The sequence below is a fragment of the Paramisgurnus dabryanus genome, chromosome 5 (genome assembly GCF_030506205.2).
Source record: "Paramisgurnus dabryanus chromosome 5, PD_genome_1.1, whole genome shotgun sequence".
Lineage (NCBI taxonomy): Eukaryota > Metazoa > Chordata > Actinopteri > Cypriniformes > Cobitidae > Paramisgurnus > Paramisgurnus dabryanus.
The window spans coordinates 16,204,633-16,348,811 of record NC_133341.1 but is presented as its reverse complement, the minus strand read 5'-3'; the positions used below and the strand labels follow the sequence as shown (position 1 = coordinate 16,348,811).

The 144,179-nt window shown below is 36.9% G+C and overlaps 5 protein-coding genes and 1 non-coding gene across 16 annotated transcripts; 1 reads left to right on the top strand and 5 right to left on the bottom strand.

Annotated features, from left to right (window-relative positions):
* Positions 1–17,419: 17,419 nt before the first annotated feature.
* On the bottom strand, positions 17,420–19,803 carry tmem174 (transmembrane protein 174). The gene is made up of 2 exons (XM_073814801.1): positions 19,106–19,803; positions 17,420–17,540 (listed from the first exon to the last, which is right to left on the bottom strand). The coding sequence occupies exons 1-2, from the start codon at positions 19,801–19,803 to the stop codon at positions 17,420–17,422; spliced, it is 819 nt and encodes a 272-aa protein (XP_073670902.1).
* A 10,372-nt stretch (positions 19,804–30,175) lies between these two features.
* fcho2 (FCH and mu domain containing endocytic adaptor 2) lies at positions 30,176–74,574 on the bottom strand. 8 transcript variants are annotated; one of them, XM_073814658.1, is made up of 30 exons: positions 74,365–74,574; positions 64,967–65,058; positions 61,764–61,838; positions 61,031–61,172; positions 59,146–59,298; positions 58,812–58,916; positions 58,006–58,104; positions 55,451–55,547; positions 52,275–52,319; positions 51,999–52,068; positions 51,818–51,842; positions 49,911–49,967; positions 49,631–49,688; positions 49,120–49,295; positions 46,228–46,252; positions 44,584–44,628; positions 43,356–43,401; positions 42,658–42,743; positions 39,824–39,901; positions 38,767–39,288; positions 36,794–36,909; positions 36,568–36,694; positions 36,329–36,388; positions 35,883–35,994; positions 35,139–35,294; positions 34,281–34,413; positions 33,657–33,856; positions 33,449–33,513; positions 33,079–33,243; positions 30,176–32,573 (listed from the first exon to the last, which is right to left on the bottom strand). In XM_073814658.1, the coding sequence occupies exons 1-30, from the start codon at positions 74,395–74,397 to the stop codon at positions 32,551–32,553; spliced, it is 3,186 nt and encodes a 1,061-aa protein (XP_073670759.1). In that variant the 5' UTR covers positions 74,398–74,574; the 3' UTR covers positions 30,176–32,550. The 8 variants fall into 8 exon arrangements, with proteins under 8 accessions (XP_073670759.1, XP_073670762.1, XP_073670761.1 ...); XM_073814661.1 differs by lacking the exon at positions 39,824–39,901; XM_073814660.1 differs by lacking the exon at positions 36,329–36,388 and having other exon boundaries at positions 74,365–74,573.
* Positions 74,575–74,977: 403 nt separating this feature from the next.
* tnpo1 (transportin 1) lies at positions 74,978–108,695 on the bottom strand. Of its 4 annotated transcripts, XM_065267112.2 has the most exons (24): positions 108,322–108,694; positions 106,904–106,979; positions 106,089–106,238; positions 103,228–103,334; positions 95,199–95,332; positions 94,520–94,601; positions 94,276–94,398; positions 93,878–93,996; positions 93,577–93,637; positions 93,225–93,396; positions 92,937–93,089; positions 92,618–92,843; positions 92,366–92,537; positions 92,070–92,156; positions 88,666–88,773; positions 88,351–88,509; positions 86,038–86,125; positions 85,835–85,933; positions 85,603–85,698; positions 82,260–82,335; positions 80,842–80,941; positions 80,692–80,766; positions 80,457–80,583; positions 74,978–77,875 (listed from the first exon to the last, which is right to left on the bottom strand). In XM_065267112.2, exons 1-23 carry the CDS (start codon positions 108,424–108,426, stop codon positions 80,476–80,478), a joined length of 2,676 nt encoding a protein of 891 aa, XP_065123184.1. In that variant the 5' UTR covers positions 108,427–108,694; the 3' UTR covers positions 74,978–77,875; positions 80,457–80,475. The 4 variants fall into 4 exon arrangements, 2 of the variants coding, with proteins under 2 accessions (XP_065123184.1, XP_073670758.1); XR_010532206.2 differs by lacking the exons at positions 74,978–77,875; positions 80,457–80,583; positions 82,260–82,335 and having other exon boundaries at positions 108,322–108,695; XR_012336705.1 differs by lacking the exons at positions 74,978–77,875; positions 80,457–80,583; positions 80,692–80,766 and having other exon boundaries at positions 80,887–80,941; positions 82,760–85,698; positions 108,322–108,695.
* Positions 108,696–108,801: 106 nt separating this feature from the next.
* Positions 108,802–108,874, top strand: trnak-cuu (transfer RNA lysine (anticodon CUU)). The gene has a single exon. It is a non-coding gene; the product is annotated as a tRNA-Lys (tRNA).
* A 1,057-nt stretch (positions 108,875–109,931) lies between these two features.
* ptcd2 (pentatricopeptide repeat domain 2) lies at positions 109,932–114,005 on the bottom strand. Its single transcript, XM_065266828.1, has 10 exons — positions 113,871–114,005; positions 113,462–113,554; positions 113,237–113,366; positions 112,977–113,094; positions 112,569–112,647; positions 112,379–112,470; positions 111,872–111,985; positions 111,452–111,526; positions 111,261–111,374; positions 109,932–110,492 (listed from the first exon to the last, which is right to left on the bottom strand). Exons 1-10 carry the CDS (start codon positions 113,980–113,982, stop codon positions 110,268–110,270), a joined length of 1,152 nt encoding a protein of 383 aa, XP_065122900.1. The 5' UTR covers positions 113,983–114,005; the 3' UTR covers positions 109,932–110,267.
* A 3,975-nt stretch (positions 114,006–117,980) lies between these two features.
* Positions 117,981–137,579, bottom strand: map1b (microtubule-associated protein 1B). The gene is made up of 7 exons (XM_065293487.2): positions 137,283–137,579; positions 134,676–134,777; positions 127,618–127,700; positions 126,801–126,941; positions 120,952–126,667; positions 120,377–120,609; positions 117,981–120,274 (listed from the first exon to the last, which is right to left on the bottom strand). The coding sequence occupies exons 1-7, from the start codon at positions 137,467–137,469 to the stop codon at positions 120,119–120,121; spliced, it is 6,618 nt and encodes a 2,205-aa protein (XP_065149559.2). The 5' UTR covers positions 137,470–137,579; the 3' UTR covers positions 117,981–120,118.
* Between the last annotated feature and the right edge of the window lie 6,600 nt (positions 137,580–144,179).

Below are 144,179 nucleotides of genomic sequence, written 5' to 3'. Positions count from 1 at the left end.
GTGTTGACACAAAGTGCTATTGGAGGATTAGGCCTCAAGGAATACAGCTCATTTCAGTACAATATAAGGATTACATGTAGACTAACATATAAAACATAGACAAACAGAGAAACACTGCTTTTTGCCAAACAATGAATATAGGCTCCCATACAAAGGCTGGTAAAAACTTTAACCAGTGATGTTTAAATGTACTATTTAAATAACCATGTTTAAGTTTACATTAATGTTATGTTGTAGTTTAGGTTGCTGTTTGTAATAAAACTGTAGTTAGCATAGGAATAGCCTAGCAATCTAATTTGTATATGGACTGTAACCATAGCAACGTTAGCTTACCTTGTGCTGGTGTGGTGAAATGGATTTAACTGGCAAGATTTCTAAAAGTCTCTTTACTTCTGAGGTTCAAGCAGCATGGGAGACCGATAGAAACTTTCTGTTGCTTTTACTTAGTGCTCTCATTCGCAGAATTTTGCGTATGCGGCGCTACCGGACCTGATTGCGACCACTTTAGTCAATGCTAATACAGCCGCGGATTTCCCAGATTCGGCTCTTTAAGAAACGCGTCAAATACAAAATTAAAGTAAAAATGAACATGCTGCATACAGCACCTGGAAACAGACATACACTGCGTCCCAAACCGCCTACTTCCATACTATAGTAGGCAAAGAGTACGAGAAGTAGTGCTTTTCGCCTACTATATATTATGGAAGTATGCTGTTTGGGACGCAGCCATTACTATTTTACCCGCAGATTTTTCCTGTGTGGATGCTGGTCGCGCGCATTGGTCAAAAATAAAAAAATTAAAATAACACGTCTATTTTTGAAATGCATTGTTGTAACGCGCTCGTTACTAAGACTGTAACGAGTAAAATATTACCAACATTTTATTAGTAATGCGTTATATTACTGCGTTACAGCAAAAACTAATATATTACTGTAATATATTATATTTTGTAATGCGTTACTCCCAACACTGCTTATAATTAGTAAAATGTCTATGTAGACTATCAAAATAAAGTTTTACATTTAAGCATCTATTTAATTGAGGATAGGTTGATTATATTATATTTGTATATTATATTATATTTTATACCACAAGGCGGTTAAATTATTTCTATAAACGCACAGCTGAGCTGTCAAATGTCTTAAAATAAAAACCAGAGCAATGTCTAGCAACGTGGTATAGACCGTTTCAGCAGTAACAACATAAACAAGCCGCTGTCGCGGTCCGCACCTAACTTCCGGTAAACTCCGCTAATAATAAATAACAACAAATTCTTTAAACATAGTTTATTTATATAACAAGCAAACAAAACAACACATAGATTACCTAGGAAACCAAAACATTTGTTATTTTCGACGAGGCATTTGTTCAAGAGATCAGTTTAGCAACTAGTCAGACCATTAAAAACGAAACCGGAAGTAAGGTTCGAATCCAGACGTGTATCACGTGCGTCCGATGAAACCATCTATATAAGCGGAATGAATTATTTGAAAATAATGCACTTTGAAATTATTTTCAAATAATTCAGCAGCTCGCCGTCCTTTATTCTTTACATATTACATTACATTATATTATATTATATTATATTATATTATATTATATTATATTACATTACATTATAACCCATTGTTGTGTCAATATACATTTTCGGGGTAAATTTAACCCAATTAGCTATATTCGCCCCTTTTTGCCCCAGAGTTGGGTTAAAAACAACCCAGCATTCTTTTGAGTGTATTATATTATATTATATTATATATTAAAACCCATTGTTGGATCAAATAAATACATGTTCGGGGTTAATTTACCCCAACGCCTAGGTTCGTCCCTTTTTGACCCATGAACATTGGGTTGAAAACAATCCAGCATTCCATTCTATTCTATTCTATTCTATTCTATTCTATTCTTTTGACGTGCCATTAAATCATAGGCATTAGCGTTCGTTTACCTTAACTGCATAAATATAAGACGTATAGTCTATTGGTGTGACTTGGCCGCGTGTCCAGAAGCAAATAAATGTGCGCTCTCTCGCAGTAACATTTGTAGTGAAATGAATTGACGTGCAAACAGGCAGCCCGGGTTCGTCGGAAATATATGGATCTGCCAAGAGACTTCTGAGGGCAGACCAAGAGAAATGTTTTCACTCTAGTTGAGCTCATAGGATTTGGTTTGTGTTCGCGCGGAGGCGACGGAGTTCACAGAGCGCTTATTAGTGAAGGAGAGTCAGGAGAGCCACACCGTCATTTATCATGCGACCAGTCAGCGGCCAACACTAACGAGCTCTGCCAATGAAAGAGAAATACCGTCAGATTAATTATTCATTTTGAGCCATGAGAATAACCCCCCACCATTCTTTTTCTGCCTGCCTTTCCTCATCTGTTTGTTTTGCAGAGGTACCTTTTCTGGTCGTACGTACCTCTCATATACATCCTTGCTTAACCCACATCGTTTATTGTGCAAATACAATTTCAAAGTTATTATGTAATTAAAATCATGTTTCACTGCTTGAAACTTCAAAGGAGAGGCCTTGTTTCCGTGGACATAGTTTGCCGCTGATGTAATAATTTCCCTTGGAAATTTAAAATAAACACATTAGGCCCCAGGAATTCAAAACTTGTCTCATGGTATAAGTCACGAGCTCCTTGATTGGCGCGAGTGACGGACGCCACGAAGCGGCTGCTTGGCGAAACAAACCGTCCGGATCGTAAAAGAGAGGGCCGTGTACTTCTATTCAGTGTAAATGATACAGCTTAGAGTCTGGGCAATGGTTACCTATGTTTATTAACACCATTTCTTCACACTAGTCCTTACTAGCTTCTCCTTTTCTTTATCATCTTCCTGTCTCTCCATGCTTGGTGGTCTTACGATCTGCCTGACCTCAGCCATGTGTTTTCACTTTCTCCTCTGATCTCGCCTCCGTGACCAGCGGGAAACGAAATACAAATTGAATGGTAACCATTCACAGACCCGTTCCATCACGTCGACGTTCAGGTCACTTTATCTTTCCCTTTGAGGGGAGACTACAATAAGAGATAGCCCTTGATGTTGTGTAATTCCTCCTGAAGAACCTCATCCCATTTTAATTTTGTCTAGTGAAAAGTTTATTTTTCCTTATCTTTAAACGAGATCGAAATGAAACGTTTAGGTTGAGGTGGATAATAAAAATAACTGTTTATATTAATAATGTGGATAATAAATATCTGTTCACTGCTTGGGCTGTTTTACTATTCTCTCAGTAGGCTTATACTGCGGATGGCCATGTAGCTTGTTAAATTACCATTTATGAAAATGGATCATGCTGGTCCAGTGAGGTGAACTTTTATTTTTGCTTTTCTGGGTGGTTATTTTTTTAAGTGTCTAAATCCCCATCCCCGTTCGATCTCGATGGTGCCCCGCGCTGGACAACGTGGACGCTTGCCGGTGGCAGGTTGTGTTTGTTCAGCTTTTATTGAGATGTGGTTTGAAGAAGTTAAAAAGAGTCCTTTTGTTGTTTTTAGGCTTGATGTTTTCTCTGGAGTGTGTCCACGAGCTTTCTTCGTTCTTCATGTTGAAAGTCTTTACTCGGAGGGAAAATCCACGGCTTTTGGACTTCATAAAAAGAGGAAAAATCTCATCTCTCGGGATAACTTATAATACTAGACAAAATCGTACTACACAAACTAGTTTGTTAAAAAAATATATATAAAAAAAATACAACTTCGAGACATACGCACGACGTTTTATAGCCTACCAAACCATATTTTTGTAATCATAAAGTTCTTTGTAATTTAGAAGCTCAATTATTTTCTATCTGCTACCTATTACGCATTATTATTATTTAAAAAGGGCACCTGCTGTGCATTAATGCTCTAGGTATTTTTCTTCGTGCACGTTTTCGCCTCTAAATCATTCTTGTAAACTCTGATTCGTTTACTTAGCCTGGATTTCATTGCGGCGTTTTGCACGGTTTACATCTTTTTGGTTTATTAGCCCTTGGGGTTACTTTGCCTAAACAAGACCTGAATACTTTGGCTTTAGGTTTCATGGATTTTCACTCAGCTCCTTGAATGCTGTTCAAAAGGGTGTCAGGGTTTATGGTATGCATTTGCAAAGCGTTACGGTTGTTAGATGGAAAATATTCACTGAAACAAGTATATAATCAATCAATGTTAGCAACAGAACATGTAACATTATTATTATGATTATTATTACTATTACTATTATTATATTTACTATTTACTTTTTACATGTAGGCTATAGAAATTGACTTCATGTTTATGTTTTCACATAAAAACATTATTTAAACACGTACTTGAAATATGTATGTATTTTTTTATATATTCCCAAGTACATTCTATCAGCCAATTTAATGCAATATTGTTATAGTAAATTAAATTGGAATTTTTAAACCATTAAATATTTAATGAATTTGATAACTTAAGTTTGAAACCGATATAGATCTATATTATTCTTTCTCAGCATAGAAAATAAATTAAGTAGCCTATTAATTCTACACGTATTATTTTCTTGCGGTTTGCACAAATAAATAAGTAGACCAGTGTAGAAGGCACGTGTTAACCGTTTAACACAAAAAAACTCTCTCCCTTATAACTCTTTATTAACATTATTCATCTTATGACAAAAACACTCTTTTCATGCTAAACATATTAAAAATGTGTAAAAGTTTGGACCACATTGTTTTATCATAATCATTGTTAAAATTATCACTAATTAGAGTGTGGACCATTGCTTTATCATAATGATAATACAATAAATAAGAGTGTGGACCATTGTTTTATCACAATCATTGATCAAATTATGACTAATAAGAGTGTGGAGTATTGCTTTATCATAATGATTGATGGAAGTTCAAATTGATGACAAGGCATTTTATTATTTCAAAAAGATAGGAGGGAAACCTATGTTTCTATTGGGTGTGGTCAAACAGCTGTGAGGTTTTGACTGAGAAGGTGGGGGGCTTTCTCTCAATTCCAACACACATTAATAATGAGCTGCAGCAGAAATTACCTCCATTTGCTTTGGACCCTGAAGCATAAAAACTGTGGTCATCACAGGTGTCAAAGCAAATTTAGCTCTCAGTCACTCAAAAAATGGCCCATTCTTATTTTATAGGTTTCCCTATATGGCAGAAAACGAAAGGACATTTTTTATAGTTTCACAAATGATGATTAATAATTACATTAAGTTGAAACTATTAAAGATAAACAGGAAGTGGCAGCATTATACAAAATAAAATGTTAATATTTATACTGACCAAACTGCCAGACATCTTCTTTCCAAAAACAGCTGGACATAACAACATGCTTATCTAAAGTGAAGAACTCTGGTTCAGGGGAAACAGAATTTGATTAAAAGCAAAGACTACAGTTTAAGACAGACATCTGCTTAGGGTGGGAAAATGTGTGAGACACATGCTGATTTGCCTCTGTGTGTCAATGAAGATAAGTGTTTCATCAATTTATGAGGTGCTGAGCTTTTTTATCAGATTTTACCGATCTGATTTACAGTGCAAAACTGAATCAAAGATTTTCATAGTCACAAATGCCTACAATGTTTTTATAAAAGTCTGCTGTATGTCTCTTTTTTACCTTTTGTAGCTACACTATATTGCTCGTAATCATAGAAGAACCGTTTTTAGTGCCATATAGCACCGGTGAAGCACCAGTGAAGCACCTGTGTAGAACCAAATAGGAGCCATATAGCACCACATATGGTTCTATAGCAATATATGGTTCTACACAGGTGCTTCACCGGTGCTGTATGGCACTAAAAACGGTTCTTATATGATTACGAGCAAGGAACCACTTTTGGTGCTATATAGCACCGTTTTTTTTTTTTTAGAGTGTAATATAATAGTAATTTAATCATCATGTTTCAGCTTTTTATGGTTTTATATAAGGAATTTAGCAGTGAAGCTGATAAGAAACAATGCTGACAAAAGGTTTTCTGCAAACCTCATCATTCTCCACATCAAGTTTATGTGCACCCTAATCATTTTGCCAATACTATTTTTCTAATTATCTAGAAAATATATCCATGCCATCCAGCAAATACAATTCCAGTTACTGTATTAAATATGAACATCTGCTTGGCCAACTCAACACACTGCTCTTCATTTCAATACACTCTTTCTCTCTCTTGCTGGCCTGTCCTAAACCGAATGGAGCCAAACAGCTTGTGTGTAATTGGTTTGTAAATCTTTTTCTTTATCTATTTAAACATTTGATAGATTTGTGGAAAGAAATTTATCTTGGTTAACCATCACCCAGTAAATATTTTCTTTATTAACGTCTAAGATTGCCTGTGCTTGCAGCAGTCTTTTTCTTGCAACTGTTCTTTTGTTTTAATGTGTGTTTGTGAACCAATTATGGTTTATAGTCTAACAGTTTATAGTTCAGACTGGTAATTTAAAAACAATTTTTACGATTGGCACTGAACTATATTTTACCTGAGGAAATACTCTGAGCAACCACAGTTTCAGTGTTTAGATTGAAGCCAAGACCATCAAAGACCAGCTTCTCCCATTACGGAAGCCAGCAGCATTCCTTATGAACAATTGGAAACCCCTAGAGAAAAAAAAGAGGAACTTTTTGGGGAGGATTGCCATCATTTATGGTATCTGCAAAATGATAATAGTTTGCTTGGTAACATGCTGTCACCTCTTACCTGTTTCACCTGTCAAATATTGTGTTGTGTTTGAATGCCCAACATATACACCTGCCCAAAACATATGATATATCGCCATGTTACCCTACTACGTTATTAATGTGTTTGAAATTCTGTAACAGATTGAGTTGAGTTTTTTAATATTGTGCCTTGCTGATCATAATATTGTTTTATGTACAACACACATGTTTGGCCCAGTGTTTTCTGTGCACTAGTACCATGTAGGTACCATCAAAAATCCTGGAGAAAGTTGTTAATTCTCTACCTATATCTTTTAAACACGAATACAAATAGTTGTAAACAATCACTCAGAAATGTGCAGTAAACATGAGATGGATATAACTTACTTGTAGCTTGTTGTAGTCGCAACACGTACCACATGGCTTTTTTTAAACATACGGGTGCATGTTTCACCGTGGTTGAATACAGACCCAGCGTAACACCACTGATACAGATGGGCTGCCACCCATTTCCTGATGAATGGTGATTTTAATTACGCTTCTCTCACCACATCCTTAGTTTCTTAATGTCCTAAAAGAGACAAGACAACTTTTTATATGCTGATGTTGCGCCGGCTATATCCGAAATTAATTAACATCGTCGTAGCTCAATCGTTCCAAGAGGTTGCTTATTCATGAAAAACAAATTCGGGTAATAGCGCTCAACACACTGCAGAGGGCGCGCGCCCAATCGTTCTTCTTTTTTGCTAACGGAGCTTAAACGAATCGTGCACGGGGTCTTGTGACGCAATCGATATGTTTTCTAATGACTTTTAACGCGATTTTTAGGGTGATTCCGGTCGAAGCAGATTTTAGATTTAGGTTTTCAAGTTTGAAAATAAACAAACCAGCCAGTAGTGGGCGTGATAATAAAATAATTATGGTGTATCTGAAGATGGTGTACAGATGGTATTTGAACGCTTAATATTATTATAAAATTAATTCTTTACAAATTCTTAAAGAAAACATACTATGCAGGGCCTGGTAAGCCATCTAAAAATACAGAATGCAAGCTATTTATATAAAGAACATACAATTAAAATTGTTATTTAATAAACCGCTTTGGTTTTTCTTTCTTTCTTTCTTTCTTTCTTTCTTTCTTTCTTTCTTTCTTTCTTTCTTTCTTTCTTTCTTTCTTTCTTTCTTTCTTTCTTTCTTCACATACAGATACAGTAATACTGTAAGCGGTCCAGTCCACCGCTGAACTAGCCCACCTGGCAGTTCATGACCACCTATCAAGTCCTCAACAACCTCACCAGTATTATATCTTATCTGAAGTCATGTAAAAGCTTACTGTAGTTCCTCCCTTGCAATTACTTTGGGTTTTTATAACAGTCTATCAGTGGATATAATCTACATTCCCAATTACAAATCCACACACAAAGGAAGAGGAACAACAATGCAATAAATCTGATATCCTTGGACATGTTCCATGCATAAATAAAGGAGGAAATCTACTAAACAGATTTGATTTATTGATCTGCTTTTTTGCTGCCTTTTGCTTTTTTAAATGGCTTCTTTGAAGTTTAGTCCTGTACATATAACACCATATAAGGATTATGCCTATTCTCTCTTTTTTTTTTTTTTTTTTTTTGGAGTGTATAAAGCATGAAAGCAATTCTATGTGTTTTTGGGAAAGTCTATGTGTGCAATTTTTATGTCATCATTCTCCCCATCACATTTCAGATGCACACCAACTGACACTTGACCACATATCACGAAGTGGTTAATGTTTGAAAAATGTTATATGTGAGAAGATTAAGAAAGAAGTGAATAAGAAAGAGAGTGTGAGAGAGACAAACAGAGAAAGAGAGAGAGAACAGACCTTCTCATTCAAAGCAATGCAAATGTAACCCAAGATGAAGGCTGACTAAACACTGAGCCCAGGTGGCTAATGGGAGACCAGGATGACCAAATGACCACCATCATAGTGGGTCCATTCTGATGACTTTCTCTCTCTCTCACTCCCAGTGACTCGCTCTCACTCCATCTCTCCATCTGCTAGGTATTACACCCGTCAGCTCTTCTGTTTGTCCAAGCAAGACTCGGATGGGTGGTCTTCAGATAACAGAACGCCAGGGGCCTCCCGTGTCACCAAATTACCCAGCCCCCTGTGTTTTTCCTTCGCTTCTTTTAAAACCCTGCAAGACTTTGCTGCAAGACTGGAGTGGACAGTGGACCCAACATCTCTCAATCCACTATCACACAAAGCCCCCAAATGCACAAATGTTGTACGGTACACCGTATCATTGTACAGATTGTTGCTGATTCTACCTTTTGCATCCTTTGAATTTAAGCCATGTAAAGAATTTGACAGTTTGCTCACGGTCAGCAGGTGGCAAGCACAGACATCCTTCCTCCAAACCAGGAGGGGGCGTTAGAGCTCATTCTGTATGGGTCCTCATCATCCATAAACAGTTTATATACATATAATATAAATAGTATAAATACAATACAGCGCAATAGGAAATTCATCTTGCCTGAAACATCGAGTGACAGCATGACAAGAGAAGCTTCATTTTATTTGTATATGCACATAGACTTGTAAAGAGCACAAGGTCTGAGCTGCTGTAATCTCTGAACTGTGTGCTTAATGAAGAGAAAGGGTCAGTGTTGAGAGGTCAGACTTATGCCTGGGAGTGTGTGAGGGTGGCATCATTGAGGTGGAGCTTGGAGGTGACACATGCTGTCCTCACCCCTCCATATAGGTCACAGGCCAGCTTCTTTATTGGAGCTTTACTGACACACTTTTGTCTTCCATAACCGTAACATCAGGCTCTTCCTCTTCTGAGGTACAATTTTTTTTTATAACATATCACAACGCATGTCTTTTTTAATATAAGATGAAGCTATATCTGTTAAAAATTTTTTTTTTACAATTTTTCAGAATGCAGAAGTTGTGTACACACACATCAACATATTTATGACAGGAGGGTAGGGCAGATGGAGAGAGAGAGACATTTACTCTAAGTGTGGAGGGCGTGCTGGAGCACAGGCAATTCAAATGTCACACAAGTGGGTGGTGCGAGCTTGAGGCGAGACTAAAAAAAGATGGGGTCAGTCTGTTTAAACAACTTTCAGTGGGTCATTAGTTGCAGGTGGAAGGAATAAATGACAGCATACTCTTCGCTGTTATTTTTTTCTTCTTCTTCTCATCATATTCCTCTTCCTTTCCACAGTTCTTTTCTTCAGAAATGCATGGAGAAAAGAACATTGTTGGTAACTATTTGGGACCACCAAGGAGAGGGTCTCTCTCTCTCTTTCTGTTGGCTATGCATGAGGATCCACAATTGACTTTAGCATGTAAATCAGTTATTCCTGTGTTTTCTACATCTATGGTGCGTATGGTGCATCTATTCATGGTGCATATGTACAGATGACTTCTGTGTCGCTTTTTCAATCCAAAGTTTTAGGTAGATGTGTTGACTGGATCAAATGAATTTAACACATTAAACATGTTTTAATCATTTCAAAAGTTACACATATATAATTGAAAACAATATATTGATCTTTAATGACTTATTTATATGTGTGATTTGTTTTTCTTACAGCTAATATAAAATATGGAGAAAAATTCTATATGCAAACACTTTAATTAAATCTGCTAGCTCAAAATCCAGTTAACAAACCACACTTTATTTTAGTTTATTGCTCATTGACATCAATAAAATCTACAGATCTGACAGTTGACATGTTTAAATTATGGATTACTCGCATGTATCTTATAGTTTAATGTATGTCTCTTAGGGGCAGACTAAAATGCATGTTTGAGCTGCCTTAATACAAAAAACCTGACATTTCTTCACTTATATTAGTGACATTATTTTGTAGCACAGCAGTATTGTTTATTTTTTAAGGTATGTTTGTAAAACTACTTAAATATCCTAAGGCCTAGTCCTAGATTCATCTAAACCTTGTCTGGGAAACAGCCACTTATAGTTTATAGTCTTAATTTTTGCAGGATTATATGCAGGATTATACACAATGTAAAATTGCCTGGTTTGTGTGTATTTCAAGTGCTTGCTGTAGCCAATCCAGTAGACAATCCGGTATGTATTTTAACAATATTCATAACCACAAATGGTGGCTTGTCATACCACAAAAGGTCTGTCATATTATGTTGACTGATTTTTGGCACAGCTTTTATCCCAAGGCTAATAGCTGCTTATTTAAATGTAAAACGTAGCATTTCCCTATCAAAATGTACATCTGATGTCATCATTTGCAGGATAATGGGGTGGGACAACGGAAGGGATAGAGCGATGAGCAGAAGGGCTGAAGGTGACTAACCCGCTACAACTCCAGTAGTGCAGTTTATAGCTGAAGTTTCTTTTAAAGCCTTGTAAATATAAAGACCCGCCATCAACACATAATCTCTTATGTAAAAGGCCTGCCATCAACACATATAATCTCTTAGCTGAGCCCATTGAAAGCCAGGGCTTTGGGGTTAATTCACCCATCGCTCTGTGTTTGAATCAACTCCAGACTCGCATTGAGATGAAAGCCCGAGAGTCCCACGGACGAGCTGCACCATGGGGCCCAGTGGGCCTCTTCAACGAGGCCGGATTACTGCTTGTTGGTCTGGCTGGGACCTCCATCAGGACAGGGAAACTGAAAAGAAAAACAATAATTAGAGATAATTGCTTGTGTCCAAACATGAACATTAAAGCCCCCTGCCTCCCACCTTTCTATCTCTCTCCCTCTCTTTTCCTCTTTGACCCCAATACCCCCGCCCCCCGTATCTCCCAGTCTCTCTTTTTTTTGGTAGTATATCGGGTGCAAAGAGAAAAACACACCCCTGTTTTGACAGCTGGGCAGGCGAACATAATTTGTGACAGCTGAACTGAAACGTCTTTAAACAAGAAGGAAAAAGAGAAAAGGGGGGTTCGGGTGAGAGACACTGAGTGGCAGTGGAGGGAAAATGAAGAAGGAATTGAGATTAAAACGAGTTATTGATACATCAGCGAGGAGACAAAAACATGAATCGAATATACATTTATATTAAGAAGAAAAGAAGAAAACTGGTAAATGGAAAACAGTGAAAAGAGAAAACAAAAATCTGAACTGATCCAGGCAGGAAATATTTAACATCACAAGCCAAAGCATCCGAAAGAGTGAGATATTTTCACTCAAACGGCTCGCTCAAACATGGTGTCATGCAAAGTTTGACACATTGGGTTAATTTGCTGCTCAGCAACTGTGACCCCTGAACTTCAAGGTCCGAGGAGGTCAAACTGAACCCAGAATGAGGCAGCCAAAATCATGTCAGTCTGAGGGAGCAGTGTCAAAGGTCACTGCAGAGATCTCAGGGTATATGGGCCAAAACAAGGACCATATGTGAATAGATACACATTTGAAACCAAAATAACCCCTTATTTTCCATCCCCTCTAACCCTTCTGTAGGCACATACAGACGGACCCACCGCAGACACGCTGCATCCAAATTGAATTAAGTCATAAATATAAGTGCTACATTGACGTTAGAAAGGCATTGACGGAACATTGGCCGACTGCCCTGTTAAACTGACAGTGACAGAAGTTTTCCCTGAAGAAAAATACTAATGCAAACAATGGAATACGTTTTCAAAATATCCGCACTCCCAGCACTGCTTCTGTTTACATTTACTCACCAAATCTATTCCAGTCTAAGAACGTGGATGAATTAAGAGAGAGAGAGAAAGAGAGAAGAGGAGGGGATTAAACCACCAAATGCACCTCTGGCCGTTCTGTAAGAAATGCCAGGCTTGTTAGATTTTCACAGGGAAATATTTCATGAAAGTTTTATGGAAGTTAGATCAGTTGACATATTGCAGCCTGCCAGATGTATGATCCCCCTCTGATAGAACAACTTTTCATTTTCTCCACATGCTTTTTCTCTCACCGTCTCACACAAATACACATACATGAGTGTTGAGATCAGATGCACGCCATTCATTACAAACACCAGGCTCATAAATCTAGTTAAGTAATTCGGGGTAACATCATTGCTGGCACGTTGCGTTCCTCAAACTACTGTACCTGCAGTGAAATCATCTGGACCAGCAATGTGAGGACTACCAGTTTTACATCAATGTTTTCCAAAGCTTATCTCTTTAATTTTGAAGAGTGGGAATCTTACTGATGGTGTGTGGACTGAAGGGTCTTTTTCCAGACAGCAGTCAAACATCTGCAAAGACCATCTGGGCCAGTGAGCTTCATTATGTCTATATCTGTTTTATTGAAGACGAGGACATGATTTCTCGATCAGATACATTAGTACTACTGCACCACAGCTTTGAATGGCAGAACATATGTGCGATTATGTACGGTTCGTGAGGTTTATTGCATTGTCTGTTACTTTATGACATTTATTAAGGTGTAATGAATCGGACTCTGGAGGGCCATTTTTCTGACCAATACAACGTTGCTTTGCATGGGTGAACTTTCGATGAAGAATCTGAGGACAGCTTTGACTTCTTTCCAGGACCAGAAGTGAAATGGATCTTGAAAGTTTGGCACCACTTTTAAACCTACGAGATTTATGCCTCCTAACCACAAATGGCTTTTTCTTACTAATTGTTTTCTGAGAACACATTGAATTGAGAAAGAAATTTTTATTACTTTTAAACAGCGACATTTTTCCATTCCAAGCCGCTTTTTTCCGACCCAGCGGTTAATAATCCAATTTGTGATTCATATTTCTAAATCTGACGGACCATATCAGTTTCTCAATCGGAATCGGTGAAACACCTGCTTAGATTCTAAAGCCAGAACATAAAAAACCAGACGTGGGAGGTATTAAAGTTGTGGAGAGGAGGGCATATCTGCTCCAGAAAACACAGATATGAGTCAATGTCTTTCTCAGGCTATGGAGAGCAACTGGCGGCCAGAGTGAATAAGACTTGAATGGGGGCCCGGGGACCGTTGATAGATTTGCCATCAGATCTTGTTAAGGCCCTCACACACACATCAAACCGGCTGCACACAGTAAACATACATTTATCTCAGCACTCCCAGCTTCCATTCTCTTCTTCCCCAGTGATCATTGTGTTAGGAAAATGGGGGAAAAATATCCAATGATGTGTGTGTTGGGGGACACTTGTCTCAATAGCAGCCATCCTGTTTCAGAAGCGTAATGTAAATGATCTGTTGTGCGCACGGATGTGTTTATAAACGTATAGTGTTTACATGTGTGTGTGTTTAAGACTGTATGTAAATGAGCTTTAAAAGTCTGCAGTGTCTGTGAATCATTTCCCGTTTGCCATATTGATCTCATCATCCTGGAGTTTTACTGTCAGATGCGCCCCAAACACAATGTGTGTGTCTGGGTTCACTCGTATGGTAATGTATAGGACTGCTCATGTGTATGCCAGCCATTCGTACAATGAATCTATAACAGCGAGCGTGCACATCATTAGTGCATAAGCTTAAACCCGCAACAGCACAGGGTTTGAGTGCTTTAACCTGTATATAGTAATAATAAGGATTGTGTGAGTGATGCTCGCTCTATCTGGGTGGCAGTACCTCTAGAGGGGTGGCTGGCTCTGCAAGCAACATGAACAGCGGGTGGATAATTTGGATTTGATTGGTTTCACATGTTTTTCATAAACAACAAAGCTCTCTCCCTCCAGTTCGCTCGCTGTGTTGCACTGAAAACATGGAATCCATTTGTCCCCTTTTACCCTCCTTGCTATTTAGCATTACTGAGCAGCATGTCACGTGTTGAACAGACCACCAGTGCGATGGGCATCCAGGTTATAGTGACGGACTGTGATGCCAGTGAAGTGGCATTTAAGTCACTTCCCACGGAGTTGTAACACTGGGATTTACCCATTCGTTCTGCATGCTTCAGGATGACATCACTCATCCCATGGAAAAATAAACCAACTTTGAAAGTTCAGATGAAATCTATTTAGATTTGGTGTTGTTATAAATTAGAATATTTTTTTTTTTGAGCAGTGCTTTAGGATTTAGGATACTAACTTTAGAGATATTTCTGAATAATACATATGTTGTGTATACAGTGTCACTTTAAAATATGAAGTGAGCTTTAAAGATAATCTAGCAAATATTTAATCATTGCACTGCCTATTTTTCAATTCAAATGTCTTATAAAATATAGTTGGAATACTTCAACACAGGCTTGTGGGACATCTCAAAGATATGTTACCTTCAAATATCAACCCATGAAAGCAGATTAGTTTTAGACTTTAACCTTATACCTCCAGATCTTTTCATACAAATTATGTATTCTTCTGGATTGTAAAAACTGTTTTCTAGACGAGAGGTAATTGGAGATATATAAAATAGATATAAATAATACAGCAGGTTGGTGGGGTTATTATCTGGTTGCCATTTCTACATCATTATGCAGGCAAACATCATGTTTCTCGATTGATGGCCATTCAAAAATATTCCTTTTTTTTTCTAACAAAATTAAGGTTTTGCAAACAACCTATAAATCACAAAAATTATTTTTGAACAGTAGTTTAAATTTTTTCCAATTCTGCTTAATATCTGCTGGACTTAAAATCAGTTTTCCCCCCATCTGACGGCGCTATAATATTTTCAAGCACATTGATGCGATTTGACAAAGTGCATTATCATTTTGATGCAGGCCCAATTCTGAGTTCACATATGTTATATTTCAGCTATTAGAGACAGTTCAAGTTCACATGAAAACTGAAATCCACTTCAAGCAGCGAGTTTGGAGATCCTTTTATCAGTTTAGTATTTGTTTAGATGTTTGTTTAATAGCAAGCAGTTATACTCCAAGTAAGGTGAGCTACTGTACAGTCCCTGTGAAGGTGTGAGTTGGTTACATACTGTACTTAACTGAGAAGGCAACCTACAGTATGGAGAAACACTTTTAATGTATCCACTTCCCTTCCCTCTCGGTTCATCTGGACACGTTCAGATGTTAGGCGTGTTCGGCAATAAATAAAGCGGAGCTCTCCAATATTGAGCTTTGTCGGCCACCCGCGTTTTTTATTGCGCAGTGAAATTAATGACATTCACATTGCACTGGGTAGGCCTATAAAAAGGCGCAATTCAAATGCTGGCACTTGTTTAAAACAGGGCTATGGAGAAACTTGCACTTGACGATTCTTTTTGGAGGTCATATTAATTGTTAAAACCCAGAAATAATACCATGAATAACCTATTGGAGACTGAATAAAAATGTTTATTCGTTAAAATTAAGCAGAAAATTCAGCAGAAGAACAGGGTTTTTTATTTTAATGTTAATACAATTAATAAAATGTTTGACAATAATACAAGCGATTAATCACAAAAGGAGCTACATTTTAGTGTGAAAGGGGAAACATGTCATTACTTTAAAAACTTGAATTAAGCAGTTTATGTCACATCTAAAGTAAAACACATGAACTTAAACGGAAACTTGTTTTCTTAATCTTTTAAAATAATGATGGGTGTCATTTGCAATTTATAAGCAAAATGTAATCTCGTAATTTATGAAAGCGCTAATTTACAGCAAATTAAAATTGCATTTCTGCTAGATAATTAGAAAATTTAAATAAGTTTATAGTCCGAGAAATCAAAATTGCCATGCAATATGCAAATAAACTAATGTTTTAACTGAACATAGAAAAGCAAAAAAAGTACAATTAGATTTTAGTGTTAAAATAATTTTAGAGTACCGTTTAGACTAAGGGAAAAGTAGATTTATGTTTGCTTTGAATTATTATTATTTTTCTAATTTACGTAAGGGAAACAATTTATAATGCTAACGAATTCGTGGTGATTTCATTAATTCATGAAGATAAATTAATGAATTCATTAAGAATATTAGAATTAATAGTTAAATGAGAAAAAATATATTGTGACATATTAAGGACTAAATAAAAAGGCTCAATTTTTACAAAGTCAATTACAAAAAAAATAAAAACAAATAATTAAAATGTTTAGAGTTTTGGAACAAATTGCATCAGCATTAACAGCTTAAATTTAAGAAGATTTAACCAAATTCGAATTTTCGATTTGACACATAAAAAGAAATGATAAGTTATGCAGATTTTTTTATGACATAATAGCATATCAACTGTATTGTAAAAGATTTTACATAATAGCATAATAGCATATTAACATATTTCTATTTGTGACAGATTTATATTATGACGTCAGTTTCCATTTGTTGCACACAAGAAACGTAAGCTATAGAACAGCTCATTCATGGTCTCACCTATTCAGAAAGTTAACAGACTAGTTACTAGTGAACTTATGTTTTTTTGAAACAAGGCATAAGGAATTCAAAAACGAAAATATATTTAAATTATTAAAAAAAATAGTAGAACGTTCACAGACGTCCTCATTCTGCCCTCATGTGGCCCTCACGCGACGCTCGCCTGTGTCATAAACAGCAGGGGTTTTCAAACTTTTAATGGCAGTGAACCAGGGAACCCTTTTTAAAAAAATATATATCCATTTATCTATTTTGTATATAGAAACATTTAAACTGTGTTAGATAAATAGTAACTGTGATATTATAAAGACAGCAAATTGTTTGCAAACTTAAATAGTTTTCTGGAGACCCCTTAGATTGTGGGGGACCCCAGTTTAAAAACCCCTGATATCCAGTACACTTGTAAATAAGAAGAAATTATCACACACTTTCACATTATTTGCTGAACTGGAAAAAACAACTGGAAACATTATTTGAGCTATATTTTAGGACTTAAACGGTAACATGCTGTTCCCTTTTACAAATCAAATACTTAAAACTGAAAAGATTTTCAGATATATGTTTTTAAATGATTTATTAGTTAGGAGCAAGAATCACTTGAGGAGGTGGCAAAAGTTGCTCATATGCAGGTGGAGAGGAGGAGTTGTCTGCTGTGATCACTTTCTTATCTTCCTCTTCCATTGAGCAGCTGCAATTCCTGTAAAAAAACAATGAATTGCAAACAATGACAAAAATGTACATTGCTTAACTGTTGTTAGCATTTTCTGTGAATTTTAATATGAGTTTTTGTATTTAAATAAACTTTGGTTTGAAAATAATGAGGGTCATGAAATTCTCCTCACTGTTTCCTCATCACATTCCCATTAATACAAATTATCTGATTACATATTAGCACATACATTTACATTTAAGAAATAAACAAATGCTTCTCTCCAAAGCGACTCAAACCAAAAGAGGTTTGCAAAACAAACCCAAACAACAGTGCAGTAAGATTTAAATAAACAATTACTAAAAGATGTAATATGATTATGCATGGCAGTTTTTGTTACTATAGCTCACTTGGTAGAGCATTGTGTTAGCAACGCAAAGGTTGTGGGTTTGATCCCCATTGGAACACAAATACTGATTTAATGCACTGTAAGCCATTTATTGCCAAATGCATAAATGTCAATGTAAATGTAATGCAATTTACTGTATGACTCCATTAGAAACACATTAAAGGGGACATTTCACAAGACTTTTTAAAGATGTCAAATAAATCTTTGGTGTCACCAGAGTATGTAAATGGTGTTTTAGCTTAATATATCATATAGATAATTTATTATAGCATGTTAAAACTGCTGTGTAGGTGTGAGCAAAATGTCCCGTTTTGGGGTGTGTCCTTTAAAATGCAGCTAATCTGTGCACTAAATGCTGTGCCGTGATTTGATTAAGGCAGATTAAGGGGTGGTATTATCCCCTTTCTGACATCACAAGGGGAGCCAGATTTCAATGACCTATTTTTTTTTCACATGCTTGAAAAGAATGGTTTACCAAAACTAAGTTACTGGGTTGTCATTTTTTTTTAAATGTAGGTGATAGAAGCACAAAATCTGACTATAATTTGGTCCCCAGGCTTCTATCAATCTAGAAAATGTGAAAAAGATCACCGAGTAACTTGGTTTTGAACCATTCCCTGCAATCACATGAAAAAATAGGTAGTTGAAATTTGGCTCTCCTTATGATGTCATAAGGAGCTCTTATTACAATAATACCGCCCCTTAATCTGCACTATCCAATCACGGCACAGCCATTAAGTGATCAACAAACCACCATCATTGTGATCAATGTTTGCACTTCATCCGCTCATTTGCATTTTAAAGGACACACCCAAAAATCCAAATTTTTGCTTAGGCTTACAAAGGGGCAATTTTAACATGCTATAATAAATTATTTATATGGTATATTGAGCTAAAACTTCACATATGTCATATGTACTCTTGGGATGTCAAAGATTTATTTAACATCTTAAAAAAGTCTTGTGACATGACCCCTTTAAAAAGTGAGATTTTCATGACGTCCCCTTTAAAAGAAAAAAATGGGTCAAAAATTGGCCAAGCTGTCCCTGTGGTCAGTACTTTAAAAAAAGATGCTAATATTACTAATATGCACTCTTTGGTACCAATATGTAGACTGAAACCACTGTAATTGTCACATTATACTCTAACTCTATACATCCAAATCGGTCTGTAACCAGTTTTTATCATTACACTTCCTTCATACCTGCTTTCCCTTTGTTCCACTGTGGAGCTGTCAAATTCACCAGAAGCAGCAAGGTTCTCCTTGGGAAACACACTGTAATACTGTGGCGGGGGGCTCACTGAAAATGCCAGCGGCCGGTGACCAGAATGCAAACCATCAGCAGGGACCTGACTTAAAGAGGCATACGGTGGTGGGATGTACTGGACTACCGTGGCCCTGTGGAAGGTAATGGGTTGATGAAGTCCAGTGAAGACAAACGACGTTCCCGACAGGGGCGGCAGAGGGTCTATTTCACATGTCCTTTCCCCATCATTCTGTTTACAGGACTGGCAGATGAGCATTCGGAATTTGCAGATGCTTATGAGCACAAACATACCTCCAACTGACAGCAGTATGGGTCCCAGCAACTGTGTCCATTCATAGCTTTGGTTGACATTGTACTTTGTCCAACCCATGGCTGTGAATGTCATGCCAACTAGGGTCAAGAAAGCTCCAGAGAATAGCAACGTGGCACCAGCTTTGTCTCCATCTGACACCTGACTGTCTGTGCCGCACGGTTCCCGGCTGCGCATCACAGGCACATGGCTGGAATTGGGGTTGATGTTCGAGATGGCATTGCAGACAGAAGCTATGGCATCACTTTGAACTGGAGAGTTTACCCCATGATTCCAACTTTCTGCGATGCTCATCCAAAGATCTTGAAAGCCGTAACGTGTCATCTTGCCAGCAACACAATATTTTCATATGGTGGGTGAAGGATGTGCTAATGCAGGTCTTTTTCCATTCAGGTTTAGAAAACTCTAAAAATAAACCTTTAAAATCACTGATTAGCGAAGATTAGTTAACAGGTAACAGATCAATTCTGATATGACTGAAACAAGAACAACTATGATAGCAATCATCGTATGTCTGTGAGCACTGAAATGTGACAATGAATATAATGTTGTGTGTGGTAAATTGGCAGCTCTAAAGACTGAAACGATGAATGATAAACACTAACATTAACTAAATGCATTATATGGAGTGGCATTAACAGGATTGGCATAAAAGCAGACAACAATATCTGCCTTTAGACTGTGGACTTAGTATCTATTGTGAAGCCCTCGTTAATGTGTTACCAAAATCAAATGCAAATGTTTTATAGTGTTTTTGATTATTAACTGGATTATCTTTGCTATTTACAACTTTACATGATCAACAAATACAGATATGTGCAGTATTTACAGAATATGCCTCAAAATACAAAAATAAAGAGATCCTCCTCATACAATCTGTTCACCCTGGCAATTCGATTTCAAACTACGATACGCTTTTCTTTCTAAAGTTATGTCATTGTTATTATATACATAAACAGAACGAAATTACAGTAAGCTTTGCATGTAAGATCATGAAGTAATTTTACACATATGCTAGCAATGTCACTCAGTGAGCCTCACGGAAAACACAATTTTTCATCAGTTTTACTCTTCCATATTTCTCTCTGAAGTCTTAATAGAGTAAAATATTAACCTTTCATTGAGACCTCTGCATGACTGATCAAATTTGAACTAAGATTCACCAAAAACACAAACTGTTACTTTTAGAAAAATGATCAAAAAATGGCCCCTAATACTGTATACCAATTTGGTACCAATATTATCCAACTATGGAATTAATGCTTTTTTTGTTGTTTAAAGCACATTTCCACATACAGACCAGATTGCTGGTCAAATTGTAAGGATATTCAGTGTTATATTTATGTTGTGGCATAACACCTTCGTATCTTATACTGTATGCTAAAGAAAACACATACAAAATGTATAGGTTTGCTTGTCTCCATTAGTTATAATTAACAAAAGTATTCCTAACATTAAGTTATTTTCAACTCAGCATTGGAAAGGGACGACCCTTTGTTTCAATTCAAAATGCTGGGTTGTCTTAACCCATTGTTAGTCAACTATAATCACTTTCTGAGTTAATTTAACCCTACAGCTGGGCTCGTCCCTTTTTGACCCAACGCTGGGTTGAAAATAAGCCAGCAATTTTTTAGAGTGTATAATTTATTAGGCAAACTTTATTCTAAAACAGAAAAGTACGCCTACAGAAAAACATATTTGTACATCAGTCAGCTACTCGCTGCTGTGGGATAAAAATGTCTAACGCCCCTGGAACCAAAAAGAAAACAAAAACGAGACTACCACAACAAAACTGAAGTACATTAATTGCCAATGCAATGCAACAGACACACGAGTTAGACACAAGACACCACCCTTTACAAAACTCAACCTCACTAAATATTGAAACATCTTAAAATAATTTATGAACATTCAGTTTACAAACTTAAGAGGTTACATTTGTACACAATTTGCTCTTGTTTATTTCTTTTTTATCTACATTATTCTTTTTAAGTTAACACATAAATCATATGAATTATAATACAGTTACACAAATAATCTATTTAAATATAATTAACTTCTAATTTAATTAACTTATAGGGATAGTTCACCCCAAAGTGAAAATTTTGTCATCATTTACTCACTCTCATGTTGTTACAAACCTGTATAAATTTCTTTGTTCTGATGAACACGAAGGAAGATATTATGAGGAATGTTCGTAATCAAATTGTTTATGAGCCCAATTTACTTCCATATTATTCTTTATTCTTATATAGAAGTTAAAGGAATATTCCATTTTCTTAAAAGAAAAATCTAGATAATTTACTGACCACCATGTCATCCAAAATGTTGATGTCTTTCTTTGTTCAGTCGAGAAGAAATTATGTTTTTTGAGGAAAACATTGCAGGATTTACTCATTTTAATGGACTTTAATAGAGTCCAACATTTAATACTTAACTCAACACTTAACAGTTTTTTTCAACGGAGTTTCAAAGGACTATAAACGATCCCAAACGAGGCATAAGGGTCTTATCTAGCGAAACGATTGTCATTTTTGACAAGAAAAATAAAAAATATCCACTTTAAACCACAACTTCTCATCTAGATCTGGTCCTGATGCGCCAGCGTGACCCCACGCAATACGTCATGACGTCAAGAGGTCACAGAGGACGAACGCAAAACTCCGCCCCAGTGTTTACAAGTGTGTTGAAAGAGGACCGTTCCTACGTTGTTGTATGTCAACTGATACTAATTAATGTCTTTGTGTCAGTTTATTGTTTACAATGGTCCACAAATGTGCATTTCATGTATGTAACACGTGACCTTCCTATGTCACTACGCATTTACGTTAGGTCGCGCTGGACCGGACCTAGACAAAAAGTTGTGGTTTAAAAAAGCATATTTTTTATTTTTCTTTAAAAAGAAACTCAGTTGAAAAAAACTGTTAAGTGTTGAGTTAAGTATTAAATGTTGGGCTCTATTAAAGTCCATTAAAATGAGAAAAATCCTGCAATGTTTTCCTCAAAAAACATAATTTCTTCTTGACTGAACAAAGAAAGACATTAACATTTTTTATGACATGGTGGTGAGTAAATTATCTGGATTTTTCTTTTAAGAAAATTTTATATTCCTTTAATGGGGCTCACGAATGGTTTTGTTACAAACTTTTCTCAAAATATCTTCATTCGTGGTCATCAGAACAAAAAAATTTATACAGGTTTGTAACAACATGAGAGTGACTAAATGACAGAATTTAAATTTTTGGGTGAACTATCCCCAGCTAAAAATCAGCTTCATTTTCAAATTAGATTGGAAGAAGTTGGGTGTTCAAAATACTTGTCTTTATGCAGCTGAGACCTGAGGTTTCTGGGACAATTCTGCTTCAATTCCAGTTGACACAGGATGAGTCGTGGAGTTTTACCTCTAATGAGTTTTGAGCCAGCACTGGGACTGTATTTCTTGCAGCATCTGGGCCATATTTGCAGGTGAAATGAAGTGTTTTGCAGAATTAATTTCATATTTGATTTTGTCCGCACACACGGTGCGAATCACACAAAGGTGCCAATCATTTTTGGGTTTTTTATAAAACAAGACACTTTGAAATTAAATCATTTACAACTGACTCATACTGATTTACAGTTTAATAATGATTGAAGGATTGTGGGTTGTGATGAATTCCTCTAACTCTTTGTGAGACTGAAGGTCAAGCCGTGTGCCAGAACCATCCTGTGCTGGAGTTTTTGTTTGAATTCTCTTCACAAAGTTAAAGAGAGGACACCTGAGAGACATTACGGAAGAGAATAGATTCCAGCAGAAGAATGTTTAAAATCGGCTCAGATTTTGGGCTTGACACACTCTTTCAATTAAGCCGAGTCCAAATATTTATGAGGAGAACATTTCCTCTCTCTCTTTGTGATCATAATGTGTGCAGTATGCATGTGAATAACAAATGTGTGTACTGGTATGTGTGCGTGTAGGGTAGAGAGGAGATTATTTGATATCCAAGCTTAAATATCGTCAGTGTCAATGCTTTAGATGATCCATCTTTCTTTGTTATTTTTCTATGAATTGAATTGACAAAACAAAAGCGCAGTAATGTCTTCATAAGACTCTGCACTCTGGATTAATTATTGTCTCAAGACATCTAAGAGTTCTGATAGAGGATCAAATTCCACACAACAATCTCTCAGTGGTGGACAGACCTTATGGTCACTGACAGCTCGTTGCTTTATTCACAGACAGCTTCAAATGATCATTTACCCTATTAAATAATTAAATATGTGCAACTATATCACAAAAATTTCTCACTCTTGACATTCCCTTGTGTCCTAAATTTCCCTATCTCCCCCTCCTGTCACAGGTTCATGTGGCGAGCTCCATTATGCAAATGTTTTGGCTGCGCGCTACGTAGCACGAGCGACTACATCCTCCAATGGCCGTCCTTCAAGCGTAAGAAAGGGCCTTAATGTCTTTCCGTTGCACACATGACCCCCCCTCGCTCTGACCAGCCCTTTCATCTCAGCGCTTTAGCGCGTGTTGCATCACGACAGTTGTGTACATCTTTCACAACCAATCAGAAAAAAAGCAACTCAACCCATTTGTTTCCACCAATGTGACGTTGCAGCATCATTTATTCAATTCAAAATTCTAATCAAGGACAATTGGAATAATACTTTAAGGGGGTTTCCCGGGCAGGGTTTGGCTAATCCAGGACTAGGCTTTATTTATATAAGGTCATTTAAGACATTTTTACAAACACACCTTACAAAAAACACTACAGGTGAAAAAAAATAATATATGTTCAAATTAGTCAGGAACAGGTTTTTTTATTTTTATTTAAGCAAGTCAAACATGCATTAGGGACTAGGATAAGCCCTGTCTGGGAAAACACCCCTAAATGTGCCAGGTGAGCAAATAAAATCTTTCTGTTGTCATTAAATCCATCACTAACCCAGAAATGTAGATGACAAACCTAAAATAAGGTGATATCATATACAGTTGCCTTTTACATTTATACATCTGGGAGACCCTTTTATCGGAAGAGACTTACAGTGTATGTATGCTTTCTGGGAATCAAGCCCATGATTTTATCTTTGCTAATGCAATGTTCTCCCAGTTGAGCTAAAGGAACTAAAGAAATGATTAACAAATGATATGCGACAAACTTTGGTACAGGACACACAGCCTTATTATTGTTATGTGTTTTGATGCAGGCATTGTTACCTCATCTTTGGCAGGAAGACAGTATAGTAGGACACTGTGGGGGCTGCACCACAGGAGTTAAGATGTCGCCATCTTCCATCGCAGCCCCGGCCTTGTGACAAATTGCCCATGACGTGACTCCGCTTGCCAGGCACGAAAGGCTCTCATTGTCCTGCATCACCCAATCCCTCCATTCTGCTTCTCTCTCTCTCTCATTGGTCCAACCTTTCACTACTCTGATCTCTCATCTACCAGTTCTCTCTGTGGAGGCTGAGTTTGACGCATCCATTCCCCAATCTGATGCCTTTGAACCGTTGTTAAGAGTGACATATGGTGCTTTTTCATTGCATAGTATCCCACTGTTTGGTTTGGGTCAGGTCAGCTCACCTCACTTGGCTTGGTTAGCTTTTCCATCGAGTTTAGTAACACTTCAGAGTGGGAGGGATTATAGGCGTGTCGATATACTTGCGCTGCCTACTTCTGTGACAATCATACAAGTCGTTGAGCGTCGTTGTACATTTCCATACATACATTTATTTGTTAGTCTGCCACAAAATTAAATTTGACCACTACCTCTGTCTCACATGACAGTTTCTGTACAAACACTTGTGGCGTCAGTCGACGCGCTCCGCTGAGCCTCATTTAAGTTGCATTTAAGCATATATGTGAACGTGCGCAACGCGAATGTGCCACCACAAACTGCAAATCTGAAAAATAATGTTATGGTGTCCCTGATTCTCAACCTGTGGATGTTTTTCATCGCTAAAAGGGAGTTTGGGAACTTATAGCAAAGCACAGATGACCACAGGTTTACTCGAGACAGCGCAAGCTAGCATGAGGCTAAAGCTAATCTTTTACATTATGGACGGTTTCATCTGACGCACGTGTGGGGATGCAATACGCGTCTGGCCCAAACTTTACTTCCGGTTTCATTTTTTTTAATGGTCTGACTAGTTGCTAAAATGAACCCTTGAACAAATACCTCATCGAAAATAACAAATGTTTTGGTTTCCTAGGTAATCTACATGTTGTTTATTTTGCTTGTTATATAATAAACTACATTTAAAGTAGTTCTTCTTCAGAAGTTACGTGTTGACCACGAAAGCCGCTTGTTTATTTTGTTACTGCTGAAAGCGTTTATAGCAATGACGCTGGTAGTGATGATTCTCTCAGACCAATCAGTGATCTATAGTGTTTTCCAGGTTTTGGTATCAGCCCGGGTCTCTTGGAACCCCGACCGAGGTGGTACTAAAAAAAGTATTGGGTACTACGAACTTAACCCAGTGGGAAACACCCCAAAAGTAAGCTGACCCGACCCAAACCAAACCAAACCAAACCGAGGGGTACTATGTAATGGAAAAGCGCCAATAGACAGGCTCAGAGAGAGAGAGAGGGGGCGAGAGAGAGAAGTGTTGTTGGTGAATAACCAAAGGTAACCAATCATAATGTTAAATCACAGTCAAATTCCATTGAGCAGATGCCCAACTGTTTCAATGCCAGACTGTAAACAGAACGAATAAAATTTTGCATTCATAAACACGGTTGCTTTGTCACTAAACCCTCAGCCGAATTATTTAATGAATGCCTGCGTGCGGCCAGTCAAACGTTCTTAATCTAAGCCACACAACATGGAGACCGTTCAATATACACATACGTAAACCTCAAGAAAATCAACAGAGTTCTTTCCATGCCCAGATTCATGTCCATAAGGACCTCATTTAACCATTGCAGTACCAGCAAAAGGGTCTGCGGCTTCATCGCCTTGACTCGTCGACAGGCCCCGGTCTCCGCAGCGAAGGCATTACGAGATATAGAGATGTAACCAGACGGATGACATGGTGCTAAAACAAGGTTTCTATTAAACCATCTTTCATCATATGGATTCTAGAGAGTGAAATATGAGCGCTGGGAGAATATGAGGGATTTCAGATGGTATGAAGCAAGCACTGTTTTTTTGGGAGACCTACCAAGGAGGAGGAGCTGGCAGATGCGGAGGGGGAAGAAGAATGATATTAGGTGTGGTTAGGAGAAGAGGAAGAAAAAGAAGATGGAGAAGGTATAGAAAAGGAATACGGTCAGTAGATGGGAGAGGATGGAAAGATGGTGGGAGAGAGAGAGGGAGAGAAGCCAACGGATTAAAGAGGAGCAAATGAGGGGAACAGTGTGAGATGGAGGAGAAAAGCAAACACATTTTTAAGTTATGAAGGTCCAGCTAGTGTTTGTTCAGATGGTTTTGCTCATGCTGAAGAGGGGGGGTGCTGGATCAAAAGGCCATGTCATTCCGTAATGGAGCGTAAACGTAAGTGATGCCGCTTCTGCGCTCTCCTTCTTTAATAACTCAACTCCATTACCCCACAGAGTCTCTGAAAAAACACTGCCTGTGACAACATCCAAAGAACATTTGAAATCAGTTAGCTAAGAGACAAAAGACCCTCTCCTCTTTAACCCCATGCCTACACTCTTCAATACAGATCATTGGGAAATTCCCTTCCCATTGATGGTGCATTGATTGCCTGAATCATGACAGAACGAACCTATGAGAATTACAGTAGCCAGCAGGTCAGGTAAGTAGTAGATTCGTTTCAACAGATAAGGAGTTTAAACAGCACCGAGCGGTCAATTCAGATTAATTACTGTACTTAGGATTAAGCAGGTCCGATGTAGATTTTTTCGAAAGGGTTCACGAAGGGGTCTAGAACCCTGACACGTACGTAAACACATAAAAAGACGATGTGCGCAAGAAACCCGGATGGCTAGCACATGTGAGTAAGTTTTATTTCACTTTGCGAGGAGCACTGGAAGTGCAGCAGATGTGTTCAGAAGCATGACTGTGTAAACACGCACACAGCGCAGAGAGAGAGAGAGAGAGAGAGAGAGAGAGAGAGAGAGAGAGAGAGAGAGAGAGAGAGAACCAAAGCACGTCACTCACTCTACCTCACGAATGACTTAATCTGAATGCCGAACTGCTTTATCGTTAAGTCCATCCACACTTTTCCGACTATAAATCAACCATCAAGTGCACAAATACACGGAAACAAGACAGAACAGTCGAGAGTTATGGGTTACAGTCTATAACCTAATGTCTGTTTGAATGCACTTCAGCTATCGGAGTAGTAGATTCGGTTTGAACAAACAAGGGGGGTTGAAGTATGCACTGTGCATATGTTTCCATTAATCACTATATAAATATTGGGAAGATGTACTTGCAAGTTCGTTTACCTCCCCCATCCTTTCATTCCCCGACAGAGTATGGTCCAGGTCAGTGAGCTGAATGTAGACTGCAGTTACTTTAGTAACAAAGGTGAGTCAGACACACATAATGAGGTTATCTAGAGGTCAGTGCGTAAAGCGTGTATGCATGTTGTTTCAGGAAAATGGTGCACAGATTGAGGGGGAATGTTGCACAAAAATTTCAGGGCAGAATATTCAACCTTCAAATTGACTAAATAAATCGGTGCACAAAGAAAGTGCAGATCGAGGGCAAATGATTAAGGCCATCCTTTGTAGGTGCAGTTTCCTACAAAGGCTTAAAACTAGTCTCAGACTAAAATGCATATTTGAGCTGTCTCTTAAAAGAGCACCAATGGTCCGATTTTACATTTCCTTTGGTGGGTAAGTGTGTATTAGTACATGTTAACGATATACAAAAAGTAAATGCCCCAAAGTAAACGATGACTCAAGTTATCGTCTCCAGCGTAAATCTCTTTTCCTGGACTATAACAAACACACAAATTGTAGCCAACAGTTTACTTCCTAAGATTGGTGATGTACTAGACAAGACCGACATTATCATAATTTCTCCCGCTTGGACTCACAGTCTGTAAGTTAACTTCTGTTCGCATTGCATTGTGAGCGAATCTTTCAAACAGGGTAAGGAGCGTCACATTTCTGGCTGAAGGCAGAGGTATTCATGCCAATCACAACCTAAGGATTAGCTGGCCATTCAGGGACAGTTTTGTACAAAATCCGTGCCTTTCAGGAAGACATAATGTGTTTTTAACCATAAACCACGCGATCACATTGTATGATACCAAATACACAAAATAACGTTTTTTAGCAATTAAATAGGTTATATTTAAAAATAGGTCAGATTAAGCTTTTTTAAATAGCAACTATTTTTAGCGGTAATTAACATGTAACGAAGTATTTTTTTTAAATCAAGTAACGCAGTTACAATTACTGAAATTTAAATGATTTGGTTACTCGTTTTACTCTATTTCGTGATAAATGAACACTTGCAGACAAGACATTTCTGATTTAACATCGCAGGACTGTGGTCAGCGGCACAATGAATAACAACAAAGAAGGTGTGTTAGTATAGGGACGACACAGTAAATACTTTGTTACATGCTCATTACCGCTAAAAGTAGTGGAATTACAGTAATGGATTACTTTGTAACCCGTTACTCCCATCACTATTTTTAACACAACTTGTGTTGGCCCTTTTATTTATTTTAACATGAAATAACACCTTAAATGGCATGACACACACAATGCGTAAAAAATTAACACATCATTTTTGCTGTGTAATTAGTTTTTGTACAATTTGCTTTTGCCCTAGTGACGTTCCGTAATAATTAGATGTTTTTGTACTATATAGTTCTGTGATTTAATGTTGTACAATATGACTTTCCTAAAAGGCCATTATCATCATGATATTTTTTCAATTATTGCATAAATTGTCAAACAAATAAGGCCATTAGCATCTTGAGTAATAAATAAAATAAAAGTTGGTACTGCTGGGTGCGAAATTGTGAAGGAACTCCCAATGCAATCTCATGGCAACTCGTACGTATTTTACGCAGTGGCTACTTCGTATTAATTCGTACGACCACACGCGTACAATTTGTATTTGCCCCTGTGACAGTGGGATTAGGCGTGACCAGTGTTGGGGGTAACGCATTACAAGTAACGTGCATTACGTAATAATATTACTTTTCTGAAGTAACGAGTAAAGTACACATTACTTTAAAATGTACTCATTAATATTTGAGTTACTTTTTCAAAAAAGTAATGCAAGTTACTTTTTTAGTTTAATTAATTTGACAAAAAATATGTATTGAATTAACCTAAATGTAGTCACATTATGCACTTTATGCATACACGCTCTGTGTTTGAGTCAGAAATTGAGATGGCAGGCCAGAGCTTGCCATTTTTGTGATGAAATATTCAATTTCTGAATGCAGAACTTTTCAGTCATAAAAAACACCTGCAAGGCCTGAAAGAGATCAAGCCTCAGCCAAGAAAAAGTAATGCAAAAGTAACTAAAAAGTACTGTAAGCATTACTTTTCATGAAAAGTAACTAAGTAACGCAATTGGTTACTTTTTTGGGATTAACTTTATGTTGTAATGCATTACTTTTAAAAGTAACTTTCCCCAATACTGGGCGTGACAATTGAACATTTATACTTTGTATGAATGTATAAGAATTAACCAGCTTAACTGTATATACTCACCACAAACAAAGCATGTTTGTTAATTAATCTATGCAAAGAAAGACAGGATAATCAGTATTCTGTAATATATTTTATATTTGTATAGTTTTATATATTACACATTTATTACTGACACAGAGCATCATAAAGCAGAGAAAAATGGCAGAAATATTTGTAAAAATGTACATTATGTGAGTAAAAAAAAAAATTGCGCAAATCTTTTACATTTTCATTAAATGTGGACATAAAAGAGACCTTTCAAAATGTTCTGAATGATATTCAAATATTCATGTGATGTCTGTAGAGGCAGCAAGAACCAGCTCGCTAACTACACTATTAGTTCATATTCTTTTAAAGAAGCCCTGGACTGAAGAAGGCAATATTGTTGTTGTATTTGAAAGCTACATTGATCTGGATGTTTACCAGTTGATTTCTGCCTCTGTGCTTGTAATACCAACACCACAGTTTTATACAAATGAATTAAAATCACAATTCTTAAAAAATTACAAACAAATGGTGAGGATTCGGTATATAAAATCTTCACTTTGTTACTTCACAAAACTGTTAGGCTACAATTGAAAAAGGTTCCTGGTGAAGACAAGGCATGTTTCTTAAGAAATGTCACTGTTTCCAGATTCAAGAGATCCTTCATTGTTGACATTTGGTGTTTTTTAGTGTTGTTCATGTTTAAGGTACAACTGCTGTCAGCTGTCCATGCTACTGGGGTAGCCATTGGAGACATGGTCTTTCATGGAGGACAAGGCAAATAGCCCTTAAAGGGGGCTGGCAGGGTTTTCACAACCAACCACTGCATGCTCTCCACTGGGTTCCAGCATATACAGAGAAAACCATTGAGAATAAAAAAGATGGCGAACTGGTGTAGTACAAAAATTAAACAATATTTAAAGAGACTAGAGTTGGGGGGTCTTGGGGTAGACGATTCTGGGACCAGGCACACATTTCAGCTTCCCTGTGATTTTCATTGGCTCACTGCATCTTATTGTGCTTTTCAGACAATATTTGGCAAACCCACTTAAAGCCATTCACTTATCTGAGCCATGAACTTAAGCAACAACACAAAACTCTCCACAAGATGTGAAATACATAAAAAGTACCCTTGTTCCTTAAAATAACTGAAAATTTGATATCAAACTACACTTGTAATTCATCTCAATATTCAAACATCCAAAACATTTGGTCTGTTTATCAACAAGGATCCCTCTAAAAGCTCAACAGTCATCAAGTCAGGGTTCGCTTTTATATCACAGTGATGATTTTTCGCTGGATATTTTGGTAGAATTACACCCAGTTTTCTATCTATAAAGCCTGAGCATGTGCTTATACTGGACAATGCATATTAACATGACCAAAGAGGCACAGGACAAGGGTTTTGGTACAAGGAGTTTGAAGATTTGATATTTCGGATTTACTGTTTCCCTTTAAATCCAACTAAGAAGCAAATTCTCGTCAGAAACTGCACTGGCACTTAATAATAATAATAAAGGAAGATATACGATATGAAATCGAAAAAGGGAGAAAGATCGTCTCTTTCACACTTAAATATGTAAATGCTTTTGCTGTACAATTAGTTTAAGTAACAGGAAAGAGGCACTGAGGTCAGTGTTTAAGTTTCCTTTTGCTGATATGCAAAGCACACAACTAACTAGCAAGTTCTCTTGACAATGTTAAAAATGGCACAAAAATTTACCAGCAATCCATTAAAGTCATTCTGAAAGCTTAAACCTTCATTGCACATTTATAATGAGAAACACAGAAATATACTGTAGACAGGAAAAACAGAAAAACAAATGAAAGCAGGAAAAATATTTGAATTTAGCAGATAAATTGTGTAATGCTCAACTACCAATGGGCTTTTGGACAAAAAAAAAAAGAGCATGAATTTGAGCCATTTTCCGTCATTGTTTGTGACGGACTTTTCGGTGGATTGCAAGTAGAAATGAATGAATGAATGCTACACAAATATACAGAAAGATTGTTAGTGCAGTATTCTCCTTTTTTGCTTAGATATGCTGCTGTAGGTTTATACACATATAATTCATATTACAAATTGTTAACTATACATATAAAGAACAAACACTACCGTTTTGACTTTATAAAAGTCTGAATAGATCAAAAAGTATCAAAGATTAATGATTTCATTCACCAATATCCTGACATTTCGTCTTTTTTAGTTTTTTTTAGTTTTATTTTTCTTTTTACAGTGTTCGATACTCAGTGCTACGTTACTGTAGTATAAAAATCTCTTGTCTGCAGAAAGGTGCTTCTCTGGAACTGGACCATTCAGAACGTGGAGAGGAAACAGAAGCATGAGAGGCCTTCACCCTCTTTTTCCATCGCCTCTAAAGATCCACCAGAAATATTATTTTGAAGCATTGACAGAATAGATCAGAAATTCACCTCCAGATTCCCTGTGTGTTTAATTTGCTCAGATCTCAGCAGTCAGCCATATAGCGACCTGTGAACACACACACACACACACACACACACACTTAAGTATTGATATGTTATCTTCTTTTAATCCTGTCATTGGAATGACAAAATTATAATATGTAGAATCTGTGTTGTTTATCATTTATACATTTATAACACCCATGAAGGAGGATATCAAATTAATCATTAACCAACAACTAAAGGCGGGGTGCATGATTTGAAAAAATAACTTTGGAAAAGGGAGTCGAGCAGAGTACCAAAACACACTTTTAGCCAATCAGCAGTAAGGGGTGTGTCTATTAACCAACATCGTATGTGTGGGGAGGGTCTATCAAAAGAAGGTCCAGATTCTATTGGGGTAGGGGGTTTGTTTAGCTGATTTCAAATATCAACATTGGCTTTCAGAGATCATGCACACCGCTTTTAACAATTTGTATGAAAAATATTTTCTTAAAAATAAAAACATGATTTTCCATGGCTGTATATTCTTGTATATGTTCTGGTGCAGTGGTACCACAGTGAAGTCTTACCAGTAGCAAATCTCTTTTTATTTAGGGAGAGCCGGTAACCAGAGCCTACTAGTTCCATGTCTACACCAGACAGAGTGCTGCCCTCACTGAAGAACTGAACGGCCATGGTGGCGGGGATGGAAGGGCCATCAGACAGCTCAAACTTTGCCCTCAAAGAACCAGAGCCTGACACACACACACACACAGTCAACCTTATACTTTGTGCCAGGTGGCATTTTAACCTTTTTAACATCACATACAAAGTACACAGTTACACAAAAATGAAGTAAAATGATTCTTCAAAATCACATTAATCACATTTCATTCTGTCTCTCTAATTTTCAGCAGTAATTCCAACTAAATTAACTTGGGGTGAGGCCAATTTTCATACCTTCATTTTCAGACTTTTCAGAGATGTCACTCAATTTCCATAAAGACTTGCTCTGTTCTGCATTCCTAATTCAAAGACAGTTACAATCTTGTCAAATAATACTGAGCAAAAGTGTATACAGGACATTAAATAAAACCTCAGCCACAACATTTTAATCTGTATGATATTTTGTGTTTGTCTGTGTTGTACTTTATTGCCTTCAACTCACCAGATGGCTGTTGGGAGGGATTGCATGTTAGTAACCCCACCGCTGACAGGTACTAACACCTGTATGTTACTGAGTGCCGCAGGGGGCTGCATGGCCTCTGGGTTGTATTGGTAGTCCACCCGCAGATCTGTGGTAGTAGGGCTGCATTTCCAATAAACTACAAGGTTCAGAGGTGTTGACTGGATCCCATTTGAACATACCTGAGGAAAAAAGATTGAATAGATCAGTCCTCACAAACTTCAATGCAATGAGTTCAGTGCAACTGAACAGAAGACCTGAAGCAGCTTTTTAACAGTTAATACTGGTTTTAAATCGGACTACTCACAATCCATACTCACCAGGATAGGGCACGGCAATAAAGATAACATGGTCAATGTCTCTTAAAGTGTGAGAGAGTTTTGGACCAACTGACTTGCCCTATTGTGCCAGTGCTGCATTGGCACTCCATCTTATGTTTGTTGATCATATGATTAACATGTCATATACATGGCTTTTTATGCCCTGCAAACCTAAACCTTTGGTCTTTGTGATCAACTAAACAGTTGTAATTTTAGCTTTTTTAAATGTCACCAGAAATACAGCTAGCTGAATAAGGTGTACACTGAGGAATGAAAAGTTATTTACCTGGTATTTGAGGACGTCAACATTGTAATATGATGCAGTAGGGTTCTGCTCAGAGCTCTTCCTGAGGTATGCCGTCAATACAGGCATGTTTAGCCAGAAGTCTTTAGTGTTTGTGTCGCTCTGGGAGGAGTCGCTGCAAAATACACACACACATGCACGCAATATTAGCAACTTTATAATTCATTGCTGCGTGTTGTTGTAGCAGCATGAACAACTTAACCCTACTCCAGCAATCCATCTATTAAATCACAAATCCCTCTTGATTCTTGATTCGATTAGTCATGCCTGGAAGCTATTCACACAACAAAAAGGGTTAGCAGTGAGTGAGAAAAAGATTAGTCCAGGCTCAGTAGTTTAACCTCAGTGGCAACCATGCCTTGTAAATCTGAGCTTTATGGACGCTGAAACATGGAAGACTTGACTATAAGACAACGAAGCTGTCATATGAGCCATTATATTTAAAGGAAAACACCAGCGTTTTTCAATATTTTACTATGTTTCTTACCTTAAATTGGATAAATTAATACATACCTTTTTTCAATGCGTGCACTTTATCTTTGTATTTATTAGGAAAAAGTCTTTAAATAGGAAAAACATGGAAGTGTTTGGTGGCTTCTAAATTCATTCCAGTTTGGATCCTAAGGAATAAATGGGGCTAGGCTAAATGCTAACACATTCATGACGCGATGTACAAAGAATTAAGTGCACACATAAAAAAAAGATAGGCATGTATTCATTTGTCTAAGTTGAGGTAAGAACATAATAAAATATTGAAAAACGCTGGTGTTTTTCTTTAAGCCACTTTACTTTCTCATGTCATATTTACAGAAATGTCTTGTTTAACACACAGACACTCACCTGTGCAGTAGCTGTTGGTTAGGCATGATCTGCTCTAGTCTGCTAGTGTTTGAGAGTTTGAAGCTGAGTACAGCAGGAGATGGAGAGGATGTGAATATTTTTATGATGCCACTGGGAAATGATAGGGTCATGTCTCCTGTGATCTTCACAATGCACCTAAAACACAGAGCTGGGTTTAACACGGAGCTAAACCACTTTAATTCATCAACACCAAAAGATTTAAACACCTGTCGGACACCACAATCCTAATAAATGTGGGGATGCCTGTGTACAGTCATATTTAACATGTTGACATTGATGCTTTAACCGAAGTTAGGAAAACGTTACGGGCGTCTGCTATTAAAGATTTAATCTAATTGATAAACTAAATGTAGGAGATAATTTAATTCTAATTGCACACATTGCGAGTTTTATAACAAACATGAAACGGCAGTAACACTGCAGTTGATGGTGAAAACTGTTAAGAATGTACATGCAGATGTACACAGGGTTCTCGTAGCTTTTCCATAACTTTTCTAATGAATTGTAGAGATTAAAATAAACAAATATTTAAAAACTGAGCATATCCAGAAACATTTATATTCCCTGTATACCTTTCTTATATTAATTTCCATGATGTGTACAGGCCTGGAAATGAGAGTTTTATGACTCCCCAATGGTTCCAGGTATTTTGTGATCATGGGAACTGTGCAAAAGTCTGAATGGTCTATATGGTCTTGGCAAAGCAGATTATGCGAAACTTACTTGCTGGGATCTGCTCCTTTGAAATAGGCATTAACTGACTCAGTGAATGCTACAGCAATAGGCAATGCATCATGGGATGCCAATGTCACAGGACTGGGCCCACGGGAGGTCCCTGCAAGGATGAGAGGGACACCAATAAAAACATGAGTTAAAACATTCTGTGAGTTCTACGCATTAAATTGTAATCCACATTATTTCTGTCATGCATACTCATCAGCCAAAACAAATCAGCAACAAAAATCACAGTGTTATGATTTTTAACATCATTCACATTAGTGAAAAATACTTAATTACGCCAAGCAAGTGTAATAGAAGAACATTTAGAGGTGAGCTAGTTGGTTTAGTAGATGGAGCAATGTGATTGGTTGTTCAGGAACAGACGATAAATCAGGAGTCAGTTAGTACTGTAAGTCCCATTAAATATTCCTCGCGGTTCTTAATTTTACCTGCCGGTGTCTCACATCTCTTCTCAAATGTGGGCAGTTTCCCCATGATCACATCGTCCTCTTAAGTCAAAATGAAACGATAAAACAAAAAGGAAGAGCATAGCCCACCAGGGAGGGGTGAAGATGGAGTGATAAAGCGTGCGATGTGTTGATCATGATGAAATACAACGTGTACATACGTGTTTTCATGCAAATGGATGATATGGGTGTGTGTTTAATGTTTGAGGGAAATAACTCACCGACAGTCGGTGTGTTGCTGGCGCTCAGGGAGGTGTTAGAGCTGAGGGAGGAGGAGCTCTCAGCTCGAGCGAGGGGAGCAGGAGGAGGGCTGGAGTTTAACACTTTAGGAGGGCTGAATGGGCGACCCTGATGAAAGCAACTATGTCGTCAATATTTCACAACTCCGTAAATAATTATCAATCTGAATCAGACATTTTGTGAGTAACTCTACTGTATTTTACTTACGGTCTCATTTATGCCAGTTAACTTGCCAGCAGGAATTTTGGGCCGTGATAATGGTCTTGGAGGAGGGACTATGGTTGCTGTGCCCAGAGGAGTGGTTGGCCTGTTTGGAGGTGGTACTGTGCATAAGAAGATGATAAATATTAGAACCACAAGACTTACTACAGACATAGCACTGGTTAGAAACATGACTGAGATATTATAGTTGAACATGAAAACATGACAACCAATGCTGAAAAACATTTAAAACATTTGGGGGCAAATGAAGAGTCAAATCCAATGATTTCAACTGATCTGAAATCAGCAATAGTCTAAATGACACTCAAACATGCGCATGCTTAGTTGCAGTGTTACAATCCAAACATTTCAAAATCATCATGAACAAACATAAAGTTAAAACGTTTATAAAAATGAAAATAAAATGAAAATAAAATGAAAAAGTATATAATTAAGCAAATTGAAGTAAGAATACTCAAACATTACCACCTGTAAACCATCTTAATCATACTTATGAAAATGTGAAAACTTGAGTTAGAAAGATTTAAAGGCAGTTTAGCTAAAAACAGCAAATTAATATAAAATAGATATTTTTAAACCGATAAGAACTTGGAAGAATGCAGACGTGAATTGAATTATAGAGGATTGTTTTATACGAATAAGCAAATATTTTTGGGCCTTAACTCTTTCGCGGCCAATGACGAGTTTTTCGGGTAATACGCTTTTCCGCTATTATCCACCAGGTGGTGCTCTTACCCAGCTTATAGCACATAAAAGCAAACAGTAAGCCTGCATTTACATCAGCCGCGGTAGAGGCGTGAAGCGCGAGTGATATCAATGTTAAGTCAATGTGAAGACGTGTGGACGCACATCTGGAGGTCTGCGGCGCGAATGGTGCGAACTGAACATCTGGCACCGTACACGCGATACCCGCGAATGGTTCTTTTTTTGTGCATTTTGCGTTTGACGCGAATTTGCGGCTGACGTCCGAGTTGAAAAGTGTGAACTTTGGTGGAATTTTGCGCCGCGTTAACCAATCAGGAGCCTGCTTGCTGCTGTGGCGGCAGCCCGCCCGGAGTCACTCATTCAACATGAAGGAATGCTTGATATTGTCCGTAAGCAGTCACCCGGAGCTATACGACTCAAGTTCTTATTTCTATAGAAACAGGAATAAAAAGGAACTCGATGGGAAAAGTGTCAGAGGACATTGGGCAACCTGGTAAGTTAAATACACATTTCACTTTTGAGTCACGTGACGTTTATCGACCCGCGCTGTTTATTTTCCCCCATAGTAAGGTGACCAAATACAATTCGGTAACTCTCTCGATAAATGCTCAATCAACATCAGCCATCTTGCAGGCAAAATTTGAATGCATTCAAACTGTTCAAGCGGCAAACTAGGCGCGGTAGAAGCGATTTTGACGCCTCAAACACGATTGGTGTAAACACAGCATAAGAACTCCGTGTATGTTTTGATCATTGCTCTGAATCTGATCTCTATTAAAAGTCCTTAACAAAAATGCAATTCTCTCAACTTTTTGCTCAAAATTTGGTATTTTTGAAGAAGCCTAGCCATAATTGAGAGGTGATAAAAAGAGAACAATAAAGAGAAAATTTTCTGCAAGGCATTACATTTTTGTGAAAATCATAAAAAATGCTGGCACTGGCTGGGAACTTTTTATAAAAAATCTGGCGAGGAAAAAGTAAAAAAATTAAAAAATTTATACTGTCATTTTTAACTGTAAACAACAATTTTGATGGCTTAAAGGTGAACACAGGGTTAACATTTCATTCAAATAAATTCATAAAATAATTAAATCATAAATCAAGCAAAAAATTAATAAATAACCCAAAATAAAACTTAATAAAAACTTTTTTTACACAATAAAACAGGGGTTATTAAAATCACAGTACACACAGTACAGTCATGTACAGAACCATATTTAAACATGCTTAAATCTCTCATTCCGTAGCATTACCATCCTGCATTCCTCTGACTGGTGCTTCCTTCGGAGAAAGGGCGCACTCGTCTCTCCCAGTGCTGGCAAAGGAGTCAGCAGAAGGCCCTCTGGAGAACAGCTTGGCTTGTTGAGACAAGGGCACAGACCGTGGCCTTGCTACTTGATAAGACGGTCCACGACAAGGCACAAAGGTATCATTAAAGGCAATCCATTGACTCTGTGCCCAGGAAGCAACTGCGTCTGGACAGGTTGCTGGAGCACTGAGAGGGGGTTTGTGGGTGGTGAAGTCCCTAGAAAGAGTCTGTAGAGCTGGAGGCACACTCGTAGCTCTAGCGGGGGGAGAACTGACTGGGGCAAAAGCCTCATTGGGGGGCTCCCAAGGAGAGGTGGAGGGAAGAGAGGGGACAGAGGGGAACGGCAGGGTGGCCGAGTTGGCGACAGAAGTTGTAGGAAGTTTACTGGGAAGTGGAAAATCAGGAGGCTCTGCAACCTCAAGACTGACTTCGGATGGAGAGGTGGGCTCTGGCTGTAAATCCACTTCTGTTTAGGGGGTCACCAGAAAAGAGATAGCAATACAGGATTGTAAAAATACACTTAACATCATGCAATCTTCGATTACACAGAAGATCTGAGTGCACTGCGTGTCTATTGTATATGAAGGATGTGCTGTAACCTCTCTCTGAATCTAAATGTAGATTACAGCTCTGTAGTTCATACAATTTTAAGACAATTCTGCATAAACACAAAATTAGACAAAGTAAAAAGCAGACATTTTTAAATAAGTTATGGAATGGTCAACCAAATAAAAATGAAGCAAAAATAAGAATTCAAATGAGTAACATGTTATAAAATGTAGGTCAGCTTTTAAAAAGTCATTAACCATGGTTCAAAATTTGTCTTTCTATGTGCCTGTCAGTGGATATTGAAAACTCCCATGCCATTAAGAGTAACCAAGCTAAAACAAATAAAAATTTCCAACATAATTAACATTTTTGTTTATTCTTAGACTTTGGGGCAGGTGTTTGTTAGTTTTAAAATGCAGATTAAAGCTGCAGACACTTGTCACAAGCATTACCTGGGTCTTCAAAGACCTCATCATTTAATTGCAGTGGGACAGATGTAGAGAAAGAGGATAGGAACAGAGAAGCCAGGTCTAAGAAAAAAAAGAGCGTTGAACAAATACAAAGCAACAATGAGAAAATAAAAGAAATCATTTTGAAGAAAGAGACTCAAATAAACATAAAAAAATGTAATTTGACTGAAATAACATAAATACCAGAATGACCCAAATATCCATACACGTATGTGTAATACATCAGCACATTACTTATGTCCTCTTTATTGTTATTTCTGTTGCTTTGTCAGAACCATATCAAGGTCATGTCTGACAACGCTTGTGACACAGGGACTCCAAACTCCAACCTATGACCACGCAATGTGCCAATTAACTCTGGATTACGACTGGCCCTCGCAGATAAGGTCAGGGATGACTGACAGGTTGGCTTGCTTTTTTAAGAGTTGAGTGGCTAATTTACAAGAAAAGCACTCATTTGTTTGCAAATGATGCTTGCCTAGAGTCATGCACCCAAACCAGGTTAAAGTAAATACAAGGCATGGGTGTTTACAGAGTGGCCAAAATTACCTAGTGCCATTAACTTTGGATTTGAAATTACTTGCACTTCCATTAAAGAACACAACAGATTATGTTGTAATATGTGACCCAGTCTAAAAATCATAATGTTATGGACATTCTGTGAAAATGTTACATTGACATTTATAATATATATATATATATATATATATATATATATATATATATATATATATATATATATATATATATATACAGTACTGTGCAAGTCTTAGGCCACCACCACCAGCTTTGTTGTTTAAGCAAAGTTTTTTTGTCCATTTTATTTTTTTTCACTCTTTTTATTAATATACAAAAAACATTTATTTTCTTCTTCAGGCATCGGTCAGTATTTAGTGTGACCTCTCTTGGCACGAAACACATTTTGAGCTTTTTTGAGGAGACTGAAGTCCTGAAATTAGAATTAGGATTTAATTTTATTTAGGTTTAAGAGATCGTGCAGCTGCCAGCTATTGCAAAAGTGGAAGAGGAGTTTACTTCAGCTTATACTTTTAATGTTTTTAATACTATATATACACATTTCATGTATTTTTTTTTGGTTGTATTCTAATAAAGAGACTGAGAAATAATTATATATGATCACTATACAATTGCAAAAACAACACATCTAATGGTGGAATGGTGGCCTAAGACTTTTGCACTGTACTGTATAAGTCCATGTCAAAGATTGAAATCAAACTTTGATACTTCTAATCGGATATTAGGTTATGAGACTTTAACCTGGATTTCGCAAACAGGGTCACACATCCGGAAATAGATGGGACCGCATGGATCATCATGTTTCACACTTACTAGTGAAGCTCAAAATAGCTAGAGTGCATGCTGCTTTGATGTCAAGATAGATATAGCAAATATTAAGAAATACCTAAACTTATACAAAAATAGTTATTTTATAATATATTTGCAAATAAAAAGAACTGCATTAAATTACAAAAATGCAAAATAGAAGAACTTCACTGGTGGTATCAGACTTTTTGGACAGATTGTTAATATCATCATGTATGCATTATGTAAAGACAAAGGGATAGTTCAGAAAAAAAAAAAAATCTGTCATAATTTTCTAACTTTCATGGTGTTACAAACCTGTATACATTTCTTTGTTCTAATGAATACAAAGGAAGATATTTTGAGGAATGTTTGTAACCAACTACCATTCACTTCCATAGTATTCATTTTTTAATTCTATGGAAGTGAATGGTGCTTCTGATCGGTTTGGTAACAAACATTGTGTTCATATTAGTAATAAATGTATACAGGTTTGTAACAACATGAGAGTTAGCAATTTTTTGGGTGAATTATCCCTTCAAATTAAATCAGTGTAAAAATGTCCTATTAAACAAACAAACAAAATAAAAACTATGAATATTACTGCTGCTAAATATTGTTTTTATTCCTGTACAACTAGCAATATATATTTACACAAAGATTAAACTACATATTGTCAATTTCTCAAAATACTGTATATGGAAGCTCCTAATTCCAACAAGTAAAAATACTATTTCAAACGAACAATCAAGGTCAAGAGTGCAGAGTACTAAGCCCTTAAGGACAAACTGTCTTGTCAGGAATGAAAGCGAGAGGGACATGTGAAGCGTAAAGGAGCACGGACTCAGACGACTCTCTATTCTCTATACTAAATATAATGCGTAAACTAGATCAAAAACAGTTCCTACTAAAATGTTTAATTCAAATTTCAAACAGTACATATATGTATTTAAAAAAAAAACATTCTTACATTATCAGACAAATAAAACAACTAAAATGAATTAGAATAAAAACAAACATAAACACGCAACTTAAAATGTTTTCTATTGCATTGCTTAAAAAAAGAAATATTACAAAAGATAGATACAGTGAGATATTATTATTTTACTATAAGATATGGAGGTTTCCGTGACAACAGTAACCTGAGCAAACTCTCAAGAGGCGACTGTTGTGGACTGGAAAAGCCCAGACACTTTCACCAGCTTGTAAGCATCATCAATAATAGAAGAGGTCAGACCTAAGACAAGCCTCCCACAGGCTGGGGGTGGAGGAGGTGCAGGACTGAATGATTACTACCTGCTTATACAACGGGTGTCTGTCTGACAGTCTGTCTGTCTAATGTTCTGGGAATATAACAAAACTATGTGTATCTGTGAACTAAGACAAATCAATCACTCTGAGATAGTGTAGTAAATGATTTTAATGTAGTTAGCTTTGTGTTAGCTTTGCTAGAAACGCTTCATGTTTGATGTAATAAAGCAGATGGGTGTTACCTGACGAGTGGGGTCCAGACGAGCCAGAGCCAGTGCTGGATGGGCCAAATGGATCCAGAGACAGCAGGTCATTATTGGCTAATCTACTGTTTAAAGTAAGAGAAGAACACGTAGGTTATATAGCGCACTTAAAAAAATGCATTATCATGTCCGTGAACATATTTGTACAGTTATTTGTACTGTAGACATAACCTAACAGTGTGAATGAGTGATTATATTATCAAGCAAAAAAGGTTTTAAAGGGGACATTTCATAAAACTTTTTTAAGATGTCAAATATATATTTGATGTTTTAGCTCAAAATATCATATAGATAATTTATTATAGCATGTTAAAATTGCCACTTTGTGAGTGTGAGAAAAATGTGCTGTTTTTGGTGTGTCCTTAAAATGCAAATGAGTTGATCTCTGCACTAAATGGCAGTGCCGTGGTTGGATAGTACAGATTAAGGGGTGGTATTATCCCCTTCTGACATCACAAGGGGAGCCAAATGTCAATGACCTATTTTTTCATGCTTGCAGAGAATGGTTTACTAAAGCAAAATAACTGGGTTGATCTTTTTCACATTTTCTAGGTTAATAGAAGCACTGGGGACCCAACTATGGCACTTAAACATGGAAAAAGTCAGATTTTCATGATATGTCTCCTTTAAAACAAAACAGATAAACAGATAAAAGTTTACAGTAACGAATCTCTTACTCATTCGAAAAAGGCTGTGGTATTTTGGTTCGTCCCAGCTCATCACCTAAAGATCAGACGTGACATAGTAAGATGACGAGCAATGGTTCAGGCTTTTGTTATGATCTGCTCATTAGTCCCAGATGAAAACTGCAGCTCATGTGTTTCATGCAGTAGACATAATGTTAAGATCAATAACAAACCTAATCAGATCAGTCAACTATTGATCTGGATAGACTGATAGAGGCATAGTCCAATGCTGCACTTAACTAATCATCAGCAATATTAAAGCTAAGAAAATATACTTGATTGAGCAAATAAGGTATTTTTTATCAATTAAAGTGAAAGTTCACCCAAAAATGAGAAATATGTCCCACCCTCATGTTGTTTCAAACCTGTATGAGTTTCTGTTGAACAAGAGATGATATTATGATAAATGACGTTAACCACACAGTTGACGGTACCCATCGACTTCCATAGTATTTTGTCTACTACATAAAATACAAAAATGCTGGGTTGTTTATATCGCATGCTAGGTAAATATTGAACAGAACATACTGCTGGGTTAAAATGTTTCAACTCAACAGCTGGGTTATTACAACCCATGTGTGGGTAACAAAAACCCAGCATTGCGTGATTTTTAACCCAGCGGCATGTTCTGTCCAATATTTAACCAGCATGGGTTAAAGACAACCCAGCATTTTTCAAAATATCATCTCTTATGTTAAAGTATAAAGAAACTCATACGGCTTTAGAACAACTTGATGGTGAGTAAATTTTGACAAAATTTTCATTTTTGGGTGAACTATCCCTTTAAGTCAATTAAGTTAGAAATCTGTAGAAATGAATTGATGATTTTAAACTGGTAGTAACTTGAGGATTAAGATTTGGTCTTCACTACATGAGACACATGTTCGTATTACCCTATTTAAAATCACAAAAAGCATCAAATACATACAATAAAATAATCTGCAGGACAGTTAACACAGCAGAGTCACTGTCAGTATTTAAAATTGTATGTATTTGAGACAAAAAACTTTACAGTAAGACATATGGTACATTAAACAAAGGACATATGACAGTCGCGTTAAAAGACACAATAGGTTAATTGAGCCACTGAATTTGCAATTTAAACATTTTTTGTTAATTTATTATAACTCACAGGTATCCCGTCATACCCACCAACACAAACGCAGCAGCTGATCATAAATGATTAGATGTATACTCGCTAAGATTCCTAAATACTCACCTGACTTTGAGATTATGGAAGGGAATGTGTGTTGTCGTGTCAGTCCTAAGTTTGTGTAAGATGCAGATTTACAGAAACATTTAGTTTGGAGTATACTTTAGTTTAATATATACCCAACATGTGCATTTGTGATTTTATATAAAACCTTACTAAGAAGGTGTATAAAATTACATGGATTGAATTAATTTTACAACAGATTTTATCATAAAAAATAAAACGAGGCTATTTGAAAACTGCATGGAGCCTGATAACAAGGTCTAAAAATAATGGCTTTGATCCTCTAATATTCTAAAATTCTTGAAATTACAGCCAAGGTTCATTACTGTGTCCACTACATCTACTTTTGTATGCAAATTCCAATGCTCAGGGATGGGCAGTATTTTTAATACATGCATTTCAATTTGATAGGGTTGATGAAAATGCCTTGCATTTGTGAAATACTGTAAAATACTTTGTAACAAGTCTACATGATGACATCATAAAAATGCGGCCTCTGATTGGTGCCTACTGAGAAGTTGGCACAGCCACAGACCAGAAAGTTAAGAAACATGCAGGCTGCCAGCTTTTCATCAATTGTTTTGCATAATTTGCTATAATTTTTAACAGTTCATGTTAAGTTTTGGTGTTTGTTTTAGTAGCTTAGGCTAAATAGTTTAGCTTGCTACTTTCAGCCTATGTTGGTTGTGCACAAATACCTAAAGCGTTTCAGTGTTGTACAAGAACAACTGGGATTTTAATGCCACGATATTGGTGTTGCTAATGCAAAGTAGGCCCTTCGTTACCAATATGCATATGTCAGATTTTTGCATGACCCAATCATAGTCAATGTAATGTTACTGCAATAGATCAAATAGTCCAAGTGATGGAAGGTTTGCGAAGAAATTTCATTCTCGCTTGTAAAAGTCTTTTTTAGTATTTTCAAAATATAGTAATTTAATTTGATGCATTTTGTTGATGCTGTATTTTGTAGTTTATTTTGATACACTTAAAACTAAGGTATTTGGTATTTTATTTTAAAATACATTTTGATGTAACCCTGGCAAGGCTGAGGTAACATCTTAATGTGATTTCAAATTTAACACAACAGCATGTATTGGATTAAATGGCTTATTGGGTATAATTCTCTTACAGATCTTATCGATTTCAGCACGTGCTGAAATAAGAAATGTTTAGTATTTCAGCGCAAAAATAAATATGGATCTATTGTCGTTATGGATTTACGTTTACGTATGTAAAACATTTCTGGGAGGTTAAAATCTTCACTATTGATGTGTGAACATGCCGCAGTGTAAACACTACATTCTGGCATGCATCTGTGTTCATTTAAGCCACAATTTACTGGAAAAATGTAAAATTATGATGGATAGAAAAACATAAACACACAATTAAGCAGTTAATCTTTCACGTGGCTTAAGGAGGCAACGATGGACTACTCGGATACGGAACAAAAAAGATGTTTATTTTCTCATGGGATGAGTTGGCTTTGGAAGGGTCACCGGAGCAACATGAAGGAGACTTGGTGAGAAACGTCACGGCCAAGAAAAACGAAAAAGAGAAGTCAAAATGGAAGGCGCTCTTCAGAGCCAAACCTTCGGAGTGACATAGGGATAGAGGGGAAGGGGAAAAAAAGAAAGGAATACTCACTGGATTGGTTCCTCTTCAAATGAACCTGGAAACGAAAACATGCTTTTATTAATGAGAGTGAGAGGAGTTATGAAAACAGCACAGGACATGAAATGCTTCATCCCTGCATTCATTCAATGGATATTGGCCTCCCAGGACGGCACGCACATGCAGCAATGAGTGGAGAATCATACTGGTGGGATTACATATTCGAACCATAAGTTTACATAACAAGATTCTGCATGCAGTCTAAACATTAAGAAATGAATGGCAGAGAATACAACTAAATTCACTACCGGGATTGTTTTGAAGCTGGGAAATGTCAACAATAGTCAGTAAGCAAAACACCAACAAACAGACAAAGACACAAAGACGGAAAGGGTTGGTTTATTGTGAGTATGTGTATTCAATGTGATCCATATGAAGCATCTCTGCCCGAAACTGTCGGAATGAATGGAAAATCCTCTCACTCATTTCAATAAAGCGTTTGATGAAAAGGAAAACACCAGAAAAAGAATGGACGGCCGGAAAAACTACAACTAAATGGCAAATTGTGAGGCAAAGCTTGTGGAAAAAAAATACACATGCATGCATGCATGCATGCACACACACACACACACACACACACACACACACATAAAGGAAAAGGTTTAGTCCTATAGGCAGATAGTGGCAAATGGGTTCAATTACAGCTCAGGCCACACACCAGCCGAGAGAGAGAGAGAGAGAGAGAGAGAGAGAAAAAGAGAAACAACAAAAAACAAAAAACAAGAGGAAATGGAAAGCTCAATAATATCAATAATTTATAACAGATGACATGGCATTCGTCATCACCTATATTTCCTGACTTGGCCAAACTTTTCATAAAAAAACATCCGCCAATGTGAGGACAAAAAACCCCAAAATGAAACAAACACTGGATGAGGACTAAAAAAACACGAAAGATGAAGAACAAAAGATGGGTAAGACCAATTAAAAATATGGTAAATATAGCATAAAGTATTTATAAAACACATTTGAAACAAAACAGAAAGCAAAGCTCAAGCTTGGTGAAATGAAAAGACTCTTTATAAAAATGTGTGACAATTTATCTTAAAGCTAAAAAGTGTCGGCGAAGGTGTCTAAAGTTAACGGTTGCCCCCACTGTGCTCGCTGAAAACACAAGCTGGCACACGTAAGGATGTGTTATTGCAGAAATACATCAGACTGTCAATTTAAAACACCACTAAGGGAATGAAGAGTAAAGGACACAGAGAGAGCAAGAAAAACACACACGGACGAAACAGAAAAGCAGGGCAGATAAAAATAACAAGGAGAAAAAGAATCACACATATCATAAACATGTTTTCTATGTAGTCCATCTACAGTTTATCAACTCATAAACACACACAAAAATTTGACAGGAACTGCAGATATACAGTCAAAGTGAATTTTGCACATCGTTTAAAATGCGTCAAATTTAAAAGTTCAGTCATTGCTTAATCATTTTCTTGTCTTTTGAAAGCTGCCGCATTGCCTTTTTCCATAAAACACACATAATGAGTTTTATAAGGCAAAACTCAATGCCAAGATGTTTTTCATACAATAAAAGTAAATAGTGACCATAGCTGTCAAAAGCAAGATTTTTAGCAATGACTTATGCTTCATCTCTTAAAGCGACAGCATATTTCCCTTTCATTGTATATGTTGTATTGGAAATCGTGCATGTTCAATAAAAGGTTTGAAACAACATTTGGGTGAGTAAGTTATAAAAGTTATTATATACTTATTTTTGGTTAACTTTTTCTTCGCAAATTTAAAATACGAACGCATTTTGTATAATACAGAAGACGAAAGAGTTGTGATGCCAGACTTACCGAAGTCTTGCGGCAAATCTTTCATAAAAATCTGGGGATGATTAGATTAGTTTAAACGACTGGCTATATCAAGACAGTGGCTGGCTTTTTTTAATTAAATATCTTTTGTTATGGGCACAGCTCTTGCTTTGATGTGTCTCTGTGTATGTGTGTGTCTACCTTCGTGATCTTACTCATTAGAAACAGAGTCCCCCCGTGCTTCCTGTGGTGAGATTTTTAAGCAGGAAGTTGTATGGGTTTGTTTACCAACAGCACACACACAGATGGACCACAGACGTAAGATACACACACGGCCGACACACTGTACCGCACTGATTGTTATAGCTTACTTGACCGCAACTACATACACACACACACAAACACATGCAGACATATGCATGCAGGCAGACACTCCATCTATGATGCTAAATGACAAAAGAGCAGTTTATTTCCAAGTGTGCTATCACCTGTCATCTAATGGTAATTAACCCAGACTAAAACCATTCAAAGATAATTTCATGTTCATTCTCTCATTGGAAATGTGCTTTAACCTATAAGCCTAAACAATTTTGTTTCAATGAGCCAGTTAAAGAATTATATTGACTACAGGTGTGTCTTACACACACAAATAAAATGCATTTGCACTCAGGCACACAATTTAGGATGGAAGAAAAATGTGTGAACACATTTACAGCGTCTCTTAAGAACCAAATGATGGTCATTCTGTGAATATCATAATGAATTACTGCCCTCTAGTGGGTGATTTTTTTCAATGAAAAACTGAGTTTTAGTTTAGGAATAAATGAAGCAAGCGACTGATACGGTATGAAGTGTGTGAGAACCGGGCAGCATGACTGTAAATTGTATCAACCAATCAGAACTGTCTGTGCTGATGCCATACAATCCAGACAACAAAACACCCTTTATATAGGAACCCAGAGTCCATTATTTTTATTAGAATGAATGTGATTCCAAGTTCCCGTGCTTTTACGCTACGCTTTTTGTGTTTAACGCTAAATGCGAGTAAGGTATATAGGGCCTTTCTACATGGTCTGTGTGTTGGTTAGGAGTCACTTACAGCAGGAGTGGGCGAGAGCGTGATGTTTCCAATAGAGGCCTTCAGCTCATCTAGGGTGGCTTTTTGCTGGTGGGTGCCGTTGTTGGTCTGCACGGGTTTGATCTTGACGTGAAACTTTCTTGGCTCATCCTCATCATCCGAGTCACTGGACGAATAAAAGGAGTTCTCTTTGGCATGTGATCAGAAGCTATTAAGGAAATGGACCAGGAATTACAGTAAGTGTGGTCGAAATTCAACTATAGGACCATGAGGTGGATAAGTAAGCTTTCTGGGGTTTTTAACACGTGTACTAATCCACACAGAGCGATGGCACAGCTTTGGTAAAGAAAACAGAAGAAAAAACAATGGAAAGAAATGGCTTGGCTGTGATTCAGAAGAAATGACACAAAGAAACATATCAGACTATGTTCTCAAGCCAACAAATGTGTTTGAGTGTTGGTGATGAAAGGAGAATGAAAATCATTCAGTGGTTAAGATGAAAGTGGAAGAGATGGATCTAGAAAAAGGATATCATTCTCGTTGAGTTCTGGTCGGATACAGAAGCCCTCCTCGTCCAACTGAGGCACATTCTGCAGAGAACACAGAACACACCTCTTAAAAAACGCCATTATTCACACTCTTCAATACATCAAAACACAAGGAGAGTCCGACTGAGGTAAAGCACGGTAATGTTAGCAATATTGTGAGAAATATGTAAACAAGTTCCAAGAAGAAATCACCGGTAATGTTGTCTTTCCTTAAAATCATAAGAATTATGGACAATTCTTCAACAACATTAGGTCACCACTCACTGCGTTATGAAGATCTATAGCACCATAGAAACCTGGGGGAGCTCCGTTGGAAGCGTTCTGTAAGAAGAATGAACAAAAGGAGCTTTGTGGATGCGATTCAACATGAATGGAATTTTTCCAATATAACCAGAACGTGAACACTTTGATCAGAAATAAATGAGTTAGGTATTACTAAATTCAAGAGAAAAATTTGTGGCGTTGATTACCGAGTCACAATATCACATTGATATTGCACATAACATTGATAGTTTTTTTTTGCTCCTATATGTCTTATATGTATATATTTTGTAACATTAATTTGATCGATGTGTAATATTGAATATTTTTAAAGGTGGTGTTTTTCATTTACTTGCATACATTTTTAAGTATAAAGGCCTGATTACAAAGACAAGGCCGTAACACTTTACTTGAAGGGGTGTTCATAAGACTGACATGACAGGTGCTATGAACATAAAAGGAGATTTTATGCACGTTTATGACAACTGTCATTAAGTGTCATGTCATTTTTAATGCAAACATTACATTGTTTGAGATGTGTTTGTTATGACAACTTGACATAAATTAATACATTATAACTTGTCATGACAACTTGACATTATCAAGACAACATAACTGACAACTTTTTACACATAAAATGTCATTGCTAATACTCTGTCATATAGTTTTATAACAACATCATGAATATTATTCAGTTCATAAAGTTTTTTAGTTTCCAAATAAAATCAATCATTCAATAATAATAATAATAATAATAATAATTGATAAAATTATATTTTATTGCATTTGGAGACCGATTTACTTAAAATTAAATGAAAACAGTACAATAATGGGTTAGCCATGCAGCGTTGGGTCCATATCATTGCAAAGTTAATTACATTAAATTAATTAATTCAATGTTTTGTTTATTTTTCTTTTATGTCAGAAAATTTCAGAACCCTCTGTGTGAAGAAGAACAAGTTCTGTTAGTTATACTCAGTTTTTTATGTATTGTGCACATACATAAAGTTAAGTATAACATTTTAACATCTGTTGCATTTTGTTAGGGTATTTAAAATGATTTGACAATATTAACACTTAATGACATTTAAAAGACAGTTTAATGAAAAAATTAACCCATAAAGCTAGGTAGTTTTTTAAGTTTGACTATTATTCTGCTATGTCATGTTTATGACAGATTTATGATGCATTGGTTTATGTCAAGTTGTCATAACAAAGACAATTCAAACAATGTCATCTTTGCATTAAAAATGACATAATTGAACAAATTACACTTAATGACAGTTGTTATAAATGTGCATAAAATCTTCTTCATGTTCATTACACGTGTCATGTCAAGATTATGAAGGTGTCATGTCAGTCTTACAAACACCCCTTCAAGTAAAGGGTTACCGAAAAAGATGTTACTGGTGTGTAAGACAAATCAATGGCATTGGAATATTTTAAGATATGTCAGTGCAATTTATTTCCAGTTGAAACTTCTCAAACATGCGTTTTAGTCTAGGACTAGCCTTAAGAAACCAGGGAAATATCTTGCTTTTAATTCCACTACATTTTTCACATTAAATATCTTTAAATACTTATATTTATTTTAATAAAAATCAGTAATTTTACTCAAGTTATTGTTTATATAAACAAAAGTATACATAAGATAGTATTAGATTGTAATGTATTTAAGTATTAAAGGTAAAAAACAACTTGATTTTATGAAATGTAGTGGAGTAAAAAGTACAGTATTATGCATCGAAATGTAGTGAGGTAAAAGTTTGCTTAAGAAGAGATACTTGAAAAAATTTACTTGAGTAAAAGTAAAAATATTTGAGTACTTTACACGTGAATATTTTAATGTAGAATAATAATATTTAAATCAATTTGTCATCAAGTTGTTTTAACATCACAGGAATACTTACAACAGCTTCTACTTCTGCCGATTCACTATTCAAGACAAAGAAAAAGGTAAAACAAAAAATTAAGTTGCCATATTGCTTTTCTGTCATATACTCTTTTACACAGTCAAAATAAATATATTCCAAATTTTATTAAATAATTTATTTTTAAACAAGAAGAGAAAATTACTTTACTGTAACTTACGTGGAATCTGTATCTTTGTCTCTTCGCAGACCTGGTATGACAAAAGTTTTTCTTTTTCTGGGTTTGGCACCTAAACAGAAACAACAGTGCCTGTCACAAATCTATACAAATATAATTGCATCTGAAACAAATGTATTTTATTTTCAGCCTCAGGGTGAACTGTTGTAAAGAAATATTACAGAAATTAAAGAGCCATTATGTATTATGTATGAATATATTTTCATGCATAGCGATAATTAAAACAAATGGAGCAGTAGAGAAAATAATTCTGCAGACCTTCGGTGGCGACTGAGACATTACATTCCTCAAATTCAATGAGTCCTGTAATCAAGACAGACAAACAAATACTACTCAAAGGCATGTTGAATTACAATACAATGTATTTAGGGACTACAATATTAATACTGTATTATCAGTGGGTAAGGAAACAACACACACACAAACTCACATTCTGTATTATTCCTAGAAGCATTTGTGTTTCTAGCCCCAGACAGAAATTAAGTAAATAAACAAATTCAATCGACACAATTCAATAACGCTGCACACAAGTGAAACTCTTCTGTTGATTCAAATCAAAATAAGCACATAAATGCTTTTAAGACAACAAACTGCACACTTCATTTCCTGCTTATGAATTTTGCATATTTACCTCCAAACTTTTACACTTTCAACGTAACACACCAGTGCAAGAAATTAAGTAAACGATCATACCAAACAATTCAGTTTCTCTAAATTTTTATAAATTCATGACCTACCAACATTTTATCCAGTCTAAATAAATACCATGAACAGCTTATAAATATTAATTCTGCGCTTTCGTGACTGGCTGTGAAGAGAGGAGAGATACCCCTCAGTGCACTAAGAGCCTTTTAGAGCAGTTTTCTTTTGTGTTAACGCGAGTAAAAGCTAATGCTTGTAAAAGAAAACATAAGATGGCATTTTACTACTACCAGACCCAAGCAAGAAAGCCTGGGGCGTTATATTTTCACTGCACAGAAAATGCCTTAACCTGAAAAAACAATAGTTTGTGATGTTTAACTCAAGCGGTTCAATAGTGTTTCTCTAGAGAACGGCAGACCTCACGCGCAATGTTAAGCGCAGTCACGCCAGACCCACATCACACACAGTAACATACATACAGTGTGACTGATCTACTCTACTGTACCAAATCAGTTTACTCCTTAATCTTTCACTTCTGATTCCTTTAAAATGTAAAAATTCATAACTGAGAAGACATATAGTGTCATATCACAATACACTACTACACAGGATAAATAAACTGTCTGGCACTTAAAAACTGTTCTTACTTGATCAGAAAATGTATACTTGAATAATATGTGACCCTAGACCACAAAACCAGTCATAACACAAATATGTAAAAATTATCTTTTTTTTAATTTTAATTTAAATTAGGATAATAAGTAAATATCATGTTCCATAAAGATATTTTGTAAATTGCATAAAAAAATTATCACTAATAATATTGCTAAGGAGTTCATTTGGAAAACTTTAAAAGGTGATTTTTTTTGCCCCCTTAGAATCCAGATATTCAAATACGTGTGCAGAGCATTGCATTTGCAGCGCAAAAGGTCATGGGTTCGAACCCAGGAACTTTTATCAATTACTGTTAAAAATGTATAGCTTGCAATGCACTGTAAGTCGCTTTGGATAAAAGGTCTGCCAAATGCATAAGTAAAATAAAATAAACTTGATATATAAGTAACACAAGTTTTTTTCTTTTAAGGGAAAATATTTTGGCACAATACTTTGTCAAATTACGCAAACTTCTGGAAGTATAGCCAAGTTAATACCATGCACACATACAAAATAAGATTATATTGTGTTCCTTAATAGTTACGTTCATTGTAACCTGCCAAATGTTTTTAATCAGATAAATTAAGATTGAGTTTTCCAAATAGCTTCAGGACGTTGAATAAAGTATTATCTAATAAGCTATCATCTGGTGCAATGAAAATACTTCTGGGCTCCATCGAACAATATTTATGCACACAAATTCAAACATCAGACACAACAATGCCACCTAAATATGGAAAAAGAGGGTTTTGTTTAAATTTGTCTAAACAGACAGGCTGCTTGGTTTACATGAATGCATGTGTGTTCCTAACCATACTTTGAGAAAAACATTGCTAAAGAAAATACCCCCAGAGATTAAATGTAAATAAAACAAAAATGGTTTAAAAAGAGAATACTTTATTATTAAAACTTATTAAATAAAGTAAGAAATTGGATGATGATTTTAGGTTTTTAACCTAAATAACCATTAAAAACAATGGCAGTCAACGGCATTGCCTTTTTAGATAAGGTAAACGCATACGTCTTCTATTACACATGCATGTGTTTGTATATGAGAGGTGCATGCAGTCATGCACTAACTGAGGATGTTTTTATAAATTGCGTATGTTGAGCACGGCATCTCGGATGAAGCGGTAAGGAGAGTTTGCGTGCCTGGCTGAAGGCCAGCTCACAGCCCAGCTGGATATCGCTGAACTGCTCAAGCCACCTCCCCAAAGCCCAGTGTGTCACTTTGGGATATTTTCCGTGGTACAAAGTTTGTTCAACCTTTTTCTCTCTCTGTGTACCGTTTGGGCCGCTCTGATTTCATCAGCGTGCCACACAGGTTATTGCTCTGACAGCAGTGCAATCCCTAATGAACAGCTTGATATGAGGGGGAAGAATGTTTTGTTGACCGACACAGTTTTTAACCTCAATTAAGTCTGCTGTCAAAACAAATGGAGGGCGAACGAAGCCTAAACACCGCGTCTAGACCCCTATACGTTCATACGTAGTTTAATTGGGCTACCTGTGCATGGCGAACCTAATATGATGAGAGTGCGGTGAGATTAAAGCTGACAAAAGCCAAAATCTAATGACTAGAGTAAAATTCTGTTTATATTGATGGCTAAACAGGTTTAATAACTGTAGCACTCCACATCCTTTTAACTTCAAGTGAGATTATAATCTTTGTGTGAAAAAGCTTGCACTCTGTGAAAGGAAGGAGAAGCAGGAGGTCAAATAAAAAAGACCACGGAGGAATAACAGAAGAAAAACAGCAAGTACGCAGGGGGGACGTGTAGCTGCGTCAAGCTCTATCAAGCTCAAGGGATTTAAACTTGAGTTAAGGTGAGCGAGCGTGACATTCCACTTAGCATGTGACGGTACTGTTAACATGTGACAGGCCAACGCTGCCCAAGACCCGGGGTAAAAAGCCCCTGTAAGGGTCACAGCGCTGCGAAACCTCTAGTGTAAACACCTCCACGCTACAGCAATCAAGTCAAAACACACTCCTAATGTGTTTCCAGTGCAGGTTAATGTCTATTCCTAATACCCCACCCCAAACGTGCTACGTAGTCAGCCGGTAGTGAACTCATTACTTCAGTATTGTTAGTCATATCAAGACCAAAGCCAGATCAAATGATTTGTGATTTGGTTACCTGGTCTCTCTTTGCCTGTCCCTTTGCTGTCTGCAAGTTTCTGTATGAGGCTTTCGACGGACGTATTCTCCATGTTATTCACAAACTCTTGTTGCACCTTCACAAAAAAAGCAACATAATGATTATATACTAATACAAATAAATTCAAATTAAGGTAAGTATTTAATTCCTGTTAAACTCAAAGAGGTACACTATTTGTTTACCCAATATATTATTACTATTATTATATTTTATTATTATAGCATGTTATTATAGTATCTATACATGCATTATCTGATTTATAATTCCTTATTTTTCCTTAAAAAATAAAAATGTCCTACACTAAAAATTACTCAATTAATTTTCCCGCTATTTCAGTAAGAGTGCACTAGACAGACAGCATAAAATATCTACAGCCATATCATATCTACAGCTTCCACTCCCAATGCTGCATGTGCTAGCAGAATTTGTGCCATATACTAAGCAAAAAAAAAGGGGGGTTTTAGGGGGATAAGACTGAGGGATCAGTTACTAGCACTAATAATTTGAATAGTAACAGTTTCCACCTTTTCTTTGACACTGCTTTTTTATTTATATGACCCTGGACCACAAAACCAGTAGCATATTTATATTTATGTAGCAATACATTGTATAGGGCAAAATTTAAAAACATTTCTTTATCCAAAAAATCATTAGGATATCAAGTAAAGGTATTATACCGTAAATACTGTATATCAAAACTATTTATCATTCAAATGTGTTGCTATGACTTCATTTGGACAACCTTAAAAAGGTGATTTTCTCAATATGTAGATTTCTTTGCACCCCAGATTCCAGATATTCAAATAGTATCTGATTTTAAATTCAAAATCATCTCTCCACTGCATTTTCCTATTAAAGTTCACGTCCCACAGATAGGGCTGGGTATTGGCACGGGCACGATATCACGGTACAATACAATACATTGCAATACTTTTTCATTTTTTTATCAAAAATGTAAAAAATAGAGCTGAATTTAAAAAAAAAACTTTTTTTTAAGCCAAAGTGCTTCCACACGTCGGCTTTGAAAGCTGCAGGTGTTTTTACATTTTCTGCCATTTTCACACTCCAGCTAACTTCTGAGACATTGGCCGAATTAAACTGGACAGTGACAACTACAGCAGCAGCAGAGGATGTCGTTTGAAGCACACAGAGGGATTTGATGGGTCTTTAAAAATATCGATAGTGGGGGGGGTGTATCCCTATAGTTAGCTGTATAAATACGTTTTGCACAGCCCTACCCACAGATTTATACAGCTCATGTTATAAACATAAAGCATATCAAAACGTGTGTGCTTGTTTGTCTACTGTATGTCATTTTTCAGCTTCCCTAGATTTAAAAATTAGATTTTTTGGAAAAATAATTTGGACATTTCGTTTTGGAATCCATTCAGCCGATCTCCGAGTCTGGCGCTATACTTTTAGCATAGCTTTGCACAATCCATTGAATCTGATTAGATCACTAGCATCACTGTCAAAAATAACCAAAGAGTTTCGATATTTTTTCCTATTTTAAACTTGAGTCTTCTGTAGTTTCATTGTGTACTAAGACCGACGGAAAATTTAAAGTTGCGATTTTCTAGGCAGATATGGCTAGGAACTATACTTTCATTCTGGCATAATATTCAAGGACATTGCTACTGTAACATGGCTGAAAGGAGGCAAAATGATATTACGCAGTGCCCGGAAAAAGTCCGCTGCTATTGAAAGTTACTAAGGGGACTATTTTCGAGCACTGTGTATATTTTTTATAGTTATTATCGTTATAATGTGAATGACCCTTAAGCATTAGAATATGGGAAACTGGGAGGATTATATTGCCAAGCTTAACACTCATTTTGGGACGCATGACAGGTTGGTGAAAATATCTGGTCAGGATAAGCACTGTGTGATCTGTCTTTATTTGCCGTTTCATTCTTTAAAAACACATCCTATTGTTCATATTGCTATGCAGATCTAGATCACCATAAACCTTGTGCTTCCATCCTGATTTGAGGACTGCATGTGCATGTAAACTTGTTAGATTTCAAATTATAAATATGCAAAAAATTGTATAAATCTGATAATAACCACAGAGGAATTCAAATCTTATTTGCTTTAGGCTCGAGTGGTGTGTGGTTGGGTGGAAGTCTTGACCAAGGCATGCAATAGTTAGTTCTGTGGTCAATAAGGAGTTAAATGCCAAACAGGGCCTATGGTAGTGTATGAATGAGATAGTTATATCAATGGCCTGCATGAAAGTGTGTTCAAATAAATAACAGGGTGTGAATATGATATAAATCACTCTAAAGCAGACTGGAAACTGTACTGATTATTGTTTTAAAGACACTCTGAGGCATTTATAAGCAATGTGCTGTTGATTTATGTTTTTATGGTGGTGTTTATCTGCCTCTGGCGCCCTCTATAGCTGCAAGGTGATACTGCAAAAATATTGCATATCTACACCACAAATAGATTATGTTTATCTATACAAACACACATTCGCGATCAAATAATAGCCAGCAGTAATACAGTGTTGTACATGTTTGTCTGCTCACCTCTCCGATCTGTATGTGCGTCTCCTCGACAGACTGAGAGTATGAATGAATAATTTCCTGCATACGCAAGATGTGCTCCTCTTCAATGCCCTGGAATTTCTGTACACAGACACACACAAAACAACCTTCAAATTACTTTTTTTTAAAACGGTTCAAAAGGCAATTAAATACTGGATTCTAGTTTTAGTCATTATGGAAAAAGTCAAATTTCAGATGAAAGCAGATGTTAGAAATAATACATCAGAGCAAAATCTTTTTCCACCACACTCCTGTATGTGCGTGTCTACATAAGACCCTTTCTTACGTTCTATGAATAGCTGATCTGGGTGGTCTGGGTGGCTAAGAAGCGCTATTATACAAACGCACAAACACAGCGATAATAAACACGCTTGTGTGTGTGTATATAAAGGATGGCTATATGCCTGATTTACTGTTTATGCTCATCACAGACTGACAGTTGGGCTTTAGAAGATTCGAGGAGAAGATGAGAAAAAGACCAGGAAATGAGTGGAAACAAGATAATGACAGTATAAGAAGAGCACGTGTGACCACAGGGAAAAAAGTGTTACCACAAGTGTGCATGTGTCTGTGGATCATATGAGGAAGCATCAATACCAAGTTTTTGTGTGTTTGAGAACTCAAATTATAGTTTGAGATTTAATCAATTCTACTTCATGTTAATCCAAGGGTGGTCTCACAGTTATTATTTCGAACACAATAGTGATTAACAAACACATTACGCACATCCGGTACAGGAGACAATGAATGCATGAAATTGTGCAAATGGTAATAATATGCAAACATACCTGTGCAGTTTCTGTCATTCTGTGCTCAAATTCTGTCTTTGCTGTTGCATATTTATCCACATATGCTTTGTAGGACTCAGTGGCTTTTTTGACCTTCAATCCAGCCTACAAACACGCAAGACACATTCGTGCATGTTATTGATCAGATTGCTGGTTTGGCGTGTATAAAGATTGATAGGGCTGTAATAAATACAAAAAGGCCTTCATAACCCAACCTCAGAGCACAAACATGATGGGAACTCCAATAACTTCAGTGAATTTCCTATAGGGACTTGCCACATGATTTTAGATGTAGTACTTTAATTATTGCATATATTTGTGTCAGTTTGTGTACCTTGTCCAGGTCTCGCTGTGTGGCTCCCTCTTTTCGCATACGTTCTTGTTCTAGGGTCTTGCTGATGTAGTTCTCTTTGCTTTTCTGTAAGGCCTGTGACACACTCTGAAGATTCTGCACTGCTTCCAATGTGGTCGACACTTCCTCCTTTGTCTACCAGCCAGAAAAAAAACAATACATTCTTACTTTAAACTTCTGGTATGATATTTGTTACTTAACACTAACCTTACAGTAAGGGCATGCTGTTAATCACTATAAGTCAGTGCTTATTTGTGTAATTACAAGGACATAAACTATAACAAGCAGAAAATTGTATTCAAGCTGATTAAGAGTTCATTATTCAGTGCTAAACAAAAACGATGACATCACAAGGAACAGACAGTGAGTCATCCACAACTTTAAAGGATGACGTAATGGCTAATGGACTGTGCTACATTTAAAAAACAAAGATGCTTGAGATCACCTATTGGCACAGATATCAACTCCAAGTCTAAGATCAGTCCAAACATGTTTTATCAAATTTCCATGGCAGTAAATTTTACAGCGCACTTAAATACAAGATGGATTTTATGTTTGAAAAGAACAAAGATTTTTTGTAGGATCATAAAGATTAGTTGAATTGTCAGCTGACTTTTTATCCACCTCCATTACCCAATGCAAAAGTAATCTCATTATTTATAATTACTTTAAAAATTCCAAAAAAATGCATATTATTAATTGTATATTAAAAAGATTTGGATATCAATGTCTTTCAAACTTAACTATTTTTTATGTGTGTGTTTGTGCTAATTTCATCTAGAAAATTACTGTATTATTTATAATAATCATTAAGATTGATACTTATAAAATGTTTGTAATTCTTAATTTAATTACTAATTGTAATGAAACAATGTACTGACTTTAAAGAACAGATGGTATTAAAATTAGGCTTTATTTTATCTTTATTTGTTAGGGAGAGAGGAATTTAGCTTAAACATGCTTTCATAACCAGTTAGAACTTAAAAAAAAAAAAAAAATTCAATACGAGAAGATTTGCTGACTTGTTTGTTCACTCCGAGAACCCTCACAACAGACAGATAATTGCTTAATGTTTTATCACATCACTAGGCTGAAGCCGTCTCATAAATGTATAATGAGCTGCTACTATAAGTGTCAGGTTGCTTTACTGTGATTCAGCATTATTATTGGTTCAATAGCTTGTTTTTCCCCATCAAAAATATAATTCATGTTTGGTAAGATATAGCATTCTTAACAGAGTATAATGGCTATGGATGCAACACTATAATGAATATCGCTGGTATCATGTTTTCTTTTTTATACAGGTTTTTTGTGTATTGTTCATTATGTACCATGTTAGCACATAAAATAAATAAACGAAAGTTTATAATCAATTTTGGTGATGTTAGAATGTAAGTATATAGTCTGTTATATTTTCAGTAATAAAATCTATAAATAGCCAAAATTATTAACAAAATGTTTTTTTTTGTTCATTTAGTATTGAGGACTATGGATTCAACTTTTTTCAGCATGCTTTCCTAATGTCTGCAAAAGATTTTAGTGATTCAGAGATCGTATTCATTAAAACAAGACCAACGTTCTTGTTTTAATTCCCTAAAATTCCCATTAAAATCATATTTTTATGTTTAATTTCAGAAATGGAGGGCCCGATTGTGACATTCAAAGGAATGGGTTGTCTTTCAAGTTTAAGCTTATAGTAATTACAATCCAGACCGATGACCTCTTTTAAAGAGCGCCATGTGTATTGCACATTGCCTCATTTAGTTGAAAAAATAAAGAATTAGATTTATACTTCACCATGTGGCATGCTATAAAGAAACTGACATAGATATAAATCAAAGAGCAAAGATGACAGCAGCCACCATACCTTCTTATGATTTTTGGCTTGCTCCTCCACATATTTCTGGACTTCCTTGATGAGCTCTTGCAGCTTACGGACCAGCTCCAGGTGACACAGAGCCAGTTTCTCTGTGGAGTGTTTAAACACTTCCCACACTGGTGCAAATGTCCTATGAAACAAATACAATACCTTCTCTCACATAGCACAAATAAAACGGAAAATGTGTTAAACATGATTTGTGATTTAACACCACCATGTGTTTATTCTCTCAATATCAGATTTATCCACTGCTCCTGGGTGTTTTTAATGGAAACATCTCTCTACCAGCAAAATGCAAAAGGTATTACAGACTATAATGTCTGTAATGACAATATAATATATGAGGGTGTGAAATTAATGTTCAATGAAATAAAGTATTTTACACCAAAGAAAAGCATAATTTAATTTTTTTTTACAAATAGTCATTATAAAAACTCAGGCAATTCTGAAACCATAATAAAAAATAACAGAGTTAATTGCTTTTTCCTGCACATCGTTTTGAAGTAGCTTATGAAGTCATGCCAGAACAGCAACATGTCTAGCATTAACAGTGAAAGTACAGTAAGTTTGCCAACGTAAAGTTTTTGTAGAGTAAAGATTCCAAAATGTTTCAAATAGGTAAGCGATGTGCAAAAGGGCACAGCAAACAGCTTTTGGGGGTATACACACACACACACACACACACACACACACACACACACACACACGCACACACACTTACCCTAGCTGAGAGCAGTTGCTAGCAGTCTTGGCCAGTTTAGTCATTGATCTTGAATATGCCTCCTCTATGGTGGCCCTGAGAAAACAAAATGGAAATGTGTGAATAAATCAATCACACGCTAATGATGACATGCCATCTAAAACCCTGCTTATTACTCTCGAAAAATTATTGAAATAACACTGATTTCAATCAACCTATAGACAGTTTTTTTTTCTCACAACAATGATGCATAGGCACCATAAATTATGCTTAGCATGTTTTAAGAATTGCTCAATGTAAGCTATGAAAATTTCTTCATCTTGTGTTTTTTTTTTCGATTTCTAAGTTGGGTGTGCAAGTCACCAAATCCAACCTTATATAATTTTCATTACCATCTTGTTACCTAAAATATAACACCATTTTAAAACATGTCAGCAACTCCTAGTATCTGACAGCTGGGACAGAAAACATTTTTACACAGTGGGGTTACAATATTTACAACACAGTGTTACAATTACACGCAGGTAATGAAATTAATGGGGTGGTGATGGCGCCTTTGAGTGTGAGAGACCCAGGTTCGAATCCACTGTGACACACCATTGTGTCCCTGAGCAAGACACTTTACCCCTAGTTGCTCCAGAGGCGTGCAACCTCTGACATATATAGCAATTGTAAGTCGTTTTGGATAAAAGCGACTGCTAAATGAATAAGTAAGTAAGTTAGTAAAACAATGAAAATCACAGGGAAAATAGCTTATGATTATGTGTCTTAATTTTGCAGCCCATTAAAAAATCTATATATTTACATTGATTCATAAAACAATGGTTAGATGAAGGATCATGGATGTGTGGATATCTATCTATTAAAGGCAGATATATAAACAATATCCACCTTTAGTATATAATAAGTATTTTATTATTATTTATGTTTAAACTAAATTTCTTGCAGATGTTAAAACAAACCCTCTGTTTGTTACAATTAACTCCACCTACGGGGTAAAGTTGTAATGTTTGCACTCCTGTGACTTTGGTGTAGTTGTGCGATATCGGTAGATACCACAAACAGACTTTAAGTGTTCATTTGAAGCAGAGATGTGTGTTGATTGTGTAAAAACATATTAATCTAACTTAAATATTTTTTTAATGATAGAGCCAAAGCCCAAAAGCGTTAGTTTGTGCCCCGCTCTCCCCTATATACGTGACAAAACAGAAATCCTAGTACTGTTCCGTTAGTATCCAGAAGAGGGAGACACGCGCACATTCTCCATACTTTCCATTTGTGCCTCAACTGTTTCACATTTAATAACAATATATAAACGATAGTCCTTGAAACATTCTTATAATACAATTTAAAAATAAAAGAACATCAACATGAATAAAAAATAAAACTAACACAGCATTGTAAAGAATTATTAGTATTACGAATCACTCGTGTTGGATGACAGCTGTACAGTAAAATGTCAGTCACAAAGTTCACGAGACAGTTTAAGCTGACGAATGCATTGGGGAACCTCACACATGCCTGAAAACTTTTCGAATGGCTTTGTGATAAAAGCCTAATATAGTTTCCAATAGAAAAGCTTTAATAATTTTAGACATTTCGTATGTTTGTTTCAGTCTTTTCTGAAAGGTGAGAATTTTAACCCATCGTCAATGAAAATGAAACAACAATGAAACAACTTTACTTTCTGGATATTTATGGAACGTGTTTCTGTGATGCCCTCCACTGGCAGATCTTGTACAATGTCTGATATAATTTTTGTAGGTGTGCAAAAGTATTTTATCAACCATCCGTGAGTCACTCGGTTTGTTTACGTTGCACACACCACGTCTGATTTGCATTTCAAATATTTACGATTGGCTTTCTGGAACGTCATTCTGCAAAGGACAAAATCTGGTATGTTGTTGACTAATATTATTTCAAGCAATATTGCTTAATGTTTGTTGTTGTTAACTAATGTTAAAATTAACTATTTAATAACTCTTTGGGCTCTATCTTGCACCCAGCGCAATTGACTTTGTCAGTGACGCATGTATCATTCGTATTTTGCGCCGGCGCACAGCGGGGTTTTTCCCTCCACAGATGCACGTCAGCAAACTAGGGAATGAACTTGCGCTCCCTGGGCGGTTCAGCGCAAAAAGGAGGCGTGTTGCGGCGCAAACCATCTCTTATGCTATTTTGCAGTTTCAAAAAACAATTGCGCTACTAACCAAAAAAAACTAGTCTAAAGTCAGTGGCGCGTTGCGCGTGGTTCATTATGCTATTTTAAGGGCGCATGCTTGACCATAATGTATAGCGTGCACAACGCGCATACACTTTGCATCTAATCTACACAGATGCAACAGTTATTTTTGCAAATCATAAATTGCTACACTTAAAAATATTAATACACGAGATAAGGGGAATCATAGTGGTGAGCATTGTGGTGATAGTTTTTATTTATTCTCATGCAAATAACGAGAAAAATATTTTCATAACTTTGTTGTGTGGCTGTATTACGTTTATTTTATGTAAATAATAGTTAAAATGTTTTCATAAGAAACCTTAATGTATATGAACTTGATTTGTAAGAGTACTTTGGGGTTGGACCTTGCTTGCGTTTCTTGGGTCCGATTTCAAAGCCCCCAAACCCTTTCAGGGGTGAGGGTGGATGCAGCGATGTCCTCTGCTGGCGTCAGGTCATGTGTAGGCAGATCCACCTCCCGTTACACGGCGTGCCCGATTTATGCTGGCAAACTTGTGATTTACAAGAACGTCGGTCTCCTCGGCTGTGAACCGCTCCTGGCGTGTGCCTGGTAAATCCGTTATAATAATAGCAACCCGCCATGGAACTTGCGCCCTTGCGTTTAAAGGGAATGTTGGATAGCGTTCTGATTGGTTTATTTGACGTTACGCCCAAACCACACCTATGAATAATGAACCTACTTCAGACCAACCCCTTATTGATTTGCGCCCGGCGCATGAGTTATTTCTCATGCCGGGAAAATAGCAACAGCGCCCAAGATCCGCCCACAAACTCACTTGCGCGTTGCGCTTCGCACTTGCGTTTCAGATCGTTAAAATAGGGCCCTTTATCACAAAGCAACAGTTTCTGCTGTGCATTGAATACATGCACATTGAGTCATAAATAATAAAAACTGATCAAATTTCCAGAAAAGTAACCTATTTAATCATAAATATACATCAAATCAGGTTAAAAGTAGTTGGAATTAAAATGGTATTACCTTTCTCTGATGAAGTCTGCTAGCTCCTTGCTGGATATCTGGCCATGTTTCATGTTATGATACAGTACATCAAATCCATTATTTTTTTCGCCCTGAAAAAAAAGCAAATACTCATTAACAGGCTGCCAGATGAACAAGAAAATCAGTACATTTCTTCTCTGACAGATAAGATAATAAGCAGAGCCACAAAACTGCTAGGCAGCTCTGGTATACAAGCAATAGTTTACCACATTAGGTTCCCCAACAATCAATGCTGTCATAGCCTGAATGGCAGCTAGTTGATGCCGTAAAGCATACTGGTCTACCATGTTCATCCGTGACATAATTTCTGTTGTTGTTTGTCCCCGGAGAAAAAAAGAACTTTAAGCTTGGTCGAAATCATGCGAAGAGTCTCACAGTAATCATGGTTACAACGATACAGAGTGTCTAATTTCAGCATTTTAAAAATGCAAGCAGTCAACTTATGCATAATTCAGACTTGAAGTGAAGCCTGATCAAGTCTCTGATTTTATTATTTACAAATGTGTTATCTTTTAAATAGAAGGTAATATGATAGATTGCATTTAATACTAGTTTAGCAGTACTTTGTTAGTCATGCTTTTTAGGTACATGTCTGATCTGGTTTTGTTAAAGGCATTAGCTTGTTCCAACGAAAAAGGCTCACGACTTTACCTGGAAACTGACGGCAAACTGTACAAAATATCACATTGTTTCTTTCATCGTGTTTTACCCAAGTTTATGTCTGCTTCCAAGATGTTTAATAATTATGTTTTTGTTTGGCCGCATTATTAAAGGTTGTCGGCCGTCTTAACTTTTTTCTTTACCATTGACGCAACAACCAATAAGATAGGAGAAACATCATGACATTGCTGAAAAGTTAACATTCGCAACACGTAAAATGTGTCTCGATGGTTACATTACATAATATAAACAAACGGCCACAGGCAGAAAATATATTTAAGTGACTGAGGGTGAAGCACTGGCCCGATCAGGCAAGTGACACAGTTTACAGTCCCGAATGGCTCTCACACTGGCCCCGGGCAGTCCTTTATGTTGAGCCCTTCATTTACATTAGTATTCAGACCCTCTGCAACAACACTTGACATTTAACTCAGGTAATTGTGGCCAAGATGTTTCTCCCGCTCACATTTAAACAAAACCAGAGTGACTCGCCCAAAGACCACCCCCTCAAAGTAATCAGGACAAAAGCAGTCGAAAGTGGACAAAAGAGATGTTTTAAAATACCAGGTGTAAACAGAATGTGTCTCTCTGGTCCACTTGTGATCTGATCGACCAAAATGCATCTTAATACCAGGTATATACAGTGTGTAGACTGGACAAAGTTCCAGAAGGACAACCATCACTGCAGCCATCCACCCTCCACCACAAAAGCACCTGAAGGACTCTGAAAATGTGAGGAACAAGATCCTCTGGTCAAATGAAACCAAAAATGAACAGTTTGGCCTCAATTCTAAACGTTATGTCTGGAGGAAAAAAGCACCGCTTATCACCTGCCCAGTACCATCCCATCAATAAAGAATGGTGTTGGCAGCATCATGCTGTGGGGGTGTTTTACAGCAGCAGAAACTGGAGACTGGTCAGAGTTGAGGGAAAGCTGAATAGAACAAAGCACAACAATCCTCAATTAAAACTTGTTCCATAGTGCTCAGCACCACAGGCCTCAGTCACAGGGACGGTACCTTTAAAAAGGTCCTAATATGTACAATTTAGGTACAGATATGTATGTACCTCTAAGATACCAGTATGTACCTCCTCTAACGTACCAATATGTATTTTTAAAAATGTACCACCTCAGTGACAACTTTTGCACCTTCATGTAGCTTTTTTAAAAAGTGAACGCATGTAAATGTGATTTCAGTATTTCTTTTAAAGGGGACAGAGAATGAAAAACCATTTTTACCTTGTCTTTGTTGAATAATGGTAGTCTATCCGCATTCACAAACATACAAAAAGTGCTAGACATGCTAAACATCTCAGTCTCATAGTAATTCCTCTTTTAGAAATGTCAGCCAGAAAACGGCCCAATCTGAAAAACTGATGCTTATGGCATCACAGGCATCTCACTACCCCTCCACTTTAAAAAAAATGGCTACATTTTTTGAGTGGCAGCAAAGTCAGCCAATCAGTAATGAGATTGCAAGTTAAGCCAGTAGGGGGAGCCAAATAGGTGCAAAACCACTTGTTTAAAATCCCCCACCCTAAAAGAGCTATCTAAGAGAGGTTTTTAGGAAGCTTCTAAGGCATTACAGACCCAAACAAAAAAAAAATGTCTACATGTCACATCACAGAAGAAGGATAAATACCCCGTTCAATCATTCTATGTCACCTTTAATAAATTTAAAGGGCATTTCTAAAATACTTCACGTTGTGGGGTACTGAGTGTAGATGAATGAGAATAATTTAATTTAAATGACTGTTGTACTGCAACATGACAAAATCGAATAAAGTGAAGTGGGTCTGAAATTAATACATTGGGGTCTCTAGTTCTTTATTTTCTGTCTCTTCCAATCCCTGTGAGTGTTTGCTCGGCTGTCTACTCTAATACCTTGTTCACACTCTCAGTCCAAATACGATTTTGGTGCATATCCGACTGGAATAGAATCACATTTAGAACGTGTGAAAAGCCAAAAAACGCATAAAATCTGTTTTTTTCTACAGAGGTGGTTTGAAATCGGTTTCAAATCGCATTTCCGGAAACCCATTTCAGTCTGACCGCTCTGATCGCATGTGTGCAGCTTTTTGGTTACGTCATGCTGGCAGGTCACGTAATTGCAAACGCAGCACGAACTTTGGAGCAGCAGTCCATTTCTGATAAAATGATAGGGGAGTTTGAGAAAGTCCATGTATTTGGGAATATAGTTTCTACTATGTCAGACGTTGAGGCAGATTGTCGTGCCAGCGCGACGTCATTGCCATAGAAACAGTGCAGATAATCCGGAACACGGAAGAACGCTACAAGAGTCAGATCGGATCTGAACAGTTATGATACACAATACGGACAGTGAGTCTATCAAATCGGATATGCACCAAAATCGGATATGAGCTGTTAAATGTCCATTTCTCAAAAAAATTAAAATAAAAAAACAACAGTGCAAATGCAGATGCGTATCTGGTACACCTCAAGTTTTCCAATAATTCATTTAAAAGTACACAAAATAAAAAGTTAAAAATGACTTTTCTGCCTGTTCAGTTGATTCATGTATTTACAGTAGATCCACCCACAGCTATTTAGCACAGTTTTTCTTTTAGAAACGACTAAGTTTAAAATGTATGCAGAAAAAATTCAATGAATTATTTCAGGCTTAATATGAGTACATGCACAAATACATACTGTTTGCACAACTTAAATCTACATCTAAAAACTACATATGATTCTTTGTTCTTCAATCAAGATTTGACAGTGTGACTTTCACATCAGTTTTTGTAGACACAGCAAATATCACACACTGTGCGTGTTTCCTGTATAGCAAAGACAGCTGAGATCGGTGTGATGATATGTGCAATTGTGGGTCATTGTGTGTTTGTGTGCATGTTGAAAGAACAGCAACAGGAAGGGCAAGCTCTACAGAAGTGACCAGAGAATGCAGTGCACTGATATAAAAAAGGTTCAATAGAAAAATTTAAACAAACTCAGGAACTGATCTGGGCGTCTACACACCTTGCATACCTTGTATTCAGTTCAACTGTTTAAATACAATATATTGGATTACCAAACATAGTATGATTGCATCTGACATAACTGTAATACAAAATGGATCCTATGTTGTATTTAGCTCATGTGATTATGGAGAGTAGGAGATAAGGAGAGAGCGTAAAGAGAAGTAAAGAAAAAAAAGAGGAAGTGCAGAGGACAAGTCTGAAATGCAACATTCACTTGCATATATTAACACTTACACTAAAGCACAAAGGTACTCCTATACACACATAATTATCACATTTAATCTCTGAAAAGGAAAAACTGTTGCAACCCACAACCGTTGTTTTTTTTTAGGAAATGTCAAATATATGCAACCTCTTACAAATCAGAGAGAGAAAGAAGAGTCTCTAAGGCTTAAAAAGATGTAATAAAACAATCTACTTGGCATCAAATGCTAGGAATAAATGTGAAGCAAAGCACATATAGTAAATAATCTGAGTGTGAGAAAATGCTGACCAACTCCATTGTACAATACAAATATGTTTATGTTTATACATGTTTATGTGCATCTCTATGAGTGAGTGTAAACCAAATCAGCCTGAGGCAAAGTCAAACCAAACAAAATTCATATTTGAAGCCAAAATACATACACCACAAGACAGCACAAAGGTAAAAATGTGTGTGAGAAGCTATGATTGTTCGTGTGAATATAAAAAACTGTTCTCGCAAACTAGGAGAGGTTTTAAAATATATAATGCAAAGACACCAACATTAAACACACACACACCTTGGTATAATGACCCTTGATATAACCCTAACCCATCCTTCTTGGAAAGCGATATACATTATTAGGCTCCAGTAGTCCTTTACGCTGTAATGCAACATATATGTTTTAAAGTAGTACAGTAGATGAGCCAACACCCAGCCAGAGAGGGCTGACAGCATGGTTTAATGCATGGTTTACTCACTTAGCATAACCCATTAGGTTTCATAAACATCACAAAGCATGCTAAAATTGACATAGCTGACACTGTCTGGCTTATTGTTTGAACCAGTTCAAGAAAGCAAAGAGTTTTGTTTTGTTATAACATTAGTATGCATTGCGTGTTTCTTGAATTTGTGATGAAAAATAAGAAAAACTAGTGTAGTTATACTAACTTTACTCGCAGTGCTAATTAAGATTTGCTTGCTATATAGTAATGTTTCAAATGCAGGACTCGACAATAAAGACTGCCCGATTGCCCGGGCCAGCGGACGCGATGTTCAGACAGGCCAGCTGTCCAGAATGCCCAATAGGTCCAGTGCCGCAACTTTACAAAAGTTTATCATTTGTACTTAACTTGCCAATTTAAATATTTAATTGAAGACAGGGGCAGCACAAATACTGAGTTCACTTTTTCTTGCACTTGAGCAGACATGTTAACACAAAATTATCTCAAAGTGCAGCGATTAAACTTGTAAACATAGTCAGTTATGTCTTCAGTAAATGTTAACTGTTCAGAAATAAAATGCATGTGTAACCGTATCTTGGATGCATGCATTAGGTCTTAAAGCGACAGCAGCCCAAATAGACTTTAAACTAGTGTTAGTGTAGATTAATCAAACAATAATGGACAAAAAAAACACTCAAAGTTCTGATTCACTTTTTTATTAAGGACTATATTTCATTTATACAGTGAAGACTATGCAGTACTTATTTACATTTGGATGCTTTCAATTCAATTTCTGTACCTGAAAAGTATTATACCATTATATCAATCTGAAAGTTATTTATCTGGACGTGTATGAGGTTGACTACTAGTTATTGCTGTTATAGGCTGCATGCTGTGATAGGCTGCTACTAGTTATTGCTGTTATAGGCTGCATGGGTCAAAAAACAATAAAGACAATAACCAGGTCTGTTTTATTTTAGTGCCATTTTATGGGGCCAGCGATCATTTTGGCAGGGCCAGCAGGGCTTGTAAATAACAAAAATTCACATTTTTTAAAGTGTTATTCTTCCATGGCCAGTTAGGTTATTAAAACTACTTATTACACGGCTCTCTGGAATGCTTGATTCTGATTGGTCAGTTGAGACATTTGCAGGTTCGTTCTTTTCAAATAATAACCGCTCCAAAATAATAACGCATAGCCGGACTACTTGCACGAGTAAAATCGTTCCGCGCCAATAAAGATCAATAAAGATTACTGTCTGTTTGGCGCCATCTTGTGACAAACACTTGACAACCACGACAAGACACAGACAGCTTACTGAGACTGAACTTGACAAAATAGAGCATGACAGCTACGAAGCCAACACACAAAAAAATATAGAATGGGCATTAAAACTTCTCAAAGACTGGTTAAAGAGAAAAAAATGGAGACAGACAAGTATGAAGCAGAGGATCTTAATAAGGTATTACGATCATTTTATGCATCTGTGCAAAGTTTCGCGGAAGGATAAAAATGTTAATTTAAAACAAATATGCCAATAAAATGTTTCATATTCATGTCCAGTTTTTTTTCTTATGTGGCAAGCAGCCGTGTAATAAGCGGGATAATGTAGAGGCAGCCGGTAGTTATTGGGAAATAAGCCCCTTCAGTGTGATACAAGACCCTCCGCTCGGGGCTTATTTCCCAATAACTACCGGCTGCCTCTACATTATCCCTTACATGTTTGATTTCTCTAACTGGGATAAAAGTTTTAGTTTAGTTTTTAAACGCATTAAACTACAGTACACTGCTGTAAATCCAGGAAATCCATCTACAAACATTTACTATGTGTTATGACACTGGCATTCTGAGAGCAAACCTCTGTCTGGTAAATCAACAATGAGAAGGGCATAACATCTAGACTTTAGCAGTGTCAAGGTTCAACCTTATCCCTTTCACTACCGCTTTAAGTCACTAACGTGACCTTTCCCTGTAGCAGGATCATCTGCGTCTGCACTTGGGACATCTGTCCTACAGATAAATCAGTGGAAATGTACCGCATTCAAATACATTAAAATGCAAAGACTTTCAATGGCGTAATGCATTGACAGGTGTCCTACTATTAAAATAAGGGCATAGTTAGTCTTGGTTTAGATAAAATATAAAACATTAGTAATAATGAAGAGTGATTTTAAAGAGCTTTGTTTATTAATTTAAATGTAGGATCTTTTACAAAAGCTTTCAGAATACTATATGGATGCAATTACACCGTCAACACCAGACCAGATCTAAACGTCAATAACAGAGAACTTATAAGATTAAACACTTATCCTTTAGGAGTGTCATATTTTTTGTAAGCCAACCCAAAATGTAGCTTTACATGGTAAAAGTCAATGGGATTTTTCCATAGGCTTTTGGATTATCGCAATAAAAGCACTGTGATCAACAAACGTTGATGGTACACATTGACTTCCATAGTAGGAAAACCAAATGCTATGAAAGTCAATGGGTACAGTCAACTGTGTGCTTACTATCATTTATCTTTGTGTTTAACAAAGTAAAGAACCTCATAGAGGTTTAAGAGACTGAATTAATTATTAAAATTTTCATTTTTGGGTGAAGTATTCCTTTATACAAAACCCCATTAAAAAATTGACTTCACAAACCAAACGCAGGGCTAAAATGCTAACTCATTTCTGGGTTATGCCTGCAAAAATACATCATCTCTGCAGCTCTCTATACCCTAAGCTTAATAATCGAACAAAGGTCTTGTAAATAAATAATACCCTATATCATTGTTTGTGTGGCAATGGTCATAAATCATTTCAGCAAACCTAACTGGCACACATATTTTTCAGTGCATATCTGTTTACAGGAGGGGACTAAATTGTTTTTCAAACATTTCAAATGAAATCATGGCCTATACTCATACCCTACATAATCTATACGGTCAATCTATTTTTATACTCAACGAATGACTAACATAAACATACTGTTCTCAAACAAAAAACGATCTACTGCATGAGTCAATATTTCCGTGTATGCTGCAAGTATCTTCTGACTGTAACAAGTCCTAACATCCACCAATAAAACCAACAAAGAATGTGAGACATCGGAACAGGTCAAAAACACACCACACTCTTCATATTGGGAGGAAATATGCGGTCAGATGTGTTTTGTCTGTGGGGTGCGAGATGAGGTTTCCTTGAAACACTTCTTTGTTGTGGGAGGTTCACATCTGTGTGTGTCAGGTGCTCAAGGAGAAAAAAAGATGAATTTCAAGAAATGATGATGTCATGGACATGTCAGATAATTATCAACAATGTTTTGACAATCTGCCCTTCCCTGCTCTTTTTTCTCAAGCTTGATATCTTTAGGTTTAATCGCCTCTACTGTGATACTAGGGCTCACTGACGTACAAAAAGCTAACTAATGCTTACATTATTTATTTAAATACGTAGCTAGCTATCAAGTTGATGTCCAAGGCTGTTTGGCGTGTAAATATTGATCCACACTATAGTTGTGGGAGTTGTTGACACATGTCAAAGGACAAAAAACTCCCATTATTTTTTATAACATGCATGAAAATCTCTCCAAAGCAGTCAAATTTAAAAATGACAATTTGGGTACTTGGTAGGTAGTACGCATGTTCTGTTGGTTCTAGATGAGTAATGTATTGAAATGAATGAGTATGGCTGTCTGTATGCAGGGTATATGTGTGTATGTCTGTGCCCTGCATTACAAGCACACAGCTGATCATAGGCGTCCCTGTTCCACTCAGCACCCAACACAAAGACTTGATTGAGAACCACACAGCTTACAATCTCAGATCTCTCTTCATCGCTTTACCATCTCCTATTTTGACAGTCCAATCAAACTAACGTTACTTTAATGGTTAAACCATGATCATATAAGTTACAGGTGCAGATAAGACTATCTCAGAATGCATACACAGCATACAACTTTCATTTAGAATCAATAGCTTCGTGACGATCATAAAGAATATTAAATAACTTTACGTCCTGTATGTTATCATTTATGAAGTGACTTACTTCCTGAAACACTTGATAGATTGCAGTAGAATGTGGAAGATAAAAACAGACGTGGCATGCTCACACCTAATACACACACACACCCCTACATTCTACCTTATAAACAAATATGTCTTACGATGCATAGTTTGAACAGGCAAAATCTAAAATTAAACAGAAAATATTAAATAACACCTTGGGCAGCTGCAGAACTCCACCATGTAACATATTGCAAAAACGTCTGTCCTAGCGATTGCCTAACAATTTACAGTTACTACATGATTTCATACTCCGTAAGAAAAATAGTAATATAGAGCTTATAATGGTATGCTTTACATATATAAATAATTAAACGCAATAAAAACTGTACAACAAATTCTGGCCTCTGCTTCTAACGTCATTACGGAAACACGGCATTTTGAATGACAGTCGTAACATCCAATCGCGTTCCAGAATAGGATCATAAACATTCCAAGAGGCTAACCAACAACCAATCAGATTGAACAAAGGTGGACTCTAGTTGGCTGTCTGTGTTAGATGGAGTGTAATGAGGCCCAATCCCCGGTCTCGCTGGACGCTATTCTCCGAGAAAAGTGAGGGGGGCACTGGCCAGTAGACTCTATCGTGCTTGCATCGACCATGTTTTACCGGTATTTTCCCTACATCGGCCAATATGTGTAAGAATAGTCCCAGAAATCAAGCACATCATAACCAATTTAAAGACTGACAGAAGAGTTCATCTGACGAGCTGTCTTGAATCCGCAAACCCACATTAGAACACAGCAAAAACAACCTACCCAGAAATTTTCCAGGAAATAGGGCGTTATCATCTTGCTGTCCTCTCTTCTCACAGCACCTATTTTCTTAATTTCAAGTGTGTCAATTGTCGCGCTTAATCCTCTCGTCCTCCCCCCTGACGTTGTTGTGTCTGGTGCTTTTTCTCTTTTCCTGCTGTTCTGCTTGGTTTTCCTCCCTCTGAACGCAAGACTCCACCTCCACCGCTTCGCTTTATTTTCCCCCTTCACTTGTTCAGAATTTCATTGAAGATTTTTTTATGGAAAAACAGCGACACTAGTGGTTGGTACGAGGATTGCCACAACTCCCATGATGCAATAGTGTCTATTTCCAACTTTAATCGGACACCAACGAGCTGTTTATTTTCTTTCGTGGTTTTATTGAAATTGCTTTTAACAATAAGTTAATTTAAATTTATAATCAGGTAAATTAATTATAATTTTATGATCCTTAAATAACCATGAAATAAAAAAATTCAATTTTCACAAGATTACACATCGTGTTTTATACCTGCATATGCACACAGATCAAAATTAGACACTTCTTTATTTATTAATTAATAAAGCCACTGAAACTCTTTCAGCAATTAGAAATAATAATAAATCAAGTAATCTGTAATTTTTGAAAAGGGTTTATTCTTATCAATTTACAGATCCAAGCAGTGAAACAAACTCACGTCCATAACAACGTCATACAAATATCATTACAAAATTTTTACAATACAATATATATTCTTTGCATGATCCAAAATATTTGGTGGCCCCTAAAAATGATTACTTTCAATATTTTTATCTTCTTCAAATTCAGATTACAAAATAAAAGTTCACTATAAACAAAACTGCTCTCGGTTCAGAAAAAGGGAGCTTTCGAGCAAAAGTTTACTTCATTGTCATCATTATTATTATTTAATTCCACACATAGAGCTATACAGTAGTTGGTGCAGTCTGGGGTGGGGAAACAACATTTCAATTTTTGTCCACTTTGTACTTCACAAAAAGAAAAACGAAAAAAAAGCTGTAAATCCATTTGCTTTACTGTCCAAGTGTCAAGACAATACTGAAACCCCACCCCCTAAAACTCAAGTCTAAACTTCATTCACATACATGGGGGGCAATTTCTTCTAATTTACAGGTATGCCTATGTGAAGCTGTGCATTGCTATACTGTTAAGTAAGCCATTTCTTGCATTCGAGTGTCTATTGTATCTTGACATTTTATCTCCACAAATAAAAAACAGTTTACATTCTATTACAAGGTGACAAAATATGCCCATTAGAAAGGATAATCACCAGCAGCAGAATGGATTACAGTGAATTGTTCTATTATTATTATTACTTGTATAAGAAAACAGGAGACTGAGGCAAATGCATACATAAAAGAAATAAAAACAGCAAATAAAATAAAATAAAAAACAGTAAACATACCTCCTGAGGTCTCTACATTACAACATAAAATATTCAAGTAGAAATTAACAACACATAGCAGCATTTATAAGTGTAAGACAACACATTCATATTATCTGCCTACACCTTGCTTCTTTGTTCTTGCAGTTTTCAATCTATGTCAGAAGAGTCTCTGACCGCTCTAATCTAAACTTCATGTAAAACAGTTGGAATGTGACAAAAAACATTTTGCAGAAACACATCAACACAAACACATACAAACACCTGACAGTATCCCATTGTGTTCGGATCCAAAATGAAAATCTGCATACATCCTTAGTTTGAAACTGAATGTGATCATCTTTAAACCAAGCAAATGTCGTATGTTCTTCTTGGAGTTGCTTTTAATACAGATCTTAGCCTATACTTCACAACAAGTTTTACTTCACTCTATAAAAAATGCTGGATTGTTTAGACCCCATCGTTGGGTCAAAAAGATGTACAAACAGGTTAAATTTACCCAGAAAATTTTCTATTTGACCCAAATTTGTGTTGAAACATCCCAGCAATTAAAATTATAACCCAACAGGTTGAGTTCGTCGCTTATTGACCCAACCATGGGTTGAAAAAACAGCATTTTTTAGAATGCATGTACCTCTGAGATTGCAAAGGAGTAAGAACCCTTCAGTTATCCTCAACTAGTTTTTAATACATTAACAGTAGCCTCTAAATCCTCACACTCTGGGATACATTTAGGAATTTTTAAGGCTTGCTACCACACACATAAGGGACACAAGTACTGCCTCCACAAGCACTACACTGTCCAAAATTTGACACAACACATTGTGGGACAATTTTAATTTCATGCAGGAGGTAAAAGAAATAAAACATAACATACAGATGGAAAATGCATGACTTATTGTGTATGTGTGGATAAATGCATCATTACTTAAACTAATCTTTATCGGGGGCTAGAAAAATTGACTGCTCATTGGGCCACCAACATGCACAAAATCGACAACTAAATATCCAGATTAACCCGGTCAGTCAAAACAGATATCACAAGCATCTTCAAAATCATGCTCCAAGTAAACTAAGAAAAAGACACTGATGTAATAAGTCCAAAAACGAACAGAATGGGTGTTCGGCATTCACTGACAAATTTAGATCTATGTTTAACCACATAGGAACCCAGTGAGCCAGACTCGTTCATTCAAACTAAGCAGAGACATATAAGCCTTGTACAAGAGCAATGAATCATTTCAACTTAAGAACAAACTTTTTAACATCTTCACTGTGTTGTGCTACTATCAAGTCTTCCCGCACTCGTTACACATGCAAACTTCAATAAAAAAAAAGGAAAACAAATAAAAATGATGCAGTCATTCAGGTTCTTCTTATATCTTTGCATTGCACTGCCAGTCTAAAGATGAAAGACCCTTAGATAAAAATCCTTTCACTACCAGTGATAGGAGAGGACTTACATTACTACAGTTACATTATGAAGTTGTTACCTTTTAGACAGTGTCTAAAACAAGGTACGCATTTAGCATTTACAGTCTTTTGTTATTTGCCGTCTACTGCTGTGCATAGCTGGCACGCAAAAAACACTGTCTGCACGGTTTCATGCAGTCAAGCTAAACCCTACTTCACCCCATGCGTAGGACTTATGCTTAGCATCCAGTTTAGATTTACGCCCCACCCACCCATCTAAACCCTCTTTAATAGTACAATTCAGAAAATAACAAAACACCTGTTTTTAAGCATTTCCTCCAATGGACTTAGAAGTTCAACACTAGAGAGTTACACATATCTTCGTGTCAATGTTTTTTTTTTAAACCCCTGAATGTCCCGTTAAGTGTCCTGGTGAATGAATGCTACAGTAACAACATATTTTGTTTTCACCCTCATGGCTGATTGTTATTGACTTGATGAAAAAGCTTTCCTCCCTGTTTTGGTTTGGTGTGGTTTCTTCGACTAGGGCCACAGCTAAACGCTTCCCTCCCACCCCGTCCAGAGGGGTCCAGTGGGTTTGGTTTGGTTCCCACCCCTGCTAGACCACCCTTCCCCCCAGGTAAAGGGCAACATATGCCCTGGGTATTAGAGGTTCCCATCCTCCCATTGCGAATAAGCTGGGCACAAAAAAGAAAGAGAATCATATTAATGTATAAACACACAAAATTAAAGACCGGCACAGTATTATACATCAATGTGTATAAGATCTCAAAAAATCTTAATTATAACACTGTATTAAATTTTTAGGAGGCTTAAATGGAATCTGAATTAATTCATTTAACAAAACCTTGAGCCCAAAGTAACTAAAAAAATGACAACGCATTTAACATTTTGCATTAAATTTGCATATATTTATTGAACATCTTATTTACAGAACAGATTTAAATCTAGTCATCTGTGACCAACACTTTTGGTAGCTGAAAGCGTAATAAATTACTAGAGATAACAAATGGCATTTAAGCAAGTAAATTAAAGCAATTTTTCTCACTATCGGCCAATAGTTAAAAAAATGCCAATAGTCATGGCCGATACACTCTCAATCAAAAGAGAACAGGAAAATGCAATGAACCAGTGGCGGCTTGTGACTGCTCATCCGAGCCGCGCTAATTTAAAATATGTGTCCAGAGTGTCATGAGTGTTGCTTGCGTTTTCAAAATATGCGTTTGTTGCGTCATGTGAACCATGTGCATCACGTGTTTTGTCAAAATAAGTGCCTGCTAACCATGCGTCAAAACTGTTTATGATAAAAGAGACGTTCACAAAATACACGCAAGACACTTCCTTAACAGTAAACTCTGATTACGCATGAGATTATGCGAGTATCTGGCAACACGAGCGTCTCTTATATCATAAACCCTTTAGACTTGTCTGCAGCGGGCACTTATTTTGACAAAACACGTGGTGCACATAGGATCACTAGACGCGGAGAACACATCTTTTGAAATTACAAACCACACACATGATGGGCTACAAACATTTTGTGACAAACTTTGCATCGAGCGCCTCGAGAAAACAAGTCACTGGCTGCCACACTGAACTTAAATGGAGACTTCACTTTTTTGAAACAGGATCATTTTCCACCTCCCCTAGAGTTTTACTGTTTTGGAATCCATTCATCTCTGGGTCTGGCGCTAGCACTTTTAACATAGTTTAGCACAATCCATTTAATCTGATTAGACCATTAGCATATAAAAATAACCAAAGAGTTTCAATATTTTTACTATTTAAAACTTCACTCTTCTGTAGTTACATCGTGTACTAAGACCAACAGAAAATTAAAAGTAGCGACTTTTTAGGCCGATATGGCTAGGAACTATACTCTCATTCCGGCGTAATAATCAAGGACTTTGCTGCCGTAACATGGCAGCAGGAGGCGCAATGATATTACGCAGTGCCCAAAAATAGTCTCCTGCTATTGAAAGTTACTAAAGGCACTATTTTTGGCTGCTACGTACGGCATGTTACGGCAGCAAAGTCCTTGATTATTGCCCCAGAATGAGAGTATAGTTCCTAGCCATATCTGCCTAGAAAATCTTAACTTTTAATTTTCTGTCGGTCTTAGTACACAATGTAACTACAGAAGAGTCCAGTTTAAAATAGGAAAAATATTGAAACTCTTTGGTTATTTTTGAGCGCAATGCTAAATGGTCTAATCAGATTCAATGGATTATGCTAAGCTATGCTAAAAGTGCTAACGCCAGCCCCGGAGATCAGCTAAATGGATTCCAAAACAGTAAAAATCAAATATATTTAACTCTAGGGGAGCTGGAAAATGAGAATATTTCCAAAAAAGTGAAGTGTCCCTTTAAGCTCTGTGTATAGAAAATGTAAAGAAGCATCACTAGTTTAATGTTTAATATTAATGGTCATTATGTGAATGAATAACATTCAGAAAACTTGATCTGCAAGTTCATATACCCACAAAACTATCGGTATTGGCAGATATCCCTCTAAATAATTTGTAGAAAAATTGTTGCATCTTTATAAATTACGCACAATTTATAATATGGAACATGAATGGTCCAGGAATGTGTAGAATCAACACATTTTCACTACCAACTCGTCACATATTGACATTTGGTCAGCAAAAACACGTTTTGAATAAATTGTGACTGTTTTGTATCCCGTGTTTTATTTAATATACAAAAAGGTAGGTTTAGGGTTCGGGTTCAGCCAGGTGCTTAAAAAAGTCTAAATACAATGTAAAAAGTGTAATATAAACACAAATATGCTGGCTGTTTAAATAAAAAAAATTATGCAGCTATATCATAATGTCAAAATTATACCGGAGTATATAATTATAAAATGACAGTAAAAATCTCATCCATTCGTCTGGTTATTGACACAAAAAAGTTTCTCATTAAAAGCAATGTAATACACCGTGCATCAATGTAAAGAAAAGGGGTACCCTGTGCATTAAAAAGTGACACTGAGGAGAGGTGACTATCAATATGAACATCAATATGTGGCAAGTTGTGAATGAGAATTTGATTAATGATGGCCAAATCAATTCTGTAAAAACTGCAGAATTTTTCAGTATTTCTGATCGTTCGGATTCAATATTTTAGTATAAGATTTCTTGTATTAACATAAAATTAAGGTAAAGAACATGCAATCTGTAGAGGCATGCTAAAGAAGTTTTGACAACAATAATCAGTTGATTTGGCTAACTTGGAAAATGTCTAGTAGGAAATTTACCTCTTTAACCCGGTAACATCTACACCCCATAAAGGGCTGCGAGTCTCTCTTTGAGTGGAAGGGGAAACTGGTCAGAAAAGCGTCTCCAGTTCTCATCTCCGACCTGGTTCTTAAATCCATGCAAGATCTAACAGGGAACATACGCTTAGCTTTGAAGCAAAAGTCCATAATCATCTTGAAGCCTTAATTAAAAGATAATCAATAACATGATAAAAATGAATTTTCAGTGCTCTACCTTACAGAACATTTCTCGAAGATCATCTTTTGGGTTCATCCAGGATGCTACAGCATCACAGAAAAATATGAAGTCCTGATAGGGAAACAAAGATTATTTCTCATTTTTCAGAGAACACGGAGAGACATCAGTGAGAGTCAAGTGCCTTACCTGCACCACACCACCAGGGTTGACTGTGATCATGGTGCAGATTCCCCGGAAGGCAGAGTCTTTTTCTTCATTGTCTCTTATATTGCGAAGAGAGGTGCACCTAGTGAGGGGAAGAGCCCATTTTCAAATAACAAGCCTGTGCAGTTATTTTCGCAAGTGGAATAAAACACAATATCATTACTAACACCTCAGAGCACCTTGACGGTCAGACGATTTAGCACAGAAATTGTTCGACTGCGAAATCAAAATTGATCTTCCTCAAACAGAAAATGTTCTTCAGTAAACTACAAGTTCAAGTTATTTTGTGTTTACTAGAAAAGCTCAATTGGATGCAATATTTTTTTGATGATCCCACACTGATTTTGCAGAAATGTACGGTTTTATTTTTATTAACATTATTATGTTGTTAATGTTATCTTGTTTTAGGGACTTATCATCTATGTTAACCTTGTACATTGAAATCTTTCTTCAGCTATTTGGTCCTAAAATGTCCTCATAACTGTCATTTCATTATTTATTATTATTTAAAGGTGCAGTGTGGGATTTTAAGCGAATTGCAATCAACCTCAATTCTCAAACGCAATGAGAAGCTACGATGCTGCCACAGGACAAACATGTCATCATCTGAGACAACGTAGGGATGAAAAGGGCTCTATACATCAGTTAAATGTCACACACTGCACCTTTAAGACAATTTCTTAAAAAACAAATATCTACATAGCACCATAAAAAAGTCAATTTGGGACAGGCATTCTGGGATACAATACATGCAGCTATAGGATCTAACTAAGAGGAAAAGGTTTTCCTTATAGTTTTATTTTCACAAGTTTTCTCTCTTTTATCATTTTACTATTTCCTTTCCTAAAACCAGCAAGCATTTGATATTATCCCATGCACTCAATCAGTTGTTAGATAGCGACAATAAAAGACGAAAACAGAAGTGAAAACTGAAATAAATCAATTGAGAATACATGAAGGTGCTACTGAGGCAAATTAAACGACAAGACCTAGGGACAGGGTTAGTCACATGGTTGGCAATGACTTAGACTGAATCATACAGAACAGAGAGAGTGAGCAAAAGAGAGAAAGGGAAAAAGAAAGGGAGAGGAAGAAAGAGATGCCTGATCTCAAATGTCTTAAACAGGCCCCCATATTGATTTTGCAATGCAGATCTAATAAAAAAAAGTATGAGGATAGTGATGGCTGGATTACCTTTTTTTTTTTTTTTACAAAACTCTGGACCACTAAATATTAGCACAAAGATAGACCACAAGATAGGCAGGGGCCGTTCAAGAACATTGGGAAAAGGTCAAGAGAGAGAGAGAGAGGGAGAGAGAAAGGTCGAGAGTGAGTAAGAGAGAAAGAGACAGAAGATAGAAAGAAGAAATGAATGAAATAAAAGATTGAATAATACACACCAGGGTCTTATAAACTGCTGTAGCATGGGTGCCACCTCTTGAGGACAAACGTAACCAAGACGACCAATTGTTATTGCTAAGGTAACGCAATCACGGTTATACAGCACCAAACGCCAACCAAGACATGAGCGAATGAGGGGGGAGGAGAAAACAAAAAGAAACAAACAAACAAACAAACAAACAGACAACTCAGAAACAGAACTCAACAGAATCTGTGTATGAGAATAAACACAAGATTTCACTAGTGCTCTTCACAGCCCCAGACTACAGGGTCAAATGTAAAATATGACACTAAAAAAAACATATATCTCGTTTAAGGGAGGAGTCTTAGAAAACACAGCTTCTCTGAGTTAGAAAGCTTGAGATTCGCAGATTCTTCAAATCTAACTTTTAATTTCTATGGGATCAGATTACAGCATCTCTTTTCTGATGAATTCTCACGTACAAAATATAAAATACAAAACAAACTTGTTTCCTAAGGTTTTCTCCCTTAAACTCACAAATATTTCTTCAGTAGAACAGAAATGTTGTTCTTTCTTTCTGTCTCGTTTCTTTAAGAAATGCATTTTACGCCAAGCGAACTACATGGAGAGGACAAGATTCCACCAGGATCTTAAGAGGCACAGAGGAGGGAGACCTAAGTTTAAGAGACACAAAACTATGCAACATTCTCATTAAAAGACAGGCATTTATGAACAGTCCAATGAGACATGCAGAAAGCAGATGATTGGCTCATTAGAGAACGCAGTTCAGTGCAGGATAGGCTGATTCAAAGATACGCATTTAAGCACTGTCATCCATATGAAGCATTGTTTATTTGTAAGTACAGTACTGTTCAAAAGTTTAGAAACACTTGGTCTTTAAAATATTTTTTTTCACATTAAAAATTATAATGAACTTATCACACAACTGTAACTATTAGGTGACTAAAAGCACCCCCCCAAAAAATGTAAACTATGTTATGTTATATCTAAGATATTAGATGTACCAAGATGGAGCACTAGTGTTATTATGAATTGGGGGAATGCAATGGTCAATATGGGCCCTCAAACAAAAGAAGTCCCGCCCTCCAGTCAGAAGAGCCAATTGGCACTCGCTAAAGACTGACACTCTCTGGGGAAGGGGCTCTATACGGAGTCGTGTAATGGGCCGTTCAGACTACCAGCGACTAGCAGTGAGACATAATTTCACTCATTTCAATAGAAGTTTGGCGACTTCCTCAAAGTCCACACTTTGATGACATCATGAAGTGCAGATTTTAGGGACCCTTGACCTGAGTCCACGAGGACTCACTGGAGTTGTATTTTGGGACAGACTCGAGCGTCATGCCAGAAATAGGAAGAGAAGTTGCCCATCAGTGTGAACTCCTCCAATCCGTCATCTGATTGCTCTTTCGCAAGGACTTCTGGGTTGGTAAAGTGTGTGAAGCCTGGAACAGTGCGGGCTTTGTCAAAGGCCGCATCAAGGGTGCAAAGGGGCGTAAAGATGATAGATCATTTTACATTGGAGCGTAAAAATGATGGGACACCTTATGGACTCGTAGACTAAGGGACACTCGCAATTTAAGGCAACGAGACCAAAAGTCCGCATGAAGTGCGCCACTTGGGACAGGGCCTTCTGGCGACACGGGTGACCGGATGGGCGTGACAAAGTTGAGAAAAGTTCAAGTTTATGCAAATAATGAGCGACTTTCAGGAGCGACTACAAATTAGAGAGAAGCAGTTGAGTTCATGTAATCCGTCTCTCGTCAGTTATTGGAGTGGACGGTACTCATTTAAGACAACCATACGAGACGAGTGACACACAGCAACAAAGTCGCTTGTAATATGTATGGAGTATAAGGCGCTTGCCAACCTGTGCACATACACATTAGCTGAAACGACTTCGAAAATAGGTGGTTTTAGCGCAATATGAGCTCAAGTAACGAAAGTTACTGCAGTTAACAATAGACTTTATTGTTAGTTATAAATATGTTATTTAATTGTGATTTTAGCATACGATTTTTGAGATCCATCCTTCCCTATTCAAGTAGATAGGACTTTAGCCTAAGGCATTGCAAAGATGGCCGCCAAGTGGTGCGACTACCCTAAACTTTGGCTATAGTCTAGTTAGCATATTTAAAGTAGTCACCCTTAAATGTACTCTTGTCATTTTATTAAGCAGCTCCCCGAGGTCAAGCTTACATGATTTATTTGTTCCAATTTATCCATTTAAAAAAAATATTTAAAAAGATCATGAGAAATGTTTCAGTCAAGTGTTTCTAAACTTTTGAATGCTAGTACAGAAGTAAAAACATGAAAACCATCTACAGTATTAAAACAATATAACATTATGTAAAATTCTCACAAAAATACCGCAAGAGAAAGTCATTAAAAATTTCTTTCGTTTTCCCAAAAACGTTTTGGGATTTTTTCATGGGCTTTGTCTTTGTAATACAAAAAGCGAAGATATCAGCAATCCTGCATCAAACATTAGCCGTCCTTAACTAAACAACATTCAACATCTATTAGCAGATATGCATTCACATTGAAAAAGAAAAGTAACTAAAAACAACAGAAATAAACTGACAAACAGGAACACATCTACAAGTACCCTTTTTTCTTTGCGTGTGTGTTAGGAACGTTACACTTCACCCTTTATTCAAATTTCTATAATCATTAGTGAGCGGCCATTACGGCTCAGGCTACAGGCTTTGTTTAGAGCCGCCCAATAAGAGTGGAGTGTAACTGGGATATAATGCTCTAGCTCCAGGTGCTATACATTCATGTAAACACTAAAAAACAGATTTAGATTTCAGTTTAGCAGTTTCGTCTAACTAAATAATGAAGACTATTTATTAAGGTTTTAGACATCAAAATCAAAATACAACTTGATACTCCTCTCAAAGCTGGCTTAGAGCTAACATAATATACATTCTTTACTGTTTGTAATACCTCACTGATTGACACGACTATAATTTAATTTCAATAATATTACCTATAGTAAGTGACCGTTATTAATCCACTTCAGTCAATATCACAGCTGGACAGTTACAAGGTCTGTTTTATATACACATGCTTAAATATGTAAAAACAGAACTCTAGTTTAGTTCAATCATTAGTTTTAATCTTAAACTGTTTAATTATTTATTACCCATACGAATAACGTGCAAGGGTAAAGATATTTACATTTATTCATCCACAATTTCTTTATAACCTTCATCAAACCTTGTAAGATCCAACTTCTGGAGTTTGTATGAAGATTAATATGCACTGCAAAATGGGGACAGGGAAAGTTTGGGAAAAGGATGAGAAGGAAACCTCTCGTGAGGGGTCGGCCTGGTCTTGCACCCCTCAATTGGTACCTGTATTTTCCAGCAGAGTCTTGGGTGTGTTGGGTCTGTTAATGATCTCCACCAACTGTTGAAGAACCATTAGGACGTATGGTTGCATATCAGAACCTGATAGGAGAGATTAGAGAGGAACTACTGAGGCCAGAACATCAGTGATTTAAATACTAAAGTCATAGAAAGAAGGATAAACATGTGAATACTTTGATACTGTGTAATAATAAGGCAGTAAAAATCAAATACTCACCCATCTGTATAGATATTTCTCCAATGGCCCATGTTGCGTTGTTGCATACCGATATCAATTCTGGGTTCAGGTTTGTGCCCAAGATAGGCATGAAATTAGCTGGGGATAGATTAACACAAACAAAAGTTTTAGTGCCAGAAGGTGTGCCGTTTATAAACAGGTTCAATTTGAAACAGTGTCAGTGAATGTGATTAACTGCATACCAATGCAAGGTTTGACATGCTGGAAGCAAGCTTTGGTCAAATCTCCTAACAGGGCAAAAGAACTCTGCCGAACCTCTGGCATTTTATCCTAAGAAAATAAAAGATAAGCAGTTATATTCCTTATCTCTAAAATAAGTAATAGCAATTTAACAACACCATTTTACTAAAACCACATTGTAGCTCTGTTTATAAATCTACTGAGCTGCCAACACTGAAAACTGCCTAAGCAGCCCTTTTCTGACCTACAATGTATTGAAACTTTTGAACTTTTAAAATTGTGTCATAATTTACTCACTCTCATGTTGTTACAAACCTGTATAAATGTCTTTGTTCTGGTGAACATGAATGAAAATATTTTGAGGAATGTCTGTAACCAAACCATTCATGAGCCCCATTCACTTAAAATTATTCACCATAGTATTATTTTTTCCTAGAAGTGAATGGGGCTCATGCTTGGTTTGGTTATTAACATTCCTCAAAATATCTTGCTTCGTGTTTATCAGAACAAAGAAATTTATACAGGTTTGTAACAAAATGAGGGAGAGTTAATGATGACAAAATTGTCATTTTTGGGTGAACTGTCCCTTTAACACCGCAAGTTTAGTGCCCATGGTGGTTTAATACAGAATATAAACATGTAGGCTATTTTATAATTTTCCTTATACGAGTCATGCACAGTCCTGTTTGATAACCCGCATTCGCGAGATTAAAATAACACTTGACCCGTTATCCGACATCAGCATCAATTTATGTCATACCCGCCCGTTTTACATAAAGACTGCGACCGACCGCACCGCAAATCGTGAAGTAAGTAGAAACCTTTAAAGATCTTCAATCTAGAACATTGACAGAAATAAGCACAGGATCATGACTGGACAAATATATTATCATTTAATGTGAAACTTTGTGAGGGTTGGCAGATTGACAGCTGAGCGGTCAGCAGTGTTTGAACACTCATAAGCGCTGCGCTTATATTTATACTTTTTAAATTGATGAGATGATTGCAGTGATTCCAAAGGGATGTCCAAAAAAACTCAAGTAGAATGTTAAATGTTTAAAGTTTCATGTATTTTTCTCGCTGCCATGAAATGCGTGATGAGATTGCATAAAAAGTTTTTTGTGCTGCATAGGATTTGGAGCACGTCACACAATAAATAAACTCATATAGGCTAAAGGCTACTTATGAATTTGTTTTGTTAATTTGCTAATATCTAAGTTAAACACATTTCATGTAGGCTTATTTATTTTATTATTTTTTCACCAAAGAAAGACGCAATCATCATGTTCTATTCATTTTAATGCTTTTTGCGCATAAACTAAACCCTTGGGAGAAATATTTATAAATGAATCAACAACGCAAATCAAGGAATTAACTTATTTCTCTATTTAAGACAGTCTGGCAGGGCGGTAATAGCGATACAGCAAACACCGAAAAGTTTATAGGATTAGATTTGGAAGTAAGATTATGAAGAAAACAGCGGTCCTGACTCCTGGCTTTTTTCTATAAATAGGGCGCACGCGACATTGCTGTTCGGGTTACGTTCAAATAATTTTCTTCAAAAGAATTATGCTCTGGCTCCGACTCGATTGTAAGAGGCTCATTACCTAATTCCGTCTTCGGGTTCGGACCTGATGTGACGGGAGGTTGATGTCAGAGCATTGGTTATGATCTTCGGACGAATCAGGCATTAACTGAACATTCTTAACGAAAAAGTTATCAATCGTTCTTTTCCTCTTCTCTTATCATCCGCGGCTACATCCACTCTGTTTATCTGACGGACTCACCTCTCTCTCTCTCTCTCTATCTCTCTGACTGGAGCGCACACGCATTTTTAAACATACACACACGTAGATCTGGAGCCCTGAAATAGTAACTTTGATGGCATTGATAAACCTGTGATGGTTTTCTGTGGCTTTGAAAAGCCATCAAAATTGAATAAGGAAAAATGTCAGCTGGTGCTTGTTCTCACCCGGCAGCATCAAGCTTCTGTCATGCTAACACATTGACCCCAGGGGATCTTATAAAAAACTTTCCATTATTTTACTTGAAGTCAACGAAAATCGAGCAGGACCAAAACATTTTACAGCTGATCGCTGTCAAAAAAGTTCAGCGACAACGTCCCAAGGATGGCAGCAGCCATGACAGTGTTTTTTATATGACAAAGTAAGGATTCTGATTAATGCCATGTTTTTTTTAAATCAGTGTATACCACTAGTCAACTAAATGAATATAACATGGCAAAGTTGAATGCACACTTATATATTGATTCAATAGATTTATATTTTTTAAATGTTGACTGTATTCAGGATTACCTGCATGCACTGGAACATAAGAGTAAGAATGTTGCTACGGGCAACCAGCTGTTCAATGTTCCCGCCGAGACCCTCTGCTAACCCGCTGAGCAGATCCAGAGCAACGATCATGAAATCTTTATCAGGAGCTTCATAAAACTCAGGCTGAGTCTGGTGAAGCTGTGATACAGAAAGACACCACTCGAATAACCAACATTTTTTGTAAGGACCAAAATTGCATAAATATCGGTTGAATGTCTGCACAAATGTTAGGTTTGTCTAGGTTTTTCCTGTTAGACAGCATTTTATCGTGTTTGCGTGTAGGAGGACTCTTACAGCAGCCTGGGCGAGTGTTTTCTGGACCAGATTGACACACCGTTGATAGACAGGTTCACAGTATGGGAGAAAGCCGCTCTGAAGAGCAGTGGCCACAGATGAGAGACACTGCATGAAGAATAGATGTAGAGTTATGATCACAATCATGACTACAATGCATAGGCCTACACTCCCATGCTCACAACAAAATACGTCCATCAGTGTAAGCCTTATTTAAGTAAGTTTATTAGTACAAACATATTTAAGGGGGAATGTTTAGAATGTGTGCCGATCACTATTACAAAACAATTCCAACAGGGTGATCAGGATTCGTACATGAAGCAATGAGGGCCTAAAGTGTTTTATCTTGCATCATACATTGTGCTCTGATTGGCTAGTTGCAACAATCCTAAAACTAAACCTCATTTGGGTACTGTGAGTCATCTTCACAAATGCAATAAATACATTTAAAGGTGCAATGTGGGACTTTTAGCAGCATCTAGTGGTGAGACTGAATTGCAATCAAGTTCACCCCTCCTTTTCAAAACACTTAGTGAAGCTATGGTAGCCACCACAGGACGAGCACGTCATCGTCTGACAAAACGTGCTCTGTAGAAAAGTTTGTCCATTTAGGGCTACTGTAGAAACACGACGACGCAAAACTGCGACTTCCATGTAAGGGGACCCACGGTGTATGTAGATAAATACGGCTCATTCCAAAGTAATAAAAACAATACAGTTCATTTGGTAGGGTCTTTATACACCACTTATAATATAGATATGTACATTATATTGCATTTCTGTCGAGAGAATAGTCTCACATTGAACCTTTAATAAAAACATGCCTAATTAATAACATACGAGACAATTTTACAAATGATTAAACCAATTCAAAATGTAACCAAGATGTACATACATTTGAAGTTTAAACACATCTTGGGTTAAAGCTGCTTGGAAATGGTTTTTCTACATGGAAATTATGAATTTCTTACAAATAAGCTAATAGCGTATATCGAATCAATATTTCATACATACATTTACTCATGTGGCAAGTAATCATACCAGATGGTTGTTATCACAAATAAATCCCTTCAGCGTCATACAAAACCCTTTTGTCAGGGTTTTTCTGCAATAACAAATGCATTGGGCCCGGTGACTTCTCTTCCGAGGGGCGCAAATTCAAAATACATGTTCGGTGCATCACGCGTCTTTTCAAAATACATGCTTGCTTCCACACGTGTCGAATGGGTTTTTGATAAAAGAGACGCTCACTAAAGCAACACCAAAGAGTTTTTTTTTACCTTAAAATAACGTTTCCAAAAAAGTTTCAGTGGTTCATCCACTCAAAACAGGGTGAATGGCACTTTCACATTCGCTTTGCAGCCCTCTATCGGCCAAAACCGCACTAAAGAAGTTTCCAACCGTCGGGTAGTGGTCCTGTAGTTCGAGTGAAAACTACAAAAACTTGCTTTACGGCAGACCTACAATCCAATAAAAGCCAGCTTTGCTGCAGTATTTACGACAGTGCTAATGAACAATTACGCTTCTAACCTGTAGGGGGAGCAAAGAGCAATAACTCTTTAGTGTTGCTTTAACACTAAACTCTGAGTACACGAGTATCTGGCAAACATGAGCGTCTCTTTTATCATAAAGCAGCAGGCTCGTATTTTGACATCTCGCGTGATGCACACAAGTTTATGTCAGGCACCGAACACATACTTTAAAATGATGAACCACACACGGCGGGCTAGATACATGTGACAAACTTTGCATCGACCGCCCTCGAAAAAAGGACTCCTGAACAAACGACCGGCTGAGTGGCTATATGTTGTTCTTACTAAAGACTAACTGGTAATTCTCTTATTTATTACATGACTACTACTTACCAAACTGATAAATATTTAATTTTAAATGATGCAAAAACAGACCACAGAGTGCTATAAGACGCTTGAACTAGCCGGAAATTAGTTCTCGGGAGCAGTTTAGCGATCATTACACATAAATATTTTAACACTATGGGGCGTTTTCCCGGACAGGGATTAGACTAGTCCTAGACTAAAATAAATGTAAGAGCTAGCTAAACTGAAAACAACTTGCACTGACAATTCTTAAAGAGTAACTAAACCCTAAACCAACTTTTTTTAGTTAATGATCTGTAAGAATGATGCTTTATTAGTGCTGTTCATTGATTTTAGTAAGTTTTTTGACATTTGGATATAAAGTGTTTCAATACTACAATATATGGTGTAAAAACGTCTGAGTGCTGCCCTCTTCAGGTTGAACGGTGGCTACTGCAGTTAAATTTTTCTATTGAATGTTGGGTCCAACAAATAACTCGTGACGTAAGCAGGTTCAAGCTCACCACGCCCTTGTTACGTTCTCACCACACACTTGGTACGAGCTTAGTTCATCCCCTCTATCTCCGTTGGGATCTGCCCACTTTTCTTGCATTTTTCAAATAATGTCAGTGGGTGGAGTCAGGCTCTGACCAGGGGTTTAGTTACACTTTACAGGTATTGCGGAGGATTTTCTTTTTCCGGGTGGATCATCAAGACTATTGGTTCTCCTAGTTGTCAATCAGGAGTGTTGCGCAATTGCATTTTTTTAAAAAGTGGAGAAGGCGGTTCTAAAATTGGAGAAAATCCTCCGCTACAACTTTAAAATACATCAGTGTCCTTTGTATTGCCTCAAAATGCACAGCAGTAATGTTTTTTGTAAGGCATGTTTGTTAAAATGTTTGTTATGTAGTACATGTTTGTACTAAACTAATGCCTTTTCCTGACTTAAAATAATCCCTGTCTGGGAAACCACCCCAGAATGTTACTTCAAATCAGAATGAAGTATTCCTGCATGGTGTAATAAAGATAAAATACTGTGCAAAGTCTTAGGCCCCCCATCACCAGCTTTGTTGTTTTAGCAAAGTTTTAATGTCCATCCATATTTATTTTTCAATCTTTTTTTAAGATACAAACAGAAAATACAGGAAATATGTACACAAAAACTAAGTAATTTTCACAACTAAATGTCTTCTTCAGGCTTAGGTCAGTATTTAGTGAGACCTCTCTTGGCACAAAAACACAACTTGAGCTTTTTTGAGGAGACTGAAGTCATGAAGTCATTCGATTAGAATTAGAAATTAGATTTAATTTCATTTACGTTTAAGAGATCCTGCAGCTGCCTGCTATTGCTCACGTGGAAGGGGAGTTTACCCTAAATACTTCACACTTCAGCTTATACTTTTATACTGTTTTTAATACTACACATATACTGTATTTTTTTGTTTGTATTATAATAAAGAGACTGAGAAATAATTACTGTATATATGATCACTATACAATTGCAAAAACAACAAATCTATGGTAGCATGGTGGCCTAAGGCTTTTGCACAGTACTGTATATTTTAGAAAGCACTTTCACTCCTATACCTCGAGTAAGGGAAAGAGGTCTTTATCTTCATCTTTTAGTTGGTTCCACTTTTGAATCAATGGAGGCATCAGCATCTGAATGTATTCCTGTACACAGAAAACAGCCATGTGAATAACAACAAACGGTTAATAAGACATGCACAGATCTTCTTGAGCAGTCAGACCAATGCGTGTATTTGCATGCAAAATTCTATGCCTGTCTATAAAAAGCAATAAAAGCTATACCCTAGGGCCTAGGTAAATATATAAAATGTATTACTATACAGAAGTGTTCATGTGTTTGATGGTGCAATTACTGGTTTATTTAGATGGTGGCCCACAGAGTCGGCCAGAGTCCCAATGGCATCATAGAGGATGAGCAGGTTCTTGTGCTGGTATTTACTGAAAGCAAAAACTAATGTGTCCAAAATGTAAGCGAGATATGGCACCAGCTCAGTGCACGCCTCCTCCTCAAGGGTAGCAAAGGCACTACGAGGCAAAGAAATTTGATTCATTTAACCAGGAATTCATTTAATTTCATTAAGACACAATATGCGAGACATGCTTACCTGCAGGCGGCCTCTTGGACGCGCTTGTTGCTGTCCAGTATTCGCTTAAGCAGTTCAGTCATAAGAGGTTTGAGGTAGGTGTCAGGGGGCTGGCTCACCACCCAATGCGCATAACGACTCAGTGTCCAGCAGGTGATGGATCGAACCAGAGCTTTCTTATCAGACAGACACTGTACCAGGTGAGGAATCAGCTCTGGCAGGTAGGGGATCATCCCCTGCATACAGCCTAAAGGAGGGGGGAGAGAGAGATTTTACACTTTTAAAATATTCATGCTTTGATTAAATTATTATAGCGTGTAATTATGGATGACTTATTTGCCTTCAGCAATGGCTCCCAGTACAAGTATGCCAGACTCTTTAATAAGCCACTCTGGGTGGAACAGCAATTCTTTCAATAAAGGAAGAATATGCAACAGTAGATCATCTCTGAAAACATTTGCCAGGACATCCAGTGCAGCTGCAGAACATTTTCCTGCACACACACACACACACACACAAAAAGATCATCACCTTGCATAGAACTGATATTTTATATTTTATTTCATGCCCTATCTTTACAGTAAATTTTAAGAGAACACAAAATGATGAATGTTCAAAACGTTCTTACTCAAGTTCCAGTCAGAGATGGTTTCATCATCATCCAGATCATCGTCCTCATCCTCATCTTCCTCAATCGAGTCTCCTGCCTCGTGTTGCTGGGCAACGGTGCGCGAGCGATGGAACCTCGGGCGAATGTCTTGCTCGTTGTCTGGGATTGCTTCATCTTCTTCAACATCACCCTAAAAACATTAAATATTATTATTATTAATATTATTATTGTAATTGATTATAATAATAATAAGCAATTATAATGTTCTTGAAATTTCAAGCAAAGAGCTGAATAAAAATATATGATGATGTATGTATGTATGCACATTATAAAAACTGAAAAGAAATAAGTTGAAAGAAACGAAACTGACCTTCAGAAGGATTATGTCAATCTCAGAGTATTTCATTCCATGGACAAGAACTGGTGTCAACCTGCATCAAACACATATACAAAACAAAATCCTGATGGTTTGATCATTAGCATTGCAAAAATGTCCCTAAATTGTACACATCATTCGATGTATAACCTACTATAACCATTAAATTCAAGTACCAAGTTTGTATTGACAAATTATAATTTTCTTTTTTTGCATAAATTAGCATGCGTTTCTAAATTGTGTTTAATAAATCTAAATGCTTTTATTTAATGAACGCTGTGGTATGCATTCTCACTTGGCCAGGTGTCCACACAGAACTTCCTTACACACGGGTTGTTCGGCAAGCGTTAGCCAGAACTCGCAGGCCTCTAGAGCGACATTTTCATCCTGGTCCTGTGTCCTCTGTAACATGTACTGAGAAACAAAAGGAAAGAGCGGGATTATGGGTAATGTAGATTTAAGGGAGTGTCACTTAGTCTCAAAGCAACAGTCAACAACACGCAATAATTCCACTAGAGGCTGCTGTTGCACCATTTTGACTCTTTGGTGATGGCCATATTTTTATTTCAAAAACCTTTATCATGGCGGACAATGCTTGGGGAGGCCAAGGTACACAAGTATCATAGAATCGAGTTCAACAGATATATAAGATATTATTAGATACGTCTTTATTATGAGTGGGCGCGGTCCAACCTCAATAATGTTGTGCATGTGAGGAAGAAGACGATCCAGACGGACTTCCAAGAGCATGACTAAAGCCCTGCATACGTTTTTTCTCACTTCTGGCTCCTCGTCGCCTGCCAGTGCAAACAGGTTCTAAGAAACACAGACATTTAGAGAAAAACATGACAATAACTAAACTGAAAATGTCCTAAACATTAAAAATATTTTATTAAATGTGACCTAAAGAGGTTAGTTTTGGAGGTGGGCTGCATACCTCAATGAAGGGATCTATGTGCAGCATCAATGCCTGTGTTCTGCTGATGATGAACTGGTTCACACAGGCAATGGCATGTGACCTACAACAGACCACCAATCATATAAGACACAAATAAAAAAGTCCTGATGATTATTTGGAATACCTTAGTAGTCTACATAGTCAAAAAATTGACAAACAACATGCTTGGACTAGATCTAGAGCAGTGCTTCCAAACCTGGGGTCAAGGGATGCGATCCAGTATGCTTTGAGCACAAATAAAGATGCATAAAATATTCCACTTATAATTGTAGAAAAAAGAAAAGATGGGCATAGATGGTTGGTGGGGGGCTCAGATTGTCATATATGTATATTGGGGGGAGGTTGGGAACCACTGATCTAGCGTATGGTCAGGAGAAGAAAAAAAAAGGTCCAAAGAATGTGCAGGTTCTTGGGGTGTTATAAGCAGCCAATAAGTGTTGTCATTACATTAGTTTCTTATAGCTTTAGAGTGATTAGCCTTATGGCATTAACAGCCCAGGCAAAACCTGAGGGTTTCCACTCTCTTCAGCAGTAGAAGACAGCACTTCAGCAACTGCCATTGAGATAAATGGGAATACCAGTCGATAGCATTCTGGGTTTTACAGACAGTTTGAAGCAAAATTGCTCAGTCTGGGTAATTTGGATTGACGTACAGCACCTGATTTTGGGGCTGCTGTGCTTGAAGAACTGCAGAAACTTGGGGATCATCACATTAAGTGGGCGGTCCAACATGTCGCTGTCTAGGATCTCAGCCGAGTCTTCACAGATCTTTTGCAGAGCTCCAAAAGCCCCCTGAAGAACACACAAGAAATACATACATACTGATCAAATCTATAGCTTGAATGTCCTGTAAATCGTTTTTGATAAAAGTGTCTGCCAAGTGCACAAATTAATGCAAATTACTATTTTCCTGCTCAACAAAGCTGTGCTAAACAAGCTTTTACTGTCAGATGACAGATGTCCTAATCCTGTTTTTTGGCATGAGATGCACCTACTTTTGATTAAAAATCAAGTTGGTTTATTTGCCGTTACCTCAAGCTCACAGCTGATTGGTTGACAGATTGTACAGATTACATGCACGTTTAAAAGAGCCTCTTTGTAAGTGTTGCAAATTAACACAGTAAATCTGTGAAAATTTTAATCAATATCATTAACAGTTTAAAGGGGACATTTCACAAGACTTTAAGATGTCAAATAAATCTTTGGTGTCCCCAGAGTACGTATGTGAAGTTCTAGCTCAAAGTATCATATAGATCATTTATTATACCATGTTAAAACTGCCACTTTGTTGGTGTAAGCAAAAATGTGCCATTTTTAGGGTGTGTCCTTTAAATGCAAATGAGCTGATCACTGCACTAAATGGCGGTGGCATGGTTGGCAGTGGCAACGACCACCGGCTGAACCAGTTTAATCTGCTTACCCATTTCCTATCCCTATCGTGTTTATATATATAAATATATATTAATCTCTCTCAAGGGTTTTTGTCCTCCTAGGAGTTTTCCCACAGGGTTTTTCTCCTAGGGTTTTTTTCATCCCCGGGAGAGTCTGCCAACATTGGCCTAACTTAGTACTTTACTGTTTATTCTTAGCCGCTGTTGTCTTTTTCTTAAATTATTTATCGATTATTCCGTGTTTTTCCCTACATCTGTTCATGTAAAGCTGCTTTGAAACAATTAACAATTGTGAAAAGCGCTATATAAATAAAATTGAATTGAATTGTTGGATAGTGCAGATTAAGGGGCAGTATTATCTCCTTCTGACATCACAAGGGGAGCCAAATTTCAGTGACCTATTTTTCACATGCTTGCAGAGAATGGTTTACCTAAACTAAATTACTGGGTTGATCTTTTTTTCACATTTTCTAGTTTGATAGAAGCACTGCGGACCCAATTATAGCACTTAAACATGAAAAATGTCCCCTTTAAAACAAGTCACAGCAATAACTAAAACCTGTAAAACTACAAATATAGCATCTTTATCAACTGTTTCCTCGCACTGGCTTTGGGCCATGCATTTTGTTGAGCACCGTCAACAGAATGGGTAAGACAGACATGCTTTCGACTATTCAAGATGATTTAAAACAATCCAAAACCCTATTCTTGAAATCTTAAAGCTAAGGCACAACCCTAACACATCAAACTCCCTCCCAGACATTTCACCTGTAAAAAATTTAATCAGGTCACGAGCACAAACAGCACCGTGGCAACGAGCTGTCTGGCCTGACTGTTGCCATGGCAACCGTCTCCACTGTCAGCTTGCTCTTGGTTGGAGACGCACATTTGCAGCTGAAAATCAGACAGAAAGGAGCACATAGAGGAAAGCATACTGTCTTTTGTAAGGTCAAAACAAACATACAAAGTCTATTTCAATCAATATCTAATAAATACACGCTTTCCACATATGTCCAAGAAGCTGATGAAGATCTGTAAATGTTTACATTTGAAGGCATTTTTCATTCTTACGCTAACAAAGAGTCAATTGTCTTAGGTTATTTTAAAATAAATACATTATATTAATAAAAAATGCATAATTAGTTTAATAAACTAGTAACTACTCAACAAAACACTTTACTGTACTACAACCCATTGTTATTATTTTTACTACTACAATCTAAATATTGTAGGGTGTGGTCTCTGTCAGCCAGAAAGCTTTTACTCAAAGCTCCAGGAACATCTCAACCATGCCAACAAGATAACATATGACATGTCTGCACATTTAACCAATTACAAAGCATAAACCCACTCTACGCCCAAGCTAAATAAAGTCACCCCTAACATTCTGAAAATGACTAGGCTCTCTCAATTGCTCAGACTGCATGTAGCACCCATAAGGAGTCAAATTTCACTAATACCTGAACAAAATATAAAAATGCATGCATTCATCTCCAAACAAACACATAAACATAAACGTGAAGTTGCAGGTTACCCATCTTAATCATTTACATTCTAAATCTAACGGTATATACAATGCATGATCTGACAGAATAGACTGCGTGTTTCCTGGGAATTGAACCCCTGACCTTGGCATTGGCATCTCCATCATCTATCACTTGAGCTACAGAAACACATTCATGACGCATGGTAAGGAATTGTGATTCTCTTACTCAGCATGCAAGTGTTGCTGTGTAAGCTTTGAAGTAGCTTTCCATTCAGGGCCCTAGACTCTACTATATATAGATGTAAATATTCTACATACTTAGACATGCGGCATGGGGATTGGCAATCATTTTGGACAGGCATGACATTCCCCTCATACACCCAATAAGTAAGAGCAGGGTATGTAATCTGACACGCACAATCTTGCAATAAATCTGCTTAAATAGGCCTAAAGCTGCAATCTGTAAGTTTATCACTGTTTGAAGCATAACATTTTAACAAGTTAACAAGTTATTTTCGTTATTTAGGTTGACGTCTAATGATGTTAAACTGACACTGCCCACACAATTATACCTGGAAGTTCTTTTTGTATAAATCACTAAATAAGCTTACTGCTGTGACTCAGGTTAAGGTAAGACGACCAATTGTATGTACTTGCATTGCGGCTTTAATTATTGGGATGTTGCGAATTTAGCATTTTAAACAAATAACATGATGCAATATTTAAAAACTACACATACGTGTATTATGTAATAATATTCCTGTAATAAGGAATTATTATGCCATCAGGGAAGATTAAATACCACTACTTAAATGCAGTAGTACCACTTAAAGCCAGGAAGAGCATCTTTAGTTCAGACCTATCTGCTGCTACAACCAAGCACCTCTCCAAGCCTTCTCACACTTAGCAAGAGCACACAAGGCAGTTTAAACACTACATGTTCAAGAGCTCAATGGCACAGCAAATAGGAAAAAAGTCCACAGTGAGTACAACCCATATAACCATCCTTAACCCTGACAAACTTTAACTGCGTATTAGACTGTTGTGGACTGTAGTGCAGTGATAAACTTATCTCCAAAAAGATTATGGAAAAATATGCATATATTAGGACTGTCAATTGATTCAAATATTTAATCGCATAATTGTAATGAGTTAACTCGTGATTAATTGCAACTTAATTTCACATTTTTATCGGTTCCATATTTACCTTCATTTAAAAATTATCAAGTTTTTAATACTCTAATCAATATGGAAATGGACAAATATGGATGCTTTTACAAATGTATGTTTATTATTAGTTAAGGAGTCAGCTAAGTTATTTTGAGAATTTTGGTACACCTCTCAGAAAACATACAAATAAAGATCTTTTCGACGTTTAGTGACTATTTACGGTCTAAGGGGCCGATCACACCAAAACTGTTTATGGCAGTTGCAGGCGTCTCTTTTGAATGATTTTCTATGGGTAGTGAGTGTTATGCGCGCTGTTAATGTGCACTGAACTCCTTGCGTTTTTGGCCCCGGGCCGCAGCACGCACTTTTGAAGGAGCGCTGAAAGCAGAAAGCGCCCGACGCCATTCGCGTCTTTCCATTGTCCAATCGGATGAAAAGTTTACAGTTGCTTGGAAGAACCAAACTCCACTCACTCACTGACTCCTGTGTGTTTGTGCACCTCTCACCCTTAAACAAGGTCAGACCAAGTGTACTCTTTTGAAAGTTTGTGAAACATTCTGTTGCTGTTCCCAGTTGGTCAGGGATTATTATTTACAGCAGAATGAAGGCTTTTTGTGATTTTGGCTACGTTCATACTACAGTCTGAAACGACCCAATTCCGATTTTTTTGCCCCTATGCGACCTGTATCTGATCTTTTCATGACAGTCTGAACGACACAGATCCGATCTTTTCAAATGTGACCCAGGCCACTTGGGTATGTGGTCCTGAATCCGATACGTATCCGATCTTTTGAAATGCGACCTTCGTCTGAACGGCCAGGCCACATGGATCCGACCCGTACGTCACTGATACGCTACAAACGTCATAATTCTGCATTGAAGTAGGCAAGAACGATAAGATAAACAACAACCATGGGCGACACTGCTCCACATCATTAAATTTTGGCCGTATGGGTGCACACGTTATATGATTTCACATATAACAGCGTTCTCCAAATATATTAATATATAGCATATTATTATAATGCTGCGAATAATATAAGTAGCAGCTTTCAATAAATATTTTTAAAATGCGTTTATAAATCCAACAACCCCTGTGACCGGTCGAGACGTCCATAAGAGGTTTCTATGTTTATAAACCATTGCCTCTTTGTTTCCACATTTAAAAGACAAAGCTGGCAATTCTGGCTATACTTTCGTTCTTTTAATAATTTCTTTATTTTATTTATAAATCACTCTGGGTTATCTGATTTATCTATTTGGCTTGTGTTTTGTTTCCGTGCACTTGAGGCATTTTGCACATTTGTTCTGCACTTTGTTACTTCTGACCTTATTTTATAAAAAAAAATTGTATTTATGATAAACGTAAATTCTGATCTAATTTAAGTCTGTAAATTTTGGATTGCGTTTCGTTGTATCGATGTTGCGCTATTGCGTGCTGGCCATGCTTGCGCATGCAATTTAGCCGAACAGGCTAGGTGCTCTTCGTCTCATATTTAGGAGTTCATCAAACTAAACATTAAAAAACGGATGTTTTTCGACGGGTATAAGTTTTTAAAATGTATTTAAAACAAACTGGTTATTTTGTCAAAAGTTAAACTACAAAACAGGTAAGCCGTTTCTTTAAATTTCGGTGCTGAAACGGAAAATATCTGCACCAAACCTATATTTATGCCTGACACGACTGTCTTCGTGTGTTCACTTTCAAATGATAGCAAAGAGATTCCTGAAATAAATAATTTCATCAGGTCTTTCTGTATCTAAAGTGAATACAGAGATGATCAAAGTCAAAGCAAGGAAGCAGGTATTTCTATGCTAAATAATAACGCGTAGTGTCTATAAAATCATTAATTTCAGTGTTTTTCTTGTTATAAATTAACGTTTAATGAATTGTATATAAAGCTTAGTTTTTATCATTTACAGTAACAAACACAAATTATTTGTCATTTCTCATTTGTCGTTTTTTTTGTCATGACTGCTTTGACGCGCTAAATCTCCAAATTATATAAAAACACTGAATTGTAGCCGGAGTTTCCAAGGCAGGATCTCCTTTATTTTTTTTAGGTGTAGTTATCAAAATGTTTTTTGTGTGATGTTCTGTAGATCGTGGCTTTAAAATGATATGAGGAATAATTAAACAAATGTTACCTTACATTTTACATAAAAAAACAGAAGATTGTAATTGTGCTGGCTCCGTTGGGAAAATAACTTTAATATTGCAAAAAGAGCTCCACTGTTGACTACACCGTTGTTGACATCCATGTTTAACGTTAGCTTACAAGTGATGTCCTTGACCGTGGAGTACTCTTATGCGCATGCGGGTCACTTCTGGGTCATTTCACGTTCACACAGGAGATCACAAAAGGTCGCATTTTATTGGAAATGTGAACGGCCTTGCAAAAAAATCTAATTTTTTCAAAAAATCGGAATTGAGCATTAAGCCCTGCAGTATGAACGAAGCCTTTGTGTGTAGATTTGAAATTTACTGGATTAATTCTCTGGCATATTAAGAACAACAATTTTAATTGCCCTAGCCATGCCCTACTAAAGAAATAAGATACTGTAAGTGTAAACAGTAAAGCACACTGTCTTTCAATCATGTCTGTGCTTAGTTGTGATCACATCTGATCTCCACAGCAGAAAATAACTGACCTCAATCTGTGCTAACAAGCCTGCTCAGCAAGAGTCTCACAGTCACACAGAGAAGCACATTGTACTGCGTATGCTGAGAGTCTTTTTGTTCATGATTGAGTGTGTAAAACTGAATTTATTTTATTAGTGCATGCTAGTTAGTACATAAAAGCATCTCCGGTTTGGGCTCAACAGGGGTATGGCCTGCCATGTTTGCTTAACCCCAATACAAACAGTAATAAGTTGCAAGACATAAAAGCTACTCACACAAAAGGCCCGCAGCAATCGAGCTTAAAAAGCACCATCCTAATTACAGGCCAAACCTCAAATATGCAAACTGTCAACGCCTGTCAACAAGATTCATTTGGGTATGACTCTAACACATGTGATAAAATGCCTACACATTTTATAGACAAGAAAGAGTCCAATTTTGATTCTTGATTTGTTTTGACATACACATGACAAATTATTAAAAAGTGAAGGAAGATTTTGTGTGTGTGCATTAAGACAATAACAAACCAAATAAGTCAAATGATACAATGTTAAAATGCAACAGGACATTTTGATAGGCACCACATTTACCATGAACAGACAACAAAATGATGACATATGTTCTGTTCATGATGACGCCCTTTACAGGCATGCGTCGCTAACATGTTTAAGAGCAACAGCTGAGAGCTTAGATAAAGCAGCCTTAGACATCAAGTCTTTATCATCTACCCATCATCCTAAAGCTTTAGTTAACCACTAACTAAAAAGGAGGAAAATATGAAATACTGAGATATGTGATTGGTGAAAAGAACACAAAAAGCTTCAGCAGTCTACAGCAGATCACAGGCTGCACCAGAAACGCTGTTTTCACCTGGTATTAAGATCTGTCTTGAGTGATCGGAGGTGGCACATTGGCATAGGCCCATCTCATGTGATCACTACATAATCACTTATTACGTCTATATAGTAATGCATAATGATAGTGTTTTTTAGTGGTTGTTTGCAAGTAAATAATCCTTCACTGCTGTCCAGGATCGTTTATCTTTTGCAATATGGTCAAATGCATTTTTCATGTGCTCCAAATGTGGCTTTGCTGACCCAATAAAAAAAAAAAAAAAAAAATCGCTGGACCCTCAACAAATTGATTCAGAATCTATTCTTAGGGTGCCAATTTGATTCAGAATTAATTCTTGACATACTAATAAGCATATTTATGACATCATTATGTCACATTGCCAAGCCATTCTCATTGAAAATTATGGTATTTTTCTGCTGTCAGACATTAAAACAAAGTAAAAAAAATTAACACGACTTATTAATTCTACACGTTAACCAGCCATAATTTCCACACACTGCCACATCGCAACCACTGCTCCACATTGCCAATATTACTGTCTCTGTCTTATGCAGCACAACCAGCGCTATGTGCATATTTTTGTTTTTATGTCTTAACAACAATCAGTGACAGGTTTTGGGAAAAGCTATTTGCACTCATTTATTGACAAGTCAGATGCGGCAAAGTGAATTAAAGGCGCTGTTGTCAAGAACCTTTACGTTTGTACACGATTTTAAGCACCACAATTGTATAGTCTATATCGATATATATAATTTTTTGCTTGTTGATATGTTTTATCATTGTTTAAATGTTAACATGTATAAAATAAGCCAAGCTTTATAAAATATGTAAAAAAAAATGTGTTTGGTTGGCAACTCATAGACTTTGTGTGGTCAACCAGGTGCTGTTGGAGACCACTGCTCTAAACTGTCTGCATACTGCACCGCTCCAGCAGTTGACAGCCGCCTTATGGTTCCAATAACGTCACGATATTATTTTGTAAACGTACTTTTATAACATCGATTTTTGACATTTGTAAATCATTGCAAATCGCTCGAAGACTGAATCGCAATTCCTATACTTTTCCCCACCCCATAGTATTTAGCATTGACGACTTATATACACATTGTAATGCCAAATGAAATCCGGATCAGAAAGCACAGAAAGCGTGTGTAGGTCTCACCTCACAGGTGTTATAGTCTTCTGAGTCCAGCAGTGAACAAAGTTTTGGTAGAAGTTCTGGCCAGTTCTGTAACTCCCCTTTAGATGCTATAGTTGTGATCAAAATACCTGAAGAACAAAAACATTTAATGTAGTACATTTTCAAAATATGCACAATTTAGACTTACCTGTACCAGTTAACCTACTCTCTACGACTTAAATCTGGTTGTTTTCGCAAATTCGAAGACATGTCGAAACATCAAAACAGAATGAGAACTAAGGCTGCAACTAATGATTGTTTTTCAATCAATCAAATCAATCGATCCATTGATTATTTTTTTTCAATTAACCTACCAATGATTATTTAGGCATGACCTAAATGACAAGACCGAAGGTGATTTCTTTAGCGCAACCAGCATACGTTTAAAGTGCTTTCTCAATGTTAGCCATGGCTGACTACAACAGTGTAATGCAATAGGGGATCAATATTTTGCTTTACTATACTTTTAAATGCAGACTGTGTTAAAGTTAAAAAATAAAGAAAAAACTACTTTAGAATTAACATGCATCTCAATCTAGGTCAGCTAAACCTATACTTCGTATAGCATTCATCGCTGAAGCCTAAAACAGACAGTGGTTCTGGCAAAAAATCTTTAAAATGGGAATAAATAATTTGTATATATAATTTTAAGTTATTGATTAATCAACTTAGTCAACATGTCATTTTAGCCCGTATGTAAACGATGAGATTAGATACATCACTATATTTATTACTGCATGTACAAACATGTTTTATTTAACCAATACTAATTATTTTCAAAACTAAATAAAATTTACATGTAACCTGCAAGTCTTAATGCACAGATCCAATCTTTTGACGATAACCACATATCTCTTTTGTAGCATAAGTTTACATTTATGTAAGACACAATGTGTATCTGTTATTATGTTTACATTAGACAGTATAGTTGCTATGAGCGCGACGACTTGCGCTTGAGTTCTGGATCAACTTACGCGGGTGTCACTCAAATGTACAAGACTTTAGGTATGTTTTATTCATAAAACTCAAACAATATAACTTGGCAGTAACACGTATCCTTCTGTGTGTAGTATTATCTGCAAGGTTAACTCCCACGTGACGTTAGACACACGCTTTGGGGATTTCTCACGCTGTTATTCTGCCAAAATAAATCTCACATCAAATAAAAATCCAGCACAAAAAAAGCAATGCTAGAAATATTCTTATATTTCTTTCGGTCACAGATGAAAGAGTGAATCTATTTGAAAGTCTGAAAATGTACACTCGACTGTAATTAATAAGAGAAAAAGTTGCTTTTTATTGCTGCTGTTGTAGAACAACTTTAATTCTAATTTGGCTGTAAGGCTTTTTTGCACAGAGTAATGATTTCAGATTAAGGGAAATCTGATGTGGGTTTACACAAAGGCCAGTTTTCGCATATCGGAATTGTATCTGACTAACGGTATATTCACACAGGGTGCGCGCGTAACAGCTTCTCATTAACTTTAAATGGGTGATGTCATGCATTACCCAACTAAATTGTGGATAAGTTGGCTCCAATTACATTTATTTTAGCTCATCTCATGTCATAGAATGATGAAAAACATCAGCGCATGTTGAATGTGTAAGCATTTAGCCTAGCTCCATTCATTACTCAGGATCCAAACAGGGATGAATTTAGAAGCCACCAAACACGTCCATGTTTTGGACTGTTACACGAGTAGTTACAAGAGTAAGTATGGTTGTACAAAATAAAACGCGGAAAGTTTTTTAAGCTGATAAAGAGAACTTACTTTGCAGCATTTCGGGCACAGTAATATTGATAGAAGTTTGAGAGAGTGATGTTACTGCGCGCTGAGGTCGATATGCTGCAAACTAAGTGCTCTTCCACCATATAATATAGTTATCATTTTTATTTTGTCACAAAATAAAATTGTCACATTTCATTTTGTGGCACCATACTTACTTGTGTAACTACTCATGTAACACTCTTTAAATAGGGAAAACGTGGAAGTGTTTGGTGACTTCTCAATTTATCCCTGTTTGGATCCTAAGGAATGAATGGGGCGAGGGTAAATGCTAACATATTTAAAACGCGTTGTACAAAGATTAAGTGCACGCATTAAAAAAAAACAGGTATGTATTAATTTGTCTAAGTTGAGGTAAGAACAGTAAAATTTAAACAAAAACGGTGGTGTTTTCCTTTAAGGCAGAGTAATGAATAGGTTATTTGCATTTCGTGCAGGAATAGAAGATCAGGTTAACATACCTTTAGCTAAGACTCATTTATGTGGTTAAATGATGGAACAGTTATACCAAGCCAGATATCTATCTGATTAGAGCAGTGACCAGGTGTAAAAGGCCCTATAATGAGGGCTGGAATGTTCATTGTAAATAATAAAATTTTATTGTAAATAATGCGAAATAAATATAGTAAAAGGGACATTCCAATAAATTAAATGTGCGCAATGGTGAGAAAATTAGCAAAATTATTAGGAAAATTACAAATTTAAAAAAAATCTTTGCTTGTTCGGTATTCGGCTGAGTGTTTAATTTTGTTCGGCTTCGGACAAGAATTTTCCTTTCGGTGAATCCTTAAAAAAAATCTAATTTTGGTGGCTGTGTAAATGCAGCCATAGACTCCCAAGAACCTTGGAACCATAGCGCTATATACGTGCCTTTTCACAAGCTGATCATGAACACCAAAGACAACTAACCCAGACACTCCTGGTACACCACAGAAATTAATAAATCATCTTATACAAAAAAACACGACACAAAGCCATACACAGACCCAGAGCCATAATAAAGTTTATGTGATGGCTCAGAGCCAGAATCTAAATGCACTGCCGGTCCATACTCACCCACTGTGGCTCTAATGAGCGGTGAGGAGTCTCCAATGTTCTGCAAACACTCATTTTTGATGAAGTCAGAGACTCCATTTGGGAAGTTCTGGTAATGGGCCTTAACGTTGTTCTTCAGAATGAGACCACTGAGAGAACGAGTGGGCTCGTCTGTGTGAAAGTGAGAAAATAGGATACAGTTTACAACCACCAGCATACGATGAAAGAAACAAACAATACTGGTTACTTAACAAAGGACTTTGTCCATATTTGTAGCTGCACTGCACTGTCAATGCAAAGGTCATGGGTTTGATTCCAAGGGAACATGCATATTAACAAAAACTGTAAAGACTGAATGCACAGTAAGTCACACTGGATAAAAGCATCTCCCCAATGCTAAGCTCGCAGTGCACTTGACAGATTACCATAATGTATACCTGTAGTCAGAACACCAGTAATGATGCTGAATTTAGAAGTTACCCGTGAGACTAAACACTGTCTAAAACAGAGCAATATACGATGATTTGCTTGATTCAACTTCCTCTTATCAGTTTCATTCCTTCCAGTAAACACAAAACACAATTCCCAATTCCCTTTTAATGTATTACATTTCCCCTCAAAGCATAATGGCATAAATGCTCATAAATTGCAACAAATAACCACACTGCAGATCAACAGCGGGCAATTTCCTGCATCTGCTAAGACCACCAACACAAGATGTTTGTCCATGTACAAAACATTTTTCAGAGGGGAAGATATTATATATACATACACAAACACATCAGCTCTACAGACATGTTCCATCAAAACTTCAGAATTAAAGAGGTTCATCTCACCTTCTGTCTTTAGCTTTGTGAGCACAAATATCAAGTAGTTGTTGAAGTCTGGGTATTGATTGAGCTGCTCAAGTTTCTGTGGTGTGCATTAAGGAACATGTAAACCACAGAGTAGACAAATTGTAAGGGAAGCATGTTTTAAGATGCAAATTTATTAACTGTGACCTAACTGCTTGCTCCTTACAATAAATAGTATTAGTATAGCAACCTGTTAATACATTAGTCAAACATGTCTTAAAGCCTAAGATGTGAACAACGTGTAATTATAATAATTTCCCTTATGAAAATTAACCATGGGTTTACTAAAATAACTAGTTCAACTATAATAATTGTTTGGTAAACCACAGCAACCACAAATTTACAATGACCTCACTACTACCCTCATGAAAAATTACTACCGGTATATTTACTATACATACACTTACTTTGGTATTTACGATAGCAACATTTCTGATACTACATGGCTTTGTAAATTTTTTTCATTTAGCATCCTATAGTTTTAGAATACTAGTAAACAATCAATAGTAAACTGTAATTTACTATAGTATAATAACTTCAATTTACCAGAATACTACAATTTACTATAGTTAATATTATTATTTTTTTACGTGGGTAGAATATAGTTTAACCAACATATTTGTTAAACTATGGTACGACAAATGGCATTTATGGTTGATGATGGCATCAAGTGATATGAAAATGGACTGGTTTAAAAGGACTGGAGGTAAATTACACCGAGGACAAAAGATAGCTCGCGGCACCACTTGTTTTTAATAACAACTACGTAGAGCCGCATTTTATGGCATCAAAAGTAGCCTGGACGTACGACAAGATAAAACATTATAACGAGCGAAATAAAATTTAGTCAAAGTGGGATAAATACAATAATTACATTTCACGTCTTTCTTGAAGACGATTATATAAATATAGTGGTATCAATACTCGCACCGCTGCAGCTAATCATAGGCTGTGAATCAACAACCTAACTAGACAGCACCGCTTTAACCTTCCCAAAGCGCCAAATAGTCTAAAAATGTCATATACGTTGGTAACTCGCTTGGTTTTGAGCCACACATGTTGATACATTAGATCAGACGATTGTTTATAAATAATCACAGAGGCGATGTTACAGTTTCTCTCAGTGTATGTGATGTGGGTAGTTGACAGCAGATAGACCCGTTCTCTCATCTAAAGCTCATGTTAATCATTCTCCAAATCACAGACATCGACACATCATATACTGACCACACTAAGCAGAAAGTAAGCAAAACCGCTTAAACACAGCCCCGGTCACCGCGTGCCCGTTACAAATCTCAAGTACAATAAGTGTGTACGCAATATCACAGGCCAACTAACGTTATACCGTCCCTCCTCCACGGTCCATAAATACGTTGTTTTATTGATCAAGTAAAGGATACTTGTTGGACGGATCGCTGCGTGGATGTGTCGGGAGACTGTGATTCCTTGAGCAGCTGTAAGATCTGCTGAAGTCCATGTTCGTCAGGTTTCCACTGGCACTCCATCTTGTGTGGCAGGAGTCTCTCTCTCTCTCTCCCTGTGTGTGTATGCCCAGACCTACACCCTTTCAAATCAAATAACGGCCTCCACCTTGACCTTCGGTTTTAAAACATGTGCGATAAAGCGTGAAAAGAAAATAATTGTTACACGAAAGTTGATGTTACGTGGATCAGTCTGAAAATGCGCGTTTGTGGGCGTCTGGTTGTTGTTAACGCTAAGCTAGCTCACATGCATGGACTCGGTCTGGTCGGATCACCACACATCTAGCGATAAGCCTCTGTCTAGCATTGCCCGGGTCCTAGCGCCTGTCCAAGTTCTGGGCAAGGTACATTGGGGAGAAACCCCTTTAGAGAAACCCCAGAAGGGGCGCACTCGAGCAAGCCCGGCTAGCTCAGTCGGTAGAGCATGAGACTCTTAATCTCAGGGTCGTGGGTTCGAGCCCCACGTTGGGCGAGCATTTTCTTAATTTCAAAACATAGGTGATAGCAAATTTGTGTTTCACGAGGAGTTACTGTTCTTCTACGTGCTTTTTGTAACAAACCATTACTGTGTTTAGAGCTTAAAGACTTTAAACGAGCATTTAAAAGTAACATGTTTGTTTATAAAAATAAAAAAGAGCTACGGTTGTATCAAGATAGCAATTACTCGTGGTTTTAACTACACAAAACAGAGTTACTAAGCTAAGGGGCGTTGTTAGACACGACACGAATCGGGTTTTACAACAGCTAAACCCCCTTAGCTGGTATAAAATGCACTGTAACACAACTGCTTCGCGGGTTTTATTGCTTTATAAAACGGTTACTTCATATACATAGCAGGTTGCCATAAAAAATAACACATCTAAAACGTTATTATATTACTACAAATACTCTTTCGCCAAACAAAGTAGTCCCAGAGCGCGGTTGTCAAGCAGTAACACAATTGCAGCAAAAACACAATAAGAACTGTGGTGTTTATTTTAATACATCAACAATCATCTTAATTATACATTAACATTTATATCGTGCAATTGTTGAAGTGTGGATCAAATATGCTTGGAAGCATGCTTAAATTTCCCCGTCAGCGTTTAAAAAAAGTTGCCACCCAGTTAAAGTTTAACGTTAATGCCTCCCAGAAAAAATTTCTTCTTAAAGTAAACATAAAATATATAAAATGAAAGAACAGACCATCCGTTTTCAAACATAAAAAGTTTCATCCTACCTTGAGCTAAAAGCTTAGATAATTCCATTTTTGTGAAGGACTTTTTTGTTAAGAGATCATATTCATATTCAGAACTTAAACGGACTGAGTTTTTTGAGTGGATGCGTCAGTTTAAATTGGTATTTTATCAAAGCTTAGAACACGTTTAAACCAATCAGAATGAAGGACCAGAACTGCCCGTTTTACAATAGGAACATGATGTTCTACTAAGTTAAAAGTTGTAGAACTGTATGAACACTGGTTCAGTAACATTTTATTGACTCTTAAATATGTATTTGTTTGTTGACCTATACAAAAACAACTACTGCTCTTTAATCAAACAATCTTTAATTTCTGTTTAAAAGAGAAGACCTACAGCATTTATACAGTGACACTGATTATCAGTGTGTATTATTAACAAAATGTCCTTAATTTTTCTGACAAACATGGACTTCAGCAGAAATAACATGTTGCATTTTTTTAAAGCAAAAACATGCAGATCCCAAATAAGAGGAACATGTTCAAAGTGATTTTCAAGTCCACACATGACTTCAAAAGCTGAAGATGACAGCCTTTGGAGGTAGATGATCCTTGAGAACGAGCAGATGAAGAATATATTCACTGTAATAACATTGCACACTAAAGTGAAGACTCTTTTCTTCTGTGTTTACTCTGATAGTAATGTGGACCGTAGTGGTTTAAGAGTCCTTCGACTTGTTATTCTTTCCTGATCCAATATTCTCAAAGGCCTTCTCTTTCCTAAAGGGGTGTGACACAGGAAATCATCCAGGGTTTGCTCTGTGATCTGGCCGGCCTCTTCTAATCGTCTCACCACCTGCTCCACTTTCCCCTCCCATAGACTATTAGCACTATTCTTCCTCAACACATTAACCTTAGAGAACCAAGAAGAGCATCAAACAACATAAAGAGAGAAAAAGAGATTAAAGGATCAAAAAGAGAAAAAATGCCAAGCAATCTGTTTTTTAAATACACTACCAGTCAGAACTGTAACCTAGCCAAAGGGTAGATACTATATAGGTTTAATTTAGCAATTTTTTGTTCGATACATATTTTTCGTGATTTTATATTTAGATTATTTGTAAAGATTGAAAATATTAGTAATAAAAAAGTACTATGGGATTCGTCCATACTTTAAAAGGGTACAGAGAATGAAAAAACCTTTTTCCCATGTCTTTGTTGAATAATGGTAGTCTACCCGCATTAACGAACATACAAAATGCGCTAGACATGCTAAACATCTGTCTCATAGAAATTCCTCTTTTAGAAATGTCAGCCAGAAAACTGCCCAATCTGAAAAACTGATGCTTATGACATCACAGGCATCTCACTGCCCCTCCACTTTAAAATAATTGGCTACATTTTTTGAGTGGCAGCAAAGTCAGCCAATCAGTAATGAGATTGCAAGTTAAGCCAGTAGGGGGAGCCAAATAGGTGCAAAACCACTTGTTTAAAATCCCCCACCCTAATAGAGCTATCTGAGAGAGGTTTTAAGGAAGCTTCTGAGGCATTACAGACCCAAACAAAAAAAATGTCTCTACATGTCACATCACAGAACATAGATAAATACCCCGTTCAATCATTCTATGTCACCTTTAACTAGTATAGAAGTCTAGTTCCAATGGTATAGTTGATATCTCACCACTTCCTGAGAGAAGTCTGGTTTCTTCACAAACACTGGAGTCTTTGATACTAGGGCTGTTGTAAGGACATATATTGCATCTTTCATGGACCCTGACATAGCCAATATAAGAACCTAAAAACAAAGCAGTTACACATTTACAAGCTCTCTATTAAGCATTCATTCAGACATAAACACACAAACAAACTTGCCTTCAGGTTCTGGCATAGTCGGCTGTCTGTGCACATGATCTGAGAGTAGATTGTCTGAGCTTTCTCCACATCATTCTAAAATATACAAGGAATAATTAAAAATTACATTAAATTTTAAATTTTTTACATTTACAAACTAGGATTAGATTTTATCTAAACCAAATGACAATGCTCTCAAGCTATACATTTGTTTTTTTTCCTGGGAATCAAACCTATCGACTTTATATTGCTAATGCAATAATCTACCTATTCAGCCACAGCAACATTAATATTTATATCATTTATATTATTTATATGCTGTTTAATGATAAGCAGTTAACAACTGAAAATCTGTTATTACACTCAGGGATAAAGCATTAAAATTTAACTCGAATTTATCAAATGAATTTAAATTGGATATTAGGATTTTAATCAACTTGCCTGTTTGAGAGCAAGGGCAGTTGCAAAGCAATAGGCATGTCGTGGGATGAGACTGCCCTTAGTCTGACCTTCTTCCAACAGGGCCAAACAGATATGATATGACTTTGATGTGTTCTGCCAATCACATGACATAAGAAAAGATGTGTACAGAGTTACTCAGCAAAATCTAAAAACTTTAAAGGATAGTTAAAAAAATAAACAGTTTGTCTTTTTTTACTCACTCTCAAGGGTTTTAAATAATTATAATTTTCTTTCCATAGGTTGTTTAAAATTTCTCTTATGTTACAAAGACAAACGTTTGAGGTTGAGTAGATTATGACAAAATAAAAAAAAAATGTGGGGGTAAACTTTTTTTAAATTGACAGTGATGCACACTGTGTATGTGTATATGCACAATATATACATAAACACACAATGTTCACATATAACAGCTAGTGCACAAGTTGGTTATTTTTCTAATACAAAGCACTTAATAATCTAGCACACTTCTATAAGGCAAGCCTTTACCAGTTTATAGCAAGTAGCCATTGCCAATGTGAAGGTGTCTTTGTTAAATGGCACTCCCTGGTTTTTCATTTTCCCCACCACGTCAAGGCCACCTGTCAGAAGATCAAGAATAAACAGTATGCATACACTGTAAACTGATGCAGATTTAAATTAACACATTAGAATGGAGATAGAGGCCAAAGAAACCTACTTTCATAGAATCCTTTATTAAACAACATGTCAATGGTAATATTGAAAGATGTGGAGTCTGAAAAAAATCCTTTTAGAGCCTATGGCAAGAACAACAACAAAAAATGTTTATTTTATTTTCATAAGCACAATCTTAATGGTTGGTCACCTAATATGAATTACTTTATGTATTTGAAGATAATTGTATGGTGTATGTGTGTTTACACAACCACCCTGCAATGATAAAAATCTGCCCACTCCATTTTTTTTAAATCCCAGTAAAACTTATATAATAAATTATCCATTCGGTATTTGGACTTGAAACTTCACATACGCATTCTGGGGACTAATTCTACATCCTAAAATTGCCATATTAGGTGACCTTTAAATACAATCTGCTTTTGTAGGCTGTGTGTTTATGTGAAAGTACCGGATCCATTAGAGTTGTGGCTGCCAGATCCTCTAAACCCAGCTCATAGCATAACCTCATAAAAAGCGGGCCAAACCTGAATTCCCCAAATGCCATGTTGCGATTTTCTTCATGGTACCTGCCAAATAAAGTTAAAAACAATTTCTTGTGATAATCTTCTAACTACAGTATATATCTTCTATTTATCGAATTACTTTGGACTAAATGTATACACGTAATGTATGTGATGAGGTAAGAAATGATTCAAGGCAGACTTCTACCTGTAAATAGCATTTCTTGCGATAATAACATCTTCGGCAGACTGGCATAAGTGCAAAAGACGTTTCAATTCATCCTTTAGGATTAGCTCATTTTTCTCCATTTTCTGATTTACCATATCAAAATAATAACCTGAAAAAAGACATTCAGTAGGTAAATTCACATCACATCAATTGTATTGAGTGCTAGTGTTCTGGTTTATTAAAAGGGTGCCAAGGGATACCTGCCTTTTGATCCTGACACCTGATGGGCGACAGCAAGTTTCCTCTGCTGAAAATCTTGCAGCTTCACGACATCTTCAGACAACAGATAGCGTTTGGCTGAAACATATTGGCAAGTTTGTAAACAAGTTAATCTCTAAATGAATCAAAGTGATGTCATTAATGGTAACATGTCAAGAGGACTGTAGCTGTGGCAAGATTACGGTCAGCACATTTGTTTTAAGTAACACGTGTAAATTACAACTTTGCATGAAAATATATACGAAATAATGTAAGTGCATGTTGTATGGGGCGCAACTTTATCTAGTCAGTGTCTTTACTTAGTATGACATTGGATTTGGACACTGTGGAATGTAACGTTACTGACTGAAGCTATAATAAATAAAGGCAAGCATAATACAGTTAAAGTAAATACCTCCATCTCGGCATTTCAAACAGTCTGACTGAATGGCTCCTCTGAGCACTGCTGCTCTAGATGTATCTGTCCATAAAACGCGAGCAAAAGCGTTCAGACCCCTCAGCGCCATATCTGAAGCCGAGTGTCCCACTGTGCCCTGTGCCTCAGTCCAGTAAATAACAATCAGTATTCGAGCAAGTTCCGATATTTAGATTTATTAGACAAAGAATACAAATGTGTACTTTTAAAGCGAAATAAGGTATTGTATCGTCAATTAAATATACAAATAAAAACAATCATATAAATAAACCTGGCACCCCCGTTTTAGGTGAAATTGGAATATTCCAATATGGCGCTCTCCTGTTCGTTAATGTGTTTACAATGTAAACATTTTAAATATATATATATTTCTAAATTACAGTTAATCCGTCATTTATTTAGTATTGCAATGTCAAAACTTACAACACTGATTGTAATGTTTTTCATTTTTAAATTTGGGCGTCTTGATGCACGCTACATTTAGCTCATATAAAGTCAATGAACGCATCTTAACCAGCAGATGGCACTACAAATTAGCACCTCAAACAGTCATTGGCATAATACACGAGTATTTGGCATTTCTATTTTGCCTGACTAAATTAACTGTATAATAAATTAATATCAAATACATTGAACAATATGGCAATAGCATAAAGTTTTAAAAAGACTGTCTCTACACCAGACTGCTGATTTTTTAAAACATTAATAGCAGCCATTTAGTAGGCCACTCCTTCCTAATCTGTTTATTAGTCAAGTTTAATTACATTTTCAGATGACAGGCAAGGGTGTAAGTTTTTCTGTTTGTCAAAGAAATGGTTAAAATGCATGTGTATTAGAGAGACAGATTCCCTAGATGCACTTTCAGATTCTCTAGCACTTTAATGTCTACAGGGATGTTTTGTATTGCTCTTGGTGTATAAAGACAAAGGAAAATCTTTTGCAAACGCTTCCCTTTCTCGTCTGTTCTAACCACACAGTTGTAAATAATCAATTACCAGCTGGATAATTGCCAGCTTCCTTTCTCTGCAGTTTGAAAGGGCATTATTAATAGGGCTAAGGAGAGAGTAGGCCTATGGCAAGGAATCGTGTGTAACTCAGTGTTCAGAAAGTATTGACTGTCTGTCCCACATGTACAAGACTCCATTTTCTTTATTTCACAGACACCTCATTGTGGCTCTCTTTTGTGATGTTTAAACATAAAATGCTTAAAGGAACAGTATGTAAGAAATTTATATCAATTAATCATTAAATGGCCCTGAAATGTCACTAGACATTAAGAAATCCTTTTCATTTCAAATACTTATATCACTGACAACAGCAGTCCGGCCAGGATATTGTCATTTAAAAAGTGGAGTTGCAGCCCTCAACTGATGTTTATGTTGTCGTTTGGTATATTGGCCACCAGCTGTGTGATTGCAGTACCAGTTTTAGCCACACGTTTTGTGATTGCAATACCAGTTTTGGCCACAATCCTACATACTGTTCCTTTAAAAACCCAATTTATGTCTAGACTATGTTTAGATCATTAAAGAGAGATGTGACTAAGTGCATCTCTGTGAAGTATAGTTCAACTGGACAGCACTGGACAAAACATCTTTTTAATTTCCTATGTTATCATCTATTGGGTCCCCTCAGGGGTGCGAAACTGATTATTGTTACAGTCAGCACAATAGCAGGTACATTTTAAAATATGCTGATAATTTTGTTATAGTTAGCCTTATCTGTAATGATGAAAGGGATCATGGTCCCATTATTGATAATTTTGTTCACTGGTGTGACAGAGCATTTTAATGCAACTCAATGTGGCAAAGACAAAATAATTGGTTAGCTATTTTAAACACAAGCCCTCTCAGAATATTCTTATTAAGGGGCAAGAAGTTGTGAAATCTAACTTTGAACAAACTGTTGCCAGTAAATAACATAAATGTAAAATCTACAGTAAGTTACTGGCACATTTTTTTACAGATATTCTTCTTTTCCCACATAAATTTAGGTAACAGAAAATGTTTATTTTATTTGTTCCCTACTGAAAAATAGCTGGTAGCTGTTTTAGCTGTTTTAAGTTGGCAGTTGCTGGTTTAAGCTGGTCCTCTCAGCCTGGCAAAGCTGTGGCCGGTTGCATAAAACTTCTTAAAAGTTAGTCATGAATTTTTTTCTTCAAGACTGATCATAACTGTTTTAAGTATGTTACATAGAAAGGTAAATACAAATAATAAGACTGATTAGTCCTAAGAATCATTCTTAAGACGCAGTCTTAATGTCACGGCTATGTTTATGCAACCGGCCACTGGTCTAGCTGGTGGGTCACTGTAAAAAAAAAATCTGTGGAAATTACAGTATTACTGGATATAACTGGCAACTAGCTGCCAGTTACTTACTGTAGATTTTACATTTATGTTATTTACTGGCAATAGTTTGTTCAACATGAAAGATTTTCAGTCTTAATCTTCTACAGTAAGTTACTGGCAACCAGCTGCATAATTACAGCAAATTATTAGGCGACAGTCTTCCAGCTAGCTTAAAAAGTGACCAAAACACAGCTAGACAAGCTTGCTAAATCAGCTAAAACCAAGCTGGGAGACCAGCTAGAACCAGACCACAAGTTATTGCTCCCTTAGCTGCATTTTTCAGTAGGGTTGTAATTTGTATTTGTATTGTGGTGGTGTTGTATGTCTAGCCGCAAAACCAGTTGCCCTGTGGGGACATAAATAAAGTTGAAACTGCAACTATTTCCAGGGTTTGTGAATAACCCAGCAGCACTGAAAATGTAAGAGGAAAGGGTGATAAACATGTACTGACATAATTCAAACAAGTATAGTTAATTGTTTTATTATGTGATGTTTCTGAAGACCTTGGTGCAAGAATGACATTGATTTTATTGCCACAGCTCACATAGATGTGTGAGGTGCTGACAATGCACGATGTAGTGCACTGGGATTATTTATAAGATGGTAGTGTGTGCAAGATGTTGTGTGTGTGATATGCCAAAGATTGACACTGACAGTAACAGAATAACTAATATTGTAATGCTCATGTATGATCCTTGTGGGACTCTGCTGAGTGTTTCCTTAGCAACAGCACCTCACCCCATTCAGCCGAAGGTCTCTGTAGCCCTATTGGATGCTGACTCTCGAGTGAACTGGATTAATGATGAGATTCAAGATGGAGGTGTTCAAGGAAAATATTGTATTTATAAGCAGAATAACATGTCAGATAAGGTCTATTTCCAGTAATGTCTCCTGACATAGATACAATGTACTTCTTCATTTATAAATTACTACTTCAATTAAAACCAAGAAATTTGGCTGTTGTTTTTAGTATATAATAGTATTTAAATAGCATTACTTAGTGATTTAAATTACTAGGTGTTTGCATTTTACTAGAATTATATGTGTTAATATTTACACAAAAAATGTAATAAAACAATCCTATACCTTTCAAATTCACCTGACCTTAGCTGACACAAAGCTTTTTAGGTGAACTGACTGACCCGCATTGATCCAATGCCATCAGATACAAGAGATTGTATGTTGTGACCGCACTGAACTTCAACCAAAGTTATTTCACTGGCACTTTGCCGCTAGACATTTCCATTATGATTTAACACTATGGTTCTGTTTGGGTTTGAACAATGCCTGCAGTGCCTTCATCATCAGTTAGTGTCCTCTGTGGCACTGGTGCCATGGTACATTGGATAACTCTAAACACAGACCTATTTATATTTACCCAATACATCAACATATTAGACCTATTTATATTTACTCAATATATTTACCCATTTATCTCCAATCTGTAATTTTTTGCACTTGATACATTTGAATACAATATGTTCATGTTCTTTTGTTAAAAGAATGCTCAAATCATGTTTTCAGAGTGAGTATTGAAGGCATGATTCATAAATCTTTTTTGTTTTGTCAAAGCCACATCTCTAACCAGAATTCATCTGGACATTGATGCCTGGAGCTCAGATCTCTTTAGAAGCAAATTAATCTCTGACAATCTGATGCCTGTGAGCAATCACAAAGTTTGAATATAATAGAAAACCGAATAAAGATATATAATTAATATAATCAAGAAAAAGAACACAAAATATTTTCACCTTTTATTGTGGACTTATTTTATTGTACTTCCCTTTACATCAAACACCCTAAAGCCAGTAGAAGGTATCCACACAAACATCAAAAAAATCACAAGGTAATACTTCCACTTGAGACTATCCTCTACTCTAGATATGGGGGTTAGGAATGAAAAGAGGAAAGCTGTAAATACACAAGATATAGGTATTTTGATACACAACTGCAGACATTTTCTTACTAGCACCCGAAGGTGTGAGCGAGGAGAGGCAGAGAGTTTATGAGGGTTTGAGAGGAGAGAGAAGTGAAGTGTTAAAGTGAGACAGAAATAGAGGATAGACTAAATGAGTGTGGTGTGTTTGTAGTCATTTAGATGTCTTGCAGATAAACAACAGTGTACTTTGCGGAAGCATGTAGTTAGAAGTGTATTGTTGGTTGCTGCTGTTACAATAGCATGAAGAAGTCTCTAGTTTTGAATTGTGATGTTACATTGCAGTTCATAATAAGTGTACTTGTGAACTGCTTTTAATATTATGATGTTTCAACCGATTGTGGCTGTGGAAGCATTTCACAGCTTGTCACATAATCTTGACTATGTCAAGAAGACATACACAATGGAAACATTGTGTAAAATCTGTCCAGTATAATGTGGTAGCATCATAAGAATTCCTGATTGGAATTCAAATCCAATGTACCTTTAATAAGATGTTAACATTATTTTAGTCATTTCTTTAATCGTGAATTATTTCAGTCAAACCCTTGCAACGACTTGTTGGCAGTAAAGAGTGAATTTCTCCTCTCAGTAAAGCAGAGAGAAATGTGAAGTATACCGTAAAACATTACACATGCAATATCATCCCATCTCTCAGTCTGTCACCCAGCTATTTATAATTATAGTACAGTGCCTTTCATGAAAGATTTGTCAGGAAAGAAAAGTTTTCCATTTGTTATCTTTCAATGTACCACAATGTACAGTACCAGACCTCTTAATGGCTCAGGCAACATTGACAAAAGAAGAAACTTACAATTGTAGATGGATAAGATTTAAATTAATACAATGCATACATATGCACTTTAAACATTAGATTACATTTGCATTTAAAAGGAAAATGAGTATCGTTTGGTCTTGAAAAAAAAACATAATAGTTAATAAAGAAAAACAAAAACAACTGATAGCCATAAAGTTTTCATTGTTCAAAATCTCCATTCACAATTAACTGCATAGGAATTCCCATCTAGCAAAGTTCAAAACTATAAATTAAGCATTAAATAAGTCATATCTTTATTACTCAAAGGATAAAAAACATCCAAATGTGCAAAAAGTAAGCAGCATTTTTTTTAGTTTAAACATTTAATTTTTTAACTAATAAAATAAAATAAATGAAGTGTGAATTCATGAGATTTAATATAAAAAACAAAGGGCTGCTAGCTATAAAAATGAATATCTTGTGACAGTACAAGTCAGTGAATTCAGGTATGAGATGAATGTAGCTTTAACTGTATTATGTAGTTTACTGTAGCTTTAAGGTTTTATGCAAAACAAGTTACTTAGTTGTTTTCCCTCTGGTAGTATTTTTATTACTTGCTCTATTTTGCATTTAATTGCAAAGCACATTCATATTTTATGCAAGTATTATACAACTCGTTGTGTCCGGAATCATTTGTAGTACCTATTAAGCTTTTGCGTCATATGATATACTGTATATGGTATGTGTCTTTGTGAATCAAATCATTTAATTGTTCTTAGATTAAGTGCATCATATTTTTGTACATTCAGTTGAACTTTCTAAGGCATTAAAACAATCCTTCAACCTTTGGTGTAAACAGTAACATTTCATGAGTTCTTTAGCAGTGATGAGATCCATTTATAGCTGTATTTAAATGAGTATTTGTTGTAAATTGTATTGAAGCTTACAGTAAAGTATTTATTTACTGACTAGTTGTTCAGTCAGATATTCAATTTGCTGTAGTAGCTCTGCAGTCTGTTTATGTGTGTGTGTGTGTGTATTTGAGTTTTATACATGCCAAAAACTGAGAAACGTATTAACTAGGTGTGTATAATGTGAGGCAAAACATTTCTTTTGTGATTGTGTGGGCAAGGTTTTCCAGTTGTTTGTACTCCGATATACAATGTCTACATCTTAATCATAACAATCACAGCTCAATTTTACATGCAGGAAAAGACTCATCTTGCATGACCACAGTGCTGCTGCTCGCCAAAACCATAATATTTAAATCTTGCTGCTTCTCATGGGTTTCCTGATACCACTCTCTCATAACTTCTGTATCATGGGTTGGAATCAGTGTGACCTTAAGGAAAATTCATATAAATATCATATTCAACCTTTTATGCATAGCAGAAAACACTTTAAATAAATAAAGACATTACAGTATTGAATTCTGATACATTACCTGCATATTATTTCCCCATTGGCTCTTTCCTTCCAATAGAGCATCCAGGACTCCTCTACTGGGCTCCTTTGCTGTTTGATCATTACCACTGACTACATAGTAGGTGGATCGGATCCGTTTAAAGAACTCAGCATCTACATTCTTGGCATTGCAGTGATTTGGGATGTAAACTAGGTCCATATACATTGGAGGACAGTTGGGTACTGACATTCCACTACTGGCCTTTGTACTTCCTTAACAACAGAGAAAATATATGAATACATTTTAGATATAAAAAGCAAATATCAACACAATCTTATGGCAATTTGTACGTATTTTGCGAGGTGGCTGATGCGTATTAATTCGTACGACCACATTCGTATGTTTTTGTATGATTTGTTTCCACCCCTGTGACGTTGGGGTTATGGATGGGTTAGGACTGGGTTTTTATGATTGTTTTTGTGACCAGCGTATTTTTTGGAACGATTAATTTGTAAAAATGTAAAATATGTATGAATTCCTGTTAGATCGGGTGGGCAAATATATATTTGTATATTTATAACAACGTTAAATTGTGAGTGTAAAAGCAGGGTTACCTGTAGTGTTACTTTTTACACCCCTTGACGCCGATGTATTGGTAGCATTTTTGGCAGCTTTATCCTCTGTAGTCTTTTTTGGAGAGGATGTTTTCAACTCTTTGATGGCACTTGTTCTTGACAAGCTTTTTGTTGTGGATGACTTTGCTTTGTTGCTGATCTTATTCTTTTTAGGCTTCCCTCCTTCCTCTTTTTGGGATGCCTCCTCAGCCTTAAGGACCTCTGGATCCACCATTGAGACATCAGGATGTGGTGCAGCAGGAGCAGGGTCTTTGGGCGTGATTGGAGGTGGGTCTCCATGTCGATAAATGAGAGTCCTATCTGTTGGTAGTGTTTCTGAGTCATCCTCAGAGTCAATGTTTGCATCTGCAGTTATTGATGGGCACTCCTCTGTGCCAGGAGGAACATCAGAGTCAGTTTGAGAGGGTGCTGACTCACTCACAGAGGTTGGTGGAGTTTCCTCACACTGCTTGCTCTGCAGTTTCCCTCCAGGTGGAGGTGACCCGTCCCCAGACTTAGCAAGCGGCTTTTCTTCCTCCAGAGTATTTTCCTCATTCATGAAGTATTCAAGAGGGTTAGGATTTATAAATGAGGGAGAAAGCTCAGTCTTAGGATGCCTGTATTCACATGAGGTCACTAAACACAAGTCCACATCTGCCCGTGAATGGCAAAAGCTCTGTTTTGAAGTATCTGGCCCTTTGAATCCTCCATCACAGTTCTTGGTAGATTCCCCATATTGTGAGGTGGGACTAGTGGAAAACTTTTCTTGAGCCTCTGTCTGATCAGAGGAGGGAGAATGTTGTGATGGAGATGACACTTTGGGACTGGTGGGGGATTCCGGGTTTGTGAAAGGATTGGTTCTAAGGCCGAGTTTAAGTTCATCTGTCTTCTGTGAGAAACAAGATGACACACTAACAGATGAGGGTGATACAGCCTTAGAAGTCTCCCCTACATTTTGTTGTGTGTCCTCTTGTTCATGCATACTACTCTCATGGCAATATGAGGTAGGGCTGGTTTTCGATACATCTGGTCCTCCATATAAGTTGCTTGGTCCACCTAATACAGGAGTTGAGTCAAAAGTAAAAGGGGACTGATTGCGGGGTGGCAGTTTTGGAGTTACAGACTCCAAAGAACCAGCATTTGGGGAACCAGCATATGGGGATATTTCTCTTGGCTCCCCAGTTTGGGCAGGTGTTGTAATGGATGGGGTGGACTGTGTGTCCTCTTGTTCATGCATACTACTCTCATGGCAATATGAGGTAGGGCTGGTTTTAGATACGTCTGGTCCTCCATATAAGGTGCTTGGTCCACCTAATACAGGAGCTGAGTCAAAAGATAAAGCGGACTCATTGCAGGGTGACAGTTTTGGAGTTACAGACTCCAAAGAACCAGCATTTGGGGAACCAGCATATGGGGATATTTCTCTTGGCTCCTCAGTTTGGGCAGGTGTTGTAATGGATGGGGTGGACTGTGTGTCCTCTTGTTCATGCATACTACTCTCGTGGCAATATGAGGTAGGGCTGGTTTTAGATACGTCTGGTCCTCCATATAAAGTGCTTGGTCCACCTAATACAGGAGCTGAGTCAAAAGATAAAGCGGACTCATTGCAGGGTGACAGTTTTGGAGTTACAGACTCCAAAGAACCAGCATTTGGGGAACCAGCATATGGGGATATTTCTCTTGGCTCCCCAGTTTGGGTAGGTGTTGCAATGGATGGGGTGGACTGAGAGGCATCTGATGGGGAAGCAGTTTCAACCTGGGTACTATCAATTTGTTTGAATAGCATAGCTTCCTCCCCTTCTCCTACACGTCTCTGCTGTTCTCCCATGAGACCAGATCCATCTGAAGGGCTGTAATCAACCTCTGTTGGACCATTTTCAGTGGCTGTACGTTGAACTCCTTCTGCTGACAATTGATCTGGTGACTGCTTGCTTAAATTTACTGGAAATGACTGCTTTGGAGATTCATTTTTATTGTCAACTGACATGGACTGCTCAGGAGATTTTAATTCCTGTTGTGGCATTATCAATTTACAATTTTTTGGGGAAACATCAGGGGAGATAGACATAGGCCGGGGACTCTCTTCTTTAGATGGGGAGACCTCTGCTTCTTGCATTGTGGTTAAAGTCTGAACAACAGAGACAGAAAGAGAGTCATCTACCTCTGTGGAATAAGGGGAGCCTACTTCAGCATGTAGTGATGGGGAGACATCATCTGTTGTGGGTTCCCGTAAAGAGCTTGTTGCAAGTGATGCTGTTGAGGCAGAGGCAATGTGAGAAAACGTATCCTCTGCGACAGCTTCATCAACTGGAGTGCCAGATTTATCTGACGTGGTTCCCTCAGATATAGACATTTTGCTGTCTTCTTTGAATGTTGCAAAATACTTTGTTTCAGAAAGATTTTCTACTTTGGTTGGTGGAAGTGAAGATGTAACTGAAGAATTAAAATCAGTTACAGATGTCTTACCATTAATATCAGACTTGTGGTCATGCTCAAAATGTGACTTTTCATCCTCGGTTGAGTTTGTGTCCTGACAGGGTGATTGCACTTTATCCACTTTTGTAATGGCAACTGCTTCATCAATAGGACTAACTTCTTTAGGAGAGTACTCTTTGTCACTTGTGATGTCAACAATAATGGGACCTTTGGATGTGGGGGTTTCCTCTGCTGATAAAGTGCCAGCTTTCTCCTCAACTGGGGATTGATAGTAAGGTGTATGACCTGAGGACTGGGGAGATAAAGGGCCCTCTAATGTTTTTTCATCTGGACTGTATGAGTCCATTCCTTTTGACATTCCTGCAAGTGTGGTGCCCAGCTCAATTGGTGAAGACACGCCTGTATGAACATAATCAGTGTTTATATTTTGATCACCAGAAGGTGACCTGACAAAAGGAATGGTTGTAGTGGAAGCAGTAAGTGTGTCTGAAGCAAAGGAGATTTTCTCTTTAGCTACACACTCTTTGACAGATCTGTCTTCCTCCAGTGAGGATGGTGGTGAAATGGTTGAGGCTGATGCATAATAATCATGCCCCTCAGTAGCATCACTCTTCGAGTGATCTAGCTCAGGAATATCTTTGAGAGGTGAGAGTGTCTTTCGTTCATGATCTGTAGTAATACCGTATTTAACAAAATCTTGGGAGGGAGAATCAGTTTCATCATTCGTTGTCTCGTCACTCATCACATCTCTTGGAGTTGACATTTCATCCATTGGAGTTGGAACACTTGATATCTCAATTGTAGACTGAGTGTGTCCAGATGTGGTATATTCCTCTGGAGGCTCATCTCGATTTTCATCGTCAGAGGCAGCATCACTTTCTGAACCTGCTGGCAGGGTTTCATCATGAATGCAAACAGCTGCCGAGAGCTGTGATGGTGTGGTTACATCAAAAGTCTGCTCCTCAATTTCTTTGTGTTGTATATATTGTGGTTCTCCTGTGCCATAATCTACTCCTACTTTTGTTTTCTGCTCCCCTTGCTCTTTATCAACTTTCAAACTAACTGTTGTTCTTTCTTGCTCATCCACTTCCTCTATATCTCCTTTTTCTTCATAGTCTCCTGTTTCAGATGACTCTTCCAGCCCTGTTCCCTCATCTTCAAGTTTTTCACTGGTGCCATTGCTTTTTGGATAGGGTTCTACATCCCCTGGAGTACCTCCACATTCTTCTTCAGCTTCTGTGGTTGCTATTCCTTCATCTAGGGACTCTACTGCTTCTGGAGACTCTTTGTAGAGAGTTATTTCCTCTTGTTTGATCATCTCTCCTTGTTCAGAATCTTCTATTTTGGTCTGAGATAGTATTTCATCATATTCAACCATTTCCTCTGCTTTCATCGCCTCAAAGTCTTTAGTGAGATCTTCTGGAGAAGACATTAATGATCTCTCAGCTTCAAGTGCAGCCGTGACACCAGCCTCAGCAGCGGGTTCTTCAGCAGTAGCACCTGAGGCTGAGGTTTCTGCCAATAATTCTCCAACTTCTTTTTTAGTGGGTTTAGACTTAGCCTTTTCTTTGGATTTTGCAGGACTACTTGGTACTTTTCCTCGTGTTGCAACCTTTGGTTTAGGAGCAGGTGCAAGTTTTTTCGCTTCTGCTGTGCCAGAGACATTCTTTTTCAAGCCTCCAGCCTTCCTCAAATCCTTTTTAGGCTCTTTTTCATCTTTCTGTGTTTCTTTTTTTTCTTCTTTCTTACTCTCTTTTAAAAGGGAATCTTTCTTAATGTCCCGTTTCTTTATCTCCTTTTTACCATCTTCTTTCTTTACCTTTATTTCTTTTTTAGGTGTGGGTTTCTCATCCTTTTTATCGTTTATGCTCTTTTCAACTGATTTCTTAATTTCTTTCTTAATGACTTTTGGTTTATTATCAACTTTTTCTGGGGTGTCAATTTTTGATGTTTGCTCAGTCTTGCTTTTAATGTCCTTTTCTCCTGATTTCGCTTTTTTCACAAGTGCTTTTTCTTTTTTCTCTGTTTTTTGGATCAGCTCCTGATTTTCCACAGAATGAACAGAGTCAGCTGTACTAAGTTTTTTAACTTTTTCAGAGGTTTCTTCTTTGGACTCTTTTGGAAGGTGTTTGATTGGTGATGGTTTTGATGTGGACTTCAGGCTCTCCTTACTGTCTGTCTTATGTTTCATCTTTGCTTGCTTGAGTGTCGGTTCTGAGTTTGAAGAAAGCTCTTTCTGTGTGATCACTGGATGCTTAAGGAATTCTAAGTGTTTAAGCTTCTCTAGGCCCTCAAGTATGTTATACTGAGTGGAATTACCTGGAAACAAAACACGGACTATTTTTTCGAATGGGTTAGCAGGATGCCACACAATCAGTGATGAGATTGAAGACAAGTATGAGATAGGGAGCTCTGATTCTTTTCCATTCAATGAGAAGATGGGGGCTTTGTCTTTTTCACTGCCAGTCCATTCTTTTAGGAAGTACTGCAACTCCTTGCTATTCTTAGCTGGATTAAGAACATACATTTCAAGCTTTCCGACACCCATTTTCTGGAAAAGAATAATAGGTTCTATTGTATTCCCTATATTCCTACACAGAGGTTCAGGTTTTAAAGACAGCTTGTTTAGGTACTGTAGAGTGAGAGATGCCTCCTCAGCATTTCTTCTAACCCTGAAGTTAGGGTCTGAGTTCTCCAGATTCTGGGGCATGTTGACAAACATAACACCAATATCAGGTGAAATCATATTCTTTGTCCAGTCACTGTTCGTTGTGGATCCCTGTGACTGTTCCTCTTCAAGTTCAGCAATTTTGCGATGCAACATGCTATTGATACCAGGCAGGTTGTCATCTCCAATGTGTGTTAGGAGAATAGAATCCACTCTGTCCAGATGCCGTACCAGCTTCCAAAAACAAGACTTTCTATCAGATCCACCATTAATCAGCATGTTGAAGCCATTAACCGCAAACAGTGCTGAATCACCTCGGCCACCAGGGAAAATATAACAGCATGGTTTGGATAATTTTAGAAACCCACCTGAGGTAGGGGGTTCAAGCATGTCAAATGGAGATGGGATCTCTACAGATTCTGAGAGATACTCTGTGAATTCAGATAGACCTTCCATTTCTGGAAGGATGGTTGGAGTGTTAAGCTTCATATGGATGAAGTCTTGCAGGTTGTGTTTGTCCAGGTTTGAATTTTTCCAGTCACCATGTTCGGGACAGAAAAGGGTTAAACTGGCTTTGTTGGCTGGATGTACGGTGCTTAATAGCTCCCCAATCTGTGTGCCAAATTACAACATTTTACTAAATAAGACAGCTTGAACTTGGAAAAGTATTTTCAAGTTTCTCATTCTTCTACAGTAGATATATAAAGCAAACCATAGCAAACAACTAATAGTGATAACCACCCACCTCTTGATCTGCAAAAATGTCAATGAAGCTGGGGAGAGAAAAGGAGCCAGACTGCAGAATAAGCTCGCCTGTATTTTCAAAACACTGTCCAGCCAGGACAAGCAGCTTATGGTGAGCTGTGTCAGAGACCATTAGTCGTACCTGGGCATAAACAAATTTGATAAAATATATGATCATTAAACATTGACAATACACTAATCCCATCCCTGAACTGCTGGAAAAAATAGCATGTAAAGGCTATCATATTAATAAAAATATGTGTAATTTATTGCAAAAATGTAAATCATGTCTTTCTTTTACAGTACCCAAGTCACAAGAACCAAGTGAAAAAAGGTATAAAACTCTTTTAAAAATAATATGTCCACATACACATCTTTAACTCTGCATTAACAAGGTCAAACTAAATTACTTTGGCTTTTGGTCTCATTCCTTTATTTCTTGCTTTGTGTCTCAGCCAGTGTTTTCCAGTTTGTTGCCAGTGACTGTTCTGGGCGGTCTGCCAGACTCAGACCTGCAGTGTTCTACCATATTATTAATGCAGAGTCAAACTGCAGTCACAGTGTGCCAACAAGGGTTTTGTATTTGTGTGTGCACAAGTGTGTGTATTTGTGAGTTTGCCTGCAACTGAGACCCACCCAATTCGTATGTGTTTTTCTGTTTCTTTATATTAGTAAATTATACAGGACAGATTATCTTTAAAATGTAAAAAACGTAAAATAATTTTTAAAATATGAACCTTACTGTTGCCAGGACTGCAACCATGTCATGGTGCTAATGTCTCATAGGATATGAGTGTGTTGGGGCGGTGGATTTTTACCTCTGTGCTTACAGCTCCATCTGAAGGGTTGATGAGCACTACTGTCTCCAGCACATTGCTTTTGTGGTGCAGAATCTTTTGCCCTGCCAAAAAAAAGTGCATGTTACTAATGCTTAAAACACAGAATGCATAGAGCTCTTTAAATGCTTTGGAAGGGTTTGCACACTTAAGTAAATCAGAAAACTATTGTAAATGTATTTACTGAAAATACTGAAAAAATAAATCGCTTATTATAACGGGAAACATACAAATGTTGCTACTTAAAACACAAAGGTAAGTTAAAGTGATAGTTCGGGCAAAAATGATATTAAACCCATGATATAGTCCCCCCAAGCTGTCCGAGATGCATATGTTCATAATTTTTCAGACAAACACATTTTCAGTTATTTTAGAAATTGTTTTAGATCTTTCAGTTAATCAAATGTAAAGTTACGGGATCTACGTCCTTCAAGTCCAAAAAATGTGCATCTATCCTTCACAAAATAAATCCAAACAGCTCCACGATAATAAACTAAGGCCTTCTGAGGGTAAACCGCACAGTTTTGTTGTAGAAATATCCATATTTAAAACTTTATAAACGAAAATAACTAGCTTCCGGTAACGCCGCCATCTTAGTCGCATCCACATTCAAGATGAGAGCGTACGCAGTTTATGGAGTGTTCTGTGCTGCTGTTCTGTGCCACCGCCCTCCAAATTTGTCATACGTCACTAAAACAAGTGCGTAGACTACGGTGATACTCTCTCCTGAATACAAAGGAGTCTAAGATGACGGCGTTACCGGAAGGTAGTTATTTTTGTTTATAAAGTTTAAAATTTATATATTTCTACAATAAAACGTGATTACCCTCAGAAGGCCTTTGTTTATCATCGTGGAGCCATTTGGATTTCTTTTGTAAAGGATGGATGCACGTTTTTTTGGACTTGAAACACGTGGACCCCGTAACTTTACATTTGATTAACCGAAAGATCTAAAACATTTTCTAAAATAACTGAAATTGTGTTCGTCTGAAAAATGAATGACATATGCATCTCGGACAGCTTGAGGGTGAGTAAATCATGGGTTTAATATCATTTTTGGCCTAACTATCCCTTTAATGAATAATTTTAGCAAGAATTTCGGGAAAAGACATAAGTGTTGTCTATAAACCAGGCATAATTTCCTTTCCAGCAGTGTCCCTTTAGCTCTTAGTGTCATACATATTTGGCTTTGTGCGTTGTATTTGGCAGCTGTCAGACATAATTGCCCAGTGTGTACTCATGCACAAACTCTCTCCTTCTCCTCATTTCTCTCCATGCTCTTATTGACAAAGATATCTAATTAACCCATGCCCTTCCTCCAGCAACTTGTCATCCTTTCTTAGCCAGGGGGTAGCTTCTAGTATTCCACTGTGGTTCCTTTTATATTTTGTGCTACCCATACATCTCTTCTGACACTGTGACAATACTGTAATGACTATTCTTACATCCTGTGGCATAAAAAAATAAAGTGAAAATATTCCCATATCAACTGTGTGGTTAAATCCATCCTATTATAAATTCATAAAGCTGTGCAGACGTGTTGAGGCTGTTAGCGCGGATGAAACAGCAGCTCTGTCATTGTCAGCTGAGCCTGTGCTATTACTGCAAAATTCTATGAGCCCACCTGCCCCTTTATAATATCATACTCATAACTCACTCACAGCAAATACGGTCCATGGTTGCATAATCCTGACAATGTTGTTTATATAGGTTGAGTGACAGAGTGCTTCATGAAAACTGAAAGTGGCTTGAAGAACAAAGGCTTTAGCTACAAAAACAGATCATTATTATACTTTTCCACTTGTGCCTAGTTGATATGTTAGTCGGGTATGTGTGGGTCTCAAAGATTGATGGTCTTGGATCAGGTAAACGGTTTGTATGTGTGCGCAAACATCCAGGCGGCTCTCTCATCTTGCATAGGTAATTACAGTGTTGCTTCCTACCCGCTGACTCATCATTAATGATCTGAATTCATTTTCTCATGCTTTCATTCTACCACTTCCCATCCTTGTTTCTTTTATCTGCTATAAACAAAGCACATCACAAATCAGCTTAGATGCAGCAAGATACAAATCCAACAGTCTTTTTTAAGCAGCATGTCTGAGACCCCAGATGTGGGTCACTCTCTCTGATCATTAGCAAATGGGAGAAGGATTTCCTTTGGGAGAACCTGCTTTATCAAACTCTACTGAAGTATGGAGGATCATGGACAGAAAGAATAAGCGGTTGAAAAAATGAATCAAATGAGGGTGATAAGGGACCTTGGTTCATTTTGAAATCCATTTGATCTAGATTGATATCTGCAAAGCAAGATAGGGTAGGGGGGGGGTACTTTATATAGAACACAGCGTGACTTTCCTTGCGAAGGTGCAGAGAGGAGATGTGTTCTGCTGCAGTGTACCTGCAGAATACAGACATCCACCGTTCAAATCTCATTTCACTTTCTCTGTCACGCTTTCTTTTTTATAATTGAGCAGGTCTGTTGAAACAGCTGCGGTGGGAATAACCTGTCGAAAATGGAATAGGCCAACACACACCCAAACTCAAGCACAAAGTAACACAGCATCATTAAAGGCTTGCCTCACATTTGGGGACACCCGTTAATGTGACAAAAACAGCTGCTGTCAGGAACTCCACAGAGATAGAGAGAAAAATGTTATTCGATTCAGTGATGCGAAGTACTCAGAATTATACTACGGTCGATAGCTTTCTGATTTCTTCTGCCCTTGAAAAATCTGCCACTGACTATTATCCACATGGGTGGGTAAAACGGTGATTTTACAATGAATCTCTTGCCACACCATGATTTTCCAGCCCTGGCATTATTGTGCCCTTCAGAGATACACAAATAAATAAATTATCTTTTGATTCTCTTGTTTTATTTAATAGTGACATTTCAGGCTTTTTTAGAATGTAAAATAAATCTTGAAGAAGCCTTGATGGACTGCTTTTAGAGCAGGGGTCTCCAACGTGGTGCCCGCCAAAGCACATTCTATTAATAGTCTAAATTGTAATATTTATTTATTACATATTTTTTTATATTAGCTTGGCTTCTTTTATGTACGTTAAACATTTAATCAATACTAAAACATATCAACAAGTAAAACAAAAAACTTTTGAGCAGACTATATCAAAAAGTAGCCTCCAGATTGTTTATCCATTGTGGTAGCCCTTGCTCACAAAAAGGTTGGAGACCCCTGTTTTAGAGAGAGTCTGTATCAAAGATTCACAAAATTGTCACTCAAAATGACCCAGACTGATCTCACAGAAAGTCGTGTTATGGTCACGCAAAATTTGATTAATAGATTTGCGTCCATGGCACGAAATCTGCTTTTTGTGCCATGAGCACAAATGTCTTTTTCGTGACACTTGCAGGAATTTCTATAAATAGTTTCTCGTGTCCGTGGCACAACTTTCTTTATCGTGTCATTTTATGTATTGTTTTCCATTGTTTTTCCTATTTTCTTACCATTGTCACTTGGGGTTGGGGTTAGAATCACTTTCTGTTACATTTTTAGACATCCTAACCCAAACCCCAACTCTAACCCCAACTCCAGGCGAGAATAGTTTTAAAAGCGGAAGAAAAACATGTAGAAACCAGTACATAAAATTGCATCCTAACCCAAACCCCAAGCGCGAAATTAGAAAACAATACATAAAATGATACAAAAAAGAACGTCGTGCCATGGACAAGAGAATCTATTTATAGAAATTTCAAATTTGTGTGTGTCACGAAAAAGACATTCGTGCTAAAGGCACAAAAAAAAACTGAATTCTGTCCAATGGACACAAATAAATTAATACAATTTTGCGTGACTATAACACAAACTTTTCATTGATAATGCAGACATTTCAAACCCTGTAAAGGGATAGTTCGGCCAAAAATGATATTTAACCCATGATTTACTCACCCCCAAGCTGTCCGAGTTGCATATGTCTATCGTTTTTCAGACAAACGCATTTTCTGATATTTTAGAAAATGTTTTAGATCTTTCAGTTAATTAAATGTGAAGTTACGGGGTCCACGACCTTCAAGTCCAAAAAAAGTGCGTTCATCCTTCACAAAATAAATCCAAACGACTCCAGGATGATAAACAAAGGTCTTCTGAGGGTAATCCGCACGGTGTTGTTGTAGAAATATCCATATTTAAAACTTTATTAACGTAAATAACTACCTTCCGGTAGCACCGCCATCTTAGTCGCGTGCGCATTCAGGATGAGGCTTACGCAGCCTACGGAGGCTACTCTGCTGCTGCTCTGTGCCCCCGCCCTCCGAATTTGTCATATGTCACTAAGAAAAGTGCGTACACTACGCTAATACTCTCTCCTGAATACAGAGGAGTCTAAGATGGTGGCGCTACCGGAAGGTAGTTATTTTCGTTTATAAAGTTTTAAATATGGATATTTCTACAACAACACCGCGCAGATTACCCTCAGAAGACCTTTGTTTATCATCCTGGAGCCATTTGGATTTATTTTGTGAAGGATGGACGCACTTTTTTTGGACTTGAAGGTCATGGACCCCGTAACTTCACATTTAATTAACTGAAAGATCTAAAACATTTTCTAAAATATCCGAAAATGTGTTTGTTTGAAAAACGATGGACATATGCAACTCGGACAGCTTGGGGGTGAGTAAATCATGGGTTTAATATCATTTTTGGCCGAACTATCCCTTTAAGTATTTAACTGAAACACATTAAAATATCACCTAAAATCTGGCAAACTTCAGTGCCATTTGCTGTGTCAGGTTAAGTACTGATTCACCTGCCAAGTATAGTTTTAATCGGCTCCCTCACCGAACCCTTTCCTCACCACCATGTCCTGATTTCAACTTGCACTCAGTTGACCGTACACAAACTGAACAGCCTTCGGGCAGCCAACCATCTCGTGACAGTCACCACAAACACGCAAACAAAACCAGCACTTGCACAAATGCAATGCCACAAATGTGACACTTGACTGACCTTGCCTCTCTGTCCAGTTCTGTTCTACCCTTCCATCAAAATACCAAAACAGAGATCATAAAAGGCCCTTTCAAACACACTATCGATGCCTCATATCACAGATCCTTATTAACAACCACACAACACTTGAAAAACGTAATGGAGCTGTTGGTGACAGTCTCACATTTTGTTAAAATTCTGGATGAAAGCATCTTCCAAATGGTTAGAACTACACATAACCAAAACCACTCACAAATTTATTAACTGGATTATATCAAGCATTATCATATGACTTTTTAATATGGTATCATGTTGCATCAGTTCCTGTACTGTACTGTAACATTATCCTATACTGTTTATTTTAATCATATCACCATATTTCAGATCATCATTTACAGTGTAAATACACAGTGGACAGTGCTATCCCAGTTAAGTGCTTATTGATTACATTAAAGAAGTGGATGCTTTGCTATTGATTAAATACTGCACTGTCTGTTCCTGTGCGAATCTGCTGGACTATGATAGCTGATCTAAACTGATGTGATGTGAGAAAGCCTGTCTACATATGTGAATGTGTAGGACTTGATGCCCCATGGTTTTCACAGGCCTTAGTCATTTCTTGATTTTTTTGATTTCACTGCACTGACTAATAAATCACTGCCTGCCCATATCTGTTTTACAACACAATAGGACTTTATGGGGTAACATAAATGTTGGTGTTGTCTTGATCGAAAACAACTTGCTGTGACATATTTTAAAATATATCAATGTAAGTGTTGTGTCTCAAGGAATACACCAGTAATGTTTATTTATAAAATATGCTTTTAAAAATGACTTAAATATCCTAATTTAACTTAAGCCTAGTCCTGGCTTAAGCTAATGCCAGTCCGGGAAAAAGTTACAAAGATATCCCACTTGTCTTATATTCTGCACTGAAGCCTGTAAAGACTACGTGAATTTGATTTGGATATTAGATCTGATATTAAGCTATAAAACTGAAATCGCTTTAAAAATATATATAAAAAGAAAGAAACAATAAATGGGGTGGTGAGATGGTAAGCTAATGGTTTTGCATTTAAAAGCTTTATTAGGCATAAATCAGCATAATGTCATTTCCATTGTTTATTTTCTAAAAAAGCCTCTTTGAATAACCACCCATCAAGCAATAAATCAAATTATGCAAATTAATCACACAAGTGTCAGGTTTATCCTAAATGGAGGATTAGTGGCCAGTGATATATACATGTTTCATCCTCCCCCTAAAGGCATTCAAATGTGCAAATAAGGGATTCTGATTATCTCAGCAAAGTAATGGGATTTGGTGGGGGGTCTTGACTGCTTCCTTTACTAACATATATTAAGGAAAAGATTGAAATGATGAGTGCAAATCATTGCTATTTGTGTATGTATGCATTAAGGCAAACATTTATCATCTGTGCGCCCAAACCAGTATCATTTTACAAATGAAGGTCAATGTTGAGCAGATACTGGCACTGTCTCACTTCTGGAGAAGATCTTTCCATTGTGGTTAACATTAAACTGCCTGTTTCCTGCACTGTTTAAAAGAAAATTATATGGGAATGGGAAGGCTCATTCAGACGACTCTCTCAGTCAGAACGATAAAAAAATTATATAATGTGTGTTATAGAAGTTAAATATTCTCTTTATAATCATATCATTTATTTCAGTGGATTCTGTTTTGAATTCAGTATGCGATCTGACTGCGATTGAAGATGTTTGTTCAAGCCTTTGCGTTGCTAATTATCTTGCATTTAGCTTTACATTCCTTGTAGCAGAAAGAAAGATGAAAATGATGATCGAGAAACAGTGTCTAGAGAATACAGAGGTGTGGACACAAGGGAAATGGTTTAATCCAGACAAGAGCCAAAATCCAAAAGCCACTTCAAACCCATTAAGAACACACACAAACAAACATCACATACAACAGTTTGCTACTAAATCAGATATTAAAATTTAAGAGCAATTTTGCTGTATAAATATTTAATCTTAGATCATCATAAATTGCTACAGAAGAGCTGGTTGGCATCAATGCTGGCTAAGGGATAGGAAGTGAGCAGATCACATTTAGCCTACCTCTCACATCAGCTGAAAACCTAGCAGAGTGCCGAGAAACAAAAAGCTTCAGCTCCTGGTCCAAGTTACAATCGATAAGATTGGTGTCCCATGAACGAATTCCTGCAAGTCAGAATGAAAAAAAAAAAACATGAAATGAGTACTGTAGCACTTTTCTAAACCTTATGTGATTAATACTTTATATAATGACTATACAGATTGCATTCAACAGAATTACTAGGGCTAAAATATATGTACTATACAGAAAAACAACAAACTAAACTCAGAAATTTGTAGTATGAGCGTTTTGTTTTTGTTAAATGTATTACATTTTTTCTCTACACTGAGCAATACCCTTCTTTTTTCGAGGGTGCTCGATGTGAGGTTTGTCACAACATGTATGTACCCCGTCATGTGTGTGGTTCCTTTTTTCAAAATATGTGTTCTGCACGTCGAGTGATTCTGTGTGCATCAGGTGTCTTGTCAAAATAACTGCCTGCTGCATATGCGTCTAAAGGGTTTATGATAGACGCTCGCCTTTGCCAGATACTCGCATAATCTTATGCGTAATCAGAGTTTACTGTTAAGGGAGTGTCTTGCGTGTATTTTGTGAACGTGAGCGTCTCTTTTATCTAATTTTGACAAAACAGGTGATGCACATGATTCACATGACACAACAAACATATTTTGAAAATGCAGGAACACACATGACACTCCGAACACTTATTTTAAATTTGCGCCCCTCGGATGAGCAGTCACGAGCCGCCACTGCAGATCAGGGATATCAGTGTCTTCCATAGTAGGAAAAAACAATACTATGGAAGTAAATGGTGCCCCTTATCTGTTTGGTTAAAAGCAGTCTTTAAAATATCTTCCTTTGTGTTCAACAAGTCATTTATACAGATTTGGAACAAATGATGACAGTTTTTAACTTTGGGTAAACTATCTCTTTAATTCAATACGAGTTTAAACCTTTCCAGCATATTAAATTGAAACACAAGGTCGATTAAATTCATTCAATTACAGCTAGACTCAGTTGCTTTGCATGCAAACTGCGAATCAATGTCTGGAAATATCTATATGTTCTAAGACTGGATACCTGATCAATGCAGACCCAGTATAAATAAAAATAAAAAGGGATTTCAATCAATTTTACACAAAATAACATTAATTTTAAAGCTCATTATCTTTATCTGAGAACCATCTTATATGGTAAGAAGGTATACATGATACTGTGACAACAACAATCAGAGATTTGAAAAAAAAAAAAGGATTCTTGATTTAATTTTGCAATTATACAATACAAAACCGCAATGAAACAGACTTAGGTGAACCTATACTAAAAATCAGAAACTGTCTACATTCAAAGCAAAGTCCTCCAAAGCTAATGTAGCCTACTCTTACAGTAATATCAGATTAAAGAAAACCTGGGTTCAGTAAAAAGCAGGTTACGTTTGATGTATTAGTTAGGTTGTTATTTCCCTGCACCGTGTAATCATACTCATTTGGACCATAACTACCGATGACGCTGCCCACAAGGTGAAATGTCATTTTTACGCAAGGCCCTTCTGACTTTCCGTAGACACTGCAGTGCGGACCGAGCCACGCCTACAAGCCGGTGTTGGACCAGACAGCTGTGACTGACGGCGTGCTCGACTTCATGCGGCGCTGCGCAGACTTGTCGGCCTATGACGTCAAAGTAACGCGAGAGCGAGTCGAAAGCACCTCTCTCGCGGTTCTTTGAAGCTATAACCGATTGTCTGCGCAGGGGAACATGAAGTCGAACACACCTTGAGCAGACTGTAAATGATGATATCGACTAGGATGCGCTGCAACAATGTCTCTTGGTCTGTCAAGTTGACAAAGTTATGGCTTCAGCGTTCTGGGTGCGTTTTAGTGATAAACTGAATGCATTGTTTATAATGAGCGCAGGAAAATATCTTCCCTACATGCAATTCGGTATTTTATCGTGACTCCCACAAGAGCCACAAAACATGTGTGGGATATAATGAGAAAAACACGAGTGTAAGAAACAAAGAGCTGGCGTGGCACATCCAGTCCACGCAGTCGCAGGGTTGCTCCATATACTGACTGCAGATGATGACAATCCACCCCGCAAAAAACATTGACGCATTATAAATATATGCTGAATCATTCTAGCTCACAAAAAAATCGATTAACTCATAAACTGAACTTTAGCGTAGGACAATGGCCAACAGCTACACAACTCGATGGCCGGATTGAGCTGCGCACGCCCTATGAAAACAGATAAAGCCCTGGTACTGATGATGTCTTTGGGAAACGGGGTGGCGCGATGCGATCGGTTTGATAAAGAGATGCGATAGACTCGCCAGTTACAAACAGGGAGGGGCTGCGCTACAGTTTCCATCTCCAGATTCACTCAACAAAGAAATCCGATAACATGATACATGGAAAGTTTCTTGCAGTCAGCAAAATATTAGTCTAGAGTCATCTGTTTTGATGTCTGCACCCAAAGTGGTTCAAGGTTAGAAATCTTGTTATTGCAGATGCAGAGGATTTACAGATACATCCAAGCATATTAAATAAACGATGTATTGAATAATTTAAAACATCCTATGCACGCTACAGAAATTTTAGCTCAGCTACCTTTCTCAATGTCCGCAATGGCACACTTCAGATGTTCTTCAGTGACTATCTCTCCAATGACCACCAGCAGGTAATATTTGCTGTCGTCGAAGTGATGTGTCGAGGCCGTGGGTGATGCCGTGTTCCTGATGCTACTGACAACTCCATAGGGTGCAGGGGTATCTACAGGATCAACTAGCGTCGCCATTCTCTCAGACACTCACATGCACACACGAGCGCACTCACTGCCTCTCTGTCCGGCAAACCTAAAGCGAGCCGAACAGCGGGGCGCAGAAGGAGTGGCCCGGCTTTTATATCCCCAGACTGTGTCATAATGATGAGGAACCACTACTGCCTCTCCTCTCATCCAGCTGATGTCATCCAGCAAATCATAAAACGGCGCGAGACCATACATTAACATAATTTTAAAAAATGTACATATTTGTCTTTGAACTTGAATTGTATGAATCTTTGAAATATGTGATGTTTACATGATGTGATATTATGGACATTGGTATTTTGTTTTTATGTGTTTTTGTTTTTATGTTCTTTTATTCTGGTGGTGAGCCAAAAAAAAAAAACAGGCCATAGGCCTACCAGAGAGTACACAAAAACATACGGTGCTAAATAGCACTAAAAGTGGTTCACTTGCTCGTAATCATAAGGGAACCTTTTTAAGTGCCGTATGCAGTTCCTGTGTAGAACCATATTGTGCTATGTAGAACCATATCTGTAGCTATAGTGGTGCTATATCAACCCTGGATGGTACATCATAGGTGCTATAGCACAAAAAAATGGTTCCCCTATGATTAAGAGCTTTTAGTGCTATTTATCACATATTTTTTAGAGTGAGAGACTATATGAGTCATTGTATTCAGTGCGCAATTTTTTAGGATAATTCAAAATGTTTGCATTGATAATTGAATGACAGCTGAGCCTTCTTTTCCTTTATTACAATATTGTGACAAATAAATTAAAGAAATTTTTATTCAAATACACCCTCAAAAAAAACGGTGCTAAATAGCACTAAAAGTGTTCCACTGGCTCGTAATCATAAGGGGAACCATTTTAGCACCTGTGTAGAACCATTTTGTGCTATGTAGAACCATAGTGTTGCTATATCACCCCATATAATTCTTTATAGGTGCTATATAGCACCAAAAATGGTTCCCCTATAATTATGAGTTTTTAGTGCTATTTAGAACCAATTTTTTTAGAGTGTATATTACAATGGTTAGCATTAAATAAATGAAATATTTATTGAAATATATTACTCAAATAAAATATAAAACTCTTTAAAATTCACTCTAAAAATAGCTGGGGTATTTTTAACCCATAATGGGTAAATATTGGACAGAACACAAGCAGAGTAAAAATTATCCAATGCTGGGTTCAAAATAACCCAATTTTGGGTTGTTATGCAACCATGGGTTATAATAACCCAGCAGTTGGGTTAAACCAACCCATCATTGGTTCAGTTTTATACAGTGTGTTCTGTCCAATATTTACCCAGCATGGGAAACAAATAACCCAGCCATTTTTGGTGTTGTAAGGTATTTTCTGTCTCTTTGCTTATTTATATATTGACAGTAAATGCGGAAAATAAAACCTTATTTGCCATGAAGCCACAATGCAAAATACAAAAAACTAAAAATATAAATGTCATTATGTGAGTTTTGTTTTTATTAATTTGCTTAATTGTTTGCTGAAATTTCTTGTGTGCTTGGCAATGCTTTCAAACAGCTTCAAGAGACTGAATGCTTAGTAAAATATATAAAGATTTTTTTTCCCTTTCTCTTCTTATCCAGAGACTCATTTGCTGGAGATAAGGAGTGGTATTCCTTGTCTCATCTTGATGATGTCATGTCAGTGGACAAAATTTTCTTTTCCATTTTTTCATTGTTGTGCTGCAGCAGTGTCACTGGGTTCACCTGAAACTGTGAATCAATTCCTTCAGTATTCAAACACAAAGCATCACAATTATGACATTTTCAATAAACAATCTGTCAGGAATAAGTAATTTATGGTTTTGTATATTCATTTTTTTGGGGGGTGGGGATTCCTTTATTTCGTCTAGTTAGTTATAGTCTTATCATTTTTATAGATTTTGCTTTATTTCCTGCAGTGCATGTGTAAATATTTCAGAAGGATAAATCAATGTGTCAGTCACTGCAGTGTTTTCTTAAGCCTGTTGGAAGTAGGACATGATTCACCACATCAAACATTCATTACGTTATAGCTGGAAAAGTGAAAGCCCGTTATAAATATATTATAAAAAAAAAACATATGTGAGTCAGTCAGAGGTGGTTTGCTTAAATTGGGTGTGATATTTAAGTTGAGAAGAATAAAAGATGTATACTCACCGTATCTTGAAAGATGTTTGAGATCGCATGAAAGCATGGCTAAGTACGGCTGAATGAATCGACTGAGTTTCTCTTTGTAAAGTCTAAAGAAGGAAATTAGGAGACAGAGTGAAGGTTGAGAATGAAATTATTTCAGCAGCAATTATGTTGAGTGGTATCTGTCATGACAACAGCATTTGTTGCTATGGTAGCTGCTCCACTGGGATCACATTATTGAGTCAGTGCTTTATGAAGCACAAGATTTAAAATGTTTGCTGACAGTCGAGATTCCCAAATGGCCCAAGAGCGGCCCGTACATGTTGTTATGGCCACACTTTGATCAGTTCCTACTTATTTATTTAAACTTAAGTTCACTGAAACTTACAATTAGCAAAAATTGCCTACAAAACGGACACTGGGGTAAACTAAAAAATCATCCACTTTATTAAAGTCACAAATCGATCTATCAAAGCACAGACAATATTGTGCTTAAATGCACCTAAATATTATATTTCTATAATTATCCAAGTGTAATTATTGTGACACAACAAGAAAACACAAAGAAAGTCCACAGGGATGTAGGAAAACAGCAGGAGTTTGACATGTGGTTTGTTGTGTTTTGATGAGTCACAGGCACCTCCCTCTGAGCTGTCTTGCTCTATGAACCACAGACACTGTCTGCTTGCTGGTTTTAGCTGGTTTATGGTGGTGGAAGCTGGTCCTGCCAGCCTTGCAAAGTTGACCATCTTAAAAAGTGACTAAACACAGCTAGACCAGCTTGCTACACCAGCTAAAACCAGACTGGGAGACCAGCTAAAACCAGATCATAAGCTTATGCTGGTTTTAGCTGTACTCTGTAGCTACCTGTAGTCTAATGTTACAGTATAGCTCATTGCGTTAACAGTGCAAGAGATCATGGGTTCGAACCAGGAAACACACATGCTGATAAAATGTATACCCTGTAAGGCACTTTAAAGGTTAAATTTGTAAGATATTTGCAGTAAAATATCCCAAAACCACTGATTCAGCTGATTACTTACAATATCTTTAATGTTTCAACTACTTGTAAAACATGAGAAAATTGCCATTCTAAACAGTGACAGGGGGCAGTGTAGTCGCCTGTCAATGACGTTAATATCCACATTACCCTCACTTGCGCAAAAGAATGAGAAATATTAAATATTTTATCCACCTTGATGGCATGTAAACATAATCATCAAAAAATCTAAATGTACATTTTAATGCGTTTAGTTGCAATTACCCCTCAAATATTCTTCCAAAAATTAAATAAAACCAGAAATTTTAGACTTGATCCTCATAAAAGAGAATGTATGCAAGTAAATGCAAATTTATTTTGAAATTGTAACCCTTTTATATTTAATTGAACCATATAGACACAATAATTAAAGTCACGTCATTGACCGCCTTTACTGACGTGTAACATCTATGACTAACAATTTAGTTTTTAACATAACATGAAACCTTACATAATGAAATAAAACGATGTCATCAAACACAACATTTATAAAAGTTGATAAATTTAACTCATCCGTTAACATGATTTCTCGTTCCCATCTGATTGATGACCATCAGCGGTTGAGTTAAAGACAAACAGTACCATAATTTTACACTTCTTCAGAGCGTCATTAGTCTACGTCATTGTTATTGTTTTGATTGTGCTCTGTCTGGCGGTGGATTATACAAATTGTACCTTTAAGTTGTTTTGAATAAAAGTGTCTGCCAAATGCGTAAATGTAAAAGTAGTCTTTAAAATACAAAATAATAATAATAAAAAAAGATACTGGTTTTAAACACACCTGTAGTATCCATAAAAATCTTGCATGTTCAGGATCCCAATGTTTTTCAGTATTGTGCTTCCCTCTAGTGTTTGGAAGCAGTGCTGGGAGTCTGGGACCCAATGCAGATGTCTCATCTCTTATCGAACTACAGCAGCATCCCAACTGAAACACCCACACAATTCAAAATAATCATCCAATACAGAGAAAAACGCCATGTGTGTCCCATTAGACCTGGGGCCGGATTCACGAAAACATTCTTAAGACAAAAAATAAGAAAGTTCTTAAGAAGCTTTTTGGAGAATACCAAATATTATTAAATTTTCTCTTAAGCTTGAATTTAAGATAAAAATGGCAGTCTTATTTTTAAGAATGTTTTGTGAATCCGGCCCCAGGTTCGATTCCCAAGAAACACACATACTGATAAAAACAACTGATAAGAAAGACTTAAGAAAAAAAATTAAGAAAAGTAATATTACTATGCATTAGCTGATATATAAAGCTGATATTAGCTGATATTTTTATTTAAGCACTATAATTACTGGAACTATTTTCATTGTTCATTGCACAGCCTTTATTATTTATTAACACAATAGACTACTGTATATATCAAAGCTGTACATTGCTACATGATCATCTCCAAACCTTCTCTATAGCTCTAAAGACTTTGAAGCAGACTCTTTATTATTTTGTTACTTACCATATTGCAAAATATTGCCAAGCTCAACTGTAATGCCTTATAAATCATGCAACATTTTTTCAATGTTCCACTGGGTGTCGCTACAATGCTATTTTATACGTATTTTTGTTTTAGCATTGAGAGTTCTTGTTCCTCAGATATGCATATGGGAGGCTACATAGGTCCGTGTACCTTCGGATAATTTGTTTATTCGTTTCTGTCTTCAAAACGGAAAAACAAATAAACAGTTCATTTATTACATATTCCACTATACTCGTGAACATAAAACACCAGTTTTGGGTTTGTTTTTGTCAGAATGTGATCTAATGCATTAAATAAATTTACAATAAAACCAAAACGAAAAATCAAGCATTTTATGATCAAAGTTCGTTTTTGCCACCGGAGGTTCACTTGTTCTGATCGCTTGTGTATTATAAATATTAACATTAAATAGCATCTGAAGGGGAACACGTGGTCGCATCGCAGTACATCACTTTAGAAAGCGACGGACACGTGCTACCTGCTGTGCTGGAGCGTGAGGGTGTAGCAGCAGCCAGTAGCATACACGCGTAAACAACATTATTATACTATAATAATAATATACTATATAATAGGCATACTATAATAATAAATAATACACAAGGTTGAAGACAAATTTATAAGCGTTAACTTGTAGAACAGCCCCTAGGCTTCTTCACACTTAAATCAATTTAATACGTTAGCAGTCATATGCCAATGAAATCATTTTAATAAGGTTGTGCATATGACAGAGCAATCATGCTCTCCTGTAAGTCTAATTCGCTTATACAGTCCCACTTTTAAACTTTTTTCTGCTATTATTATTTATTCGGATATGGCATGCACGGTCATAAAAAAATTGTAGGCTATTGCCTAAAAAATAAATGCTGCCCAAACCTCTTCCACTACATGAGAAAAGATGTGGCTGCTTTGCGATTTCACGGTTTGCAGCATACCGTGTAAAATGACAATAAGGATTCTTGTGGTGTGTGATTAAATTTAAGAGTATAAATACGGTAGGGGTCGGAACTCTGGTATTCCCTGACGGGAACGAGCAGTCTGGCCTGTGTTTCCCGATAAAATTGAACTTAGCACTTAAGAGCGCTTTCTACGAGCTTTAATGAACGTTAGTTATTCTTTCACGCGCATTCCCCAAAAATGCACTTTAACAAGATCGCACAGTGGCTATCCATTTGTCAAGAACTGAAATGTCGCCTGTAGATGACTCTTAATTGTTGCACAAACTTGTTAAAAGTTTAGCCTAATGATCTTCACCCAATGTGCATGTAATAATATTTTTGGTAATATTGTTTAATATTGTTCAATGACTAATTGCACGTTTTAATAATTTATGCCATGTGAAATCATCTTTTCTATATTTAGTTAGGACTCATTTTATTGTGAATTGCCGTTTTATAAAATTACTTATTTGGCTATCATTGATATATTAATATCTTATGCCTTTCTATGTAATGTTTATTTTACATTTATTTTACCAGCACGGATGTACACTGTTCTATGCATACTGTACACATTATATTAAGCACAACCTTTGGTCATTATTAACTTCACAATCAAAGAATGAATTATATGAGCTTAATGATACAATGTCTCTGCAAATCGTTAGTCTCCTCAAGTATTGCCTTCTACATTTTAAAGAATAGATGAAAGGCGAAACATCATCATGGTAGAGCTGTGCTACTTAAGTTACGATGCTTTTGGGAAATGCAGCCCTGACTGACAATAGCCACTCCCGACATCCTTTGATAGCGTTAGCGTTGGCGAATCCGCACTTCATTCTGATCACATGTACACCTGCAAGATTGTTTGGCAGAAAATAGGTTTATATGGTTTTTAGTGATATGTTTATATAGTGATATGCTTTGCCCTATTTAATGTCTGTTTCTCTGTTACATTTTGCGTTGACCATGAATGTTTTTTTTAAATATGCCCTTTAAACCTGGCAATATGTCTTTGCATCCCGATGATGCCACAAAGGCACCTTAAAAGATAGTCTATGAACATTCTTTATATGCTGAATGACGGTTAAGCTAGTTCAGTTAAAAGTTATTTTTTACATAGC

Bases quoted from the DNA above. Each gene is read 5' to 3' on its own strand.
- tmem174 (XM_073814801.1), bottom strand. From the start codon at position 19,803: ATGACACGTTACGGCTTTCAAGATCTTTGGATGAGCATCGCAGAAAGT. The intron at 17,541-19,105 runs GTATGAAGGAAG...GTTTTTTTACAG, and splicing joins GTGGAACAAAGGGAAAGCAG to GAATTGCAGCTGCTCAATGG.
- fcho2 (XM_073814658.1), bottom strand. From the start codon at position 74,397: ATGATAACGCCCTATTTCCTGGAAAATTTCTGG. The intron at 59,299-61,030 runs GTATGGTGGCTG...TCTGGCTGGTAG, and splicing joins AAGCCAAAAATCATAAGAAG to ACAAAGGAGGAAGTGTCGAC. The intron at 43,402-44,583 runs GTGAGTATTTAG...TCTGATCTTTAG, and splicing joins TTCCATAATCTCAAAGTCAG to GTGATGAGCTGGGACGAACC.
- tnpo1 (XM_065267112.2), bottom strand. From the start codon at position 108,426: ATGGAGTGCCAGTGGAAACCTGACGAACATGGACTTCAGCAGATCTTA. The intron at 93,397-93,576 runs GTCAGTTTCGTT...TAATGTTTTTAG, and splicing joins TTGACATAATCCTTCTGAAG to GGTGATGTTGAAGAAGATGA. The intron at 86,126-88,350 runs GTAATCCTGAAT...TTATTTTCTTAG, and splicing joins TTATGTTCCAGTGCATGCAG to GATAAAATGCCAGAGGTTCG.
- ptcd2 (XM_065266828.1), bottom strand. From the start codon at position 113,982: ATGGCGCTGAGGGGTCTGAACGCTTTTGCTCGCGTTTTATGGACAGAT. The intron at 113,555-113,870 runs GTATTTACTTTA...AATATGTTTCAG, and splicing joins TTTGAAATGCCGAGATGGAG to CCAAACGCTATCTGTTGTCT. The intron at 113,095-113,236 runs GTAGAAGTCTGC...TTTATTTGGCAG, and splicing joins GCAAGAAATGCTATTTACAG to GTACCATGAAGAAAATCGCA.
- map1b (XM_065293487.2), bottom strand. From the start codon at position 137,469: ATGGCGACGCTAGTTGATCCTGTAGATACCCCTGCACCCTATGGAGTT. The intron at 126,942-127,617 runs GTAAAAATCCAC...GTTTATGCCCAG, and splicing joins ATGGAGCTGTAAGCACAGAG to GTACGACTAATGGTCTCTGA. The intron at 120,610-120,951 runs GTAACCCTGCTT...TCTGTTGTTAAG, and splicing joins TGTAAAAAGTAACACTACAG to GAAGTACAAAGGCCAGTAGT.